We start from the raw sequence: 122,143 nt of genomic DNA, 5'->3' as shown, positions 1-122,143 counted from the left end.
TGAAACACTTACATCCAGATGGGAGTGGTCTCTTCCGCGATCACAAAACCAGGTAACAATATCAGCAAACATCTAAATTTCATGCAGTTACTTGATATGCCTACACATGAAAAGCTATTCAATGTATTCAAAAAATATATACCAAATTAAATTTGTCCTGCCTGTCACAGAAACCAGAAAAATGTCTTCATCTAGAGATGCTTCAGTATTAGCTAGAGACACAGGAGGGAGCGAAGGACACAACAATGAACACAACTGATCCAAGAGTCGCCAAAGTGTTCATGAAGCCTATCCTTGACCTGACCTTCTGAAGTGAACCTCTTCCGGGGCAGCGAGGGCAACAGCATGTTACCATGGTGATCACCGGTTACTATGGTGGAAAGAAGAGAGACAACTCTGAAAACCCACGGTTAAAACCTGAAGTCAGATTCTGCTTAGTACTACAGGCCTCTGGGGAAAGCCGAGTGTATGACTTGGATTTTTATGTCGAATAAACTGATTATTCCTGTTGTAATGACCGACGAGGGGTAACACTGGCGCCATCTGCCTTGCTTTTCGTCTCGCTCTGCTTTGCGTAAGTAACACCGTACTTACAGAGATGGGTTTTTTTCGCAGTTGTAGTAAAAGCCCCCGAGGCTGAAGCTGCTCCACGGTAGGTGTGGAAGTGAACACACTAACCGCACCCACTTGTTGACTCTCAGCTCTGACTGTAACCCGCTGTCTGCACCTGTGTGGCTTAAAAACTGCCTCCGTGTGTGTTAGCCAGAGTTAGCCGACGTCCATCCCCTGCGCTTGGAGCGATAAGGCAAAGGGGAGAGCCATGGAGAAAGTAGAGCAGTTCCTTCGGGGAGTGGAGCTCGACAACCGGACAGCGGCACTGCTGACGGCCGCCGCCTGCGGTGTGGGAGCTCTGGTGGTGCTGGCTCGGAAAGTCACCAGCCACCAAAGGGCGAAGGATAAGATACAGCGAGCAAGAGACCGGAGGGCTGAGAGCCTGCAGCGGGCAGAGCAGGCTGTGCTACGGTACAAGGAGTCGGTGAGAGTTAGCTAAAGCTTTTAGGGGGAGGGTTTGTCTGTTTGCAGGGAAAGTTAAAACACATTTCCTTTTAATTCACATTTCTAAATAATTAAGATTTTGTTTTTTTTTTTTAACATAAAGAAGTTGTATCATTTGTCGTCAACGTGCATTTTGACTTGTCATGGCAGGAATTTACCACTGCTGCTTTTCAATGACGCCCTATGTCATTTACATTATTAATGAACCAGCTGGCACATTAGAGAGTCAGGAGACACTTGCAGCAAAATGGCAGCAAAAAAGCTTGACAAGTGACACTAGTGTCTAGACAGAGAGAAAGATATTTATGATTGCTGTGAGGGAGCCTTCACCCACATGGGTGGTTATTCTTGCTGATAAGATCACTGGCCAGGTTAAAGTTTGGCAAACAATTGTTTGGTGAACTCAGCGAACTCCCTGCTCTAGTAATGTTGACGATTTGACAAACTTGCCCAAAGAGGTTCAACTAACACAACAGAAGAGTGAGGGAGATCTGCACACACACACACACACACACACACACAATTTTATGAAATTGTTGTGTAGAGGCTTTAAGTTACTTGAGATTTGTTGTTTGTATATTTATATATTTGTATTATTCTGTCTTAGATATGCTGCCTAACCTATATTTGACTTTTTTTTATTTGAAACCTTTACTACTTTACTATGTTGAATGGGTCTTTAATTGTGTGTGTGTGTGTGTGTGTGTGTGTGTGTGTGTGTCTTCTAGCATCCAACAACCGACTCTGCTGCCATCTTGTCTCTGTCCCTCTCTGAGTTGACAAAGCAACTGCGGGAAGGCTTGCTGAGCCCTGAGGATGTGTTTTACATTTACATGGAAAAGGTTTGTTACGTAGCCTAACGGCTCATTTATTACATACCAGCACAGTAAAGCAATATGGAAATTAATTTCCACTGACTTATCTCAGTGTTGTATTTGTGCCTTTGTAACAATCACCATAAAAATACTAAATTAATCATTGTTATTATTATCTCTACAGGGATTAAATTTAGAGTTGCCCACAGGCTCTGGACTGATTTTTCAATTGGGTTTTTGTATCAACGCACTTCTTATTTTATGGACTTCTAATTACAAGAAAAACCTTGACTGTCCTTGTGCAATATACAAAGTTATTTCTTCAAGGCTATTAGCCTAAACTCAGCTCTATTAGCAAGCAAATATTTATCTGTTTGCTTTCTTTTCACTAGACCTTCATGTTATACAGAAGTCTTTTTGAGAGTAGCACAAATGTGAACCTGTCAGCTTTCCTTTTCTTTTCTTTTCCTTTTTTTTTATTTTCTTTTCTTTTCTCACAGACGCTGGATGTACACAAAAAGCTGAACTGCTGCACAGGGATTTTGCTGGAGAGTTTTGACCAGCTAAAAACTATTGGCTCCAACAAGGATGGTCTCTTGTATGGAGTTCCAGTTAGTATCAAAGAAAACATTGCATACAAGGTAATTTGTTGGTATATATTGCCATAATCAACACAATAGCAATTACACTGACAGGGTTTCCAAATATGTAAGCAATCATAGAAGTGTTATGGCATTCTTGATGTCTCTGATGTGCCATTTTCTAATACTGCTCTCTTTGTCTATTTTCATCTTACAACACAAGAATCAAGACTCTTCTTGTGGTGTGCTCATTAATCTGGACCAGCCTGCCCAGAAGGACAGCGTGCTTGTTGAGGTTCTAAAGAGACAAGGAGCTATACCCTTTGTGAAAACCAACTTACCCCAAGGCTTGTTAAAGTAAATCATTTCTACATCAAGCTATTATAAAGTTAAGATGGGACACTGTGTCACATGCTGTACAACCCTGTCGGTAATATATAATTTTTAGATGTGCAAAGGCTGCAATACTTGGTCCTTAACAGTGTTTTTCTTTTATTGTCTCATCTCCAGTTATGACTGTAGTAACCCCATTTATGGGCAGACTGTGAACCCCCATAACCTCCAGAAGACCTCTGGAGGTTCGTCTGGCGGGGAGGGGGCTCTTATTGGGGGAGGAGGCTCTCTGCTTGGTTTAGGTAGCGATATAGGAGGCAGCATCCGTATTCCTGCTTCTTTCTGTGGGATCTGTGGCTTCAAACCGACAGCAGGTCGCCTGAGGTGAGTGTTTCTGATGCCACCAATTTGAAGGATAATCATTGGGCAGTCATCACAATTTGCACTAGACTTCACTTTGCTTTATTTCTTTGCTTCTTGGTCAGTTCACAGGGTGTGAAGCCCATTTATCAAGGGCAAAAGTCGAGTAAGGACAAAATCCATTATACATTGACAGACAGACAGACATACAGAGTTACATCATCATTTCCTACCAATACTACATGTGTCATCTGCCGGTTTCTTATATTTCTTATAAACGTAGTACTGTCATCTCCTGGACCCATGGCGAAGGATGTAGAGAGTCTGGCTCTGTGTATGCAGGCTCTGCTGTGCGACCACATGTTTTCCTTGGATCCCACTGTCCCACCCATACCTTTTAATATGCAGGTGTGTCAAGTCAAATCTAATTTTATCTATGTAACCCAATAATACAAATCACAAATTTGCCTCAAACATTCTGAGCAGTAGGTTTGTCAAGTCTAAGCTGCTGGCTGCTGGCTTCAGTTACATATTTTCACTCTGTACACCCTTGAGTGTTGTATCAGTCTTTTCACCTAACTCTCAGCAAGAAAGTGAATAATTGTTTTTTCCAAATATTAAATACTTAAAGCATAATATTGCAGCATACAATAATATTTTAAACAATAGTGTGCTCCCAACTTTGTGGCAACAGCTTGGACAACAGCAAACACTTGGGATAAAGTGGAATTATGACCTGGAGCCAGGTTTTAACAACAAACTCGAACTTAGTGCTTGACCTCAAAAATGGGAACAAATCCCTGCAGCCAGGTTCATAAGTCTTGTGAAAAGCCTTCTCAGAAGAGTGGAGGCTGCCTCTTATTCTTAGTTAGGCCTGACAAAGATGCCTGAACATGTCTATGTAGTGCATGAACAGACAGAGGTAAATATTTAATTATAAATACATTTACTTTGGTAACTGTGAAATCCAGGATCACTCCTTGTACTAATTTTCCCAGCCTAGAGGATATAAAGTTAAAGTATGTGACCTTTCCACATTAAAATGTCTAAAACTACTAGACCTATGTTACATATTTTATGGAGTTGTGTACTTGCATTATTCCAAATTTTTCCAGCAATTTTCAAACATAGAGAAATCCATAATTTCCAAAACAGTCACTTTTGTTTGGTCACCTGTCAATGGCCTCATATCTCCTTTGTGTATGTGTCAGCATAGTGGTTGTCTGTGGTCAAAATAGATTTTTTTTATAAAGTTTTTAGCCACATCACCTGGAATAGCTGACTGCAATGACGGCAATGGTGGTGACACTGGCACACTAACAGCAGAGCAACGGCATATTAAAACCTAAGACAAACAAAACAACCCCAGTCTCCTTTGACAGAGTGAAAATGTATTATCCTCAGAAATACCAGAGCACCAAACCTCTGAGGATCGGTTACGTCGAACACGATGGCTACATGCAACCGTCTCCAAGCATGGCCCGAGGCGTCAGAGAAGTCAAAGCACTGTTAGAGCAAGCAGGCCACACTGTAAGACCAAACCACACACTGACACACACTATGATTTATGGCCACCTAAAATATGTGATATGTGGTGTATGCTTTTAATGCAGTCACTTTTTTCCCTTTGGGTCATTTGTGCCTGTAGCTAGTGCCCTACACTCCTCTGAAAATCGATTATGTTGCCACTGAACTGTTGGTGAAAGGTATCTTCGCAGACGGAGCAACCACCCTGCTACAACAACTGTAAGTTGAGTTCCCCTTTAACAGTTTTTGCTTGATAAGTGGATTAAGCAATTAATGACACTGAAATACCCCAACAGCTATTTGACTGATTGCCATGAATTTTGGTTTTGCACACATTTATTTTCCCTGCACGATCAATTGTAATAACTTTGGTGAGCTCCTAACTTTTGATCTAATGCCGTAGCCAGATCAAGTTTAAATGTGTTCAGTACTTTGTGTTATGACTGAATACCTGAAAAACTGTTGTGTTATGAGTCAAGTGCTGATTAGCAAATGTTAGCCTTCTAACATACTAAAATTATGTGTTGAACATGGTAAACATTATACCTGCTAAACATCAACATGCTACCATTTCTTGGTGACGTTAGTATGAGCATAAAAAACCAGTGTGCCTAAGTACAACAGTTTTTACTTTTTTAAGGCTACATCCTGAAACTTTATCAAACCTCACATAGAGATTGTTCTATTTTGTGCCAATGATCTTTGACTGATTCTGTTTTAGGGAAGGCGGCCCTCTGGACCCCTGTCTCAGAGTACAGGTTGCCCCTTACTATCTTCCGAAGTGGCTGAAGAAAACTATCTCATTCCTCCTAAAGCCCTTCGTAAGTTAAAGACAATATAAATCTTCCTCAGGGACAGTGATTATGACATTAGTTTGAAAATGACCTGGCCTGATTTGATTTTGATAAAACAGCTAAAATGGCTCTTACTGTGTGTTTTATGTCTTGCTTTTGCAGTCTCCTCGTGGTTCTGCCAACTTCAATGCTATCAGTGGAGTTGGGTGAGAGAGTTGTTTTAAAGCTGACAGTTTGTGCTTGAGGTTTTGTTGCACAATCATACGTTGCATATGAACGGCAAAATGCCAGAACATACTGACTCTATCTCTGGCTTCTTTTCAGATCTGTTCCGAATCTGTGGAAGCAGCATGCTGCTGTTGAGGTACTGTAGCTGTCAGCTAATGATGCTTGTGCAAGAGAGTGTGCATACGATGGGAAATTGAATTCTCATGTGTTTTCACTAGGAATACATTCGTGAAACAATAGCGGATTGGAGAAGATGCAACATAGACGTGCTGTTGTGCCCTGTGATCGGACCAGCCTACAACTTCTTATACTGCGGCACGGTTACCAGTACGGTTTACTGAACTGATGTTTGTCATATACCTGAAATGGCGTTGTGAATGAATAGAGAGTGCTACAAGAGACAAGACTGTCTCTATCTGTTTTCTGTAACCTTTAGTGTCATCTAGTAAATATAAGGTCAGAGGTTATCTGTCTTTGCTGATAGTTTCCATGAATCATTGATAGCTGCACAACATAAAAAGCATGTCACCAAACTGTTTTAGTAGTTTGGGGCAAAACTGTAATGATGTTCTTTATATTTGGCATTTCGCTAAATGATAATGAATTCAAAGAATGTATAATCAGGGACATTGATGCTGTAAATATAGCTAGAAATGGCACCCTCTCTTCCTTGTGAGGTTGCTCCAAACTCTGAACAAGTTTTGTTTTTCAACAGTGAAGAAAAAGAGTAATTCACCGTGACACGTGAAAGTTAAAAATATTGCCAAAAAAAAATCAGGAAAATTGTGCTTAAAACACTTTATGACAGTCCATTACATCACCACACTCCTGATCAAATGTTACTATTATAAAACCAGGTGTGACACAGTGAATAACTTATTTCTATGTCCTTTCAGCTATTCTCACGTACACGATGCTTTACAATCTCCTCGCCTTTCCTGCCGGTGTAGTTCCTGTTTCCACAGTGACAGCAGAGGATGAGGAGGAACTCAAGCACTATAAAGGCACTTATCAGGACCATTGGGACAAGCTCTTCAAGCAGGTAGGAACCAGCAGTGAGAGGTGACTGATGCCAAAATATATAATACCATAGTTTGACTAAGACCAAAATATAATTTAAAAAATTTTATTAATAGTTAAATTGTTTATTCTGTGCAATAAATAGATGTCAAATAAGCAAGTTAAAATGTTAATATCAACAAATAGCCTTCAGTCATGGTGAAATTTTAAGACAATGGGCCCTTCCTGCATCAAAGCACGACCAAAATGACATTTGCATCTTTTGTTGCTGTTTTGCATATCTTCATAGTCGTTTTGTGCATTTCTTTTTACTTAGGCTGACAACTCTTTGTGGTCATTTTCACTTTGCTGTGGATTTGAGTCTCTTAATTGTTCTTTGATTATGCTGTGATTGACTTTCCAACATGAATTATTAACTTCAGAAACTCTTGTAGAGACTAAAGCATCAGGCCACGTTAGTGACTCTCATAAACTGTAGTCCCACAGTTGGTCAGTAGGTGGAGACAGCAGACTGCTGGTTCTAGTTACCGACTGTCGACTGACTGGAGTCTGTGTCTGTGTTCAGGCTGTGTCAGGAGCCGAGGGTCTGCCCGTGGCGGTGCAGTGTGTCGCCCTGCCATGGCAGGATGAGCTCTGCCTGCGCCTCATGAAGGAGGTGGAACAACTGGTAAAACAGAGCAGAGAGTAAACCTGGAGGCCACAGGTGGAGCGACAGTCGTCAATGGCTTCAGTTTAAATTTGCTGTGAGTACAGGGAGTGTATTTTTTAGGCAAGCAAACAATTGGCCGGTCTCCATAATCATTTTTGATGAAAGCACTCTTTGAAGTAGTGAATCATCAATACGCATGTTAATACTGTACATTAAAACAAACTGAAATATGAGTAAAAGTAAACACAATTAATATTATTTTAGAAAAGGTAGTTTAATATTTTAAAATCTTTTAATATTTTGAGTGTCACTTTTCTTCTCAGGCATTTTCTGCTTTTTGCTTTTTTGGGGTTATAAAATTGAGTAAAATGTTTACTCTTAAACTGAAGAAAATAGTCAGGTTCATTGGTAAAGTATAGTTTGTTACTTTGTTTAACTCAGTCTTTGACAAACCTCACAATTTTAACATAATTAATACGATAAGATATTTAATAACAAGGCTGACACTTACAGTTATAATTATATGATCTGTATGTTTCTTTGTTAGTTTTTTCTGTTGTGAAATTCAAGATCTGATTTGACACTTGCATGAGTAGGTGTGAAGCCTTTGTTCTGTTTTGCTACCACTGTTATTGTTTAATATTTCAGGCCATTCAACATGAACAAGAACCACAATCCTTAGAACTGAATTGAATTCACATCAGCATTAGACAGAGACGAAATGTGACCACATGCAGATTATGTTTAAAATTTGAATTTATTATGAATACATAGAATAATATTTTTTTGTTGATCATGTCTTTTTTTCAAGAACTGACAGCCTATTATGATACCATGTCTGAGAATAAAACAAAGTGACTGATTTCTCTCAGAGGAGCCACCACTCTTATTTGTTTCCACTCCAGAAATGTTGACATTAGTTTTCAGATGTTGGAAGTCAGCAATAATATATTGTGCAGGTAAGATATGATCCACTCCTCCTACACTGCTCATCTGTGTCATCAGTCAGGATATACTGTATTTTTTGTAACATGTTGTTTTTCAAAGCTTTTCGAGCCTCTACGCTAAATCCTGTTGTGTGGTTAAATTTTAAATGAACTAACTTCATATTGTCTGCTGCTGCCAGCAGCTGTGGAAACACAGAATCTCTTCCTTAACCTTCTTCTTTACCCTCCACCTCTGCATCTCCATCACTGTGCCACAGATGAGCGCAGATTATTTTCATTCTTTTTGTGAGTGATTGTTGCACTGATGCTTTAACAGGAAACAGAAAAGAGATAAAGAAGACTAATGACACATGGCGCCTCCATCTACGAGGCCAGCGCACCATGTCGTCATATTGTGATTACCCTGTGCTATTGTAAATATATGTTTCTGTTGGGTTTACATAAATTTACATATGTTTTAAAACTCTCCTGGGATGGGAAACCATTAGGGACAATGTTAGTGTTTTCCATTACAATTGCCCACGTTTGCCGTGGCGTCTCATTGAATGGAAATGGCCATGTGCGTGCGGTAGAGGAAGGAGGGCACATCAGGCTTGGAGGAGAGCTGGAATTGAGAGGTTGTTCTTAGCATTATCTGTGGCACATAGAGAGAGAGTGTGTGGCTCTCGCTGTGCCACTCAGTCAGGGAGCATTAAGCTTTAAGAGGCAGTGAAGAGACTCAGGTCTTCAGAGGGAACTTGACATTGTTCATAAATCCCTCAGGATCTGAGACAGAAGCAATGACATACATACACACACATACACACATGCACAAACTCAGCCTTCAAATTGGCCCATTAAATACATTTACAGTTTGGCAGTTGTGTATTATACACATTAAAATCAATTTAAACATAATTTCTGTACTGTAGTGCTTGAAAAGTGATATAATGCAAAAGACTATATTTGCCAAATATAGCGGTTTAAACAAAATACATAATATAATATACGTATATTAAAAAGAAAAAGGGTGGCTATCTAAACTGATTTCCACTGATTTTTCCATGTAATCCTAACATTACCTTATTTCATTTACACAATACTAACATGAAACACGTCATCTTTGTTAAACATGTTAATAGAATGTGTCTGAAAAAATTGTAGGAGACTCAGTTTTTGCTTTTAGGACCAATTTCATACAAGCGACTGCAAATGAAATTTGATCAATTTTGGCTAACACAAAGCATTTACATTTTAATAAATGCAAAACTGATAAATGAAAAAAAAAAACGAATGGCTGCAAGCCAACTCGTAATTTGAAATCTAACGTAACATGACATCTCCTCGCTATTAACCAGTTTCTGGACTGAAACATGTTAATGACAACATGAGCAGACAATCTCATTTGTACAACTTTTTACAGTTTGTGTTTTATGGGCCTTTTTCAGTGACAATATTTTAGAAATGTCACAGTAAGAAGAACACAGTTGCAACTAATAAAATGAATGATGGCTGAGTTCCATTTAGCTGCTTCAGTTTGAGGGTCCTGGTATTGTACATGCTGCCTCATTGTCACTCTGTCATGGTTTACTGCGACACCTGAATTGAACAAAGCCATTGTTTATATTATTAGTAACATGTCCATATTTTTCCTGTTGTATCAAGTCAAAATGTTTCCTGTAAAAAAAAAAAAAAGTACTATTAAACAAACAACAGGGACAGCATGTTCAAGACAATAGCACAGTTATTCATATCTATGTGTTAATAAGAGGTCATTCATCTGTAATAAGGGAGAAATATAAAGCACTGAATGTGTACATATTTGTATTAGTGTAGTGTATATTTGTACATATGTGCACATATACACCTGTATAAAATTATATTTGATATTTTCTAGAGCTTAAGGTGGTATTAACATTTCAGGTCCACTGATTTAACTCCCACTATGGCAGCTGTCATGAGTTGCAATATTTAAACTACAGCCCAAAACTCTCTGTTTTGGTTCTAGTCACGTCAAAACAGAACTGCTTACGATTTGTGCAAGAGCTAAAGCAAACTATTGTTTAAAGCTCCATTAAGTGGCTTCAATATCAAATATCAACAGGCTTGAAAATGTCTTTAGTACTGTTGATCCCACTGATGATCAACACCCAGTTATGTAGCTTTTCATAACTTTTAGCTATTTTCAGCTTTTTGCTTCAGTCTCCAGGTTTATACGTTGAACTCCAGTGGCTCTCATCAAGCCCCCAAATAAAACCACTTGCATCTGATAAATTTAGATGAACAATTTTTCACTATGGAGTAATGTATGGAGAACAGCTGCACTTTTAGTTAGTACTGCTGCATAATTTAAAACTTTGAATACTTTTTCCACCATTGCACAATTTTATGTGAAAGGAAACCTTGTCAGTGTAATCAGTATCCGCGTAAGAAAACTTCGTAGAGGTTATGAATAATACTGAACCAGGATTTCAGAACTTGCAAAGGAAAGTGAGGGAAGTAGTTGAAATAGTTTGATAAGTTAAATGTAGAGGGCACCTGGCCAAAGCTCAGCCTGTTGTAATCGTACAGCAGAACGGTTCAACAGCCCTGGCAGGCCAAGGTGCTCTTCTCATGTAACGTCTCATTGATAAAAGCAGCAAACACCTCATTTACAGGAACCTTAGGCTCTAAGATCAGGTACTTTAAAAGCCATCCAAACACATTCAGACCCTGCCTGTGTGCCAGCAAATAAAACACCTTGATATCGCCACAACTAAACTAGGATGATTCTGTCTTAATGTCCCATTTCAGGGACCAAGGAGCCCATAGTCTTTATGGCTCCACAAAATTGCAAGTAGTAATGTTTGACACAGCAGGGCTTCTGCCTTTCAGATGATCAAAGTGACAAGTTCAGCCTGCCACCAGAGCCACTTACAGGAGACATCAAGGAGCAGCAAGATTGGCAGCTTTTAGGTCTTTGGTCCATTTCATCAGCCATTACTACCAGCAGAGGCAGCATGCTGTGGAGGACTAGTGGGAGGAGGGGAAGGCAGATTAACAGACAGCTGATACAGGTGTATAGGCGGTATCAAACAGCAGCTCTGTCAATACAGCAGGCTCCAAAATTCTTCAGAAGGGGCTGAGATCCCCGAAGTATGCCCACCGATTTCACTATGACAGGATTAACTGGGAGCTCCGTATGATTTTCTCAGATTCTGTGACTCAACAATTCAGTGATCCACGTTCTATCGGCTTTAAAGGCCCCTATCCCAAGTTTGAAAAGCTTACCCTTCGGACAAGGGACACTCTTTTTCTCCACTGTGGTTCCGCTTTCCCTTTTTTTGCTGCATTCAGTTGTTCATCAACCCCCGCGTCTTCGCCAGCTCTCCCATCCTCCCTTCTCTGCACATCTGCTAGGTTTGAGTTTTCCTTTCTTCCCTCCAGCGCCTTGCTTGGCCCAAGGCCCTTATAGCCAAATTGGTTTACATTGGAGAGATAAATGCTCTGCAAATGCGCTTAAACACGTACAGTAAAAAATGCAGACAGTGCGTGTCAGGATTATCACCCAAGTCAGGGGGAGAAAGGAGAGCGTCTCTGTAGCACAAAGCTGGGGAGCCAGAGTGAAGCCTGCAGATATAGTCCGTCTCATCCACTTCTCAGGAGAAAGAGAGGATTTAGCATTTGCATGCTAGTCTGTAATTCCTGGCATTATATAACTTGTCGCCAACAATCAAACTCCTGTGGCATTGTGAAAGTATTGTTTCACATGGGTGAGCAAAGTGTGGAGTTACACTCTTGAGGAAGGGGTTTTTGGTGGCAGCATTGAAACAGCTGGCAGAGACCACCCTATAAGCCCAGTCAAGAAAAAATATCCTGTAACACAACTTCAGGCCCAAATACAGAAGTTGCACTTCAAAATCCTCTCAAAATATTCATCTTGGGGCATAAATGACTCACCTGAACAGAGTGAGTGATATGTAGACAGAGGCTGATCCAAACTGCTCCAGCTATAGACAGACAGTGAAAAATAATCATCTGTTGTCCCAAAGGTGCAGGTTTAAGCTTGACCTTACAGATGGTGATTTCTAATGGGAGTACTAATTGCATTTAGTATTTCTTGTATTTTACAAAAAAAAAGCATATGTAAAATTAATGTTTTCACTTGTGAAATCTCTGTAAAGCACATATGTCTATATGTGAATATATATGTTTGAAATTGTAGTTTTCTCATGAAATGTCTTACACTTGACGTGAATGTATATTGCACAGGGCCGACAGATGGAAATTAGCTTGTTGGTAAATATGGTATTTGCTTGAGATAACATTTTATGTATATGGCCCTGGACAAATAGATTTAGATGATATGCTATATTTGTCATTGTCAACAAATCCTATAAAAAACTTCCCCACCCTTTATATGATTCTAAATATGCAATAGCTTATATATATTTTTTTATTGGTAAAGGGATATAATATAAAATAATTTTACAAAAAGGCCCAGTAATATCCTAAAACATCCAGCTTCTGTAGTTTTTAGCTAATGTTACTCAATCAGGAGGAAATAGTGCATTTGCTGGGGACTGTTTCAGCTGTGTATTAATATGCATTTGATGCTCTAGTGAATATTTACAGCAGCAGGATGGTATATATATATCAACGCAGAGTAAACTGTAGTGCAACTGTTCATTGTAATGGAGGAACATATCACCCAGTGCAATGGAGTCGTTATTGATGTATAGTTTTTGGACAATGGTGAAGGTCTGCGGCACAGAGTAATAAGCTATATCAGATTTTAGCTACAATAAAAATACTAAATAAGGCTTGTAAAAATTCAATTTAATCAATTTTTAAAAAATCAAGAATATAATAAAATAACAAACTAATCCCAACAGAGGGATTGTTAATAGTCTCAGAAGAGTGTGCATATGAAGGTGAAAGAGGTCTCACTTAGTGAAGACAGACAGGGCTTATACACACACAGTGGATCCTGAAGATTCAGGAAACAGCTTTCTCCCTTCCCACCTGCTGCTGCTTCTGCTGCTGTCGTCCCCTGGGGGACACCAAGCTGCTGTCCCTGTCTGCTAGCATCAGTGTAAAACCCCTCCACATGCTCTGCCATGGGGATTTGGGTGTAAAAACTTCCAAAAAAGACCACAGCCCCCTCGCCTCCCCTTCCAAAAAAAAAAAAAAAAAAAAAAAAAAAAGCCCCCTTCTCTCATCCCCACGACCTACCCCTCCCTCCAAATCAACACCGTCCCCCTTAGACCTCCCAACACAAAGCCCTCAGAGCGAACCCAGCACAGAAATCATAGCGCACCATTCAATCATTGTTTTTTCCCCTCTCTCACCCCTTTTATGGTCCCACTAAAGGTTTTAGCTGGGCAGAGAAGGAGGGCTGTCACTGAGGAAACCTTAGCCCATTGATGAAGTGACAGGAGCTGCCAGAATATGATCCTAATCCTGTTTCCAGCATTCTTTTAGCCCGCTGGCATCGCAATTCCTCCACACATTCTCTGAGCTGTCAACTAGGAAAATCCCTCTAATAGCGCATTGCCCAGATACACATCAAAGAGCTCCTGGAAACCTTCAGCAGCTTAGCTGCCATAGACACACTCACACACACACACACACACACAAATACATGCAAAGACAACATTCCGGTTAATTTACGCCCATATGATGTTTCCAAACACACAAAACCCAGACGTTCATGACAAATTGACCATATATTTAAAGAGAACATCTGAAAACAACCCAAGGGCATTTCTAAAAATTTGTCTTGTCAGCCCCAAGATTGTTCTTATGCATTGTAACTGGCCCCATCCTAAACCACCCACCCCTCTCACCTCCCCTACTGCAGTTAGAAAGTGATATAATCTTTATGGTCATGCAGCGGGAAACCAGGAAAAAACAGGTGTCTGAACTTTGCTGACTCCGGGAACCCTTTCAGTCCCATTTTATCTCATTCTATTCTTACTTAATCCATCGATATCCCAACCAAAGGTAATCTTCTTATGGCAAAGCATTCTGTTTCGGTGCAGCCAAACCTCGATTGACAGGCTGGGGGAAGAGGGGAGCATTGAGGGGGAGAGAGAGAGAGAGTGTGAGGGGTGGATGGATGGGTGGGTGGTGGATTGCAGGCTCTTTAGAGCCTGACACTGTGCTTCAGTCATTTCATTTAGGATTAGTTATTCTGCAGCGGGTGAACAAGTGGCAGGCTCTCCCCTATGTGGTGTGTAAACCTCACCGTCGAGCATGGTAGACCTCCTGTGTCTAAATTATTTACGGATCATCAAGCTGTCTTCAGTGGAACATATTAACCAAACTTCAATTTTTTTGATATAAAGGGTTTGAAGGTAATGTGTGTGGAAAGATTCAGTTTTCTGTCAGCCCCGCTCTGCACCACCAGACAGCCAGAGAGGAGCCTGATTCGGCACACCCTAAACTAATCCCTCTCTTGTTGCCAACTTCCTCACACTTGAGAAATTTGAAAAAATGTTTTGGGTGTTTTTGAAGACCTATGTGTAGGTGCGTGTTTGTGTGTCTATGCATGTTGGTGAAATGTCCTGCTATGTGATTATAATGTTGCCTGCTTGTCTGGTCTCCTTCTGACTTCCCTTGTAACTGACCAAAGTCCAAAGATAATACAAAACTGCCATTAGAAAATTTTATTTTTAGATGACATCATGCAGTATTTCTATGTCCTTAATTCAGGTAGGAATATTATACAGGGAGTGGCGCTTCATTGTTGTTGTTGTTGTTTTTTTTATTTAGTGTAACAGGTGTAAATTCTTTTAGGTTATGTTTCCCTCTTTGCTTTGGAAAGTGGCAAAATAAGGCAAGTAAATATTTTCATGCTCTATTCCAACCGACAACACCGAGAACAGGAGTCATTCTTAAGTGTAATTTATTCCCTTGAATTAAACAGATAAATTACTCACATTTAAAACAATTGAGAAATACATGTCTTGAATCTACATTGATATAATACATAGAGAATTGGCCTGTGCGTCTTTCTGCTGAAGCCACTGGCGGAGAAAAAAACTGGTGGGTTCAATCTGGCACCCGAGTTAACAAAAATATATGAGAGCTGGCTTCATATTTATCTGTGACCGTGCCTCCTCTTCAGATTCCTTCCTTATTTCATTTCTGCTGCAGGTCCTTTGCAAAAAGCCACAACTGAGAAATAAATTGAACATTTCAGTCAAATCCTTCACACAAAGAGAGACATGGAGTTGCTCTTTAACCAGGCAGACGGAGGAAAACACTGAGGGATATTTACAATGCTCAATGGATTCTTGCAGGCAGAGCTGTAACTTTAAACAAGGAGAGTCATGTCTACTACGTAAAAAAGAAAAAAAAAATTGTCTTGGGGATTATAGTGACTGATCTGAGCTTTATTTCTAATATCAGATCTGATGTGACTTCATTCTGTGTTGTGCGGCTGTAAGCCATGCTTCGGAGAGGTGCATGCATGCATAGTTCACGTTCAGGTGTTGGATTATAGAGTATTTTAATATCTCGTGTCTGTCCTGGAATGAGGCTGACAGCTCTGCGTTTCAGGACTTTTTCGGCCCTGACTTCACAGAGGAGGCTCGAGTCACGGTGAGCAGATAGCATTAGAAGAACTGGCTTAAGCTGTTGATCGGGAGGAGTCAAATACAAGCAAGATCCACATGGGCAGAGAGTACTGATCAGTCATAACTGCAGTCCAGTTTTTTTTTTTTTTTTTTGCATTTATTAAGTCCATTGAGTTCTTGTTTTTCTGTTACATCTGTCCAGCAGAAAAGTTCTTCATGTTGTGGTGTGCTCTCAGCAGTGAGCTGCATGCCCATATGATGACGATGAGGTGAAGAGGAGGGAGGGCCAGGGCCCATAAAGTGCCTGCTCTGAAACTCATTGGTGGTCTTCATGTGTGCCTACAAATATGTTTGTCATATTTGTGGTTCTGTAATTGAGTTAAGCTGAAATCTAGAAAACTGCAAATAAAACATCCTCAGCGGTTGTTTTGTTAAATTATATGAAAAAAAAGCACAAATTTGAAATTTGGACAGATTTTGAACAGAGGAATTTTTAACTTATCGATATGACGGTGGATTGGGTAGCAGTCAGAAAGGCTTCAGGATAAATCTGACATGTTTCTAATGCATGTTTGGATGGATAGACGTTGTTGCTGTGGTGGAGCGAGGTCGAGAGCAAAGTGTAGTGGAGCCAGAGTCACCTCTTGTGGGCCCATAATTCATTGCTACGCGAAGGAGCAGAGGCTGAACATGTAGACTGAGCAGCCCAAGCTTCAGTTGGGGAGCGTGTCCAATCCTAGCGAGGCTGCGTGCTGCTTGGCCCTCAGACGCAGGTTCTCAATGCTGGTGGTCTTGCTGTTGAGGGTTCCCGGGAGGCTGCCTGGCGCCGCCTGCAACAGCGGGCTGTTCCACACCTGCTGTGCTTGCGACAGGGTCTGGTAGTAGGACTGGCAGGGCAGCGAGCTCAGCGGGGACGGCATGTTGACGTTCATGCCCAGGTAGGGCAGAGATGACGGCGTGCTCATGTCGAAGGGCGGGTAGTGCACCAGGTTGTTGGTGGCAGCCATGTGCTGGCGAAACTGCTCCTGCAGCCGGAAAAGGCTGAGGGGAGATGAGGCGTAGGAGTTGCTCTGAGCCAAACCGCTGGTCACGCTGCTGGAGGACGGCAAGGCGGGGGAGCTCAGGGGGGAGTCTGATGGAAAGGAAGAGAGGACGACATAAGTATGTTCCGACACACAGACCTCTACTATGTAGATCTTTTTTTAAATATTTTTGAATCTATTGTGTGCTGTGTTTGGCATTTAGATACTTCTGTAAAAATGGGTTTGTTAATAAATGTGATTAGATTCTTTAATATAACACAATCAGGGGAAATGAATCGTTAAAGAAATGCACTCATTACAAATATATATTTTTACCTGACGTGGGGCTGAGTCGTTTGCCGGATGGGGAGCTGCTCCCCGGCTGCGCTCCCCCCTCCCCCTGCGTCTCCTCCCTGATCTTCCCCCGTGTTTCCCCCCTCACTTCGTCCTCCTCTCTGTCAGCATTATCTTCTGCTGCCGACTCGCTGTCCGATTGCTCAGGGGAGGTGACGTTGACTTCCACGCTCATCTCAGCAGGCTGTGGCCGTGCCACTGCCAGCCTCTCTGCCTCTGAGTGACAGGATGAAAGAGAGGAGGGAGGAGGAGGAGTGTGGGCCTCAGGAACCAGAGTGGTGGTGGTGGTGGTGGTGGTGTTGGTGGCGCCGAGGTCGGTCTTGGAGTCCTCTGTAGAGCCCTCTGCCGCACCTGACGCCTCCTTCTGTTTCTGGAGCTGCTCCTTCTGCAGACTGCGCTGCTTCTTCCGAAACTTGGCCCGACGGTTCTTGAACCAGACCTGGCAGACAGATGAACAGGAAGGTCAGAGCTTGGGTTAAAAAACTATTCAACAGTGGACCTTGCCTCTTCATTTTCACCTTAAATGATACAAGATTGCCTCTAAATAAACCTTATAACCGTTAAGATGAGCAAATGAGCAGGCAAACAAGACACAGGATAAATGGACTCTGGGGGGTTTTTACCTGCACACGCGCCTCAGGCAGGTTGGTGCACATGGCCAGACGCTCACGCATCACCACATCAGGGTAGTGGGTCTTCTGGAAAGTTTTCTCCAGGGCCTCCAGCTGCTGGGCGGTGAAGGCTGTCCGACTCCGCCGCTGCTTTCGGTGCTGGGATCCATACCGGGCCTCAAGGATAATGTCTTGAAATGTGCAGCCGTTGAGAAACAAGAAACATGACCAGTTTAATTGAGGGACAGGCCAAAAAGGGGCAGGTGATCACCCAGAGACCACCACACTCTTGACACTTATCAAAAAAGCTGATGTAAGCAGCTGTTGCTTGTGAGAGAGCTGAAGTTGACACTGGAGGGAAGTCAGGAACTGAAAAAGCCAAAAGGGAGCAACTGCTTCTTACCAGCCAGCCTCTCTGCAAGAGTGAGAGCATGCACCGACGGCCTGTAGTCGGGGGCGTGCTGGGCCTGTTGCGCCGCCTGCTGGTGGAGGTTGTACATGGCGCTCAGTGAGTTCATGGCGTGGAGAGAGTAGCCGTTCACCCCGTAGTGCTGCATGCCCGACGCGCTGTCTGCGGAGGAGGAAACAAGCTGCGGTGAGCGACCTCAGGGCCCGAGGCCTGTGGGACTGCGGCCATTCAAAGGGGAGTCATAAAGTGTTTGTTGTAACCGAGCGAAGTGAGATGTCAACAGGTGAAAAACAAACAAACAAAACTATAAACATTAATGACTCCGCTCCTAAGGAGAACATGTTCCCTTATTTTATGCAGGGATGACTTGTTGTGACTGAGACAGAAATTTAGCTCATGTGTGTTGTTGCACTCAAGAGAAACCAGGTGGAGATCCGGAAGAAACGGAAGGTTTTTAGTCTATAACTATATAAGCTGTTAATGCAATATATGTGTATATATATATATATATATATATATATATATATATATATATATATATATATATATATATTTTAGCCCACCATTATATTTAAAACTGTCAGAAAATACGTGGGGTTTATCAATTTACTGCGCCAGCAAAACAATTATACAACAGGCTTCGTTTTAGTCTGCAGAAAATTTCATTCAGCAATGAAAAACAGAGAGTAGCCTGACCTTCAGCACTTAATTCACTCACATAAATGTAGCATAGGCCTATTGAAGTAAAAATGCATAAGCACAATAATTTGTTATGGCTAATATGCATGTCTACTTTCTTTCTTTTTTTTAATTTAAAAAAATGTTTTTTGTTTTTTTGCATTATTATCTCCATAATTTTGGTGATATTTGATGGTGTGGTCATTTTATCATGCTTATGTGGACACGTTCTAATTTAGTAGGCTAATTAATAATTGATTCATGGTGGTCCACAATTGTAATATGTAAATAATAAAAAATAAATAAGCATAATATTTTTCTTCTTCTTGATATTCTTATTATTATTATTGTTATTATTTATTGATCAGACAGATAAAAAAAAAAAGGTACTGACATTATTTCACAAAACAATAGTCAATGAAATTGTTTATGACGGTTTTGCTGCCTTATTTCATGAGCTATAGGCTACAGTCAAAATACATTTTCAGTCTGAGGAGTTTTTATTTTGAGGCTTTTATTTTGTGCGCTCTCTTGGGCTGGGACGCAGTTGAACCTCCGCAGGCTGAATTGACAGAAGGTGCGAGAAAATATTTACTTTGCCCCAACAGAGTACGACTCGTGGGGAGGGGGTGGGGGGGGTGAGTGGAGGGTCGTTTATTTCAATCTATGGCGGGTCCCAGGTCAGTTTCAGACGCCTGGAGGCTGACGGAGATGTGTGGCAGGTCTTCAGTGAAATATGCACCGGACCCCCAGTTGGGCTCCTGTCTAATGTGGGTGCAAATAGGTTTCCACGATACAAGGCTATTAATTTATCATCAGGCCTGACATGTGAAAGGTGGGCCAGCGCGCGCGTGTGTGTGTGTGTGTGTGTATGCGAGATTAAAACGTGTGACTAATGCAATACCATTTATTTTTTTTCACTGACTATTTCATTGCGTTATTTTCCTAACCAGTCTCTGACTAGATTTTTCTTAAATCAGCAGCTTAAACATACGACATAATGCTTTTCTTTCGGGACAATGTCACATGGCCTCGGGCTTTGATTTAAGTCCCATTATGCTAATTGCCGTGGATTTATGAGTTATACAGCATTTAGTGAAGACTGCCCCGGGCTGGAGCTCTGCTGCAGCCTGCCACAGGGCTTCTGATTCAGCAGCGTTCACAAACTTCAACGACAAAGGGAATTAATGGGAATAATTAAACTATAGTCAGTTTGACAGCCTGTAATGTTGAAGAAAAACACAAGACATCTGCCATAAAGTCCTATTATCCAACGTTTATAGGTAGACTCCTATAGAATTTATAGCCTTATTAACTGCAGTAGGATGCGTCTGTAGCCTGTCTGACTACAAGTGGAAGAGCTGTGACTGAAAACAGCTACACACTTTTAATCAGTGAACTTCAGCCAGTGACACATGTTGTTAAGCTACTGTAACTATTCTGGGATTGGATCTCAGGTGGTCGGCGGACTGCACTTTGGCAACAGTTTTGTCCAAGATTGTATGGAGTGATGTGCTTATAAAAGAAGATTTGCTTATATAAAAAAACAAAAAACAAAAACCAACATGAATAAAAAGTCTCGCGTGGTCATTCAACAAGCTTGAAATCAGACATGTCATTACACTACAGCCTACAACATGTGGCAACAAGACGACGACCCCACTTCCACTCAGAAAACTTCTCACCTCTCTCCTCCCCGTGCGTCTGAAGCGAAATATCCACTCGCAGAGCAGCCGAGTATTTTCCTTTCAGATCCTCGCCTCTAAAATCCGCAGGCGGGTGGTCATTTCCTCCGTTTCTTCGCGTTTGTTCGTCCACTGATATCCTGAGTGGATCCTGAGAGTGTCCCGCTCCGGCCGCTCCGCACTCCGCTCTCCTCTCGGTGGATGTGGGAGGATGCTGAGCTGCCATCTATCGGCCTTTAAAGCGACCCCGGGCGGGGTCACCGGGACGCTCCGACGCGCCTTCTCTCTGCCAATCACGTCGCGGCATCCCACCCCCCCCCCCCCACCCCCCCACCCCCTCCTCTTCCTCCTTCATATCGCTCCTCACTTCATAGATGATTTCTGCATCAGAGCTGCCGACTTTTCTGCTGCCACTCTTTTTGTTCTGGAGGAAATAAAATACTTTTTTTTTTTTTTTTTTTTTTTTTTTTTTTTTTTAATTTTTACAGGGAGTTTTTCCTCACAATTATTATTCTAATTAGATATTGATACTAAGCTCATTCTTTTTGGAGTTGATAGCCTAATGATAATAATGATGTTTAAGTTTTTGGTTTTTATTGAGGACCCACACTGACGCTGTAGATCTTCCACATGCTCTTAACACTTAAAGACTGATCTGAATAAATCTAAACATAACATAATAATTCCCAATCATGTGACGCTCTTGTGCTTGATCATTAGTTCTTCAACTCGCGTTGCCGGCAAGAGCTAAAGCCGAGGTCAAAGGGCTGCACTTCTACATGTGAATATATTTCTAACATCGATTTCACTCAGAATCTTTCAGCTCTCTCCTTAAATCACTAGTTTAAAATCGTTTAATCCTCATTAATAAACTTATTAAAGGAATAATAAATGCTGAACTGATCATTTGTTAGTCACAGATAATGGATACTTTTTGGATTGATTTTAGGCCTAAACAACCAACACAAATGTGACGACAATAAATTTTGGAAAAAAAAAAAAAAAAAATATTTTGAAGAGTCCTCCTCAAAGCAAATATTCTTCAGCAGTGGTTTATAATAAATTTGAGTCTTTTTTAAAAAGGAAATTCAAATGTTTGAATTCGGCCAAAAATCTCTATAGCACAGGTCTTAATTAAATGATATGCAAACGGTAGCCTGAGTAATGGCCTGGACTACTTTCTGCAGCATGCTGACTTCCAGGTTAATTCCGTGCTTTGATTTGATTTTCCTCCTGCCTCGCCGGGACCGCATGTTTGGTGGGAATGCAGCTGAGATGGAGAGATGCAGGCTGGGCTGCACTGCCTCCAGCGGCTCCCCGGCCCCAAGGGATTTAGGTTAGGATTGGGTAGACAAGACGCCATTTCACCCTCCAAAAAAATGTCTTAAAATGACTGCTGGTAAGAGGATTAAAACAATAATGCCCCTCTCTTCTTCAAGGTTTTTTTTTAGAAAAGATTTCTTCTCCCGAAGAAAACCCGTTTAGGCTGGAATTAAGGGCAGCGAAAAGTAGCCTTTTAATGTAAAGCTTGCATATTTTGTTGAATTTTCCCCCAAGAGAGTGAGAGAGGAAGAGGAAGGTGGGCTGGGGAGGGGAGGAGGTTAAAATCCTAAACTCAATCTTTGGTCACATTCAGTCGCAGAACTTGGGGACTCCTGACAAGCCTGTGTGGAAAAAAATGAATGTGCTGCTTATAGGTTACCTCAACGCCTTCAACTTTACTTTGCAGTTGATAGTGTTCAGGTGTTTTCCCTCTTCAGCTGTTATTTTACATAGAAGGTTATTTTATAGGTGTTTGGAAAATCCAAAATGTGAAAGCAACAACATGAATCAATGAGCTTAGCAACCTATAGGCTACGTTTCAGGCAACAAGTGGTTCTCTGTGCGTAAATGGATGAAAAAATATAATAATAACAATAATGATTTTCTAATGCTTTTTTTTTTTTTTTTTTTTTTTTAAATTCCGACCTTATGTTTTATTCTTTTCCTTTTTGTCAGTAGCTGCAGAGCATTTGGGCCTAGAGGAGGGAAAAAAAAAAAAAAAATCGGATTAACTTGTGAACCGATGGAAATAAGAACTTAAACTGGAGGTAAATCTGGCCAGTGTCTCTTTGTGGGAACCGTTTCTAAAGCAATTAAAGCGAGAAGGAATTCCTCTCAGCTGCTCTTCCTCAAATCAGCTTTTTTACGGAACTTAATGCGGGCTAATGTCCAGCATGGCTGAGGGCTTTAATGCAAGTGTCAAGAGGGCCGGCTATTAGAGCGACATTAGGCCAGCTGAGCAGCAGCAGCCCCTCCTGACCACGCAGGGACGGAGTGGACAGTAAGCTCCCACTGTCTCTGTTTACACAGCTTTTTCATTCGCGGAATAACACTTCTTGGTGACATGCATATACATATACATTTTCAGATGTATATAGTGTCAAATCCGGTGTATTATATGAGGACATTTAGAATAATAATCGAAAGGCATACATTTACAGTTTTCTAAAAGTATTCTGATTTGTTTACTTGGAGTTGTGAGGTCCAGTTTATCATTTTCACACTCTTATACGTCCACGTAAACTCCAAACTCAATGTCTACATCAATGCATTTGATGTATGAGATAAAACAAGTTATTATAAGAAAAAAACCTACATATTTTAAACCTCGTTTTCTGACGGTTGATCAGTTTTATGTATACAGCCAAACAATTGAAGAAGACATGCAATGTTTTATATTTAGAGTGATAATAGTTTAGTTGAAATCTAGGTGGACAGGCTGGTTCATAATGCTGCAACTAATATATTGTAACTATAACTATAACTTTGATCTATAAAATATCTGAAAATAGTGGACAAGGTCCATCACAAGGGAGATCAAATGACATCAAATGTCATCAAATATATTTTTTGTACAACCAACAGTCCAAAAGCCAGAGACCATCAATTTGTAATGATATGAAGCTGCAACCAGCAGATTTTTTAATTTATTTTTGGCATTTTTGTTAGAAAAAGTACTTATACCATTAATCGATTATCAAAATAATCTTCTGTTGATTGACTAATGGTTTAAACAACTAATTTTGCCCTTCTTTTGACTTTAGGAGACACAAACAATAACTCCAAATGTTTTCTTTTGCAGATCAGTATTGGTGGTTTTAAGGCCTAATCCTAATGATTATCCTGAATGCTGGCTCTAGTTTACACAACTCTTTATTTACCATCCTCACACCCTGCTTCTCATCCTGATCACCATCAGGATCTCAGCGCTGCTCACTCCAGGCTAACTTTCTAAACCCCAAATTCATCTCAGATTTCTGTGGATTTCATTGGCGCACTCATTGTTCTCTGCACTCTGGCTGCATTCAAGCTTTATCATGTTAGAGCCTCTCTTCAGATCTGAGTTATCGTCTTTGCTCTCAATCATCCTCCCGCCTGCTTTCTGAATATCAAAACTTTATCCCTGCATCAGGACTTTGGCAGCCTGAATCAAAGCTCAGCCTCGGAAGCTGCAGCGATTTATAAATCATGTTCAGTTTTTAATCAGGTTTATAACGCATGAGCGTTTGTAATTTTACCCCTCAAATGGCTCCCTATATTTCCAAGTGGCATTTTACATCAACTCGAGGAGAAAGTTGATGCCTTCAGCCTTCAGAGCCCATTAACTTTTATCATTAGGTTTTCTTTAACTTCATGAATATATTAGGTTTCAATCCAGCTGCTCTGGCCTGCACATGCTCTTAGTCAAGGTTAGCTTGTGCTCATTTGGGTGAAATTAATCATTTTGATGTATGGTTTAGAATTGACTGCTTCCATGGGACTTGTGTGACTGGAGTAACAAAGCAACTTGCCATTAGCAATCCTCTGGCTGTGTATTAGCTGGACATTCACCTTTAAGACTTTCCTGATATGTGTGGGATACCCAATTTAAACAGACAATTGTCCACGATCACAGTATTTTTATTATTTTTATTTATTTTTTGGAGCTATCAATTAATTGTGCGCTTAAGGACAAGATCACGCAGTCTTCTGGCTGTGTGCTCATGTTCATATGGTTGATTTGGTTGTATTAAAAACATAAGAGTTGCAAGTGTTGTAATTCAGAAAACTGAGTAAAGGAAAACTTTATTATTACCTATTTATATTATTATCTATTTACTGTTGTGACTATACAAGCAGAGTTAAACTTATGGCCACATTTTATTTATTTTTTTTAATTTTTTTTTTTTATTTTTGTGTTCACTTTGTTAAGGCAGAAAAAAACTACAAAATTGACATTATCACCATCATAAAGTTATTAATTTGAACTTGCTAGCGAGCAGTTGCCTCATGACACATTTGGCACACATGGACGAACATCATCATTCATTTGGAGTCATGTGTCACGTCACCTGATGACTGTCCAATATTCATTTTCCTTTTAGCTCTGTTTTGGTCTCCACCAGTCCCTGAGGAAAATGTCTGGCTCTTTAGCTGCTAAATGCTCCACTATGTTCGTCAGCTAGTTGCTAACTTTGTTCGTCTGCTGTTTAATGCTTCTCACAAAAGAAATGCTGCCTGCTGTGGCCAGAAACAATGCTGATGAGAGTGACCCAGAACACTGAAGTTGCAGGCTGGAAAACCAAAATAATCGGCTGAAGGATGCTAAAACACAGCTGTAGGGAACTGAAGAATCAAGTAATAATTCTCTGTGAGTTGCCACCACAAATGTCCCCTTCGACATTACACATTGAATCATCTGTTTCTATTGTTTTCTTCCTCGTCACAAATCTGATGGATGCATTACCCACAATGCAATTCAACAGTCAGTCAGTTCATTCTTAAATTTGGGTGTGTCTTGCTAGTAGCAGTGAATGTAGCCTAGCCTAATGCAGCTAGCCTCAAGCACAGATGATCAGCAGGTTAGAGTTCCGGTTTGCTAACTTCTTACTAACTCCACACCATCAGATTTGTTTCATTCACTTGAGGCGGTTTATGAGATTTCACGTTGCTCCAACTGCAGCCACAAAAGGTTTTATAAAACTTTTTTCACATATGAAGTAGCTAGTGCTCCCAAGACCTCTAAACAGACTTTGATGAGTAAATTTTGTTGGATTTCTCCATTAAATGCCTTTAGAACTTTTCACATTAAACATTTTGGTAGATATTGGTGTTGAAAGAATCTAGTAATTGGGACAGAGACGCAGTAATTCTCCATTTGTGAGGCTGACCACACGTTGTTCACTCTCACTATTGTTTATCCTTGTATGATCCTGTAGACGCAGCACACCATGCTGCAGAAAGGGCCGCTCCTCTGAACGGTTTCTCTGGCAGACTTGACATATCGAGGTTGGCAGGTTTGTTTCCTCCCTCTTTCTCAGAGCCGGTCTTTGGTTGTGGCCCTCAGGCTGCGGCCCAGCACAAGGGTTCCTATTGTCAGGGCCTAATCCAGGGGCTACACAGCTTTAGCAACATGGTGGGATAAAAGCCCATCAAACCACTACTTTATGGGGGCAAATCTTTCCTAATCCCTCGCTTTATCTAAACAAAAGGAGAGAAACAAGAGGATAGAGAGAAATTGTGCAGACATAGGGCAAGAACGGGAGCTAGGATGCAAAGAAGTAGTTTCACTGGAGAAGCTAACCACTTTTGACAGGCTTTCACTAAAGGGTTGACAAAAAACGGACACCGGGATTCCAGAAAGGGCTGTACAGGGTCTTTTTTCTTTTCTAAAGTTAAGCTTAAAGATCCTTAGAGGGATATGTTGAAATTAGTGAGATTAAATTCAAAAACCTTAACTATTAAGAGGACTTGGCAGGGGGCACCTGTCAGTTTCTGATGCTATAAAAAAAACTGTTCTTGGTTTACTCGGTTGATGTAAACAAGCGACAACCGTGTGATCTTGAACCTATTGTTTGCTCTTTTCTCAGACTGGGAAAAGGGAGTATGGGAATTTGTCTTTCCTGCCTCACACACCACTTAGAAAATCTGCTCCATCGCACATACTGGGCGACCCTGACCTGTGTCCAAACCAGATTTACTTTCAAGGAAATGCAAGTCAGCAAGGATTTACTTAATTTCATGTGTGGGAATTCTTCAAAAGACAGTGAATGACAGCTACAAATGAGGCTTTTTATTTTTAGTCTTTTTCTGAGACTCTGTAAGCTACAGTTCATTTGCAGCACCATTGTTTGAACAGACCCCCTCCCCTTGTAAATCAGAGGACCCTAAAAAACTCACATGTTCTGTGTGTGCATGTGTGTGTGTGTGTGTGTGTGTGTCAGGAACAAATCCCCTGACCCCATTTCATGTCTGCTGCCAATTCCAATTTCTATCTCTGATCTGTGGCAACTCGCCTCGAATCCCAAGTGTTGCATCTGCAAATGACTCTGTGAGTTAGAGGCTCCATTTTCTGCCACAGCCCAAATGCTCCACAAGAGGACCATTTGGAGCCCGGCGGTCAGAGAGGCGAGCAGAGATTGAGAACAAGCCAGTTCGTTCTGGCTCCGCGTACATAAACCACCACAGCCAGGGGGCCTTCAGTGGCTCGCTTGCCCTCTCAGGTATACGAACAGAAACATGGTGACATACATAATTCACCACCTGACAGTAAATACACTCTCCTGATCCACACACAATAAAGTTCAGGCATTTTTAATTTAATATACATCATGAAGCACAAACTGATTCGGCTCACATGCATCATATCCTACATTTATTTGATGGCACGCCCCCTGCTGGTCTGTGCTGATGCCTCCTTGAATGGGGTAATTAAGAGATAATAGTCTGGGGATGCTCGTCAGGGACGGAGTGATTAGTGATTCATTACATGAGCTTAGAATGAGGAAGAAGAGAGGAGGGAAGTGGCTGGGTTTGGGAGGGGGGACATACTGGAACAACCTGACAAATTGCCAATGGATTTATCCAGGGTAATTAACTATCACCCAGGGAAAGGGCTGGGACTGGGAATATCAGTAACCTACAGTAGAGTGATACACACAGGCTGACTCTGGTTTTCTTTGCTCAGTTAATGGCTTCAAGTCTTTTTATGTTGCATATACTGTATCCAGAAAATACCTGCAAAATATGAGACTCTGTGGATCTAAAAATGCATTTCAATTTAAATATTTGACATTTGGGATTTGTCACAGTTGTTGTGCCTACAGTTTGTCATGCTAACTAGGCTCTGTGTATAGGGATTTTTTTTACATAAAGTGTTGTTGTCATATCGCAGGTCTACAAATGTGCAGGTTACATTGCTGTCTGGTCTATTGAGACTTCTACCAATGGAGAGACTGGTGTCCCTGTGATAAATTTCTCTCCGTTTGACATCGGTACAACATGGCAGTCAGGATACCCCTGATCTTCAACACAGAGACCAACAGCAGGACCACTGACATTTTACACAGTTGAAATCTTATGTGTTATCACCACTCATTTTCACAGTTATATGTTGAACTTATGACCTCTGGGTTGATCAGACAGTACCTCCGAAGATTATAAAACTGAAAGGTTTCAGTGCCAATGAATGGGAATTTGGATTCTCAGCACAAACTCATACAATGTTAATTTGAAAGACAAATAAGTTATAAAGCTCTTTGCTGAATTAGAAATGCTACAGTCGCCATTCTGTCTTTTATAACTGATTGTCCTCTGATGGATACACTGGCGTAATCAGTAGAACAGAAACCAGTGTGAAATGTTTTACTAGAACTAAGGCTTAGGCTGAGAAATAAAGTGTTAAACTGTGAAATTCAGCAGTATTCCCCTTTAAGAATCTTTGCATGCCGCACAAATGGCTTCTATCCACTACTTGACTGTCATGATCCTATAAAATAGCCTAGGACAGTCTATATTCCCATCTTCATAGTCCTCCCAAAGCCAGCCTCCCATCCAGGAGTAATCCTCTCTGGTCCATATCAGCCTCACAAAGCAGAACACACTTACACGGAGAAGTTGATTTTCTCTGTCTGTTTTATCTGATTTATGAGCTCTTAGAAACAGCTCCAAGTCTTTTCTCGATTAAAGGGACGGAAAAGAACCTCAGCCGGTGTGATAACTGCTCCCCCCTGCACTAGCTACCTCTCAACATCTGTCTGTTGTTGTGAAATCTGCTTTAAAGCATCTGTGGGTCATCTGGATTCAAACATTTAGAGAATTGAGGCTCATCTGTTGAGCTTAAGTCACTGTTGAGTCGCACTCCTCGCCTCTTTAATCAGAATAATGGTTGCTGAACAGAAGCTGTGTTTCAAACACCTCTGAAAGTTCTGCTTCCTCTGCCTAATGTCTGATATGTGAGCCACACTGAAGTCAAATACAACTGTGTCTGCAAGTGTGTGCACACATACAGCATAAACACTGATTGTTGGTTACAGACAGTTTAAACTTCCATTTATCCACCGTCATCTCTGTCACTCATCAGCCGTGAGCCTGCATCTCACTGCGAACACAACACAGTGGGCCAGTTAAACCGAGCTTTTTCCCCTTAAGCTTTATATACAGTGTTTTATGAAATGAGCATAAGGGATTGATTTGTTGTTGTTTCATAATCTGGTTTTATGCCTTGTTCTACAAAAAGCCTTCTTAAAAAGGCTTTGGCTGGCTGTCGGGGCAGAGCCACATCCAGCATTAACCCACTGGCTGACCGCAGGGACAACAGTCCGACATGACCATTTAAACAGGAGCCATAACTATTTGACAAGGAGAGCCAGTGGTCAAAATTATGTTGCTTGTGGATGAAAAATACTTCAAATGATAATGTCCTATAATAAACCATAAAAACGTAACATGTAAAGTTATATCTATTGTCCTTCAGAGACATTTTCCCCTCAGCTTTCAGTCTTCATCTTATAAGGTAAGCTGACAGTCTACTTGCTACCTATTTAACATCCAGACTGAGCTGTGTCAATCTTCTCATGTGCAAGAAAGCAAATAGCTGTCAGCGTTATTTTACTATAACCACTCACATTTTATCGAATCAACTTTTATCAGGTATTTTTGGTGTGAGGTGGGAAACTTTATATTATTTCCCTATGCTGAACTCACACTCATTGAAGATATATTCATAGAGTCATAGAGAATTTGTATAACTCAGAAAGGTTACCTCGGACAAACTACAGTACCCTTAATTATTGTATGGCAACAAAAGGCAGCAAAGCTGAGATCATATTTTATTGGGTTATACCTGCAGATCAGTATGTCTGCTCCCAGCCATTTGGCTCTAATTACAGTGTGGTGGAGACCTCTGCAGAGAACACAAGCCAGTGTGGAAATAAGTGCTTAAGAAATTACTATGTGAGGTGGCCCGAAGGCATCGGGGTCTCTGCGGGGACGCTGCGGTTGGCCACTTAACCTGGATACCTGCTCACACAGATCCCACCAATCAGGGACAAATGAAGAACACTTACTGCAGCGTTGGGGTAAAAGAAGTAGATCAGGTGAGCAACTAAAAGTACTATGATTCTTAATACTCAAATTTTAAAAAATTCACTCTCAACAACCAAAAATGAATACTTCCTCATCCATCAGAGACTGGGATAAGGGAGGGAGAGATGGTGGAAATCATAAGAGGGAGAGAGAGGCCTTGAGAGTAAAAAAGGAGTCTTGCTGGGCCCAACTGGCCATGTAAAGAGTCGGGCTGTCCTGCCTGTCAGATGGCGGCTGTCTGGAGGAACCCAGGAGTGAGAGCTGTTGTCTTCTCGATAGATTATCCCTCCAGCACACAGCAGGGGAGGGATGGGGGGGTGGGTGGGCAGTGAGAGCCTGTTAAAGAGGGCCAGTGCCGATGTATTTATCTGATCCTAATGAGCGCTGATTAGTAGCCCACAGAGCTGGAACATCAGCACGAGGAAACTAAATACAGGTGGAAAAGACTGCGAACATGATTCAGCAGGATATCAAATGGTGAAAATTTTATATTTTTGCTGTGATTTCATTCCTCCCATGAATGTGTGTTTTTATGTCATTTTTAAATATGTATCCTGAAAATCACACACATTTCTCACATGTTCCCCATAAGAAATAAAGTACAATACGCGTCACGCTGAGATTCACTTTTGTGGTTAACGTGTGTGTGTTTTGAGTGTTTTCCTTGCCTTAGGGGCCTGCCGCACACCCCACACCCACCCCACCCACCCCACCCTGCAGAAGAGCCCTTTGGCAGAGATCTGACTCTACATGAATATGAATGAGGGGGTAACACACAGGGGAGAGCAGGGGAATCTGATGACAGTGCAGGAAAAGACCAGAGCATCTACGGAGATGTATGACTTCCCAGCCCTGCCAGTGATATGATGAAGTGGCTGAATTTGAATATGTGTGTGTGTGTGTGTGGTTGGGTGGGTGGGTGAGTATGAGAGTGTGCATGTGCCTTTTCCCAGTGTGTGTCCCATCTGATGGATATGAATAATGTATTGATAGCCCCCCCCCCACCACCACCACCACTGTGGAAGTCCATACAATCTCATTTGTGTGTGTTGTGTTTAGCCTGCCCAGCTGGCAGGGTCACAGGGGATGCACACACATTATGTCACAGTCCCAGGAGAGGTGTGGGTGCATGTTCCCTTTTCATCATCAATCAACGGAGCAAACTGTTTAACAACAACAATGAGGCCGCTAAGAGGCCCCTCAGCTCACGCCAGAAGTGGTGATAATTACCTAAACATGAAGTTGTCAGTCTTCAGCTTCTCTCTGCATCTGCCCCTTTTGATTGTGTGCCGAGTCAAGCGTGACTCACTCACTCACAAGCGAGACAGACAGTAATTGGTGAGATTGATTTTTAAAAGCTTATTCATTTGACCTGCACCTTGTTCATATGGAGCCTTTTCTTTAAGCTTGATAAATGCTTCAGTGAGACTCTTCATACTCTCACATCCTTTTTGTCTTCTTCCTGAAAACGTCTCCCTCCATCTTTGTGAGACGAAACTCAATTCTCACAATTAGCTGTTTTCAGCAAAACTCAAATCGTCAGCAGCCTGTCTGTGCTGTCTACACTTACATGTTTTTACTTATCTTTCTACATGTTAAACACAGCCTCAGTGCTTTGCATAAAGCTTGTGAGTAAATAGAAATTCAATAATATTTTATAATTAATAGACAGTAAAATCTGTGTTCTAATAAATGATAAAATTGATGAAAACATTTATTGGGTTAATTTATGAATAAAAACCAAGCTAGAGTGTCACGTTGTCATTAATTATTAAAGCTTTCACCACAAAATAAGTTTTAACATTCAGTCCTGTTGTAGCCTGTCAGAGAAAAGAAAATGTTCCTCTAACTTTGAATTTTCTGTAACTCACTACTGTCCTTTAGCAATTGGCACCACTCCCCCCAGGAGTGCACCAGTTGCCAGATATCGTGCCAGCATTGTGGCTCTTTAAAACTTTAACGTAACAGTCACCTGCTGTTTGTCCAAACAACAAAAAGCCATTACTTAAAAGAAATGCTAATTGATATTTTTCTCCTTTGGGGCAGTGAACAAGCTGACATGTTAGGACCTTAAAAACCTGTTATTAGCAAACAACTGCACATCCAGCAGACATGAAGCATTAGCATCCATTTAAACTCATCTTTCTGAGGCCAATATTCCCTGGTTTCCACCAGCTCCTGCGGGAACTATTTGGGTCCTTAGCTGCTAAATGTTTCTCTGTGTTCACCAGATGGTTGCTATCGTTTTCTGTCTGTTGCTGGACACTGTCGGTTTCTGGACACGTAGCAGACAGTACACAGTATTTTATTTTATTAGAGCTTTTGAAACTAAAGTGATAGGAGCTGATAAAGATAAGGGCAGTAAAGTTTTGAGTCTTCATACCAAAACAATGAGCTGAAAGATGCTAAAATGCTCCGAAGAGTTAAGAGGAACTACACAATCGGGTGATAATTCTCCGTGAGTGCTTTCACATTACACACAGTCATATGATCTGTTGTTACTATAAAAAAAAATTGCAAATGCAGCTTTAACAAATAGATAAAAACAAATTTTACATGATCTATGTATGTGTGTGTGAGTGTTGTGATATTCTATCGACAACAAAATCCTCAGTGGACAACACATGGAGGTCACTGACACACCTTTAATCTCTGCGGGAGTTAGATGCGAGAGCTGCTGGCACCTTGAGTCCAGGACCTCTGTGACATCTGCCCTCTGGAGCAGTTAGCCCTACATTGATTTCTACTTCCTCCTGGCCTCAGCTAAGTGCCAGCTACAATAAACACAATTTCCCTGGTTTGATAGTGTGAGTGGTCCACTGGGAAGCTTGAGGAAGAGACAGGAAAGGAACAACTCTTGCAAAGCAAATATGCAGGATATTCCAAATGAAAATCGAGAAATATACGAGCACTGATGCGGATTGTGGGTGTGATAAGCAAAGGGAAAACTTGAATTTGTCTTTATACTAACTTTGCATACAGTGGATGAGAATTTTGTGATGTAAAGCCCGAGTGGAGCTACAAAAGTCCAAATGTGGCAGGGTTGTTTTTGAGCGCTGAGCAGGGCAGCAAAGGCAGACTTGAGAGAGGTGCTCTCACAGAGACGCATAGCCTTGAAACACAGAAACTAATCCATGATATTGATCAGTGTGTTTCATATCGGCCCCTGTAATCCATCAAGCTAACAGTGTGGGATAGGCCTAATTTATATCATCTGAAAGGTGTAATCAAAGATGAATGAACCCCAGCGTGATAGAAATGTGCACTGGGTCATAATTTCTACCACTGTCAGTAATGGAAGGAGGGGATAAACACAACAGTCGCTGCGGTAGAAATAAACACAAGGTTTGTAGATACCCAGTCTGCGTGCATGTGTGGCAGAGTTTTTCTAACAAAACATGCCTCGAATACAAACTTTTTTGTGTCAGATTTGTGGTATATGACACAAAATATAAGCATAAAAAGTGAATAACAACATGAAAGTTGATCAAAAGCAAAAAAGGTGATATGCAACCTCTACTTGTGGATCTTTTCCACTTGTTTTTCAGATGCATACATCTATAAAATCCATTTTAAACTGAAAATAGCAGATTGATTTGAGCCATCCTATAAAATGTATTAAATATCAACATACAATAACACTATTAGATAAATAAGTATCTAGTGGCTCTTTATCTACAGTCATCCGTTTATGAATTAGTTATTAGTTTTGACATTATCTGAAACTTTGACAACAGCTTTATCCATTGTACAATAGGAAGGCTCATGTACATGTGGCAACACGGGCCGACCCAGAGGGTAAAAGATGGCAGTGAAGGAGCCTCAGGAGTAGCTGTGGAGAGGGAGAGAGAGTAGCTGTAAATGTATGTGTAAATATATATAAATGTTTCCTTTTAAAAAGCCACTTAAGAACTCCAACCCTTTAAATAAGGCCAGGAATAATCTGTTTCCTTCGTTGCGGTAGATCCAGCAGGGATTTGCAGAAACATTCGGCAGTGACACAGATCTACATAATCATTTTAAGTTTCTACCCGCTCCTTCCAATGATTCTCCTGCTGTCACTTTAGATACCGCTAAAACTGATTTGGGCTCCCTAATCTCCCAGTATTTCTCAGACTTTAAAAATCTTTAATATTATAAGGAGATTATTTCATTTATAATTGATTGAGTGCATTTGCCGGAGTGCCACTTCAAAGTTGCTGAATTAAAGATGCATTTAAGAAGCCTGGTGCCGGGCGCTGTGAGTCGCGGGGTGGGGTGGGAGGTTGTGTTGGGGGAGAGGATGGCAGAGGGTGTTTGGAAATGGTGGTGGGGGGAGGCTTGTGTCTTCTCGGCGGAGCGAGAGGAGCTATAGCTGGGGTTGATCCATGGAGATTTCTTAAAATGGGCTCTTGCAAAGTGGCTTGCTCGGAGAAGGCATCGGAGGACACTAGCCAACGGTGGCGGACCAGCAGCGGTGGGAATGTGATGGTGTTGGTAAGACTCAAGGTGGCTCTCATTACATTTACTTCCTCTGAGATACTAAGTCAAGTCCTGTCCATCCTCAGAGTTCCTCTAAGATCACATCAAGAGGATGATTCCCAGGTGAAGTCCGCTCTACCTGTAAGAGACTTTACCCAAAAAGTGTAAGTTTTTCAAAAGCATTTTTCCTTAAGCTCTATCTTTGGATTCCCAGCACACAGGACCCTAAAATCTTCAGGCCAGGGCTGAAATATAAAGCCCCCCCACCCCCGCCCCATTCCTCATCTGCCCCTTTTCTAAACTGAGCTCCTAACGCCACCCAGGATCCAGGCTCTCACCTCCTGATTGGCTTACCAATACCTGCAGCTCCTCCCGTCGGACCACTTTGAGGGTCTTCATTAACGAGAGAGTGAGATGGAGCGAGTCTTTAAAGAAAATCCCCCCCAGCCCGAAAGAACAGGAAAAAGATATGGCCTATTGGAGAGCTCAGGCCTATTGGAGTGCTTAGTTCTGACTAAATGAATCTTGACAGTGAGGAGGATGCTCTCCTCCTGCCCAGTATTGTACCAGCCGACTATATGCCCCCCCACATCTCACTGCCTTAGATGCTCCGACTCCCCCTCCCCCCTTTCTCAACCACCACCACCACCACTACGCTATGGCCCAACCAGATCATAATCCTCTTAACGCTCTGCCTTATTAACCACTCATCTAAATGACATGAAAGCAACCGGCTGGAGAGAAGGGAGGAAAAAAAAGTAAATTATTTCCCCTGGAATAAAGTCCTGGCCCTTTCACCATACAGTACTTTGTATTTCACATTTGATTATGTGACAAGTGTATCTAAGTCTGCTCGGGGCTCAAGAGAAATGTATTTCAGAGCCCATCAGGCACAGAAAATTTAAAGAGGGTCCAACGTGCCCTCTGTGGTTGTACACACACACACACACACACACACACACACACACACACACAGCTAAATTGAATTCCAATTAAGACGATTCCTCAGATGATGAATAAATGGATGATCCATTTGGCTCACTTTTTCAATTGAAGAAACTGTGAATTACTGATCCCTCTTACCCCCCCCCCCCCCCCCCCGAGGAATCCACTCATTAGGGTCCGTTTTTGAATTAAGAACTCCATTTCTCCACCCATTTGCCCTCATGCCCTTCATCACCACCCTGCCAGTGCAACCTGGTGAACCTTTGTAATACCCGATACCACCACCTGTAAATTAATTCCTGGTTCAACCATTTGACCCAGTTTTTGCTCCAGAGGTAATATAGGTTTGTCCCTCTGTGCATTCGCAGGCTGAGGTTTACACAGGACTAACAGAGGGAACGACAAGGCACTGGTTACACACACACACACACACACACGTATACTCTGTTGTTAGATATCTGGCCAAGTGTTCAACGAATGTGAGGGAGTAATGTCAAGCCGACTTGATTCCTGTAATGCACTTTTTACTGGCCTCCTGAAAAAAAAATCTGAGAGACTTCACCTCATTCAAAACTCTGCAGCTCGACTATTAACCAGAACAAAGAAGAGAGATATCAGTCCAGCTTTAGCTGCTCTGCACTGGCTTCCTGTTACATTTAGAATTGATTTTAAGGTCCTCTTCCTTATGTAAAAAAACCTTAATGGGTGGGAACCAAGCTACATTGCTAACTCCCTTGTTAACTACATACAGTACCTCCAAGAACACTGAGATCATTTACTGCTTATTTCACTTATTTTATCGATGTTATTATTTTATTATTATTCGTTCTCATTTTTTATTAAAAACTTTTCATTCTGCAATGTTTTTAACATGTTTTTATCTTCTTTTATCTTCTGTCATTTTCACGTAATGCACTTGATGCATGTCATTTCTTTGTTGTAAAGCATTTTGTGCCATGTTTCTTGTATGAAAGGTGCTATACAAATAAAGTTTATTGTTATTATTATTATTATATTGTTTGAGGTTCATTACACTACTTTGCCCTTAAGGATTATTACAGTCAGTATATCTAAGAGTTTAGCCATCTTCGGTCAAATGTTGAGGCAGGCCTTAGAAAACACGTATTTCTCTGCACATTTACAACATCAATAAGGGCAGCAATTAATTCTGTTATACGTGTATTTATTCGGTCTGAACAAAGTGCAAGTTTTTTACAGCTGCTCGAAACAATATTCTTGATAAATTTTAAGAATAAGAATGAATAGATTTTGCAATACAAAATCAAAGCAAAATTTTACAAAATCGCTTCTCATGTTACAAGAAGCCTGCATGTATCATCTTTACAGTCCAACAGCTGTTCAGGTTTAAAATTCCTCATATACTTCCTGTCTCTCTTAAGCCAGTGTGTGGACTGTATTATCATGGCTGTGACAGAATCTCACACTATGACCACAAATGACTCTGCCGGGTCCAATTCTGGATCATACTGCTGTTCTCAAGTCCGTGCTCAGCCAGACTCAGCATTATCACATGACAGTGATCAATAAGTGATCGTTTTGACTGCTACAAACGAGACTTTATCTTTATATTCCAGGTTAAAGATGTGTTATGATCTGAACTCCCTGAAAAACCTCATATCTTTCTTCATTTCCAGGTTCCACTTTTTCAAAATGAGAGTTTGATATGTAAAAGTGCAGAAAACTATTTTTTTCACTTGGACCACAGTAAAAATCTGACAGAATAAACACATTTTTAAATAAAGATTGTAGATCAAACAGAAAACTGGTTTAACAGGCTGTTCTCCTCAGATTTTCTCTCTATTCTCCATTGGTATCACTTGGACAGTTTTCAACATGAAATACAGCACTGGTCTGTGTTTGGACCTGCTGAGATAAGATGGAGCTAAAATTTGCCTTTCCTTTCACTCTCCCAACAGAACACCGTACTCCTGTTAAGTTGACTAAAGACACCATGTCCAGGGCTTTGTAAGGTCTGTTTGGTTTCCCCACATCTTGTTTTCTTGTTGCTCCTCAGCACTCTAAGTCCTTTTCAGGGAGTTTATGAGGGCCCGCCTTGTGGGGAGAAAGCCTTGGCTATGTTTGCTTTGGGAATAGTCTCCTGACAGGGTGCTAAAGGAGCATGTCAGAGCACGGGTCCCAAAGTGTTTGGGTAAAGAGAGCCGCTACCTCTTGCCACTGAGGAATCCGCCCTTCTTCGGTAATCTGTCACACCTTCTTCCAAATAAAAAGGCTCAGAGATTTTCACACAAGTCTGTCAGGGTTAATATTTACCCCTGCCCTTTGGTCAAGAGGGGGAGAGAGGCAGGCAGAGGGAGAGAGAAAGTGAGAGAGAGGGTTTGGGTTTTATAAAGCAGGGAGCCATCAGTGTGTCCTTACAGCCTGACCTGACAAGGTGATAAAATACTGACAGACAACACATTTTATCAGGCTTTTTTGTCCTTAGTTGATGCTTACAACCACTTAGAAAAGTCTGACAGGCCAGTAGTTAACATGAGCTGGCTGTGTTGACAGGAAGTATTTTAGAGAAATAAGTTATAAGACTTTAAAGCAAGAGTTTGACATTTTGGGAAATATGTTCTCAACTTGCTAACCGTGCTACGAGTTAGATAAGAGGAATGATACCAATTTCATGTCGGCATGTTAATAAGACTGGAGCAAAGTGAGAGAGAGAGAGTTAGCTGAGCTTAGCATAAAGACTGGAAGCAAGGGGTCACAGCTGGCCAGCTTCTGCCCAAAGGTAACAAAATCTGCATATCAGCACCACTAAAGCTCACTAGTTAACATGTTATATCTCATTTGTTTCATCCTTACTAAAACCAAAGTGTTAAAATTGATACATTGCGTTTTTACAGGGGGTTATGTACCAGACTATTTCCTGGCCAGGAGCATTTACTTCATTGACTCTGTACTGGTTTCCTGGCAGCTGCATGGTGACAACAAGACTCAAGGAAGTCACTGTTCCCCCCCAAAATATACTCAATCATGAAACCACAATTTGACATTTTTACACTCTGATTTGAAGCAAACCAAACCAGATATATCATGTAAATTAGTGAGCTTAAGAGCTGCTGGTAGGCAGATTTTGTTACCTTTGGACAGAGCTGGCTGTTTCACTGTTTTCAATCTTGTGCTGAGTGTACAGTTATTATATTTAATAATAAAATACAGAATGAGAGTAAAAGCAAATAAACATACGTTTGAAAATATTAAACTATTCCTTTAAAAGGTTCCAGTAAGTGTCCTGTTGTTAAGTGCCATTACTCTTTAAGTGAACAGAGGGTTGTTTTTTTTTGTTTTTTCATAAAGATCAGCATTTTGTGTGTCCTGTCTGTCACAGCCTATCATACACGTGTGGCAGTGGGTGAAATGGGGGAGGCGCTGCAGGAGAATAGTGAAGGAAAGAGCAAGTGGGGCGGAGGGAAGGAGGTGGGGTGGTGGGGGGGATTTAGCGTGGCCTGTCGGAGGGCTAATTCCTGTGCTGGCGTTGGAGCTCCTCAGCTCCACCATGGCTCAGATATTCAGATTTGGGCTGGGCTGCCATGTGGGCTCGGAGATACTCTGCAGCCGGCTCCTCCCCCGCTCTATTCAGGGCCTGCGAGGAGCCTTGGGATGGCGTTAAAAAAGGAGATTAAGTTTCCTCCAGAGAGCAAAGCTCCTTAAGGGGGTATCTGTGTGCCTCTCAGCCGCCTGGTCAGTGAGGGATGCATGAGGGGGGCCTCGCCATGAACTCCACTGAGACAGTGGAGGGTGGAAGGGTGGGGTGACACATAAGAGGTGGGGGTGAAGAACGCGGGGAGGCTGACCTGACTCCCACCCCATGACTGGTCCCACCCCGACCATGGTTACCAGCTCAAATGTCAAATATCAAATCAAATTCAGAGCTTTGGGTGCTAGCAGCAGGAATCCCCTGATAAATAATGGAAATGGATGGTATCAACTTAGAGGATTTTGCTTTTATTTGTGTGAATTATACTATCACATAATGTCATTTGAGAGTATGTCTCAGCGGGACTGTGAACATGACCATGCATATGTGCTTTTGAGTGTGTGACGAAGATACAGTGTGTCTGTATACAAGGCAAGTTTCATACTCAGAATTTAAAATTGGAGTCCAAATGTAGCAGATGGCTGTTAATAACATGGAGGCTGAGCAAAGTCTTTCTCTGTGATCTTCTCAGTCGTCTGTGTAAACACACAAACACAGACCAAGCTAAATGTAAAGAGACATATACTGTCTTTACAGTGTCAATCAGTGGTTTGTTTTAGGACAAAAAGCACTTATATATGCATTTATTACACTTCTGAAATTAGATCATTAAGTAGCCATTCAAAAGGCAGATTTATAAGTATTGCATATTCTGACCGATGAAGTGAATGAAGTTGAAATCTACCCTTCAAAGCCTTTGATGCTTTCTTTTGAATCAGAAATGGCTGGAGCGCAAAAGCACAGAGGGAAAAACCCTTACACATTCCTTTAGTTGATTAGCAATACTGATGACGGGGTTGAATGAAAGGGGGGGAAAAAAAAATCTAATGACTTCTTCAGCTTTGTAGCAGCGCCGAAAAAGCCTTATCTGCTCTATTCAGCAGCAGTCTTTTCTGGGAAGCGAGGATCACTGTGCTGTGGGACTGTCAGGTCCTGCCAATAGCCGTAATGGGCCCTAATTCCACATTAATGCAGTCTAAATGAAGTGTCACAGGAAGATTGATCTGCTGAGGGCGTTGCCTTGATGAAGGTTGTTCTACTGAGTGGGCGCCTCAGTGGACACCTGGTTACCCCGCGCAACGCCCCAGGGGCCTCATCTGAAGCCTGCAGAGCAACCTGTCAGACTCTGCATGCACATGTGTGTGAGCACACAATCACAAAGTCTTAATGATATTTAAAAATCTGTAACAGAGGCAAAATGAGAGAGTAATTTTCCTTGATTCCTGTGAATAAATGCCAGCAGGTGGAGGAATGAAGCCTTCCTGTCTCTAATGTTTTGAAGATTGTCTAATATTTGCTAGGCTCCTTTTGATGAAGGTACATTTTTCGTCATGTTCTGTTGTCTTGACAGGTGCACAGGCCGGATATTGCTGCCAGTGGGAGACTTTGCAGGGAGCTTAAATACAACCAGTCCTCCTACTGTACATATCTAAAACCCCATTTTACTCCTTTCCATTAGTAATTCTTGTCCACAGAAATGGATTTTTACTCACTGTCAAGTTTAAACTGCTACTTTTTCCTGTACGTAGAGTATTAGGCTAATCGCGCAGTAAATATATAATTATATATAGCAGGAAAGATCAGCTTTACAGTGGAGGTGCAAGCCAAGTGAAATTATTAAGAACGCTTCTAATATATCATTATATTTCTATATTGTAAACATACTATAGTTCATGTCATGATGATGTGTGTGTGTGTATATATATATATATATATATATATAATAAAATAAAAAACTTCATGTAAATACTTGTTTTTGTTGACATACTTGTTTCATATTTAAAAAGTTTATAATTAACATATAAACTGTTATATTAAACAGTATAGATGTAACTATTTTCTCAAATAGTCAACAGTTTAAGCATTATATCAACATTTATTTTACTTATAACTAACTTATATTGTTATATTATAACATCTCTGCTCTTTCCTCTGTTGCTCTAATTGAAATGGATTTTTTTCAAACTGGAGAGATCTTTAAAACCAACTGATTTGTGGTTTAGAGTTAATGAATAAAATTGATTTGATAAAGTCCAGTAGCGCAAGAGTGCAAAAAAAATCTTTTAGAGAATTTATATTTTGTCATATGTATGGGAGATTCAAATTTCCTCTTCACTCTAATGATTTAAACTGCAACTCTAAATAAGACCTATATGCCCTTCAAGGTCCCATTTGATGTTTAAATCACATTCATGCAGTGGTTACAGTGAGCCATGAGGCTTACAGCACTGGACACACTTCCTTCACATCAAACACTCCTCCACAGTTAATTGGAACTCCATAAATGATATTTCATGTAGTTATGGCTACTGAGGGGCGTTGCAACGAGTGTATCCGCTGGTGAGTGAGTGTGTATATGAAAGTGTGTGACTTCACGTGAGCAAATGCATGCATACTTTATGTGTGTTCAACATTGGAAGCAGCAGGCCTCTGGATGTGCTTCCCAGGTGACCCAGAGGACTGCAGCAAGTGTGTCAGTGTCAGTTTGATTAACTCTAATACCGGGGCTTTTGGCACATGTGGTCAGGTTAATGAAACTCAGTGAGAAGGCACTTTTTTCTGCTTCCCTCCCCACCAGGAAGCTGCAGGTGATGGGATGAGGTTCAGCACCTCGCTCCCTCGCTCCCTCAGCGCCCCCCCCCCCCCTCCACCAACGGGACAGTCTGATACCCTCTTTAGACTCCGAGGCCGTTGAGATGTACTACTCCTCTGTCTCCTCATACCTCCCTTTCTATCATGCCCTGCTCATTTTTACCCACTTAATTTATATTCCACTGATGAGATATTCAGTTAGCGCTTTAATGACGCCTTTCCACTAAACAAACCGCCCCTGGAGACAGAATGCGTTAAAAACTGAGAACTTTTTCTGTCACAGATGTATCTCTCAGGGGGTTGAACACTAGTGACTTTCAGCCATAGAAATCCCACCAATAAAAAGCTTTCTTTAAACACACAAAATTCAGTTAAGGTTTTTCCAAGGATTGCCAAGGTTATCATGACACCAGCTCCCCAAACCCTCAAAGTGTTTCTCCTTGCTCTCTCATTCTTCGCTGACACAGAAGTAGGGCACACCGTAGAATGAGCAACACAATCGGGAGGCATCCTGTCGCTTTAAGAGGGGGACCCATCTAATCTCTCCCTATCCACTCAGGCCCTGGATTTATAAATTTCCTGCAATCTCGATTCTCAAAGCTGTCTCGATTTTGAGAGTGTGTATGTGTCTTCTTGTGAGAGAGGAAGTGTAGGACTGGCAAGAGGTACTATTGGGGGGGGTTGTGGTTTGTTTGTGCTGTCCTTTAGAAAAAGAGCTTACGGGTTCAGCAGAAGAAACGCGGGGAGCTAATGTGAAGATTTAGGACTTTCTCCGAGGCTTGGCCTCGTCTAAGCTCTGTTTGCTTGAGCCGTTTGTGGGGTCCTGCTCACACTAAACCCAGATTAATATTCCCCCCATATCCAACCAGCCCAGACACCGGCTCCCGGCCTCGCTGTCCTCCCCCCACCCCCCTTTCTCCCTGCCTTTTCTGGCCGTGATCGTCTCCCTTCTCTAATCCAAGTCCGCTGCCTCTCATCTTGCTCTTTATCTCGTCTAAGTAAGCACCTTTCTCATGGCTTCTTTCCATGAGGGGGAAGCAGCGGGAGGAGCGTAAATATGTTTTGCCCCATCCCTCCTCATTGCTCACTGACCTCTGTGAGGTGTTATTATCAGAGTGACTGCAAAGCCCTGAGATTGCTTTTAGCCAGGTTCACCAGGGGAGAGCAAGGCTGGCTTAAATGGCTCTGTATTGGTTTACATGCCACCCAATGAACACATTAAGAGGGGTCACTTATTGTATTAGACAAATATTTCAACCATAACGATTAACAAAAAAAATACACATCCTATTTGAATTATGTCTATTTCCTTATTCTACTGTATTTTACTCAAATACTACATGCATTTTATCATCAAGAAAATAAAAATGATTTTCAACAATATAACAGGAACACCTAACAATGAATAATATGACCCAATACAACAAGACTTCAGCCTGAAAAGAACCAACACAATAAGTCACTGTAAACCTCACACAGGTACAGTAGGATTGACTGCAGGGCTGTAAATAGTCAATAGTCATTTGTATACGCGTTTTGAATTGATTTTTAAAGATACGTCTGTGCTTGAAAGTAATTCTCTCTTTTTACTGATTAACAGCAGAAATGCAGCCACAACTGCTTCCTGCTGCACTTTGCTACTGCTGGTTTCCCAGACTCTGCAGACTCTCTCACAAGACTGTCACCACAAAGCCTCTACTTCTTCTCTCTTCACTCTTTTTTTTTTTTGTTGTTTTTCCTTCTTTTCTTGTTCCTTTTCTCCCGTCTGGATCAAGACTGAGAGAAGAATAACAACCACTTTTTGAGCCGAGAGAAAAGGGGATGAATTTGGCGTGCTAAACAGACAGGCTAAACCCATTACCTAAGTGTTCTTTATCTTCCCATATGCTTTTGTTGTTTAATCAGCTTTGTATCTCTCCAAATCCTGGATTGAGATAACAAACAAATGGATGAGCTCAACGTGCAGAGTAAAAAAGCCTTTTTGCTGGCACCTCAGAAACCAGAGACTATCCTGATGCTGCACAGTGGTCAGAGCAGAAAATACAACTGGGTCAGAGTCTTTGATTTTTGGACCGGGCCATCCTCCAGTTCTCCTTAAAAGTACCTCCTATACCCCTTTCCTGATATAAGGGGATGGGCCTGGGTGAGAGAGGAAGGGTTGGGGGGCGGGTGGGTAAAGCTGGAGCTCACAGATTTGCAATCTTCAGCCACGATTTCTCTCTGCTTCCTCTACACAAGAAAAGGAGGATTCTAGATTATCTCTGGCATTCAAAGCCAGGGAGGGTTGAGACTTTCTGAATACAGGAGGGACTTTACTGCCAACGTGGTTGTACAATAGAAACAGTCGTTATCAGATTTACTTTTGGGTTTCTAAGAATATGGTTTGCATATATGACTTGACCACCAGGACCTAAAGGAACAGTACACATGAACCTAAGCCAGTTTTATAAGTGTGTGTTTCTCTGCTGTTAATCTAAAGTCTGGAAGTGTGCGTGATTGATTTTGTTGTTTTAAGGTTGAGTGCCTTTGCTTATATCGCTGTACACATGGTCGACTCTTATAAGTCACTCTTACAACTCCAATAAGTCCTTTTGTGGTGAGGTTTGCCAAGTCTGTCAAGATATATCTCACTTTTGCGATGTATTATGACACATCAAGCAGGTTTTAAACCCTCAGTCATCACTGTCACTCTTTCAGTCGTCAGATAAAGATCAATACAAAAAGTCTTCCTGTTATTTTAAAGGAGCAGTTCAACATTTTTGCTAAGCAAAGGGGGAACAAGAAGAAAGATGTGTGTGACTGCACATGAAAAACAGTCCTGCTCATAACCCCCCGGTTCACCACTGTGGATAATATGTTAATTAGTGAGCTTTAGAGATGCTGGAAAGCAGAGTTTGTTACTGTTAGACAAACCGGGGAGGTCAGCTGTTTCCCTGTTTCAGGCACTGCTGCTGACCCCAGCTCTCCTCTTGTCAATATATAAGCAAATAACTAAACACATTTCCAAAAATGTCTGTTTGGATAAAGAGGAGAAATTGACTCTGGAAGAAAATTATGTTTATAATTATGTAATTAAAGAGACTTTTCCACTGACTTCTAGGATCTTTTACCATCTTTGACGATCTGTCTTTAGTGTTGCTGTGCTGGAATCACACTTCTGGTGTTAGATATTCAAGGGTGGACACTAACAAAGTACATTTATTTGAGTACTGTACTTAACTATATATTTTGAGTACCTGTAATTTCATTGAGTATTATTATTTTTGAGAAACTTATGACTTTAACGCCACTACACAACTAATATTAGTATTTTAGTACAAATAGAGTATTTTTGACTCCACTACATTTCTTTGAAGTACTTGTTACTTTGAAGCAGAGCCTTTCGTCAGTGGAATGAATTTTCTTTTATTTTAAAAATGTGACAGATCATGCATTGTGTTCGTCACAGGAGAAAAACCAGTCACAGTCATCTCCTACACTGTCAGTCATGTTGTGTTTGCTGCATTTTTGAACGGCTCAATTTGAACTTGGCTTGAAATAAAGAAAGATTCCTTTTGTTGTAAATGTTTGCCGTGTTTACCATAATCAAGCTTCATCCCTGCTTAAAAAGAGTTTTTTATTCTAGTCAGGAATTCAGTGGGTTGTTTCATAGTCATTAGGTTCTGTAAATGTCGAACAATGCGACAGTGAGTTGACGTTAAAAAGCAAGTATTTCACTCCTTTAACTCAAGTAAAAATTTGACTGAACAACTTTCACTTAATATAATATTAAAGTAATATTTGACCAGGAGTATCTCTATTTTGACTCAAGTAATGGAGGTGTGTACTTTGTCTACCTCTGTAGATATTACAAGACATCTAAAATTACTTTTGTTGAATTCTATTTTTTTTTCTATTACCACTGTTTCTAATTTACCCACATAACTTTTATAACTAACCCAAGATGCTGCAGCATGTTCACACAAAGTTGTGCAAATGTGTTTGACTGTCATCTTCATTCAACTTATGCCATCATCCTAAAGAATCAACATGCTGTTGAATTCAATTCAGTCGCCATCATCACCTGTTTGAAGGCTCAGAAGTTCCTCTGAGTGACACCTTGACTCATTTTTGGAAAGAAACAAAAACCGAACAGGCAGAGAAACAATTCTGCTCAGACCAGAGAAAGTGATGATAAGAGTGGGTGCAGGCGACCTCAATGTGCATCTCACAGTTGAATTCCCCCAGGGTAGAGGGGCTCATCGCCCCGTCTTGTTCCTCCCATCAGCTACAACACACACACACACACACCCCTGCAATACACACACTGACACACACACACAGAGTCTGGGAATGCTGGGGAAAATAGCCCTCATTTATTATTGCCACACTCCCTCGTCTCGTCCCCTCGGTTCAGCGGGTGCGCCGCCAAAGCACGTCTTCCACCGGCAATGTCACACAATTACCTCTTAACTGCTCAAACAAATAGAGCGACCCAGAGAGTGACATCAAATCAAAACTGTCACAGGTGATTGAGTCTAGTCATCAAGGCAGCCCGCCCGCTACCTGTCAGGAGAGTGAGGGAATGAAAGGAAGAGGGAGCGAAGAGGGAGAATGTGATAGCTGCTTTATAATAGACCCCTAATAATGTATAAACACCCCCTCTCTCTTCTTTTGCTCCACTCATATTAAAGTTGGCCACAGAGTGCACGATGCCCTCCTTTTCAGCCGCTCCACTCCCTCTCGGGACTCAGGGACGGAGAGAAATGGCGGTGAATGGAGTAATGATAGGGAAAATGATAGAGGGCAGATTGAAATTTCCATCCTCTCTGAACCATGCCGGCTCTGCTCCTGAAAAGACATTGGCTGCTAATGGGGTGAGATCACACGCATGAGAGTTTGAGGCCTGAGTGATGTTAGCTCTTGATACTCCAGATTGAAAAAAAAAAAACATTTTGAACAGGAAAACTCCCTTGAGGTTTGCCCATAGAGTGATAGTCCCCAGACCCCAGATTCATCCAAACAGTTCACTCTGCACAGGAAATCACAGGTGGATCCACACAACTAATGGTTCTTGTGCGGCTGCAACACAGAGGACGCAGACAGGCTGATGATGCATCAGAGAGAGGAAAAAAAAAAGAGCATGAGCAAAAGGTTGAGCAAGAGCAAACCAAGGGGACATTAGGGACAAGATGATGTTGTCAGTGTCTGATGTAAATTGGAGAATGACACAGTCAACAGACACGGCTGGCTGCTCGCTGCGGCAACACGCGGGGGCCGTGACACTGACAAATGGAATATTTCAAAGGACTTAATCAGAGGAGATGGGGTTTGGTCTGCAGGTGACATGAGTCCCGCTCCGGCGCTCACAAAAAGAAAACTGATTGCCTGCCTTGAAACCCCTACCATCTCTCTATTTCTCCGTGCGACTGTCTTTCTGCTTCCTATCTGACTCTGATTTCCTGTCCTCTCAGATTCAATCAGAGATGGCCTGTAAGAGCGGTGCCAGTAAAGTTTTGCAGAATTACAATATACAGTAGTTCTGTAGACTGTGAGTGGCTACAAGTTAAGGAAATCGAAATTAACAACACCAGGAGTCTATAGTTGTGCTAATGGCTAAAGGTTGTGCTAAACAGTGCTTTTAATTAAATGTTAATTTCTGCATGCTAACATGCTTACAATGTTGCTAACATGCTGCTTTTTAACACCTATACCGTGTTCATCTTAGTCTAGATTGTTAGCATGCTAACTGGCTAATGTTAGCATACTAATATTTATCAGTTAGCAGTAAACACAAAGTAAAGCTGAGGCTGATGGGAATGTGGTTAGTTTTCAGGAATCTGGTCATTAGCCAGAGTATTGGACATATGAAAATTTTGATCTGGTGATGGATAATATCAGGGGAGGTTATTCTAACTCATCCCAAGGGGTCATGCGTATCGGTAGCCATACAAAATTTCATGTCAATCCATCCAGAAGTTGTTGAGGTATTTCCTCAAAAATGAAAAAGTGATACTAGAGGAAACATCGGGAGGTCAACAAAGTCATAGGATTAATCATCTGGGAGTACAAATATCTGTACCTAATATCATGACAATCCATCTAATAGTTACATTTTTAAAAACCAAAAATGTCAACCTCATTATGGTGCTAGAAGAAAAGACAGGGGATCATCAAAGTCAGTAGGTTTTAATCCTCTGGGGACCATGAATGTCTGCACAGAATTTCATGGCGATCCATGATCGAGACATATCAATCTGAACATAGACGTCCAATAAAACTAAACTAAACTAAAAACTGACTATGCAGACATATCAAAATGTCAACAATGTTGTATACTCATATCTACTTTGTGAGTACAATGCTAACATAGGAACGAAGCTTGCACAATAAAAGTGTGTCCCTGTGCTTTGCTCTTCTAAGTTGACCACATAGAGGCAGATCAACAGTGATAGATCTCCCTGCTTATACCCCGGGGAGAGGTGGAGGCACCCTGGCAAATGCAGTGGGAAGGACAGCAAGAGGAGGGAAATAACATTCGCAACAATGTGTGAGAGGATGGAGAGAACAGATATAGAAAGAAAAGTTAAGTTTATTCAACTTTCTTGCAGGCTACTCCATTGCCCTAGTAAGAAGAGAGCAGAGTTAGTCCTAAGGATTTTAGAGTTCTTGAACAATGTGCCAAGCAAGACTTTGTGCTGATAATTAGCCCTGTTCAAAACTGCCACCCACAAAGTATCAACAGAAACCTCAAAAAACAGAAATCCATCTCCTAACTCCTTTGTTTCCAGGACCGGGCATGGCAGTGCCACCAGAAGCTGCATGCAACTATGCGACTAGTGATTTGGTGCCTCAAGTCCAGTAGCCCCACGCCGGGTATGAATCATGGCAAGGGGCCGCTGCCCTGTCACAGCGGCTACAGATCAATGATAATTACCACCTTGACATGAGTACGCTTATTACTGAACAGGATCAGGGACAGGGGCCCGAGCTGTGGTGGCCGTAGGGCCCGATCGATAGTCCAGGAATAATGGCTCTCTGGGGCCCTAGATTGGACTTTGCCACTAAACAAGCCATTACAGCTGCACGCATGACAGCTTAGGTCTAGATATGCGCCCTAACTCTCCTTCTCCTGGAGGCTTCTCTCTTCGAGTCCGCCTCACTATGGCTCCCACATGCCTCAGTACTCAATCTTGTCATGGACTGTTATGGGCAGGCGAGACACATGCCTCTGGCTTTGAGACGTGTTAACCAGAAGTGAGTGATTAGGGGAAGCATGCTGCTACAACACAATGTGCTCCTGTGCAACACGCCGGAGAAAGGGGCCTTGCAATGTGACCTGATGATTGCCACTGAGTATAGAGATCAAACACAGCTGCAGCGGCGTGTGTACACATGAACATACCCACACACATACACACACACAAACAAAATGCACACAAAAGCAAGCACATCATTGCGTATAAGCGATGCTGATCCGTCTATGGCAGGCCTCATCTTCTTTTCTCTTTGATTTTTACCATTTCCCTCCTCCAGATCCCTTGTTTTTTTCCCCTCTCCTTTTTTAATCCGGTCATACCTGTAATCGGGCTCTGCGACAGGAAACTTCAGAGAATCAATTAGTCCTCGCCTCATCCGGGAGCCAAGACGATTCCTCTCGACTTGAGCCGCAAACTCCTTCTATCAGGAGTCATTCTGCCTTCCTAACACCCAGACTCCTCTCTCCTGAGCCCGGATAGGTTTGACTCTAAGCCTCTAAAACGTTGACAACCCAAAGCGCCTTTCTCTCGGCAAGCCCTAACCGCCAGCCTCACCCCGGCCCCTTCTCCTCTTTCTACCCGATGTTGCTGCTAAATAAAGACGGATTTGTTTTTTCCCCACATCACAGAACTGTAATGATGCTGCGTTATGGCATTTCATCCACAATTAAATAAACAGTCCCTTTTAAGAGAATTCAAACTACATCTTATGCTAAAACTTGATAAGTGTGGATACGAGAAGGGAAGCTGGTGACTCCCGGCCTCCCTTTGTCCTGGGGAAGTTAGCCAGTGAAGAAAGCAGCATTGTGGACGCTGTTGTTTTTAAATGCCGCCACATGGCACAAAGGGAAATGCAAACCTGGGACTCCTCTGCTGGCTACAGCAGGCCCTCAAGTGGAATCTGGAACAAACAGAACATTGAGGGGTCAGATTTAATCCCCCCGCCCCTGCCTTTTGTATTCAGATTAAAGACTAAGGAGGATTTGCAGGAGCCTGGAGTCTCTTGTTAAAAGACTGTGTTCTCCACTTAACCTGCAATTTACCTGTCACTTAAGCCCGCTGCAGCGATCATCCACACCTCTGGTAATGAAAGGGGCTGTTATTTTTCAGGTTTTTTTCACAGCTCTGAAGAAAGGCTTTATGTTCACTTGAGCCAATGAAAGTGGTATAATGAATTCCCTGACAGATGCTGATTAAAGCAGTGGCGGTTTGTGAAAGATACTTAACACTTTCGACATGAACAGAAATGGGATTGCCACTAGTACACACACGCAGACACACACACACACAGACACACACACACACACACACACTATGTCTAATAAACCAGAAATCACTTCTTGACCAGTCGGACTGTTCTGATGAGGTTGAATTGGGTGTGTACTCTCCAGAGGGCTGTGAAAGAGATGCCTGCAGGACACGGAGCCAAAACACATTGTAAGGCTTCCTGACTTGATTTGTATTGGCAACCCTCCTCATCTGCTCTACTGAAAAATCCTGCCATGTAAACCTGACCTTCTTTTTCCCTCCATAACCCTCTCACAGAGGCCAAGCCCCCCCCCCCCAAAAAAAACCATGTCAGGGGAATGAGTGAAACTGCTGCCATCATTCTACCCCACCTCATCCATTTCATCCTCTCCTGTGAGTTGTCTTGCCCTCTGCTGGACGACCACAGTGCCCCCCTAAATCTTCCTCCTGAACGGAACTCACCAGGTCCACGGCAGCAGTAAAGTGGACCATTCGTTTTCACAGCACAGCCAAAAGGAGTAATGGGAGTGATGTTGAGACATTATCAGTCACTCAGTGGCTGCCAAAGCTCTGTGAGCCGCTCCTGCCCCTTTTTTTTTTTTGAAAAAAAAAAAAAAAAAAGCATGTGCAGATGCCCACCAAACAACCGCACAGCTCTTGATGGAGCTTTACGCAAGTCTTTGATACGTCCCTTAATCTCCACTAAACTATCCCACTGGTTTTAACACCCTTACGCATTAGCCTATGTCTTATAACTTAAGAGTTTATCGTTATGCGCTAAATTTAGACGCCCTTTCTTAAGACTCAAGGCAGCTGTGAAGCTGTGTGCATACAGCGTGCAAAATCATAAACCTTCCGAAACATAACAAAGGATGTGAAAATGTTCATTGTTTTAGGAGTTGGTACTTTTTGCTGTTGAGCCATAACAGATTAAAACAGTTTGGAGGAACAATCATGGGGGATGGAGGAGACAATTTTTCAGTCAAACAGTCAAAGCCAAAGAAAGAGCACTTCTTTCAGTAAGTCCAAAGTGAAGGGCAGGACCAAAAACAAAAGTCACTCATCTGCTGTTCTTTATCTCCTTGTGTTAAAGAGGATCACTGTCTGATGTGCTTTATTTTTAGAACGTTTCCCATCATCTTTCCACTGTTCTCTCCTTTTCCCCGTCCCCTTTCCCCCCCTCTCAACCAAGCCCGCTCCCCCCTGGTGCCTGTGAGAGTTGCCTTCTCTATTCTGGAGGAACCCACCTGTCTGCCTGCACATCAAACCCATCCCCGATGGGCTTCTGTGTTAAATTCCAAAGTTAAAACCCATTACCGAGCTATCAGCCCACTCATAATGCTGTCTAACGACCTCATTTCCCTAAGTGTCAGCCCCGTCAGTCACCAGAGGCCCTGTCAGCTTGGCCGTCCATGTCCGAGGGTCCCGGCTGCTCTGAGGCATCACCGTCACCGCCGCGTGCACCTCCCCTCAGCCTGTCCTCATCAAAAACAGGATAGAACGCTCAATCTCTGAAAATATGTCATGGCAAAGTGACTGGGGACACAGGGGGTAAGAGACTTTGGAATGAAAGTGCCGGGTATTTCATTTACCATATCCACTCTATTAGTCAGAGCGGCACAGTCAATCAGGGCCCCATTTTGATTCGTGGGGAGTCAGGGGAGAGAATTGGGACATGGCAAAATGGCTGACGGTCATGGCGTGGCTATTCCAGCTCAGGCGTAATCAGTTTGAGGAGTTGGTGTGTATAAAATGGATTATTACCATACGGATCCAAAACGTCACCGCCTGTCCTTGTTAACCGAGGAGGCTGCGCTGAGCATGTGCAGGAAGGAAAGCGATGAGAGGGTGCAAGGTTGAGCTGGAGAAGGGTCAAAAATGAATGTGTGTGTGTGTGTGTGTGTGCGTGCGTGCATGTGCGTGTGTGTGTGTGCTGTCTGCTCACTGTCTCCTCCCCAGGTCTCCCAACGTACCTTTTTGTGAAATGATTTGGTAAATATGGAAAGGGGCCCCTAGGCCACACAGGCCCGTCCCCTCTTTAGGAGTGGATAATTGACTCCTTTACCTCCTTGATAATTCATTGCTTGCATATGCCAGCTAATGCATCAGCTGAAAACTGCCCCGGCCCTCATCTCCCCTGACACACACACGCACACATACACACACACCACCACCCAGAGGAATGAGCGACGGTGGAGAGACTGAGCATAAAAAATGGGGATGACAAATAGGAGCACTTCTAGATCTATGAATGAATTATGTCTGCTAAATACCTTGAGCAGAGGCAACTGTCAGCCGGCGTCTATACTAATCTGGGACAAAATATGACCAGCTCCGCATTAAAAAGGAGGGAGCAAGGCTGCTAGAGAATGAGGCGAGAAATGAACGAGCAATCAGGCCATTAAAATGTGGTGTCTGATTCAGCTTTGGTGGACATTTGCACATTTATCATAAGATGGAAATATCCTCCCCCTTTTGTCATTTTAATACGGCCCCTTCCATTGAAATAGATTAGGATTATTCCAACAGGACACAGATATCATTTGTTTTACAATAGCCGAGTCAGCACTCACAACAGTCATTAGGAATTAGATCGAGCCGGCTGCTGTTTGGAGGGACACTTTGCAGACTGAAAAGAAGGATAAAATTAATGACACTTCATTTCAAGAGGCAGGATATTAAAAGCCTGTTCTACAACAACAACTGAGGAGGGATGGAAAGACAAATGGCTTTTACAAGACGCAGGACCACACTGTATATGTGCCAAGTTTGTGCATAGGAAGTTCAGTGTGCATGAAACACATGGGGTCACTCGCCTGGTGATCATAATGTTCACAGACAAGGTCAAAGACACTGTAACCTTGCTATTGTTCTATCTTCTAGTTATCCGGGCATGTGGTGTATTACCTGTGGGAAATGTGTTTTTCAGGCGGAGGTTCAGAGATGACCTGGCTGTGGCTCAGGGCCGCAGGAGGATCGCTGCCTGCATCCCTCAGAAACACAATGAGCTTCAGGCGGGAGGAGGCCCAAGGACGGTGCAGCACAGCCGGGCACTTTGAACAAGCACGGTTAGAGGCCGTGAGGCATTCAAGGCCCAAACTCTAAACAGTATAAATTGTGGCTCATCCAATAAACTAAACTTACTCCGCTTTAAAGAGTTTAGCAACATGAACATCAAGAAACTTGTTGATAAAGCAGGAAACTTCTTTATCAAATGAAAAGCAAACATAAATTATGAGAGTGGTGCTCAGTAATGATGAGAATTTGATTCCATCTTACATAATATATTTATTTATGTTTTTTATTTGTTTCATTTAAATACTCCAATTAAGATATGTAAGTTAAATTCCACCATCATAAGCTTTTTTTAAAGAGAACTTACCATTTTTTTTAAAGATGCATAAAACAATACTTCTCTGCAACAATAATTTGTGTCTTTAATGTTTTCAGTCACTTAGTAATTCCAAAATATCTTAAAATGACATCCCCTCCTTCTCCCTCAGTGAAAAATCAATAATCTTTGAATATGTAACTTACATATTTTAATTCCAAAAGTTTGATCACTGGTTGTAAGATGTTACTGAAAAGTCAGTTCTCAGTGTTTGTTTTAACATCGAGCTTGTTTAAACTTCACAATTGGACAAACTAGTTGTGATGGCTCAGACCCATCTTCTATGTCCTTTAAGGAGAGCACAGACATACTTTACCTCTTCGGTAGATAAAGGTGAAAACAGCCAGGTATCCAAGTGAAGTAACAATAAGCAAAAACACTTTTATTGTTTGACATCATCTACACTCAGTTACCAGTTTGATGAAACCAATGCAGTCTAATTCAACATCCTATCAAAGCAAAAAAGATTAGAGCAAAACAAACCCCTTAAATTAACATGAGCGTCTTCCGCTGGCTCAGACACAGTGTGTATGGCGACACTGCCCTCTAGTGACCCACTGCAGTACCGGACACTCTGAAATGCGCCTGAGAAATGGACTTTTTGATAGTATATTTCTAGTAATGGGATTCTAAGAATAACATACATACATCATGTACAAATACAATTCAAAATTATAATTCAACAGTAACTGCTTCATAAATGATCAAGGTTTATAATCATTGCATATGCTAAAAAAAAATGAGGAGAAACAAAGGGATTATAAGAGAATATAGATGTAAGATTTTTGAACTGGTTTTAGTTGGTTTCGTCTTTTGAAACATTCAGAGGTTTCAGAGGATTGTCTCATAGAGCATGTTGGTCTCATAAGCTCCTCTCTTCCCTCCACAAGGTGGAGTCATAAGACTGTTGGGGTCCATCTGTCAATGGAGCTGAACTCTTTTGGGATCATTTTGTCTCTGAAATCACGAGTTGAAGCTCCACAAATTAATAATTTATTGAACTGTTGCATGTGATTCCAGTTCATTGTACCCACGCTGAACATGTTCCTCTTTCCGACGGGAGCTATTTGCATAAAAATAACAGTGTCAGCCGCTGTCCTCTGAGAATCATTCACCTGTCACTGACACATGAGCCTCCAGACTCACTATCCACATTATTACCATCACCAATCATTACTCTAACGAGTGGGGTAGAACAAGATAAAGATTACCTTGCAAATTACAGCAATTTTATGTATTTATCAGTTATCAAAGACAGTTTTTGCTCATGGCAATTTATGACATGATGTGATGATTAATCTGAACAGCAACATTATCATTAGAATTGGATTTCCTTTTCCCATTGCTCAGGGCAGCATGACTTTGTTACTGTTATTGTAAAATTAATTCATGTTTTCAAGACATAGCCTGATTTACTGGATACAGACGCTCTGATTATGTGCACCCGTCTGTAAGGCTTAATCTGCTGAAATATGGTGAACTAACCCACGTCGCTGACAAAGATAGCTCCTGTTATCTTTTCTTTTGGTTGTGTTGCAGTGAGCGGAAACCTGCAGGGTTATTGTCACAGCGGTGTGTCTGTTGGTGTTGGTGCAGAGAAAGGATCCCCACGGAGAGTCTACAGCACCAGGGACAGGCAGGGACAGGGGTCAGGACCTCAGTGACCTGCTTTGCTTTCCTTTATAATCCTTTTTCACAGGTGCCTTTTTGTTATTTTCCAAGGGAAGTTTTCTTTCCGCCTGGAAAACCCTGAGATATTATTTCTCAGATATTTCTTATTTCATTTAAGGAATAATCAAGTGACTGTCAAAGTTGTTCTGTCTGATCCTTTATTTCAGTAAAACAAGAATGTAAAAGTATTTTATTGCGAGTAAAAGTAAAAGTACATTCATATCATCAGCAAAATCCACTAAGACTATCACAAGCAAATGTGTTTGTTCTGCAGAAAAATGCCCCTGTGGCAGATTTTTTATACATATGAAATTAATAAGATATTATTAATAATTATGCATCAGTGCATAAGCAGCAGTTTATTGCAGAAACTGGTTGAGGGTGGAAGTATTATCAGCTACTTTATATAGGTTGTTTAAAGCAGGGATTCCCAAAATATGGGGGTCGGGCCCCCTTCCAGAGAGTCACGTGATAGATCTTAGGGGGTGAAAAATTATTAAGAAGGGAGGAGAAAAAAATCTTTTATAAAGACTTTTTTCAGATTTTTCTTTTTTGGTAAAAGCTTGGGTAGTTTTACACCTCTGAGCCTCAAACAGTTATTTAAATGAAACCATCAGAGAAGTATAGATGGGAAATGTCTCTCACTTGGAACTGCTGTCAGCATCTGGTAATCAAGTAAAAGTACAATAACCTCTAAAATGTACTTATGCATCATACTTAAACAAAATTAAATGTACTCAGTTACTCTCCACCAGTATAGTGGAGGAAAGCACCATTTGTGCCTAGGCATCCAAACATATTGGGACGAATGGAGACTAAACACAGAAACGGACTCATCCACTGTATGAAAACAGGTAAGAGCTGATGATCCATCAGAGCAGCGGAGTTTTAATATTATTGCAGCAAACTGACAGAGCAGCTCTGACATACATTACTAACTGACAGCTGAACCAGGCTACTACCTTTATCACCAAATCCTACTGACTAATGAGGTGGCAGATTTATATCTTCGTTTTGACATTGTTGGCTATAACTTTTGATTAAAACTGGGCTCAAGTTAGTTGAAAAGTGATAGTAATTTATATGTCTACATATAATGTCACCATTGCCATACCTAGTGTAACTTTCATCATCAGTAGGCTTCAGAGGTAGCTGCGAAAAGTTCATTGCTTCCTTCGTCTGGAGAAAGCAGCTTTGTTCATCTTATATTAGTGTCAGTTACAACAGAGATAGTTTTAAAGATTTCCTCTTTCTAAGCTGCTCTATGTACGCAGGAGATGATTCCCGGCTCGCCTACAATTCTCCACCTGGGTGTCAAACTGAGAGCCAGTCGTCGTGAAGGAGATCTTGACCTGTGTCCCCAGTGCTGCAGACTTTGTATGGGAATCTTCCTCTAGGACGATCCATGACTCCTCTTCCTCTTCTTGTAGCTATACAGATGGAAAGCTGCAGAGCAATTATGAACACTATCACTGACAATCATATGTCATATGTAAACATGGAAATTCTGAATAAATGAAATGAAAAAATGTTTTATTACCACTGGACTTGGTCTTCCCTCCAATAATAGCCTAAAAAATATATATATTACTCTGAATTATTATGTGAAGCATTGTTGACACCTATATTTTAGCATTTAATACAAGACTAAAATGACCAGAAAGACTAAATATATATATATATAAATTGACAGGCTTGGCCTTTATACCATGACTTAGTCATGTATCTTTAAGTGAAATCTACACTCGGGTGGGTGGGAGTAAATAAAAAAAAAAGAAAAAAGAAAAAACAGGATGGAAAACAGTGCAGGCTTATTTAGTGTGAAAACTGCTCATTTACAGGAACTTGCATACAGTTAAAGCAGCTCTGCTCTAAATCCATTTCACTGTGCCATCCTGCACACACTCAGAGCAACATGACCTCATTACTAGTTCAGTAAAATGACTTCAGGTTGACATGTCATCCTCTTTATAGAAACACTAGTGGTTGTACTTGTGGCTCACTGGGTAACTACAGACGCCCACACAGCCTGCCATTCATAAAGCTTGATCCACACACAAGAAAAGACGAGTGGAAAGACGGCGGCTGCTGTTCTGTTATCTTTTCCAGTGGTTGAGCTGTGTGCGGGGATCTGATCACACTGTGTGTTTTGCTGTGTTTGTGGACAGCAGATGTATAATGATGAGTAAACAGGACTCTCGCCTTTGCCAGCAGCTGTTGGGTCAGATGCCAAGCGATGGGCAACATGTTAGGGAGGAGCTGTTTGCACTGCCGCCGCTGGCTCTTCTCAGATAACGGATGAATTACCTTCACAAGCTGCACACCTTCATTTTTCAGCTGCACACGTATATACTGTTGTGTCTTTTTATGGCTTTGTTTTTATGGCTGATACACAAAGAATCAGTTATTGTTAAAACACTGTTCACGGAGGAAATCCTCAACAAGTCAGGTTTTCATTTGATGAGGTTTTTCAACAGAAACACACCACAGACAGTAACTTACAATCAAGTAAAATGTCAGCTTTATTTATAAAATGTATAGACATCCCATACACGTATTAATACCTGTAGTAATTCTTATAATCATGGCACTACAACATGACAAACAAATTCACTGAAGGTAAAACACTAATTTGTTCCTGAATATCCATCGTAACACAGCTAAAGGTTACACACACTCACTCACTGCAGCTGATGCAAGCATAAAAAAATAAAAAATAAAAAAAAAAGAAATAATAGCACTTCTGTCAAAGGAACAGTTTCGTGACTCAGAGAAGAAGCTTGGCAGGACACATTCATCTTCCTTCCCGACGTATACGGTGACAAGCACTAACCACAGTTGATCCATACGACATGAATGCAGGATAATCTGCCTTAACTGGATGTTTTATACAACAAGAAGCACACAAACAGGCACTTGGATTAAGGTATCATCTCCTGTTGCTGTTTCTGTTCCTGCCAAATTAATATACATCCTGGGGATGAGCAATAAGCGTTCAACAACACACTGCATAAGTTACCATCAAGCGGCTTTTGCACAACACATTTCAGACTACAGGCTTCAAGTCTGTTGGCCTTTTATCAGGATATTTTGTCTGTAGCTTTATATTCGAAAATGCCAATCAGTCCTGTCAATCATACAAGACACTTCCATCCTGTAAACAGCAAAACATCCAGACACTCAAACAGCAAGAGAACGGCCATGCTACGTAGAGGAAGTCTTGTGAGCAGGCAGCATCTCTGCCAGAGTGCTCTCCTTGCTGTCAGAGGTCACGGTGGGGTTATCCCCTATGTCACGCATCTCTGATATGTGCAGCTCGCTGGCTCCGTCCTGGCAGACGGGCGGAGCGTCGCCCCCATGGCTGGAGCTGGACTTGTGAGAGGAGCTGGGCGAGCTGGTGGGGCTGAGCTGAACAGCCGTAGTGTCCTGCAGCGTGTGTTCACTCGTCTCCATCTCAAACGCTGCTGTCCTCATCTGCATCAGCCCCCACTTCTCACCCCCTTTAGCCTTGCGGGCCATGTGGGCCGGGGGTCTCCTGCTGACCACACAGCAGGCTGTGAAGAAAGCCAGGGCTATCAGTAGGAGAAGAGGACCTATGATGATCGGGGGGTTGCCGGTAGGGATGAAGGTGCCAAAGGCGAACGCTCCCACCAGGGTGATGTTAATGCCAGCCAGCATGATGCACAGGCCGCAGGCGCAGCACAGGGCCGGGGAGGGCAGGCTCTGGTGCCACAGAGCACGCTGCTTGTGGACCTTCTTGTGAGCAGATGGTCTGGAGGTTTTTTCAGGTGGCACCATGTCTCACGGAGAGCTCTGTGAGACCCAGAGGAGCTGGAGATCAGATAACTTACTGGTCACTGAACTCATCACCTGAGAGAGAGATGGAGGCGAAGTGGCTGAAGAGGAGGAGAAAAACTCATTTAAAAGTAACTGAGGAAACTCTTTAGAAAATGAAAACGTGGTGAAATGAATTTCCTCCACAAATTCTACTACAGCCACTACAAGTGGAGCTATTTCTCAGTATGAAGTAAAACAGAAGCGACTTTCACATCACGTTTTCCTGCTGCTAGAAAAACAGAAAACCTGAAAACAACCCTGCGACATCATGATGTCTGTTCTCAGTGCCACTTACATTAGCTCAGACGCACAATCCGGTCCAAGTGTTTTGCCGTCTTTCCAGCGTCCGTCACGGCTCCCAGGAGCTGGAGGTGGCCCCTCTCCCTCCTGCAGGTGAACGGCAGAGTGAGCTGAGGCTGCGCTGCCGCTCACACACCGCAGGTTATGATGAAGAAGGGCCACAGGGGGCGTTGCAGAGCAGCTTGAGAGGAACCGTCCAATCAAGCGGGCCCATGCAGTTATTCAAGTTTTGTCATCAACATCTGACACAGTGGGGATAATCTGAGAGATCAGCGGGTATGAAAGGAGGCTAAAAGATGAGTCATCATTAAATTATGACAAAACTAAAAAAAAAAAAAAAAAAAAGTTATTAACTATTACATCACCTGAGGCCTCTCTCAAAAGGATTCAGGTTATCTGCAGCCAGATGTATGTACATATACTTCTCCACTCTGCTTCTAGAGCAACAAGGACACAGCCTCTGTCAGAGCAGTGTTATCTGGTCAGTGTGTGGGCAGGCTGATCACACCTTCCTCCTGTGCCTGCTTCATACAGCACAAAAGGACCTTCAGTGAGGGAAAGCTGCAGAACTGAACCGCATTTAATCACAACTCCTGGATGAAATATTGCAGTGAATCAGTAACGTAAAAACTGTTTCAGTTGCATCACACAGATCAGACAAGAGAAGATGTGAAGGACATGTTTATTGAGAACACAGCATTCCAGTGAGAATATGCTCTGGATTGAGCGCTTTATGCATAAGACCCCATTAAGAGCTTTGACGAATTTCAATGGGACTCCGTAATTACATACCAATTACTGTATCTTATTTGATGCCATTACAAGTGGATGTGGGGAAACAAACAAGTGCATTTATGATTCCTAATGGGAGTGAGGGGGCTTTACCATAGAAAGTGGTTGTTTCCTAATGGGTGTATTCACTCTGAACAAATCTCTGTCAGTTCCTGCCAGCCTATGAAGTCCCTTAGTTGCTATAGGGATGGGGTGTCCATGGCAACAGTGTGAAATCAGGGGACATGTTGTTTAGCGGGCAACACATAAAATTAACAGTTAGGGGAAACAGAAGTGATAGACTGTCAAAGTGACCCCCTTTCAAACACAGACTGGGTCCTCAATGAATGAAACAAAAAAAAACAAACAAAAAAAAAAAGTAAAACTATTTCTTTTATATATAAAAAAAAGGGTTCAAAATCAAAAAGGATATAACAGCAAATTGAGTTTAAGAAAATCAAAGACAGAAGTTTTAGCCTAGCTATGCCATCATTCCTTCAATTGGCACATTCACAGAACCAAAAAATACAAAACTTAACAATATACAAATACTTGTATAAAAATAAATCCCTTCAACCCCAGTATGGAATCCTCTATTTCACTATCAAGTGTAACGTCAACTATTCACAAAACCCCTTCCAGTCTCTTCACATACCACCTAAAACAATTGATATTCTCACATTTCACATCATTCTGACTGCAAATACTCAGTGATATTAAATTAATAAGACATCTAATAAAAAACTAAACAAGTCTTTTTGGGATTGTGGTTTTTTTTTTTTTTTTTTTTTAAACACAGTATAAAACAAAAAAAAAAACCCAAAAAAAGCCTTAAAGCCTGAGGTAATGTTGTGGACTCTTATTGTTAAAACCCATTTGAAAATAGATATTTACTGTTGGTGTCAAATTCACAAACTGATGATATATGTTAAAAATATTTTCCCTTTAAACTAAATAAGTGACCTATTTTAAAGTACATCAGTGCTACAGGTAGCTTGTGTTGCTGTGAATGCTAGAAACGAAGTTTGATAGGAGGGTCTTCTCTAACTTCATTATGTATCCATTCAGATTCCCGCACTTTCTGTAAACTCTGCCTTAAAACACCAGACAAAAAAAGCCCTAGGCTCTCTAAGTGTAGTCCATTTTTATCATCTAAACCACATACATCCACACACATCCAATCACATACACATACATGCTTAAAAAAAATAAAAGACAGATCATCCCTTTCCTCCAGAGACTGAGAATCACTAAAAGCATTTAAATAAAATATCAATTAATTCACAGTTGACCAACAAGAAAAATAAAAGCTGTTAGAATTATATAATATTGCATTAGGACAGCAACAGCTGCGTAACTGTGCTAAACCTACATAATGCTGTGTTGATAACGATGCGTACCGACCGGATATTGTAATATAAATTGCTGGCTTTAAGGTTGCTGGCGGTTTCTGCAGTTTCAGGGTGATGATAAACACACCTCATGTGAATGTCGAAAACCCGAAGCTATTCTCAAATGAAAAAGTCCTTGTTTAAAACTGAGGCAGCTTAAAGCGACTCCTGGACAAATCTCAGGAGTTTCAAATATGTTTTCAATTAGGAGGTGTTAGCCAAGGATTAACCGTCTCCTTGGTGCTCAAACTCTGTCTACGTGATAAGATTACTGGCCATGGGAAAGAGCTTTAACACCAGGAACAGTTGGTCACTTCTGATGATGTGTGGCTGAGCCTACAAGGCTCCCTGTCAAAACAAAACACACACACACTCACACAGAAGGAGGAGGCAGAGGTTAAAATCAGTCGGAGAACATGACAAGGGGGGCTTGTACTGGTTGTTCAGGCTGCAAGGTCGTCTGAAGCGGGCGCATAGTCCCTGGTGCGCAGGGCATTAGACTGCGCCCGTCTACGAGCCAGTCTGGAGTTGGAGGGAGGAGACAGCCTCATGGAGCAAACGACCACTCCGACGTCCTCCTGCTGCTCATCGTGCTGGGATAGCTGCCGGTTAAAGGCAATGGCTTCTGCTGCAAACTGGGTCAGGTCTTTGGTGCTGCTGTTCCTGGAAGAACAGAGAAGACGGAGGAGCATTTTTGAGATAAAGTTGACTGTTTTTAACCTGTTATATGCACATTCCCACGGCACTTTGTCTTCTTTCTGAATCCTCTCATTCATTCACACACTCAGGAGATAGCATTTTGGTGACTTGCTGTACACCCCACTGAGAGGAGAGGCACAGCAGAGGGCATGGTGATGCCTATCCACACTGCCATAATGCCATAAATGGATGCATTGTGTGCTGTCCCCTTCATTCATGTTTGGCCCGTCTTTCTATTTTATTGTAGGTTTTTCCGGGCATCAATACAAGCTGTAATTCACAACAATTAGCGGCCTATACTGAAGGCCCTTCGTTTACTCCGGTGACTTTGTTTACCACCACTTCAAGGCAGCGAGTGTCTGTTCCTTTTGCAGTTTCTATCTAGAGTGATGTTGCGAAATGTCAAGCCACAGTTACTCACAGCACACATGCTGTTTTGCAGATTGTCTTGTTAATGTTCAGGTTCCCCTTTGGGTTTAAATATGATTTATTGTCAATTGGTGCATTTGCTTTTCACTTTGACACCAAATCCTCCACCTTTGTCTTGTCGTTCAACCCCCCTCTCCCACGTAATAAAACTCTGTTATTCTGTGGTGTGACTCTGCTCTGTCGCAGCATGGGGAAGACACTTTCAGCTCATAATTGTAGCCTCTGGCTTAGTATTGATAACTAGATTTTACAAATTACTGATTTTGATTTGATGAACATGGGTGCTACCACTGACACACAAAAATTAACCAAATGGGTTTAATGTCTATTAACAAAATGACAAATGATAGTGAGACTGATGGGCAAGTTACGTAATAGGTCTGTGCGTGCACACTGTAAAACCAGTAACACTGACTACTGCAGCAACCCTGGTGCTCCCAAAAACCAAGAGTTTTAAAAATCCTATTTTTTTTGTGAATCATTCCCAGGATCATGTTTATGTGACAATATGAAGATTTTGCAGGCAAGCTTCAGCAGATTGTCAGAGATCCTTTTTTTTATGTATTAACAAATTGAACTAAGTGAAACTTTCAATATGATTTCAGAAATTAAGAAATACAATATAATATTCAATTATATGTATATATGCAGTGGTAATGAATTGCAGATGGTTATAAATCATTGTCGTGGCAAATAAAAAAATTACACACCATAATGCAAGGAGGGATGACTATAGAAACTTCAACAGGTCCAAAATAAATTCAATGTAAAATCATCTGCTGCATTCGTATTTAAAACTCTGAGGAAGACTTTTCACGTCTCCCAGACTGTCAGTGCATCATGATGGGGAGAACTCATGTTTAAAGGGGATGGAAATAGTGATTATTGATTGGCAATGACTGTCACAATCTCTAACATCTCCACCTATAACGTATGATAATGTATTCTGTCTCATTTCCAAGTGTGCCACAGGGGCGCAAGGGCATGACAAAACCAAAATGAGCTTTTGCTTTAATCTGAATTTTCTTATCATAACATTGTCCAATTTTGTTTGTAGCACCTCATTAACATCACAATACTTTTGACTTGACTTTCTGAACTCTCAGTCATACCTCTGTAGGACGTGAGGAGTTGGAAGACCTCTCTCTGGAGCGTTCTGGGAAAAAGAATAAGAAGAAGAATAATTTACCTGAAATCACACGTCTAAATAAAACAGAAATAACACAGGAAGAATTATTGTGGTGTTATATCAGACAAGATTAAAGTATCAAGAAAAATCAGCTACTCTAGTGCACAGATGTAACAATACCCACCCCCTGCACCCAAGGGTGCTTGAGGACCTGAGCAGCACTGAGGCGCAGGGTGGCGTCCCGAACCAACAGCTTGGATATGAGATCCTTGGCCCCCGCTGTGATGTGAGCCCAGTCCTTTTCTGGAAACTCATACTTGCCCTGCTGGATGCTCTCAAAGAGGTTACTCTGAGAAGAGAGGATTACACAATATCCTGTGAAACTGTTCGGCTCTCAGCGCTTTTGCAATTGATTTGTGTTGTGTTGAAACACAGGAAACGGTCTCTAATGTTACGAGTGCCTGGAGGTGAATGCTGTCTAAAATCATCAAGCATACATCAGTCAGTGTTTTTGGAAGAAATTCAGTGACAACTGCTCCTGATGTGGACACAAACCACTGAAGAGCTGGTTCTTAAATACCAAAGTGACCAAGTGGTAAAAAGAAGTTTTTACATCACACTTTATGGGCTGTTGCAAAACATAAACACTTTCATGTTGTTGCTTTAAATTGTATTTTTGTTTCGAGAATGGTGACAGGGGGAAATGTGTTGTAACTGTCCTGTGAACACTGTGGGAGGTAACCGCTTATGTCTGTGTAAAGTGATAAGGACAGCGAGTGAGCGCAGGGACTGAAGCATACCTGGCAGGTTCTGCAGGTTTCTCCCCGATCCCAGCCACAGTCGGTGCCACAGTGGCCTGTGAAGGGGGGGCTGCCGCTCAGCAGGATGTACAGAATGACCCCAAGGCTCCAGAGGTCACAGCGCTTGTCGTAGAAGGAGGCTTCGTCAGTGAACACCTCCACTACTTCAGGAGCCATGTACTCAGCTGAGCCACACTAAGAGAGGGCAAAAATTAAAAAGGAGTAAAGTAACCGTTCCAGCCCATTAGATTGATTTTCTATGTGTATGTGATGAATTCAAAAGTAGACTGTTACGGGTGTGGTGAGCTCTGGAGTCGTTATCGGTGTACAGGCACTGCTGAGCTTCACTCCGCTTCCCAAGTCAAAATCACAGATCTTTACTGGCGACACCTGAGTAGAAAGATGGAGGAAAGACATTATTGTACTGTTATACTCCACAGCTTAAGGATGAACTAGCATCCCTCAGATAAAGATTCCTGTCCTTTAATGGCCACTCACCCGATCAGTGTATTCACAAAGAATGTTCTCCAGCTTAAGGTCTCTATGGGCAATGCCTGTAGAAAAGCACATTGTCACCATGACGAAATAAAAAAAGAAAAATCTACAGATTTTCTTTTTGGCATATGGACATATGTTGGCTCACCTTTAGTGTGCAAGAAGTCAAGTGCTTGGGCAATGTCCCTGACCACCTTACTGGCCTCCAGCTCATCAAAGTGCTTTCGGTTCTGGATGTGTGTGAGAATGGAGCCTGAAGGAAGAGAAGAGAATCACTAATGAGTCATCAGAAACAGCTGTATGTACGAAGACTCTGCTGAGACAGTCATTGATACTTACCTCCACGTAGCTTTTCAAATACTAAATAGAAGCATGAGCTGTCTTCAAAGAACTGGATCAATTCCAAAATATTCCTGGAACAAGACATTTCCAGCTGATTAGAGTATGTTTCATTCTGTGCTATTTTTTATTGAAAAATGTGTCAGATTAAATGCACTCACTTGTTTCCTTGACACTGGTAGAGTGTCTCCACCTCTCGAAAGACTCTGCTGCGGCTGTGCCCTGCACTTTTCTCTATGATCTTTGTAAACCAAAACAGACAGGAGACCATTAGTTGCCTGAATAACAACTTGATTTCACACTGTTAAACTTGTATTTTATTATTTTCGTAAATTTTTAAAAAATGTTTTTGTTTAACTGTAAACAGGGTGTGGCTATAAACAAGCGTGCACCCAGACTAAAGACTACAAAATATCCTCAGTCACCTTCACAGCAAACTCCTGCCCATTCTGCAGGCTTATGCATCCTTGAACTTTAGCATATGCTCCCTGACCAAGCACCTCATCTGTCAGCTTGTAGAGGTCTGGGAAAAAAAAAGTAAATATGAGCAAGTGTCAGGTGTCCATTTTCCTTTTTTCCCCCACATATGGCTCACAATAGTATCAGTTTTATTACCATCAAACGTGCCCGTGGAGCTGTCTGTCGCCCTGGTTCTTTTCTTCTTCTTTCTTTTAGCTGCATCTGGGATGTTCACTGGCTGGCTTTTCTCAAAATCTACTGTAAAACAGAGGAATCCATACGGAGGCAAAATGAGCTTAAACAGCACACACTTTGCCACCGTAATAGACTGTACTGAAAAATAAAGCCATCGCACCTGATTGGCCTTGGGAAAGGTGCTGTCTCTCCTCTGTGGCGATACCGTTCTCCTGAGTGCCCCCGCAGCTCTGCCCTACTTGGCCCAAAGCCAGGGAGTTACCCTGTAACAGAACCAGGCCACATGTGAGGGGGACAGAGAGAGGGAAAGTGCAGTCAGAGGGATCAGGTGGTGGTACGGTAGAGTAAGCTCGAGAAGGACTACATAATTCTGCCACTTTGTTTTCAGTGTTGAAGTCGGAGAATAACTTCTCCAGCAGGATAACACGGCTCACTGATAACTACTATACTTCTTTGACAAAAAAAATGAACCAATGTAAACATATGGTCATATAACTACTATTACAGCCTTTCTGATTATCTTCCCCTTTGGCAACCTGCCAAAACAGTGGCCTGAGGAGAATACAGGAAACGCCACGACAGGCCTTATCTCTCCCTGGATATTACCAGAAGCATTCACACAACCTGTCACAATGCATGACTCATGTACAGTGATGAAACTTCTGTTTAAGTGTAGATAACCTTCACAGTGTGTGCACCACTTTCTGGCAGCTTAATGGTATCTGACATGTCTTGTTCTGAAATAAGAACAGTTCAGCTCCTACCTGGAAAGAGTGCTGGAAGGCTTGCAACTCCGCCATCACGCTGTGCCTCACCATATCTGCCAACTGAGAGAGCACATCACAAATAACAAACTGCGTCAGCAAAGACATAAATATTCATACATTTAATCCACACAGGTCCATCAATCTGGACCTGGCGTGTACAAGAAACCCGTTTCTACAAGGGATTTCCTGCTTTTACTTTCTGGTGTCATATTTCGCGGTTATTGACTGACAGAAGCTCCAAGTCCAGTCTGTTAAGTTAGTTAGCCCCCTGCCAAGTAAACAGTATGCTATGGTAAGGGCATACACTGGACTGCTGTTAGTGACTTTAGTAGATAACTATACTACCTAGCGTCATGGCAGCTCAAAGTGATACTGACGTTATATATTTAGCTGACTGTTAATGCCCATAGTTAACAAACACCAACCGAGACAGCAGCTAAAAATAGCCACGTCGTTACTTAACATTAGTACTATTGTTACACGAATGTAGGGACAATCAATAAGAAGGATCAATGTATAAACGATTAACCGGGCTATGAGAAAAGCTACAGTTAGCTTTAACGGACCAACCTGACGTTGTTATTGTCGTTAGCCACAGCTAGCTAGCTAGCTAGCAAGAACCCCTAATTAGCTTATTCTACGGTTGAACGTCCATTCGCTAATTTGTATTTAGACACTGATCAGGTAGCGTTAAAAAGTATATAGATGCAAAAAAAAAAACTTTCTAACCTGGATTCTGTGTCCAAACCAGCCAGATCCCGTCTGTCAAAGCCTTTGCCAGCTGATGTAAGCATCCATTGCTAGCTGGCCGAAACCCATCAGTCAGACAGCCGGTGACGCACAGGGCGGGAAAACACATAAACAGACATTTGCTCCTCCCCTTTGTACATGTCTTCTCCTCCTATTGGTCGAGAACGAGGCTACCACTGCTACGTCACTTGGCTTGACTCCCTGCCACACCCCACTCCACGTAGAGGGGATTTTTTTTGTGCTTGATCAGGACCTTTTATTTACACATTTGTGTCAGCGCTCAGAGTTTTGGCAGCTCAGCACTGGCTGGAGGAAATACGGCTCACGCCACATACCAATAATATTTAGTCATTATCATTTTTCTCGTTCATAGTTTACCTCCATCTACATTTAAGTGGTGAAATCGGTATTTGTCTGTGTTGGTTTTGGTATGGAACTGTGAAAATTTCAGCCCGTCTAGCAGATGTAATGAAAATGTATATTCATACTGTTAATATGCGTGTTTTCTCTGTTATACAGTGTTTGCATCAAAAATTAAAACAGAATAACAACAGTGTTTTTATGCATTTTTTGTGGTGCGGTGCTTGAAATTAGAAAAAAAAACACACGCCATAATATTGGTCATTTTTAGACAATTTTTCTGTCCTTAGAACAATTTTGAAATAGAAAAACACATCAAATAAAATACAACCTTTCATTCATTGAAATAAGACTGAACACTGTATATCAAAACATTTAAAAAGGTCAAACATAAACATACATGCAGGAGTAAAGAAAAAGTACAGGAGATGTATTATTATAAAGTAATACAAAGTCCTATAATGATGGCATCACAGCACCATTTAAGTACACGCTTTAAGTAAAAACATCTGTGAAGGTACAGTGCCACCATCTGAAGAAGTGTGGTACATAATTGGACCTTCCCAGTTATGCTTAGAAAACCACTCATGCAACTTTATGTAAAATTGTTCTTTGTTTTGAGTGTTTTGAAGCTGGTGTTTTCTCGCAGGGCTCAGGTAACGTCAAAATGTAAACTCCTTTGTCCATGTGGTTTGGTTTAATTGCATATCTTTTCCGTCATCTCTTTCTGTAGAAGAAGAAAAAAAAAAAGAAAATGTTTAGCACATGAAGTTCTTATTGTATGAGGAGATGAACGATTGTTATGAAGAGCAATCTACAATCTCAAAATGAAGAACATAATTTCTTATTGTAAGAAAGAAAGGCATTGTTCCTATAGAACAAACAATAATGGGACAATAAAACAGGGTCTCTTTACAAGAGTCATCTTTTCTCCCTATTTCACTTTGCAGGGGGAATTACACCAGCCCGAGCAACATAATGATGACGACTGAACCCTTTTATTGATGAATGGAACTCCATTAGCTCATATGTGATGGAGATCCCTTTGTTGGAAAAAAGCAACAACTATTCAAACTCTGTCTCATTATGACTGCACAAAGTCAGCAACTTCTCTTATGTGGGCTGTTGCTTCAAACCAAACAAATTTCTATAAAGCCGTTACGAGTTTATTTCTTGATAGAAAACTTGTGAGGTGGAAAGTTGTCGTTATCTTAGAGAGAACACAGCTCGTGTTGTACATTCACAGTGAGACTGACACATCTGAGGTTACACTAGCATCTCACCAGGGGCTCTAGTTCAGAGTGATCAATGAGGTTGAACTCTGAGATGAAGTAGTAGTAGTGCTTGTAGCAGGTATTGATGTGGGCCTCTGCACCCATGCTGCAGATACTGTCAAAGTGATGGATGTAAACGTGCACAAAGACTCTGAAGAGACGGCTCAGGATCTTCTTGCACACCTGCTGGAAGTTCTTGGGGAAAGGTACACCTGGAGCGAAGAAGGGAGATAAGTGTTACAGAAATGAAGAGAGCTTCACCTGAGAAATCTTTTGATTAGGTCTGAGATAAAAATGTAACCAGTTTTTTATAATGAAATGATTGAAATGATTGTACTTACATAATACAACATCTGCCATCATTTTAGCAGATGTTGTATTATGTAAGTACAATCATTTCTCCTCAACATCAATGATCATTACGAAATCTGATTTGCATGGACAATATATTTCAGTGAGAGGTAGTAATTTCAAGAACAGGTGCTGGGTTGATAAAAATGGAAATGAAAGAGAAAAGCTTGTAATCAAAAATGTATAAAAACAATGTTTCCGATCCACAAGACCTCAGTCAGTCAAAATGTTTGTGTCGAAGAACAGACGAAGGTGGGAGGAGAAATATCATCATCTTATTAAGCAAAAACAGAAATGATGAAAATGAACACCCAAATAGGATTACAAATCGGTGAGAACCTGATCTTTACCATATTTGCTGTCTCAATAATCAAGAAAAGTAATGAGCAAGCTATCAGAAAGTTCACATTAAAAGCTAACAGTTTGTTAGGGAGCCACCGAAGCTGCTGTGTTTTCTCAGAGGTGAAAAACTATGAAACAATTCCTTGAAGCTATTAATGAGGCAAATCAATCAGGGGTATTTCTGGAGGTGTGCCAGACAAAAAGGTTTGGGAACCACTGTACTTGAGCACATTGCGGCACATCCTGTGCTTAATCTATTTATCCATTTTTCATTTATTCCTGCCCAGGGCCATGGGAGGATTGTGCACATACTGAGCAAGCAGTAGGGAAACACCCTGGACAAATAGCTAATAAACAGACAAAACTCGTTCACACTTATGGGAAAGTTTGTATGTCTAAATACACAAAGAAAGGTTTGACTGGCTCAAACGCTGGCGTCAGTGCTAACAACTGTGCCACTGTGCTTCCTATGAGCTCACGCCTCAATTATGCACCTCTAATGAGTGCTGATTGTCAAATCTGGTGCTGAGATAGAATAACACCACAGTCACCCGTTCATTCTCCTCTAAATGTCAACCTTATTGTTTAATTAACCTCTGCTTGACCTTCATCATCCCGTTTGCCATCTTGATGAAGGAGAACAGTGGAGCTCTGTAGACTGACACTGCAGCACAACATCAGTGCAGGCAGCACTCAATCCTGTATTATGTTGCTCATTCAATAATGGCCTTCATCTGTAGACACCTCACACACACCTACTCTGGTGGGGAAGATGTCCTCATTATTGATGAGCGACTCTATCCAGTCCATCAGCAGGTTCATGTACTTGAGAGCGGGCAGCTTGGTGGGTTTCTTGTAGTCGTCACCGTCCTGCCACCTGTACTCGTACCTCAGCCCCCCAGACATGATGGGACACGTGCGCTCGGTGCAGTACTCGCTCACCGTGCCATAGATCAGGTTGATCCTGTTAAAGAAATCCACCACATGAACAGCAATCCAGTCGTTGATGTTCTCTCCTTCCGGGAGCTGAACCACTTTCCTCAGGTCCAGTCCGGACTTGAGCGAGGCCTGGGCTTTCTTATAGAGTTCAAATCGCTGGGTGCCAGGCTCAAACCTCTTCCTTGGCCTGAATGTTCTGTCTTTGCTGAACACTTGTCCAAGACACAACGCCATTGACTTGGTCGTTTCCCCTGAGATAAGGGGAGAATGAGCTCTCCAGAATAATAATTAGTTTTGAGTTTGATAGAGTGTGACCTTCCTGAGAGAGGTAACCAGGCTGGCTTCAGCTCTGAAATCAGGCCACACAGGGGTCAGCGTCTGTCGTGCAAAGATTGCAGGGAGCTCTTGTTTTCAGATGGTGGGGCGTCCCTGTGAAACAGAACAACAAGAGAGGTCAGATTATTCCTTTCCTGTCTATTCAAATCAAAAATGAAAAAAAAAACTGGATATGACCAAAACATCAGAGCTATAGCTACAACACAGTAGGAAATACATCAAAATTCACAAGTCAAACATTTTGAAGAACTAGGTCATTAAAATGACTCATGTGGGCCAAAGGCTGTATTCCCCCACTTAGAACAAACCAGTGACTTCATCTCAAATGTACCATTATTGCGTCCACTGCTCTGTGTGACCAAACTGACCATATCACAAGATTTTCAGTAGCACCCAGTGATAAAAATAGCAACAGTTTCAGTCAGTTGTGGCACAAATCAGGTCACTAGAGTCAGGTTTAATTGAGAAAATGAATGGCGTGTTGTGACTCACTAAGGCCGAAACAGGATTTTAGAAGCATTTTGACAGAAAATGTCAGTCCAGCGGTCTTATTGCTGAGAGACAGTGCTATGACTCTCATTCAGAACACCTGGGGGTATGAAAGTAGATGCTATGAAAGAAAAAATCTTGACACACAACAAGACAACTGATGGAAAAGAGACTGTTAGCCCCTCCCTTGGGAAATGACTCTTGGGATATGACACACAACCAATAGATTACTGATGGCTATTAACCATCTGGCAGATAATATACACTGATTAGAGGTGGGACCTCACTGAATGAGTATGTGACTTAATGCCTTCATTGTCATGATAATAAAACATGAATGTTAGCATTTGAATATTAACTGAGTAGGTTATTATAGAAAAATAGGATGCATGGTCTCTAAGAAATAAAATCTTGGTACGTCATATAATTGGATGGTTTCATTTCATTGTGCTACACAGGCATCTCTCCACTGAATTGCCTGTTTCCATTCAGTACTTTGGAGGATTAAAGCATATATTGCCTCCAGAGATTTGACACAGCAGTCACATTCAAGTGACTGTGGTTGCAACATGATACAATATCCGCATTTGTGTCCTGAGTCTCTTTTTGAACTGCCGGTCTTAACATTTCCTGTGTTTGCTTTCCCGTGACTCAAATTAGGAGAAGTTTCTGCCTTTGCATTATCATCTGTACTTACACTGTAGACTAAGCACTGATACGGCTGTTTGTTGTGAACTTTAGTTGACTTAGTGACTCATTTCACAAAACCCACAATCCACAGACCCCTCGTGTGTCTGTGAAGCTCATAGTTTCGCTGGTTTCCCTTCACTCATTGAGTTCATTTGAGTAGATGGTGAGGATTTAAACTGAAGACAGCATTTGATATATGAGAAGGGTACTTTTACTTTCCACTAGCTTTCACAGTCAGCCTGATCTCAGCTCAAAGCTCACCACTGGGGGAGCATGAATACGTGGTCATGAGATAGCTCTAAATGTGTCCATAACAAAAGGGCTTGAGAGGAAGGCTCAAAGTTATAGAGCTTCATTCACTCAGTCCTCGAACGCTGGGAGACAGTTTCAGCCAAACATTAAACTTGGACACTCTCAGTTACTGAAGATGATGATGAATTGTATCCAGCACCTGAGACAAAGTGACTTTAATTTTAATCACTTTACGTCTCTCTGCATGCCTGAACAGCCTCAGCATGTCTGAAGCATGTCTGATCACGTACTGAGTTTGGCAGCCCTCCCTGCATACTTTCATGGTTTTTATAGTTTGTTTTTCTGACACTGCAAACTAACAAAAGTCATGACGCAAAAAAGGAAAGAGAAAACAGTTGCTTCTACATATAACACATTGCAGGTCACAGAAACCAGATACAATGGAAGAGGCAGAGTGAGATTAAAAGCAAGAGATTACTGAATGGAAAAAGCTGTCTGCACTGTACCTGGCTGAAATCCTACAGCGGAGGGTCTGGGACAGGGTGGAAAGTCGTTGCAAGTTCAGGGAGGATTTGAGCGTCGGATCTCTTGACTTTAAACTCCCTGTGGAGGTTAGCTCCAGCTGCTCTACCCCCCTCTTGCCTCCTCTGGATCTTCTCCCTCCCTGCCGGCCACTAACAGACCGAGAGGCTCCAACTCCTCTCGGCAGCAGAGACAACACAGTTAAGAGAGAAAAAGTTGTTTGGCTTCTCTTCCTGTTGATGATGTCACATCCTGACTTTGTCTACTGGGCCCTGCTCTTGGTGTCTACATCTGTGTGTGAGTGTGCGTGTGTGTCTGTATGTGGGTGTGTATAGAGGACCTATAAATTGAAAGAGAAGAAGGGCTGGAAAAGGTCTTTCCAAACCCCGACTCAGCCCTCCCTCTTTTCCTTTTTTTTCCCCCTCTTTCTTCTCGTCCTGCAGGCAGAGCCCAGCCCTCTGGTAAAGGTCCTGAGAAAACAACCCCTCCTTTTGAGCCACATATAGGACAGAAGGAGCAGAATGATCCCACAAATATTTCTGGATGTTTGGCAGCCCATGTTGCTCCTTTTTGTGAAGTCTCAATAACATGTCATTTAAATTCTTGGCCTTTTAAAGATATTGTAGTTTAACTCAGAGCTTTCCCTTAAATAGAGAAAGAGCTATTCACCAAAAAATGCTTTTCAAAACATTGACAAGAATCTGCATTCAACAAACACTGGCATGTGTGACTGAAACAGTCCATTTCCCTGTGCCCTTGAGGGCTGAGTGATAGCTGCCATGACTGTTCCCATTGTCTTGGAGGTGAATGGGTGCCACTAAAATGCAGAGGGTGTCTGTTTCTCTACTGTGTAATGAAATACAACCTGAAAAAATAAGATGGCTAGACTCTTTGTGACATGATTCCCTCCAGTAAGGGAGGGATAAAACTGTCAGACAAAGGATGGGATAAGGTGATAGCAAGTTTCAAGTTGTAATGTTCACGCTTGTTGCACAGGTGCTTTAAAAATGCAGATTGGTATGTAACAGTTTCTTATTTAGGGAGCAATCATTGCAAAAGCAAGCAGTTCACACAACTGTATAGACGAATCGAACTGGATTCATGATAACATTTAGTTTTGCCTTTAAGTTGAGCTGAGGTTGGGAGATTCCCAATTTTTCCCCAAAAGACCTACATTAAATTTTATTGCTTCCTTGACCTTTATCACAATATACACGTTTTGCTGAACTGGAAGGAGTCTGAACCCCATATGTTGCACTTGCTGGACTCAAAATGTGTTGTATTTTATAAGGTTAGAGAAGATAAAATGGTATTTGCAATGGGTTGCTAAGTGTGCATATATATATATATATATATATATATATATATATATATATATATATATATATAGATAGATAGATAGATAGATAGATAGATAGATATACATATATATTCAATAAAAAAGAACAAAAAGAAATTCTGACTTGCAGTAATCCAGCATGTCCACTTGGGGTCACCATGACTACTGCATTTGTCTTTTGGGCTATCAGTGAATGATCTGTGAGGAGAACACCAGGTGTCTTCTTCTTCTTCCTCTTTCATACTGGTAAAAACTATTAATGCGAAAACAGAAAAAAAAAAAATATTAACATTGTAAGACTACAGATACAGATACTTATGTTACAGTCATGATTGGTGTTGGAGGTTTTTATTAGAAATGCTGATTGAATATCATTTAGTATTTATCAATTTGGCATAAAATATTTGTATTTAGCATAATATATAAAGTACCATAAGTGGAAGTGAAAGTGGAAGAAGTCAGATTACACTACTGAGTTTGAATGTTAAAGCACATTGTTAGCAGGAGTCTATATGGATTAGCTTGACAATTCAATTTAAAGAAAAGAAAAAGGTAAAAGCCACTGTCTTAAAAAAACAAAAAACATTCCCAACTGTGACGACATACACAGGAGACATGCACAGATTAGGTCCTGCTTTTGCTCTAAGTGTTATTGTCATCACCCAGAAATGTGACACAGGAGGAAGTGGAACCAGTCAGGCCTTTCACCTTTGATCATCACTCAGCGTACTCAGCGTAAAACCAGGCTGCCTGTCGCTCTGAGCCCTTAAACCGGTCGCACAGATTCAACGCAAAGCCTCAAAACTAGCACTGAGTTACACACACACAATACCTGAGGATTTGGGGAGCATGATGTGCCTGTTTATTCAACTGCAAATGAGTTCGACCACCTGTTCTTATTTTAAGTAAAAGTAACATTAGAAAGTGACATTTGAGACATTTTAGTTTGTAATATTTATATTAGGCATATATCTTTATAATATAATATATATATATATATATATCTTTATAATGAGATGCCTACCATGCATTTTATTGTCAGTTCAGCCTTTGTCTGGGTTACCATGAGAAGAGGCTATTGTGTATTTCTGTGTCTTACCTGTACTTTATTAGTACTGTACTTAAATTAGTCACAGATTACTGACAGCGTCAGACGAGTTGTCCTTTCTGGTTCAAAAGTTCTCCTGGTGGCCCCGGGTAAGAGAAGGCCCTGCACTAAAAGCAGCAGGTGGACAGTTTACTACCTCACAAGCGGATGATTTATGATCACACAAGCAGAGCAGCTGTCTGACACACTGTGCTACAACTTCGCTGCAGGCTCAGTACCTTCTCTCTATAATCATTATGGGTGAAGCTCACCTTCAGGATGGTGTCAACCACAAGAATTGAGTATGCATCCATCTCATTTTAACAGGCTGCAAGTGTGGTAATTTAAAGTGTGTTATGTAAACAGACACATGAGTTTGGGTATGGTTTATACAGTGTAGCCTGTGTATATATGTAAAACATCTTGCTCCTGCTGCTGCTGTTTTACAGACATATAACCTACAAGCACATATTTATTTACTGGGGATCAGAGTCCGTCATTCATTGATTAGAAGCCTGAATAAACCGCACTGTGATAACAATGTTGTGTAAATGTCACAAATGTCAATGTCATCCTGAAAACTGTTCAGAGAAATAAAAAGGTGCGCCAGATACGCTTCTATCTTATTATCTTAATCTACATGTTATAAATATGGAGATCGTTTCACCATGATAATTTAAGTCTTGCATCTTTGCTCTCTTTATATCAAGGAACAAAACCGAAATAAATAATTGACTTTATTGGGACATTCTTGAGTTATTGCAGTTGTTAGTGATTTAATGCTCTGCTGGTCAAACTAAATTACAATTACTTCCCATATATATAGCATATAAAAGTTTATCAGTGATAGTGTAAGGAAAAAAACCCTGTAGCATGATTTAGAGTTAAGTGTCACCTCTATGGGACAGAGAAAGCATCACTTTGCCCGCTGACAGCTAAACCCTTGATTTGATACAGTCGATTACGTCCATATTAGGCGACCAACTCGCAGCGGAGTAGAAATGACTCCACCTTTTTTTCCAGCTCCATCAAAGGGTTGGGTCAGGAGGAGGAAGACTTAAGCGGAGAGGAAGAGGAAGCGGGGCCGACTTCTTCAGACACGCGCTGCTTTCGACGCACGCCGCGGCTTTCATTCAGCACAGGTGAGTGACAAACCTCTCCGACTCCGTTTTCACCAAACTCAGCAGGTAGATAAATGTTCACTTCCCGCGTCGACGAGCTTTTACTTACTTTCAGGTGCGTTTCTCTCCCGGGGGGGGGGGGGGGGGGGGTAGGAGGGGCGAGGGGGGTGCGCGCATTTACGCAGCGTCATATTATTAATATTATAAACATCCAGGTGGGTTAGTTTGTATTTATAACAATATCGTAGACGTAGATTAAGAAAAATACACACATTTTTCGTTCTGGATAGTAGGTTCTGTTTTTCACCCTTGACCTCATGTCCGGTAACAAAATGTGTATCCCGTGTGAATTTGCATACCAATCATATTCGTTATACGGGCTATTGATGGTCCTGTGTGTGTGTGCGTCCGCTTCTCATCATTTGCACCTGGTCTGCGGACAAAGGGCTCATTTATAGCCTGCGCACAGTAGCTGTTGTTGCTGGGCCCTTTGAAGACAGGAGATATTGTTGACTGTCCTGTTGAGGCCCGCTGTAGCTGTCAAACATCTCAATGGAAGTAATCAGGACTCATGTGTGTATCCGTGTTTGAAAGGGTAGGACATGAATTATGGCAGATGTAGTTTCACCTCGGTGGACCACAGGAAGTGAAACATACCTGCTGATCAGATGTTATAACGGTGTCTAACGGTTTAAGCACAGTGGACACCTTTCATGCTCAGTTTACTCAGCAGGAGGCCAAACACAGTTTTACAGGCACAGTGTCTTATTTTAGGTATGTCGCAGCTAGTCTCTGTGCAGTTACTTGGATGATTAATGTGGTTTAAAAAAAAAAAAAAAACTACAACATAAGAGTTAAATATGTTTAACTCAGTTGTTAACTCACCTTGAACATCACCTGCTCTTCAGTGGAAGTCAGTCAAGTTAAAGAAAAACACAACAAAGTGAAGATGTTTTGCAAAAATATTACTAAGAATTTATGTAATGGCTGGCTTGGAAACATTTTTGTTTTCAGTGTGCAGAGAGAAAAAAAAGGAAAGGAAACTGCAGCATGAGTCATTTAGGAAGTATTGCAGAGGTCACTGGTTTAACAAGGTTGGATGTTAACATTTATTTTTAACGGTATTACCAGATAAATATATTGTGAGATATAGGATTTTTATATTTAACGCTTGACTAATTGAAGAGGAGTTTACCTTTAACTTTATCTGTGTGAATCTCAATACAAAAAGGAAACTGAATTAAACTATATTAGTCATGTCAAACTCTTGTTTCATTAACGCGGGGAGGAGACAAAGGAAAATAAATGCAATCATATCTAATTTATGCAATGTACAGTCGAGGAGCAGATGCTGTTGAGGCTAAAACTGTGCCGTAAAAGTAACCGTCATTTGAGCGCCAAGTATGATCCAGATAAGGCTGTGCTTTGTCACTCTTCAGATGTTTGCATTGTTGGTACTGATGTGTGCCATGTTAACACTGTGCATATGGCTAATTGTCACAATATAACATTTTTGATGGGGGGGGGGGGGGGGGGGCTTTCTATAATGCATCTGCACCCTGAGATCCTCGTACATGTGGATTGGTCCTCATTGATTCTTTTGTTCCCAGGTGATGGTCTCTTAAGGCAGATTATGGATCACCAACTGCGTGTAGACATATTAACATTAGCTGTAACTAACGACCGTGGGATGGAGACAAAGGGCCTCAAGGTCGACCAGCCCGGTTGTATGTCTGATAGTAATGTAAACACTAAGGCAGCACTGTGACTGTTAACGCCTCAAGGTTGCACATTGTTATCACTGCATTAGCCTCCAGTGTCAACAGCCCCCGCTGAAACACGAGAACAGAGGAGATATTAAGAGTAAAAGCTTTAGCCAGTAGGCATGCCTTTGTCTCTTTTTAACCAGGTTTTTAACAAGAAAACTCATGCATGGCTGAGCTGGGTTGGTTAATCAGTCTTCTCCTGTTGGTCACTTAGTAGATGCATTAAAGTGCTTTTCTAGGTAGAGGAAGATGTTAGCCATTCACTTTTCCCTTACCACATATTACCAACCAGCCTGGTTTTTAAGGCATCCTTGTCAAAACACTGTTTACTTCTCAGTGACTTACTTCACTGAAGCGCAGTAGTGTCAGTTATGGTCCCGACTTTCTACATCCTCTTCAGTATTCCTCAGGCTGTTTGTACATCATTACGAGCTCTAGATGGAGATCAGCAGCTTCACAGCGAGTCTCTGGCAAACTGTACAACTGGTGTCAGTTGTCGTGGGGCCCATGTTTGCTTTGTTCGGCAAATAAATTATTTAAATCCTGTTGGTCTGTGTGGCAAAATTTAATGTTCTCATTGTTTCCAGTGGAATGGAAAGAAGCTGCCTGAAGTGACACTGATGTTTGCACGCTAGATTCTCCAAATGGCAGTGAAAGGTCCTGTTAAAACAATCTGAAGTCTTTGAACAGAGTAGGCCTTTGGTGATATTTTAGGAAACTGTTTGTTTTAGTTAGTCTCCTTCCTGTGGATGGAGAAGCCTCTGTACCTGACATTCAGTATTTCATTCGGGCCAGTGTTGTAAATGACAGTTAAAGGTTGCTACTTTATGTTACAGCGACATTTTATGCTAGTACAAAGCTATACTTGAGCAACTTTGAAACCCACCCAACCCTCTGCTCAAACCACTTTGGTTTCATTAGAAGAAGTGTGAAGTTTGATTTGGGGTGCGGCGTGAATTTGAACCTGGTAAAGTTTGAACCCACCTGAACCGATGCAGCAGTAGTTTACTACTACAACACATTCCTCAGTGTGAATCTACCCTTTGAAGCTGCTGTTTAGTGGCTGTAAGAGTTAGTTCAAGGGTTTGATTATACCTTCTACAACTAGCTCAAGGACAATCTCTGTAGACTTGAAGTGAATGAATTCACCAAATTAGGAAACAGAAGTGAGACTTGCATTGATTTCAAGCATGCTGTTCGATTTGGTACAATTGAATTACTAAATAGCTGGGATGTGGTTTAACTTGTTGTTTAAACAGTGCAGGGATAAAGGGTAAAGTCAGTTTTTGCAGCCAGATATAAGCACTGGCCTTGTTATGTCTTCTGAATATGTCATGGTGGCCTCAGATGGCTGGTAGTGTGTTTTGACCAGCATGGCCAGAGAGGTGACAGGTGGCAACAACTTCAGGTGTGTTTTTGGTTTTATCATTGACTGCTTTTTTTTTTTTTTTGGGGGAGGGGGGGGGGGGGGGGGGGTTTAATTGTGGCCTCCAATCATTGCTCTGTTTTGTAAAATTTGGATTTTTAATATTGCATAGATTTCATAGACACTAAGGTCACTTCCCTGCCTATTAATTTATTTATTTTAACAGAGGCATCATCAGTTTTGGGGAAATTAGACCAAAGGTCAAATTGTAAACAACACTTATTGTAAAATGACTCAACTGCTGAGGAGACACCGGCAACTGGCTGTTGTTTTCTCTCCATCTGTGTCCTAATGGTCATATCAGAAAATCATTGTTATATGATTATTTACTACAGTTTTCAAACGTTACAACATCTGCATGTTTGAAAATATCAAGTGTAAGTTCTTGTCATAGTAGTGTCTTTGGTATTCTTGACAGGCAAGGAGAGTGTCATTCCAGTCATGGTGGAAGTCTTGCATAATACTGACTTGTCTACCAGGTGTGTTTTACAAATGCCCCATCAGTCAAGTCTGAAGTTGTTTTGTTGATGAGTTGAAGCATGCTCTCTAGTTCGACGCCTAAGGACACACCTATTTTGGCAAGGGGGGCACAGTTAAGAGTAGTGCTGACTGATAAATCGTATTTCATCATCATCGTGTTATGAACATGTGCATTAAACACATTGCAAAAGACTGACTGAAATGCAATGAATTAGGACGCCTGAGCCTGCAGTTTGTTTTACACCAGCGCAGCAGCAGTGACATTGAGTGAACTGTTATGAAGAAGCTCGATTGTTCTCCAGCAGCGTTACCTGCAGGAGACATGAGCAGCAGAGGGAGGACGGAGGAGATGTCAGACAGAGACCAGTGTCTGTGTTCTTCATTCAGCTTTCAATTTGATAGTGACTTTGAAGTTAGCTGGCACAATGATCGAGGCATACGCACACTTAGGTATTTGTTTATTTATAGCAAGTCGTAGTGTCATCGCAATATTGAGCAATGGTGTTGCAGATGTTCCTCAAATCGTGCAGGCCTAGTTAAGAGTTCCCTGTTTCAAATCTTAACAATAAAATAAATTAGTAGTAGTGCTATTTGCTTGTTCTAAATATGAGTATTAGGGTACGATTTAACTCTTATGTGGTATTACTATTAACTGTATTTAGTTTATAATGTGGGCCATCTTTGAACTGTTGTTGCAGCAGTGCATTTTATTAAGCCTTTAACTCAGTCTCGACATTCAGACATCAGTAGTTTGTTTCCAAAGACAGAGGTGTGCGAAGTGTTTCGAGTAATGGCTTGTTTTTGTGCAGGACCCTCCTTCGTAAATCCCAGTAAATTTTTCCTCTGCAGTTATGGGTTCGGTTGGGAAATCCCTCTCAGATTAGCAGGACGGCAGGATACTTTGCAGACGACTCCTGTCAAAACTTGCCAGTTTTTGCAGAGATCTTTCTTTCTACAGGTGTTGTCATTTACATTACATTTATATTTTATATTTATATTTTTGTATTTTTGTTTGCACCGTGGGTCCGAGAGGACTGAAATTTCAATTGTGCTGTATGTCCTGTATGTGTATCATAATTGACAATAAAGCTGACTTTGACTTTGACTTTGACTTGATTGTTTCAAGTGGTTATTATAACATTGTACCATCCAAGTTTGACTGCTGAGATCTCAGAGCACAGCTACCTCTTTAAGAGGTCAGAGAGGACAAGAAACATGAGCAACCAGATGAAGTGTTAAAAGAGTCCTCAGGGTTAGTCAGTTAATTTGGAAGAGAAAACAAAGTCCATTGTGTACATTCATCACAGTTTACAGAAGGGCTTCTTGGTTCAACTTTGACCTACAGTACTTTCCACGGTTGTGCAGAGTTTTCTATGAAGTAAGGGATTATTGTAGAAATTCTGGGTATGTTCGCCTGTGGTTTGGCCTCATTTACAGCCAATTTTGTCTGAACAGTCACATTTCTGGCCTTGTTTGACTTAATTGTGGTGACATCTCAGCATTCTTAGATCTTGGCAATTACTCTGAGTGTAATTACAGGTCCTGGATATAATCCATTTGCAACATCATACCTAACCAGTTGCAGCAATTATTAGGTGGAATCCATGTTTTTGCAAACCCCTCACTTTGTGGAAACAGACTGAAGGATGCCACCATGCGAATTCACTTTGCCTAATGCCTCCTGAATCTGCTGAGGTGCAGTCATTTCTGCACCATCTGCATCAGCTTGAGCTCTTTCATAAGGACGCAATGCACAATTGTTAAGTGTGGAAAGTTCCAAAAATCGGTCGTTGATGGGTGAGACCTGCGGAGGGGATAGAGTGAGTGAGACAGAGAGAGAGAGTGGGGGAGGGGTGTGAAGACAATGAGACTGGTGTTGAACAGTCAGTCTCGTCTGAATACTTGCAGGTAGGGGTGATACTACTCCCCCACCACCACCAATACACACACTCAAGCACAGTGAAGAGAAGATGGTGTAAAGATGTCAGTCCTGAATCGAGTTCAGCAACATTCTTGTGCCCCGGGGGGGGGGGTTAGTTACTATGGCTTAAACATTTGGATGTTAGTTTGTTTTCTTTAGTGTATACTAAAAATGGACGGGTCATGCTCAACCTGTTTATCATTAAGTCACTGGTGTTCATTTTTTATCGTACCACAAATCAGTATAATCTGAGAGCAACCCAGATCTTTAGACAAAGAACATTCATAACAAGCTCTGAATTTGATTATGCAGCTTACAATTCAATGTCACCGGCCCATGATTTTTATATTCAGATGTGACAAAAGACAGATGCACAACAGAGATACGATACACACGAGCTCATCCTTAAATGAGGCATGCCATGAAGTTTAGGGTTGTTTATAGATTGAAGTTATTAAAGGGTCTATTAGAATTGGTGGAAGTTACTGGAGGAATGGAGTATTTCCTTTTTCAGTGCTTGGTGAACTTTAACATAATTAAATGTGTCATGTGTCATGTGATGTCACTCCACTTTTTTTTTTTGGTAATTATTGATGTAAAAGTGTTTAACATTCACCAAACATTCAGAAATATTTATTTCCCAGGAAAATAATATTTTAAGGGTCAACTAAAAACATAAAACTAAGTTCTGATTAACAAAATATTAATTTATATAAATGTGCAGAAATTCATTAAATATATTGGACAATGATAAAATGTTTTTAAGCTGTACTCTGCATTTGTGCCTGCTCAGGTTCACACCCTTTCTCGGCCACACAGCGCTGAAGACCCTACATGGTTCAGACCACTGTTAGTGTTTTTTATTTCTATGTTCCAAATAATAATGTGAAATAAGCCTTTTTAACTGGAGCCTCCATTTTGCATAATAGTAGCTAAAGTTATAGTGTTTCTTATTTTGGCAAATATGTCATAGGGCATATCGTGTGCGTGTATGTGTATGTGTATATATATATATATATATATGTGTGTGTGTATATGTATGTATGTTTATTTATTTTTAGGTCTTCACATGACAAAGTGGCAGAATGGGTCTGGATGAGGTTGAGTTGTAGTTGTCATTTTATCTCGGATGTTATCTTAAGGCCTTTAGGTCCTTCAGGTTATGTCAGACACATCTGGACAGAGAAGACCTTGGCTCCAGGTGACACTGCTGTCTCTGGGGGAGAGGAAGAGCACACTGACTAATGCCTCTTGTTTTCCCTTGAGACTCTGTCATCATGCTGGCTTGTTTGGAATGTATGTCGTTGTTTTGCTGTGTGAGACTAGGATTCATCAGATTTTTATCAGTTCCAACTTGGCTGAAGTTGCTGCCATTCAAGACTTTGTGCTGACCTATTAAAAGTTGTGAGCACATGAAGGAATGAAAATAAATCTGTTTGCTAAACATAACTTGACAAAAAAAACTCTACAGGAGCCAAACCACCAATAACTTTTTTTTTTTTTTTTTTTTTTTTTTTTTACATTGCATAGCTTGACCTGAGATTTGTACAGTGACAAGACCTTCACAGTAAAGTCACACTCCTCACACCAGTGTGTCACATGCTGGCGGAAATTCCTGTGCTCATTGCTATAATGCATCTGCTGCACATATTCCTGCAGTTACACTTTCCAAGTCAACAGAGAATCTGATGGATTATAATGTTTTGATTTGCCAAGATTCAGTAGTTCAGCGTTAAGCTTTGGCAGCTGTGTCAAACATACTTAAAATCCACATCCAGTACAGCTGAATTGATTTTAACATAGCTCTTATGCACAACAAGAGCATGGTCAATCACTGATTAGTGTATTGAATGGGTTTGTAGTCTAAATTTTGCAGATGCAGTTTGTTTGGCACGCAACTGGAAGCAACAGGGTGTATATGCAGCACATGTGTAGTCTGGAGTTTTACTTACATTGCTCTGAAGTGTGTGTAATTGCCTCTTTAAAAGGTTTACACACCGCTCATTCTCTGCACAACAAGCTAAAGCACCAACAATTACTCTGTGCCATTGATGATGAACTTTGGGCTCACATAAAGCCAAATCAGTATTCATATGATCCTAGATTTATATAACTTCATACTTCAACTTATCTTAAAACTTCATGATGTGCCATTTTCATTTTTTTAATTTATTAATTTTTTTATTGATTAATCACCATTTTTGTGTTTCAACAGTTAAATATATTTCATACCACATAGTTGAGACTTTGTAGGTTTACCGTGAGCGATTGTGATGGTTTGATGGATCCTCTTTCAGTCACACATTGGCATTTTTGATGACTATCACATTTCAGAAGTTAACCATATCAGCAGTCAGGAGTTAAATGACTATGTTTGTAAACCACCATCATTGGCATGTCCACATCCTTCTGCCTTCAGGCGAGGCGATGCTTATTTTGCGAGGAGGAAAGAGGAGTTGTTCCACAGGACAAGATGACTATCATATTTGCGATGGCTCTGTCAGCATCTGTAGCAAAAAACGATGATCTATTTTGTTGTCAGGTGTGTTTTGGTATTCGGAGGAGGGGCTAAAACACACACACACACAGACACACAAAACTCCCTCCAGGGCCAAGTGACAGGTCAAACCAGCCCAGTCAGTCAGCTGCAGTGCAACACTGAGGGCTATCTACAATGACAAGATCATCTGTGCAAGAGTTTCAGATTATACAGACTGAAGGTGCATGTTGCTTATGAATTTTACTTCCTGAGCTGAATTCAGAGAGCATAGTCTAGCTTTGCGAGGCTGTTTTTGCTCTTCTGTTGGTCTGCAAGAATGAATGCTGCCTTGTAGACTGAAGACAAATGTACAACTTGATCTTTGAAAGCCTCTATTTAAGCCATTGTGTGCAGTTTTGATGAGGACACATTGATAACTAGTCATTTTCACAAATCTGAAGAAACCATGCATGAAAACTGTATGGGTTCCCCATACATTCCTCTCTGTAGAGTCCCACAAATGGAGCATGCATCTACTATTTCTATTAAGTATTATTGTTGTTACTAATGAATGTTTTATTCCCCTGTAAATCTCCTGGGTGTGACAGTGAGATCAGAGTATGTGATTTCCTATCAGGGAGAGCGAAACCTTCTTGCACAACACGCTCGGAAGAATTTTAAACATTATGGTATGAGTCATCTCCTCCTTTTGCAGCATTAGTTTTTGTCTGTCATTAGCTTCACTATCCAACCCTGAGTAAACATCAAGGTTTTATGATGCTTCCTCACTGTGAGGCATGAGTGCGTTTTGATTCTCCAGTAGACCATTATGTTGTGCTCATGTAGCTGCCTGTAAACTGGACATCTGTGCTTTGTCTTTCAAGATTATGAAGCAAGCATATGGTAGATCTGCCATATATTAAGCGCAATTGTAATTGTAAATGGTATATTAGGCTATGTGGACAAAACAAAAATAATAATCATAATGATCTGAAAGAATTTGAAATAAAGGTGGGGGGTTTTCCGCACTGAGATTGCCCAGGTAGAAACAAATTTAGCAACAGCTCGACTTGTTTCAGGCTTTTTAGTCATGATTTATTGTCCAACACAGAAAAAGAAATGGAAGCCAGTTTTGCTTTATGGGTGTTGGCTGGGTAGAGAGCCAGTAACGGCATAACAATGGCCCCCTTCATGATAACAGAGTCTCCACTGATTTCTCGCCCGCTGCCTGTGAATAATATTATCAGCCCACCCCCGAGAGAAAACGTACAGGGCGACTCCAGAGTCGTGTGTTTGTGTGTGTTGTTTCAGCGGGTGGAGGGTGTGACCAGGAGAGTAAAAAAAAACAAAAAAACAAAGGGGGAAACTTGAAGTTGTTGAAGTCAGGGCGGCGGTCACAAAAGTAGCCAGCTGCATTTAATTGAGGTTTTTTTTTCTCTTTTTGTGGTGTGGGTTTAAATGGGGGCCATCTCACTCTCACCCCAGTTGTACTCTCTTGCACGCTCGCTCACACACAGTGCTCGCTCTCTCTTGCTTGCTCTCTCGCGCTCTGGCTCTGCCTCTTTCCCTCCCTCTCCTTCTGTGAGCTGGTTATTCATCCACTGTGTGAGTCAGGGAGGGTGGGGATTTGGAAGACTGCTGTACCAGTCACACTTTATCAGTTTACTTTCTCATTCCCCTACCCCATCTCTCTCTCTCTCCCTCTTTCTCTCTGTGTGTCTGTCTTTCTCTCTCTGTGCTGCTGTTTCTCTTTGCTGCTGCCACCCCTGCCTGCCCCATCTGCCCTTATAGCTTACGAAGAGGCTTTGCCGTGCTGTGAAAAAGGAGTCACGTTCGCTTTTGATGATTTAAGGGGCGAATTCTAGTCTCAACAAGGTAAGTTGCTCAATGTTATGTAGAAGGTGAACTAACTTGTGTGTGGAGTTTGCCCACATGTTGAGCAGCTCAGGGTGGTTTTTTTTTTTTTTTTGATTTGTTTTTCCCGGTTTTCCTCAGAGTAGGTTTCTGTTCTTTTGGTGTTTGAGGATCTTAGGCTGTTCTGTTTACAATGTCTCAATGTATACGTGTGTTTTGAGTAATGGGTTCCTGCCTACACCTCTCTGATTTTTCTTTTCTTCATCTCAGCTCCAGTTTGTTCATCATTAACTCCTACCTCGTGAGTGTGAGCTCCCTTTTTCCATCCCTATGATTCATTGACATGGCTCTCATAGGAAACGTTCCCCCTCCCTCTCCACTGTACTGTGTCTCCTTGGTAGATGTAAACCAGCCACCTTGTTGTCTACGTTGGCTAATATTGAGTGGGTGGTTGTGGTGGGATATACAGAGGGAGTGACTTTATTTTTTTTATGCTGGGCTTTTTAGTTTGGTCACAAGAATAGACTGTTCTAACCTAGGGCTGTAGAATATGTAAACTGGTGCTTCAGTGGTCATGTGTCTGCTGCTAAATTGCATCACTGTCATGGGAATATTACAGGAGACACTTTTAGGACCCCTCCCACAGTTATGAGGAAGTTCCTGTCCTCTTGTGGGATTACTACCAGTATTGTTGCAATAACTGAACATCAGTGTCCACTGAACAACTGAGATCAGTTTTTACCATCAGTCCAAATTCTGTGGCAATGCACAAACCTTTTAACTGGTGAAGATTAGGAGCAGTGAGGTGGTGTCATTATGTTTGAGTTCACTGATGGTCACATACAATAAATGGTAAAGAAGTATCAAGAGCAGCGAGGTGCAGAAATTGCTGTTGGTTGTTCTTGTGAATGGGTTTTGTGGTTTCACTGAGCTGGAATGGTAGGGGCTTCATTTTCGTTTTTCTTGGAACTTCTATCTTCATTTGGGTCTCAGGATACAGAAATATTGTTTGCCTTGTCTTGTTAGTGTTCCTGACTCACACAATCGCTTTTATTATCAGTCAGTATTCCTAAAAAATCACAGTGGATCTAGAGTCACATGTTGCATGTTCATAAAGTAGTTTGAACATGAAAAATAGGAAATCTGGATAACTTGTATTCAAAAGCCAATCCTACACATTGTAAAATTTTTGAATTTACATGTTGTGCACTTTTAGTGTCTGCAAAATTATGTAAAACCCTGAAAAATGGCAGCTGCCAACAAACAAAATTTGTTTTCTCATGATACACAAACTGACACTAAACTATTGAAATTTAATGCCTTGCCAACATAACAGGTTTCAGTTTCCACTGAAAACAAATTATATAAGTCCAATTTAAGCCATGTGATGTGATCAAAGAGATCACATTGGTGATAATGTCTAGGTTATTGTAACACAGTGACCTTGGATTGTGTAGCGTCAGAGTATGCTCTGATCACTTTAACTGTTCAGCATTTTTCCTCAGAACAAGACAGACTCTACACTACAGACATGATGGTACTCTTGTTGAAATGTGAGGTGCCTGACCAAATGCCTCATCGTCGGTTCAAAAACAACCACAGCTTTTTGTGTAAGAGTTTTCTGAAATGTGATGTGTCTGATCTGTTATACAACACCATTCAATTTCACCTTGTCAGCGGGAGGAAGCTGATCTGTAGTGTCAAGTGCATCTATCAGGAACTGGTCTGGAATGCCGGACTCATTCACCTGGAAGATTAACAAGGAGATCGACCACAAAGATACCTTGGTGTTGACATAGCCCTATGGTTAACTACTGAAAAAGCCCTGAGGTGAACAAAACCGCAGGGGGTATCTACAAAAAGAAGAGGAATGTCCAGTTTGTATGCCTCTGCTGTTCGGAATCAGTTTTGAACTCTGACACAATGAATTCGCAAAATATTAATAGCACTTTTCATTAACTATAAAATTATCATTTTTTTTTACATTACATATTATTTTGAGCCATTTGTTTTGGTTTGTGCAAACATAAGTGTTATTTGTGTATTTTCTGCAGTCATTGTAAGTTTGTTTCGAATGCTGCAAGATGTTTAGGATGTTTTACATCATCCACTTGAAGCACTCAGTCAGTTGCAGGCTGAAATAGCCCTAAATGAATATACTGTATCCTGTTTCCTTGGTAATTACATTTCCTGTTTACGTATCATATGACAAGGCATTTAAAAACTGATACCAAAAGAAGGTTCACAGCCTCAAACTTAGACCCAGCTAATTATTGGCAAAAGATGCATAACTTTAGTTCACAAGTATAATTTCTTTTTACTGTATTAGTTTCTTGCCATTTTACTGAGCAGGACCGGCATTAGCTCAGCTCCCTGCCCTTCATTCCACAGCCTGAAATTATTAGCTTTTAATTATATTGGCTTAAGGAGGGCTGGACTTTAGTCCATGGGCAGTGAAAACTCAGTATTGTAGATTGTACATCAAACAATGGCTCCCTCTGGGTCCAGTGTGCTGAGAGGAGACCACACCCTGCATGTCCTCTACTTTGTGACTACAGTTTACACTTGATATGGTTTGCCTTTGTCAACAGAAATCTGCAGGTCTGAAAACCATGGCAACATTCCTGTGTGCAGGGCTGCATGTCATGGCACTTTCCATTAGTAAAATACTTCTCCCTCTACTTATTGTTGAGCTCAGTTTGTAGTGGCAGTCTTCCAGTAAATGTAGTTGCCACATAACAAGAAGGAACTGTGATATCTGTGTTAGGGTTCAGCAGTTTGTTTGAAGTCCAGCGATCAGCAACTTTTTTTTTTTTTTTTTTTTTGCTCACAGCTGGGTTCATCTGAGGAAAGCAGTCTGGATATTGTCTTAACCTCTGGTATGAGTGCTGCACACGAACAGCTTGTAGAGTGCAGCCTTACTGTGGGATGAGGAGGGATGTCCTCTCAGTTCCCTGTAGCACCTCCTCTCTGATATCAGGCCATGTCTGATGAGTGGCTGGAGCCAGGGCAAAGCATCCTGGGATTTTTAGGTGGGAGTGTTTGTTTGGTGAGGGCTGAATTTCTCTGTCCCAGTAATTGCATTTCGGTCTCGCTGAATCAGGGAATATCACAAAATTCTCCTCCTCGAAGGCATTTGAGGAATTTATTGGTCACGGGTGATCACCAGCAAGACGCAGCCAATGAATTAAAGATGTGAGTTTTTTTTTTTATTTTTGTGCACTGGTATTCATGTAATTCACTCTTGAAGGAGAACACTGCTGAATGTTATTTCGCAATGTCTGTGGAAATTTTGGTGTGTAGAAAGAAATTGCACAATAATGAATTTTCACAGAACATGGATAGGGAAGGAGATTGGTACATTTTCGGTTCCGAAATGCATCAAAAAAAGCCCACATCTGGATCAAGATGTGTCCAAGAAGGTCATCTTTTCCCTTTGACATACAACAAAATACTGTTTTCTTGAACTGAATATTTCATTCACTGAATTGCTGTCATGGGACTGGAGGATGGACTGCTGCTGTGCTCTACTTTGAGGTGAAACTAACGATGATCTCTTTTTGCAGATAACTGGGTCATAACAATACAAGACGGTCAGAATGCTTCAAGAGATTCAGGAGATTGGCTCACACGCCATGGATATCTATGACTACCTCTTGGTCGGATTTGGTAAGTGACTGACCTGACAAAATACTTGTTCTTTTGTTTCCCTTTGTATGTTTTGAACGTCATGTTGTCATTTTCTTTTCTCTCTCTAGATCCGCGACTGAAGGACTATCCACTGATGCAGAGTCCTGTTCCCATGACAGGGATATTGCTTTCCTACCTGTTCTTTGTACTGTACCTTGGACCTCGCATTATGGCCAATCGGAAGCCATTCCAGCTGAAGGAAGCCATGATAGTCTACAACTTCCTGCTAGTGGCGCTGTCAATATTCATTGTCTATGAAGTAAGACACTGTTGTTTAATGTTTACAACACTTTTCTGCACGTTTTGAATATTTCAGCAACCGGCTTGTTATTTGCTAATGGCTGTTAACTTGAATACAGTTTTTGATCCCTGAGTAAATACAATTTTCTTGTTATTTAGTTCCTGATGTCTGGTTGGGCCACAACGTATACCTGGCGATGTGATGCAGTTGATACCTCCAACAGTCCTCAAGCATTACGAGTGAGTCCCTCATAACTCCTAGGTCACACATACTATAACACTTGACTGATATCGGCTGAAGTCATTATTCACTAGCTGTGCATTTAGTCATTAATGATAATTTCCTGTTAACTTGAGTCTGTATTCTCCTCACCAGATGGTCCGAGTGGCCTGGCTGTTCTGGTTCTCCAAGATTATTGAGCTCATGGACACAGTAAGTCTGTTCAACGTGACCATGTCTTCAACTGGCTCAAGCAAACTCTTTTTGCATTCAACAAAATTTAGGAGTTCCTGTGAATCCTGAGTGATTTCCAAAAGGAAAATGATAAACTGTAACAACGTAGGAGATGTCACAGTTTCATGACATTTTAAAGACTAAAATTAAATATTAATTGAAATAAAATCAACAGATCAGTCACAAATGAACAAGCCTTTCTTTCAGCCGTTCTACAAACCTTGCCACATTTACAAATTCACTGTTGGTGTCTCTTGAATTTTTTTTTAACATCTGTACAAGTTCAATATTTTTCCAGCTGATATTTGGCTGAATGAGAAAATTCAGTTTGTATTTTGTTTATGTCTTTGTCATTCTTCCAAAGTTCTGATTATTTTAAAGTGAGGAAAGACAGACACTTCCCCACTGTTCACAACAGAGGACTTTGATTTGAAAGTTTGATGATATTTTTTTCTTTCCTTTGTTGTCTTTTATCTATTAATAACTGAGATACACAAACCTTAATTATACCAGGTTTCAGGTGATGGTGAAATCAGGAAGTTTTGAAATATCTTTGGTTAAGATGAATAAAAAGTAACATTAAGACATTGTCGAGAGCAAGAGGCGACACAGAATCTGACAGAGGCGGCCGCCTCATAATTCTTTATGCAGGAAAAACCCTGGAGATTGGCTTTAACTAATCAATATCCTCTTTCGGACAGATCTTCTTCGTGTTGAGGAAAAAGCATGGCCAGATCACCTTCCTGCACATCTTTCACCACTCTTTCATGCCCTGGACCTGGTGGTGGGGAGTTGGATATGCTCCTGGTGAGTACTCATTAACTAAAGCTTGACTTGTCAAAGAGTTGAAAATCGATTAATGGAGTGACAAAGCAGCCAGGAGGTGTAGCATAGTCACTTCCTCCTTCAGTGCCAGTCTTTTACACGTAGACGTGTGAACAACCACAATGTTCCTTGTTTGGTTTCTACTTTTGGTCTTGTTAAGCCCTTCATGGAACCTTGTGCTGACTATCTGTAAAGTACTTAATTCTTTTGAGTCATGAGAAAATGATTAACCAAGCCTCTACATAAAACCTCTACAGCCTCTATATTCTTAATTTCCTTGAAAGGTCAGAGGTTCTTTGATTACTCTGGTGGAGCCAGTCTAATATGTTTTATGATTATTACTCCAGGTGGAATGGGATCTTTCCACGCCATGGTGAATTCTTCTGTCCACATCATCATGTATTTCTACTATGGCCTTGCTGCTGCTGGACCCCGCTTCCAGAAGTTTTTGTGGTGGAAGAAATACATGACTGCCATTCAGCTTGTATGTACACACTCCTGCAGTTGTTGTCCATGTTTCTGCTCCCAAGGCACCACAATAAATTCATTTTATTTATTTTATACATTTATGTATAGTACATGTTTGGCTGACTCCTGGTTTCTTTCCAACAGATCCAGTTTGTCCTAGTATCTCTCCACGCTACCCAGTATTACTTCATGGAAAGCTGTGACTACCAGTTCCCAATGATCCTCCACCTCATCTGGATATATGGAACCTTCTTCTTTGTGCTCTTCTCCAACTTTTGGATCCAGGCTTATGTGAAGGGTAAGCGGTTGCCCAAACAGGACATTAAGCAGCGTCAGAACGGCACAGCAGTGTACACCAAAGATAAATGCCACGAGAACGGCAAACACCACGAGAATGGCACCAGCAATGGTATCAACCACGGAGCCGCCAACAGCACCAGCAATGGCTCTGCTCACCATGATAACGGCAGCACTCACATGGGCAAGATGAAGAAGGCCTAGGATCTCTGGAAGGAAACACACAAGAAGTATGACCCTGCGAACCTGTTAAAACTACCACGGATTCCAAAGATAATTTTGGCTGTGTTTCTCTTCCTGTTTTTAGTTTTATATGCAAAACACGGGGAAATGACGTGGTCAATGATTTCCACAGTTGGGGTCCCACATTTAATTGGTTTGTTTGTTAGTTTGTTTGAATTTGGGAACCATCTATGGAACACAATGTATGAAGAGAAGATGTTTCTGACCTAAATTTTATCTTCACTGATGTTGAAAACAACCTCCTAGTTCAGTGTCACACTGGTGGCTTTTCACCCCACTTGCCTTCACTACTTATCTGACCCCCATGTCCCCTTGACCCCCCCCTGTGGACAGATGACTGTACAGTTTCTATCAAGTTGAAAATACTTTTTGTAAATAGTTTTACAATAAACCCAAAAAAAAAAACTAATTGTATTGGTATGCTTTAGACTTTCTAAATTTTGTTACAATGTGTATTTAAAATTAAAATGCCAATAAATTACATTTTAAATTGTCTTGTTTTACTCTGTGTGTCAGAATTTTCTCTTATAGAATAAGTGCTTCCTGTATGTGTAACTTAGTTGTCAGGTCTTTGGGAAGACTCTGACATTGTGCTGTGTGGCAGCAAAGAATGAAAGTATTTGCATTGCATGCTTGTGCCTCTTGTCTTGGCTATCCCAAGCATTCGGAGCAAGTAGGAGGTAAACAAGGGACCCATTCTGCTTTGTTTGAAAAGACTCATCGTAAGAGGCAGAGAGAAAGCACCCTACATACTGGATCTATACCCACACAACTATACAGCTGGTCCATCAGGGACAGAAATATTTTAGCATTACACTGTAAAAAGGTGTTCTTTACATGCATTCAGTATGTTAGTGGTTATAAACTAAATAAACCATCGATAGGGAATGTAAGATATCTGTTTTGGTTAAATGACAGAGTAGAACAACAACTTTCTCTTCACTGTAATCTGCCTGTCATAGCTGTAAATTAATCCTCCTTGAGGTTGTTTTATAAAACTGATTCAATTTAAAATCTGGCTAAACCAGTTATAAAGTAGTTAAGTCTTCATATGAAAAAACTAGTAAAAATTTATGGCAGTTTAAATAATACTTGATTACAAGTAAAAGTCTGCCACTGGAAATCTTAAATTACAGAACTATTATCAGTAACACTGTCCACCTGTCTGTGTGATTTATTATTAATATTTAATGTAGCTGTTTGAGGTGGAGCTAATTTGAACTACATGCATATTGTTTCATCTCTAACTGTGGTAGGAACCTCTACCCTGCCACAGGATAATTGCAAGGGGCCTTGAGATATTTAATAGGGTTTAATAGGGATACGGGTAATATAAAAATGGTTATGTCCTAACAAAAATAATTCAAACAATGTGAGGAGAGAAAATCACTTGTAGGTTAATTCAGATGTTTTAAACCTGAGACGGTGAGTTCAAGGTGATACAAGTCAGAGGTTGTGAACCATTGAGCCACTGTACAGCAATGCACCATACTTAATAAAAATGTATTTTATGTGTAAAACTTTAATCTGCAAACTAACCTGTAATTAAAGCTGTTGTGCAAATATTGCAATATTTCCTGAATTTCCACTTTCCTAAATGTGGCCTAGTAGAGGTATAAAGGAGGTGTTAAGTAGTGGCAATGGTTCTCTAAAATACAAGCACTTCAAATTGCACTTGAGCAAATGTGCTGAGTGTTGTGCAGAGGGTCCTGGATGAACAGGCAGTAATTCAGTCATTGTTGCGCGTTTAATTCCAGGCTGACATTACATTTCATGAGCAGTCAGTTAAAATACATCCAGTATGAAAACATTCTTCAGGCATTCATTCAGTGTGCATCAAATAAATGGCTACAGTTCTACTACATACAGTACTTCAAGTCATTCTCTTTTTCTGTTTGCTTTAGGGTCATGGGGCTGAATCCAGCTCCCACATTAAAGGTATTCTCCATATTGGAAATTGTAATGAACATTGTGACATGAATGATATCAAGCTATGAAGTTGCTACTACAGTGCAAGGACAGCACCCTGATCTGATGGTCCATCATAGGTTTCATGCGTACCCAGATTGTCTGCTGCAGGGTAGAGTGATATCAGAAAACCACTAAAGAGTCAGACCACTTCTCTCTACTCGTGAGTGGATGAGATGGATGCAGACCTTGGATGTGGTCTGGTTCGCCCTTTGAATGCTTTTATTGCCCTGGAACTGATGGCAGCACCGATGAGACGTTCTGGAGCCAGAGTTGTGGTCAGGGTTAAAAAGATGAGATAGTGGGGTGTGTGCGCTTTAAGTGATGTTCTCCAGGATGTAGAAGATGAGCTCCATCACAATGGGCTCGTCACCCCTCTTGCGCCCCCTGCTGTGTATGACAGGGATCAGCACGCTATCCAGGGCATTGAGATACTGAGCTGGGAGGGGCTGCCCATTGCTCCCAGCCACAAATCCCACCTGAAATTACAAAGCAAACCACTAATTAGTTTTAGTATAGTTACACCCAGGAGCTTATAAACAATTAGCTTTACAGCTATGCATGACGTGAGTCATATGCTGCATGTTCACACCACATTCTCTCATTGTTAGCAGAATGCTGCCTATTCTAACACATAGGAAGTAAATATTTTACAGCAAAATAAAAAATTAGAATAAATGATTACTGAAAAACAATTAAAGGTCCAAGGAAAAGGATTTAATTTTAGGATTTAAGAGGTTTTTTTTTCTATTCTGCCAGATCTCTGTTTTAAGTAGGAGGCGGACATATGGGGCCAATTTTAACCAGATGTATTGAACATCTTTTGTGACCTCTTGAGAATCAAAGGTGACTCGCAGCCCCAGTTTGGCCATCCCGTCCTCTTTGAGCAGTTTGAGGTGTGGGCACAGTGCTAGGCAAAATGCTCGGGCAATCCGCTCTGTTAGCCGGTTGTGTTCAGCAGAGTCTGTCGCTCCTCCTTTGGGATGATCCCCCCTCTGCAAGAAGAACACCTGCAAAACACATTCACACAAATGTCAAGGGGAGGAAGACACGTCCAGGTGGACTTAAGTTGATATTCTCATCAGATCATCATATGTACTTCTGTCCAGCGGATGATCTTCCCATTTTCTTTGTATTCTGACTTCTGGAACATCTTCGTGCTGCTGATGGACTCCATGGATTTCCCATCGATGGGGCTTATAACTCTGAGGGACACAAACATTTAAATGGCTACATGTACCAACAGCTGATTGTCATGTTTTCCTCTTTGAGCACAACAACAACCACGTGAACTTCAAACAGGTGGACACACTCACCCTTTATTCACAGTGCATTTTTCCTCCACCCACTGTACACAAACCAGCTCCTGGCTGTCTGGTTGGTCAAGGCGTCCACAGGTGACGGTGTAGTCTTTCATCTCCCGTAGAGACCGACGGAGCTCAGCCATGGTTTCCACGGTGATCTGCACCATTAGACCATCTGGGGAGAAGGGACAGCGATACAGGAGAAACACACAAACAGACACCAACAGGGAGACAAACACACGCACACACTCACGTACATCAACATGCACACACGCCTTGACAAACAGTCTGTTAAAATGTACACAGACACACACATACAAAGATCAACACATTCTGAATGAACCAGTTTGAAGGCAGGGATGTTTACATGCACTACGTAAAACATGCAAAGAAGGAATTTCCATTGAAGGGAAAAGTCAAGGCGAAGCTGACTCCCTCTGAGTGGACATCCTACCTTCTACAATGCTGGACTTGGCCAGGTACCCTGCAGACGCTTTCAGAGCACTACTGAATATGAAAAAGCACGATCCAGTTACTGGAAAGAAAGAAAGAAAGAAAGAAAGAAAGAAAGAAAGAAAGAAAGAAAAAGAAAGAAAGAAAGACATGTAGCATCATCTAGTGTTATATAAGGGAAAGTGCAGCACTGACTTTGCTACAGTTAGCCACTTGCTGCCCTTTGAGTCCCTTACATTTGCCCTTGGGCAGTTTCCAGATGAACTACTAACTGTATGTACAAAGTTCTGTCTTTATCTATATCTGCTTGTTTCAGTGCGCCTTAAATTCTGCGCAACATTAAAATACATAATAACATTCTGTATGGCAGCAAATTGAAATATGTTGAGTATTATTTTATATGCAGTTCCATGGACCACGTTATAACACAATTCATATCTTTGGGAATGTTGCGATTTAGAATAAAATTTAATTCATTCAATATTTGGATGCACAACATGCATTTGTAATCATGCACCAAATGCTCACTCCACTCATTTAAAATGCTGAAAATTAAAATTATATATATATATATATATATATATATATATATATATTTAAAATATTTGACATGGAATTAAATAAAGTGTTAAAATTAGATTAGATTGCATCAAATGCTTTTTGGAGTTGAACTAATGAAAAATCAGAGTGTGCTGATTTCTTTTACTTTTTATTGTAATAAATCAAATAAGCATCAAAGTTTCCATGTCAGCATCAGTCAGTCAGGAACCCCCTAATGAAATGTCTGACTGCAGTGAATGTCCTCCATTATGACTTGATTACAGGACATTAAGTCCAGACTCTGATATTGTGATCTCTCCTCCAGTGTCATGTTAGGCCCCACCTTTGCGTGGCTGATTGTGGATGCTGATGGCTTGGGTCTGGTACTGGCCGCCATCTCCTTGCACACAGATGAGGTGGGAATCTGCATTCTCATTGAAGCACGCCCCTATGGCCAGCACATGCTCGTTGGACTTATTCAGAGCCCTCATTAGCTAATGCGAGACAAGTGAGCAGAGAGGGGAAAGGATGACAAACGATGAAAAGGACATAACTGTAGCAAATAACCGTGAGGCATTTGATGGCTTAATGTTACCTCGTTATACCCAGTGGTCGGTATCTTTATGCAGGTCCTCTGAGCCTCTAGATCCACATTGAGCCCCGGCACCATTGGTAGACTGTAACGGTAATTCCTAAAGTCCTGGAACAGCACGGGGAGGAAAAAGTCAGGATCTATTAGGATAAGTTTGGTAAAAGTTACAACACTAAACTTCCTATTAATGGTGACAAATGTGGTTTTGCAACACCACCAAACAGAAGTTGTTACAAAATCTCACTCACCACCAGTAGTCTCATTATGGTGTGACCTATTTCCCCAAACAAGGGCTTCCTAAAGCGCACACTGTACAGGGGACACGGGTAAACTGGAAAAAGAGAAAGACAATGTGTAACTTGAGAGAAAACCTGTAGCTTTACAGTTGCAAGATTTCCTACTAACACCTGGCTCACATCTGTACTCAGCCCCCAATCGCAGCATGAGACGCAAGGGAAAGGCTTTAGCCCAGGCCACCTCTGCTCTGTGGACCAGCAGGCCGAAGAGGTAGGGCTGGTTTGGCAGAGGTAGACCTTGCAGGGACTGGAAAGTGGATTGAACATACAGGAAGCCTGCATGCTCCTCACTGCTTAAGAAACAACTGCCGAACAGGGAGAGCGACAGGTGTTTCACAACCTTCCCTGCAGGAAAAAAAAAGAGGAAAAAGACAGACGTGTAATCGTAGTAGAATAAGCACTTCAAGGGAGATGACAGTCAGTGGATTGAGACAGCGCCGTCAAAATAACCAGTTGGAATAACTGCATGCATGCATGTTAGCAGGAGTGGCCTCAACCTGTGAGGGTGTCCCTGTACAGCTGGATGAAGTGGCTGAAAATGTCTTTGGGGAAGCTTTTCTCTTCAGGCAGGCACTGCAGCAGCACCACCACCTCCACCTGGCCCACGGCATGCATTCCCTTTGTCGTCACACACCAGCACTTCCTGTTCACATCTGTCACACAATCAAGGCACAACCTCAGGGGTCTACAAGGACATTTTTCAAAGAGAATATCAATTCCAAAATAGAGACGTGTAGTGTAGGAATGTGACTGTAAAAGCTGTAAAAGTAGTGTAAAAGCGATCCTTTTCTATTTGAATTTTCAAATCAGCTCTTTTCCAGACAGTGTAAATGATTTAGTACTTCAGTGAAAATGAAATAAAAAGATGTACAGTTAACCAGCTTGACCATAGCGAGTAGGTTGGCATTGAGGACAAACACCAGGGGCTTAGGCCTGCCGCTCTCCAGCTCCTGAATAAGCAGCATCTCAGAGGGCTGCTCCTCCACAGTGTAGTCTGAGGAAAAACACATAGGATCACTGCCTTTAGACTATAGTGTCTTTGGCACGCACTAATGCTTTGAGCTTGCAAGAGCCATTCAAAAAAAAAAGAAAAAGAAACTAGCTTCATAAAAGATTCATGTGGGGAATTTAATTACATAAAGCTGTATAAGGATTAATAACCATTGTCTACACCTGGTTCTAAATAAGATGCCAGGACAGGCAGCTTTTATTAATGCCATCATTTAAACGCCTTTGTTTAACCAGGCAAGATGGGTCCACATTATTATTTACAGTAGCAGCGCCAGGGAGTAGCCATGATCATTAAGTAGGAAGAATCAACATATTTATACAATAAAGGAACACCTGAGAGCTGCCGAGCACCGCCACAGATTTGTCACTTTCCAGAATAAGTGCCTTGCTCAGTGGCATTGTGACAAAAATAAACTGAATACAAATCACAGGGGGTGTTTATAAAAGCTGGTCTGACGTGTTCTGAACCACATACATTTCTGTGGTGATTTTGCAGCAGCCTGGTGTTGGTAATGCGTGATTTCATCTTGGTAACCACCATGTTTTGGCACTTAATAAAAACCAAAAAATCTAAATCTGAGGCTGCAAATGTAACATAACTGTGTGTGTGCGTCCTGCTACCTTCAGGTGACTGTAGGGATGTAAACACCTAAAAGGCATCCTTTGTTTGCTGAAAAGTAGTTGTGGGTGACAGATGCTGGCAGGAATCACTGATTAATCTTCCATTCAGTACAGACAAGCTTAGAGGTTTTCATTTAGGTTATTCAGCTGTAATTGCTGCTGTCACTTTACAACATTTGCCCTTTCTTTTGTCATTTGCCTGGAACTCCCATCTCTTTCTGCCTCTCCTCCATGCACGCTGAGCAAGGCATGACAGCATATTTCAAGAGGAGGAAATAACCAGTATCTATGCTGCCATGAACAAAAGGGCAAAGTCATTTTTGCTGAATCTTTGATTCTGACGCTCAAATTGGATTGCACCCGTCGTACCTCCTTTGACTCCCGTGGAGGTGAGGATGGGAGGCAGGCCTTCCAAGGGGATGAGGTTGGCAGAACTGTTCACTAAAGCTGTGGTGCCCCAGCCATAAGGACCACAGGCCTCCTGGAGGAAGAGGGACACAGAGGAGTGGGCCCAGGTTCTTGTGATATCTATGTTTTGCAAACAATCTGACATGTAGAACCCTACACGCTGACATTACGCTTATGATTCATTTTCCCCTCAATCAAGTATCATGTTCTCTGTAGTCCGTCTGTGATGTCGTGTTTTGGATGATCCTACATTAATAGATGTCCCATGTGGCCGCAGGGTTCTCCTGATCTGCGGGGAACCCACAGGGCTTCTGATCGGCCCGCCCAGCGCTCGTCTCATCAGCGGTGAGAACGTTGGCCCTCTGACTGGTGTGGTCGGAGCAGACTCTGACTGCTTATTGGCGAGGATTTCATCGGCAAACCACACCCTCCTTTTTCCCCTTGGAGGTGTCCCTGAGGACAAGATGTCAGAATTACTTACACAAGATTTTATTTAAGATCTGTTCACTTTAACAAGAAATAACAAGAGAGTCCTCACTTTTGATGAGAGTTGAGTGACAGGAAACACAAACTCGTCCCTCCTTGCCATCCAGATGTGTAAGTCTGAACTTCAGACTGGAGCAAAGTGCACAAAATACCTGACGATACACACATGCACACACGCGCACACACACACACACTTCAACTATCAAGTCACTCGGGGACATATTATTACATTTTATTTTAAATGCTGCACAACACATAAATATAAAATTTGTCCTCACCTTCCCACAAGCACGGCAGTGGTGCCTCCTCTTCGTAAATGTGAACTTTACCCCACACTTCATGCAGACCTGTGCCTGAGCATCAGGGACCCACACTGGTGCTACCTCCCCGAGGACACCGCCCCGATCCTTGGACAGGATGCCAGCAGGGCTCGGCTGGCACTCGTTATCAGGATCCCCAGGGGAGGCTGCTGACTCTCCCACGGCTCCCTCCCCACTGGCTGCCTGGGCCTTGCCGGCCTTTGTCTCATCTCTTCCGTTAGATTTGGCCATCTTTACCTGACTCTGGAGCTCCCTGGACACCCTGCCATATGCCTCCTCATGTGAAAGAGTAGAAGGCGCTGCAGTTGCCTCTGAGCTGCAGGGCTGCTCTTGCTGCTGCTGCTCCAGCCCGCTCTCCTCCAGCTCCTTCTCCTCAATCACAGAGTCCTCCTTTGATGGGAGAGCCTGGGGTTTCTTCTTCTCCACCTCCGCCTCCTCCTCCGGCCATGCAGCTTCAGCAGGGCTCAGCACCAGGGGGCTGGATGACTCCCCAAAACAACTCTCGCCCCATGAGGAGATGGCGGTCACAGTGCAGCTGCCCTCTTCCAGCTGGGATGGTGAAGCAATCTTGGCAGGATGCTCCGATGCTTTCTGCTCACCATCTGGCGCAAAAGTGGATCTGACCGTTGCATCTGAAGCGGCTTTAGAAGGAGATTCTGGTCTGATCTGTCTGCAACCCAGTCTAGGTTTTGACACATCCCCATCTTTCAGCACCAGCAGGCAGGGTCTGTTCAGCCAGTGATGCTTGGTGTCCTGAAGAGACGGATTGTCTCCTTCATCTGTTTCGAGGGGAACATGATGATATCATGAACACTCAATGGCTCTATCTCTCTTCCTGTCAAGTGCACACACACTTACACGCACCATGCATGCATGCACACTCACTAATAACGACTCATTAAGTGTTCACGTGTGCTAAGTGGCCATTTAACAGCATGTATTAATATATACCAACACCTCTAACACGACTCGTGGCTTTCAATCATCACTAAGGGCAGCATTACCACGTGGTCGCCCTTGAGAGCTGTGTCTGAGCTGATCACAGAGCAGAAGGCAGAGCTATGTGGACTATTGATGTAGAACCGTAGTTGTAGAGGCGATTGATGACACCACATAGCTGCTGGTTCCCCAGAGAAGTTCAGTATTGGTTCTGTGTTTAATTGGCTCTGTATAGTATCTCATATTGAATGCCTTTATGGTACCTTGAGGATTTGCAGGTTATTAATTAGCAGATGTTTAAACTAAAAACAGTGGCTGTTTGTTTGTTTTTTAAATATTGTTCCATTTTAAATGCCTTCAGTAACAGAGCAAATACACATGAACAAATGTGTATGGTAATAAAACTAATAACCTGTGTGTGCACTCCATGTAAAGGACTGTGTGCTTCAATGTAAATATAGTCACTCCTCCATTCTCTTACAGAAAGGCAGTTACTGTTGCGGCAGCACTTTCCTAACATGATGACCACATAATAATCATTACTGCACATTACAGCCATGCAGTGCAACGGGAGTTAACGCATCCAGAGCGGGTGTTTCACTGAGCCCGGTGATCCCAGCGATTCATGAATAGTTATGACCCATGAGCCACTGAAAAGACTAAAACAAGCACTGAAGAACTCAGGTACAGCAGCCAGGCAATCACAGCCCGTTCAGCTCATACAGAAATGTTGTAGGATAAAAGGTTTGGCACTAAACTGCAACATATTTGGTGGAAAGGATCTATTTGTAAAAATATAGCTGTAAATATAACTTTTCCAGGTTAAGCTGCATTGCAGCTCCTTCACAAAAAAAAAAAAAAAAAAAAAAAAAAAAATTAAAAAAAGAAAAAGAAAAGGCTGTGGCCGCGTCGGTCCTGCTGCGGGCCCCACAGTGAAGATTTCCCGGAGCGGCTGCGTGGCTGCACCGAGTGGACTCGCTCCGTGGGACAGTGACGCATTCAACACACGTGCAAATGTTGAATGCGCTCGCAGGCACCGAGGACGGCGGCAATGCGACACCCCCCCCCCCCCCCCCCCCCCCCCCCAACCCCGACCCGTTACATCAGCCCACGCAGGACACTTCACTGAGGTGATGTTTGTTGAGACATTTGAGCGGTCTGCTGACAGCGTGTGTATGTACGCAGCCTGTCCTCACACGGGAATGTGCGCAGCGCAGCGCAACACACACACACACACACACACACAAGGATACGTTTCAGGTGATGCGGGCTATGCGCGCAGCCAAATGCTGTATCAGCGGTTTCCAGTGACAAACACAGACGCGCAGTATCATCATCCTATAAAACACCCAGCAGATGAACGGAGAGCAGGCTAAAGCACCCACACCCCGCTGAGATCAGCCTCTCTTACCCTCCGTTATTGCCCCCAGAAGGCTTTCGTTCTCGTCGTCCCGCGCAGAGAAGAACTTCAGCATTTTATCCCGTCACATCTGAGTGCCGAGGAAAACGGATTCAAGCAGCAGTTTCCTGCTGACAAGAGGATGGGATGATTTCGCCCCCCCCCCCCCCCCCACCCCCTTCTCTGTGATCTCCCTCCTCCCCTGTGCCTCTCTGCAGCTCTTTGAGGAAACTCAAGAGGTGTGCAGAAATGTCCCTCCCCAGTTTGCCGTCTACACAGCCAGCAGAACATGGAGCAAGCCAAGACAACAGAGCTACGGTGCCAGATATTAAAAAAAAAAAACAAAACATGCCTTTATGCATGTCATACTGTTGGAAATATGTAAGGTCTCAGCATCTCAGTGGTAGCGGATTATTTCCAAGCAAAACTGCATAACATCCATTTGAATGAGAATCAGTAACAATATCAGAATCTTCTCAATGACCACAGCACCATCTAAAAAATGTTAAATCACTTTTATTTTGTTTCATAAACAAACAAACAAAAAAAAAAGATCTTAAGACTAGTTTTAATGACCACTGTAATCCTGATGACTGACACTGTGGTGAAGGGCTTTGACCGTTTACCAGGAGGGACTATTTCTTTTATAAGTGCACAAGCCAGTCTGAGGAGGACATCCTTGGGCCATTGTAAAGTATAAAAGTCTCTGGTTTTGTGGGGATAGTGTCTGATATGTCTGCGTAGCTAGACTTAAAAACACCGGAGCAGGTTTCTCGTTTCATTGCAGTCCAGTCCACCTGCGCGTGAACCTCATGTGCGTCAGTTTGCCTCGTTCTTTGAAGCTTCATCGAAGTTCTCCACCAGGTCTGCGAAACAACACCATGATGTGAATTACTATATCATAAAAAATAAACAGCTTTGCTTGATACTGTATTTACTCTGCCACGATCATCTGAATTTATTTTTTCTTCCTGGAGACAAATTACCACTTCTACAGAGTGGATGTACTGTAACTAAACAATACACTAAAAATACATTTTTAATGGTCAACTCCTGTTTCGCATTATAAAAAAATTGTTTTAATATGCACGTGTAGACAAAACAAGTATTTAACTATCTGACTTTTATGAATCAAATGGTCCACACCTGGAACATCATCGTCCTCTTCCTCAATGTCCTCTGCCTTTGGAGCCTTGCTGTCGAGAGCTGAGATGAAACGTGCAAATAAAAGAGACATATTATAGCTTTATCACTGGCTTATAAATGATCGTAACCCGGTATGTAATATTTTCTCAAAGTCTGGTGATGGCCTATATTTTTCTTAGCGTCAACAAATCCCTTGATTTGAAAGACCAAAATCAAAAACTATTTATTCTGGTGATGAGTTTTGTCTGTGTGGCCAAAGCTTGATACAGCTTATTCCTCTGGGTCATAGAGCTCCATTGTTCCTTGGTGACATTTTCCCTCATTATGACTAACAGCGGCACTGTAGTCCATTTTGACACAATGGCAACAAATGTGTATTAATCCACAGCTGGAAACAGTCCCAGATAAAAGCACTATTTACTAGTGTTTGAGTAATGTTTGTTAAAAAACTACAGTGTCCGGTTTTGTTAGGGCACTATTAACCCCTTCAAAATGAAACTATACAATTGTGCCCTGTTTTCAAACATTCGCTGTATGGTTTCAGGAGGAATGAGTGGGTTTGTGGCTGTGGCAGGCTGGGGACATGTGAAAGTTTGGAGATATTGACAAATTGTTGGTTTTTGTAGTTTCATGGGGTTTCTTGTCAATAAGAAATATACAGAATAACACAAACCCTATTTTTTGATGAACAAAGACAAACTTGGTCCTAAAGAAGCAAGAACCATCACCATGCTTTAACCGAAACATGGACTACAAACCCAATAGAGGAAAAACTTACTGCACAGATTACAGTGTGATGTTAAACTTCACCTTTCTATTTGTCAGTGACCATCGCAGACAGCGGTGCTGCGACCTGCATCATACCCTCACTCTTCTGACATTACTGCATATAATGCAATAATCCCTGGTCCAATAAAGCTATTTACAACTGTACAACACACCTCACCCTCTATCTATAGACCCTCAATAAAAACTGCTCAAAAAGACTTTAATGGAAAAGGGGAGAAAGTTTCATGAGAGCGACAGAGAAATGGAGCCAGGTTTTTTTTCAGCCAACAGGTAGCACCATAACTACTGTCTGGTCACTGGCTGGTTCCTCTGTGTTTACACCAGTACCCGGCCCGTCACTCACAACACCTGCTCCCGACAGCTCAGCATCTTACCCATGAGGAACTCAACCTCTACTTGCAATAATTATTTTTGTACAAGAACAGGACATCAGACTAAGTTGTCCCATCCCATAGTATCAAGCTTGCTGTATTTATAAACGTGATGTCCCAGCTGCACCACACAAGACAGATATGTAAATGCACACCACCCTAATCATCCCAAAGCACAAGGGAGGTGTTGTACGAACTCATCTTTCCTAGGCCTGTGGCTGTGGTGGTTTAGTCACAGGTAGTGACTAATCTTAACTAAAAGGCAAAATATAAACCGTCTCCTTCACAGCAGTGAAAACGGGACTTTCCAACACCGATGTGCCTTCCCGCTTCGCTTTCTTAGCAGCGGAAATCCATATTTTTCATCAGTTTGCTCTCACCTTTCGCTGATTCAAATCAAGACTCGGTGCACAACTATGACACAACTTCTCCCCCTCCTCTTTTATATGAACTCTGAAATGTCACGGGTCCGACAGCGCCGACAAGCACACCCACCTTGCCGAGGGAACTGTTCCGCCAGTTTGCGCAGGCTGCTGAGGCTGTCTGCCCCCAGCTGACTGAGGATGCCCGGAAGCATCTCTGTCAGCTGCTTGGTCTCAGCGTGGCCCGTGATGGCGAAGGTGTTGGCGGACAGAGAGGCCTGAACTTTGGGGTTGTTGAAGTGGATCACAGTCCCGTCGTCCTTGATCATGTTCACCTGAGAAAAGAGGACCACTTGGTACACACTCACACACACACACAATCACATGTGTCTACCAAAAGGTGTGTTAACGTTTAAGATTCCCTTGCATAGCAGATCCATACCAATTTACCTCCTCAATTCCTGCTATATTGTTGACCGCCAACTTCTTTAATGAACTCTGAAGCTTTTTGTCATCAGCTGTTGCAGTTCTGTGAACCACCTTCTTCTTTCTGCGCGCAGAGCCCTGAAACCAAAGAGGACAGAGGCCTCAGACAGCACCAGGAGGAAGAAACAGGAGGTTATGGTAAAGGCTACATGTTGAACAAATGTATTTTTTTTTTTTTATCAGTTGATACAAAGTTGATTCAACACTTACAAATCAATTTATTGCACATTCTGTCGGTCTTTGAGCTGAGCTGACATGTCTCCACCTACAGCAGCTTTTGTTTTGTATTATTCAGCTAAATAATGACTTTACATGAACCAGCCTCTGTTGTTTTATTAACACTCAAATATTATATTAGAATAATTTCTTAATAAGAGCTATAATCATTTCGAAGTGGAAATGTTAAGCTCACTGTGAAACACTGTTTACCTGTATTCATGTTGCTGTAAATAAAAATACATCATGATGACACCACAGCATACCAATTCATACTTGAATTATGGCAGGGACTAACTATAACAATAACAATAACGATAATAATAACAATAATAATAATAATGGTTATGTTTTTGGCCATTTTCTGCCTTTATAAGATAGAACCATTATAGACAGACAATAAATTCATGGAGAGAGTAGGGGCAGCAAATGGTCTGGCTGGCCGGGAGTCTAACTGGGACTCGCTGCTCTGTGGTATGCGCCCTAACTATTCACATATCAGGTTGCCCCAACTCACAATTCTTTTCATTATCACTTAATATGTAGCAATAGTTTAGTCCACATAATGGAAAAATGATCATGCCCAATGATGTCTTCTGTTGTAATCAGATAATGTATTTGCATGAAACAATGAATCAACTATCACAATAGTCACCTGTAGATGAACTAATCTATTAGTCGAGTAATTGTTTGGGCACTACAGACAGCATCATTTGATGCAGTTTTAAAAGTTATATTTTAATAGGTCTTAATTATAGCTATAAACAAACCAAGAACACTTTGTACATCTCTGTAGTGTAGCAGGTGGGAAGGAGCAGGATGAATGGACCCAAAGTAGCAAACAAAGAATTCCCACTGTCTAACTTCTAATAATCAATTTATATGCAATGGTTCAGTGTGAGCCTCAATTTAAGACACAGTTGCTGTTCTGAAAATCTATCATGACACCACCCTAATCTGACTGTACATTTCAGGAAACGCTGTTTGAAAACTTTAAATTAAAAACAAGTAAAAAAATAAAACAAAAAACACATCACTATTTATAGCAATGTCAATACCTCACTTTAATGGGACAGATGTCTGGTTTTCTTTATCTGACATAACGAACACACACACACACACACACACACACACACACACACACACACACACACACACACTCGCTAAATGCCAAGCATGTCCCAGCTCAGTTAACATTACACCTTCCCATTCAAAACCCTGGACCACTTCCTTGGTGTCAACTCACCTTTCCTCCTATCCGGACCTGGGCTTGAAGTTTTGCCAGTTTCTCTTGATTCATGTTCTCACCTACAGAGAGATGCAGGAGATGAGGAAATTAAAATTACGTGTAAGAAGGTAAACGACCAGCATGCTGCTGTTTTCCCTGCCGGCTGAGAGCTGCAGCAACAACATGAGCTGAGCAGGACGCAGAGATTCAGCTGGTTCAATGTGGAGGAACAACTTTTACCGACGAGACAGAGCAACAGAGGAGACAAAGAGGTCTGCAGGCATGTCTGGGACGAGCTGCAACTCTGATCAACCTGCTCTCTCTGTGTGTGTGTGTGTGTGTGTGTGTGTGTGTGTGTGTGTGTGTGTGTGTGTGTGTGTGTGTGTGTGTGTGTGTGTGTGTGTGTGTTTAGCTACCGCAGAGATGAAAACACAACACGGGGGCCTTACAGACTGAACACACACAGACAGACACACAGACAGACAGACAGACACACACACACACACACACACACACACACACACACACACACACACACACAGACAGTCCGACAGCTCCGCTCCGACAAATCAACATTTATCATCACCAACCTGCTCAGACGTCCACACACAAACACACACATGCGCCGCTGAAAGATGGAGGTTATGAGGAAGAGGTGACGTCACGTACCATATGGACGTTTTCTTCTTCTGCGTCTTTATTTCCGCCCGTTTGGGAGGACTTTGGGAGTTGTGCTGCCACCGTGAGGACGCTTCATAAACCGCACTAATAAACGCTGGTCCATTATAAAGCGATAGTACACTCAAAACATCCTCTAATGAGGGTGGAAAACTTTCACGGCCCCCAGGGCAATGATAGATATTTAGTGTTTGATTATAACAAATACATTTTGATTAATTAATTTAGTATTTAAATCGCGCATTATAAAACTTGTACAAAGTAAAATGCAATAAAATAATACATTTGCCAAATATTAATGCTGTTTCCTTATTGTTCCATTATTCTTTAACTAATCAAAAAATAGATAAGTTAACTGTAATGTGGATCCTAAAAGTTTAGATTTTTATCATTGATTTGACGTTTACTTTTTGTTTTTCCCTTTGTATGTCTGCTTTCTATATTCCACCCCCTATTTATTTCTTGTCTTCTTTACAGAAACCTTGTCCATTCTGTGATCACTTTACTATTGTTGAAGGCTGGCTTCTAAAGATGTGCAAGCACCTCAAAATAAAGTAAACCCATGGAGCAGCAGTAACAGCTGTGACTGCAGACACGTAACTCATGACCAGTTATTTCATTATTATTATTATTTTACTTTATTTCATGATTGGAATGCAAATTTAGTTACAGTAATCAATTTATATTAGCCTATCTTTAAAAAATCATCCTGATTATAATTGATCAATTATAACTGATTATAAGCGAACTGTGTAAATGTCCCTAATTATTCAAAACAGACCTTCTCCTGAAAGGATGTTTTGTGTAGAAAATAGTCCCTCCTAACACACTTTACCCTGACTCCTACCTATTATAACAAAACATATTTAACAGCATTTAATTTACTCTGTAATGTTTTTTATTTTTTACTTGTTTTGACATTTCACTTTTATTACACAGAGACTGAAGATTGAAAAGATTTCACAAGAGTGAGATGACATACTATTTAAGCATCGCATCATTGATAGATAGATAGATAGATAGATAGATAGATAGATAGATAGATAGATAGATAGATTAAGAATAAATCAGCAGTTTACAGTGATAAATATATAACTATTATTCTCATTAAAAGATGACTAGACTGTAATGATATAATCTGTATGTTACAATAATTAACACTTAAATAAATAAGAGTACATTCTTGATCAAAACTGATGATGCATATTACAGCAGTGTTGTCTTACATTATTCTGCATATTCTGCTGCAGACAGTTGTGCTCTGCTAAACCTATAGGCTACCTAAACTGCATTAAGCTGCTCAAAGGTGTTCACATAATAATAATCCAGACCTCACATGTAGCCTGTATTAGCTGATGAATCCGTATCACCTTACTATTAACATGTGAGGGAAAAATACAGAGCAATACTGTGTTTATGACCAGAGCGACTGCCAGTAACAGCTGTGATTTTCATTTACATTTCAACAGGACTGATGACAACGACAGTAACTTGGTAGAGTACAAAATGCCCAGTAAAGGAATAACTAAACTAACCTAACTCTGTCATATTTTATGAGCACTGTGAATACTTTAGACAGATATTGTTACGGGCTGCTCATGCATGAAACAGCAGAAAGTTGAGAACAACAAGATAATCCCACGTTACACAATACACCACAATACTACCACTTCATGGTGATCAATTTGCAAATATGACAACATGAAAACAGACTCTTCATTATGTCGTGTGGACAATATTCAAAATGATCTCATTCCTCGACAGCTTCACAGCATCCTCCTGTTTTTTTTGTCTGTTCTCCGATCAGAACCGTTCAAACCAGGGCTCAGGTGATCGATAAGATGGCATTATCTGGGCGACGCAATTCGCCAAGGCAACGGCAGTCAGGCGGACCGGCACCAGAGTTGCTGGTCTCCACAGAGCTGCGGAGCATGTTGCACTGCCAGCTGTGCAGCGTATGAGACGTTGAGGGCCAGCAGCAGTGGAACAGCATGAAGATCTTCCTCAGAACAGCCCTCCTCAGCAGGATGTAGACCCAGGGGTCCAGGATCTGGTTCCACGTGGCCATACGAACCACGATCAGCAGAGTGACAGCTGCAGGCTCATCTTTGGCGCTGGTGCTAAGGATGATGACATGAATCTGGTGGAGTGGTCATAAAATAATGGACAGTGAAAGAAGTAGTAATTTATTCCTTCCACAGAAATGATATTTGAAGAGACAGCATTGCAGTTTGTGCACAAATCCTTCAACATAGAACTTAATAGAAAAATCATAAGAAAAAATAGATTCATATCTAATTAATAATGACGGTTCTTGACAAATTAGGTAACACTGAACTGAATTATTTAACATAATTGATGCAGATCTCTAAGTCTTAATTGAAGAAATTTCACCAAGTGATTGAAAGCTTCTCCTTGCATTGCCCTCAGTGTTTTTGTAAGAGATGCCCATGTTTAATTGGAATAATCTTTTCTAGTCATTGTTACGCAGAAGAGTATTTCTAGCAGCACTTATGTTTTCCAGCCTGTGTTTTGGAGACGAATGGTGTCTGTCGTTAGGCATCTTCTCATGAGCAAGACAGTCATTATCTTCCACAGATGTGCAGTGATTCAATACACAGGCATCGCTCACATGACTCAGAAATAAAAAACAGCTGTTTTTTTTAGACTGAAGAGAAATGTCCTGTTACAGTAAAAATGACATTAATCAAAAATGTGAAAATACTCTCACTCCACCATGTTCACTTGACAAACACACAAACGCTTGCAGCTTATCCACAATTTCAAAAAATAAAAATAAAATAGTTTGGTGTTTTTCAAACCTCTCCGTACTGTGTGAGCACTGCAACATGTTTGGTCATCAAAGAAGACAGTACTGGGGGAAAAGCGTTTTTTTAAATAACCTGAAGTTTATTTGCAGAATACCATAAGAAACTATGCCACAAATATGATCAGTGTTTCTACCATTTAAGTGTGGGGCTGTGAGGAGTGTGGCATGTATATATGTGCACTCTGGGGAGCAGTAATAAGGCGTATGAAGGGACCATGTTACAGAGAGCACATTTGTAGAGTGGGAGAAAGAGCTTGAAATGCATGTCTTGTTCAACCAGAGGAAAGTAGATATTTTGAAGGGTGTGCTCCCGAGGTTGGCACATACTGCAGTTTTTTGTTCATTTAGAGGGAAATGCTGCACAGCAACGATCTAAGTGTTTGAGTCTTGCTGTGACAAACAAGCGGGTAAGAGCTTCAGAGGGACAGATTGCAAAGAAAAAGCAGCAGTATGTTTTTTTTGGGTTTTTTTTTTGCTTTAAAAAAAAAAAAGAAGCTATTATTGAGTTTTCATCACACATCCCAAATAATGGGACCTACCAGGTTTTTATCTTATTTCAAAACCCATTTCACTGCCTCTGACAGTCACTTTGTGCTCAAAATCCATCAAAGCCCCATCACTGGCAACTAGCTGATGTGTTTTAAAGATCAGAAAAGCAATGGCATGTAGGGATGTGAACGCATTGATAGATCAGTAGTTGCTAACAAATTGAGATCAGTCAATATAAGCATGGATTAAAAAGCAGTTCCAACTCATTTTCATGGCATGAGGAAGAAAGAAATGAACCACTCTCAGCTGACCTTAGCACCTGAAAGCGCTCCTGCAGAGTCAGCCTGCACTCTGTCATTTTTTTCAAATCATGTGGTTAAGTTAAAGATGCTGAAGATACATTCTTACCAGTAACGGGCCCCAGCAGACGCAAGACACCAACATGATGGCCAGGAGCTGGCAGATCATCTCTATGTGATAAGGTGTTCCTCTGCAGTGATGCTTGCGGCGCAGTCTGGACAGCAGCAGAGTGCAGCTTGTCAGAGTATTGCAGATAATTGAGAGCAGCAGGGCAAGAAGCCCCAGCAGAGAGAAAAGCAGAGGCAGGAACACATCCAGCCATTCTTTGGGCTCCTCCATGTGGAAGAAGCAAAAGCTCCTGGAGCTCTGAACCTCGTAAGGCCTCCACAGCAGCACAGGCAGCACAGCCACCAGGGCAGCGAGCAGCCAGGTGAGACCCAGCAGCCTTTTCATGTGGTGGGGCGCTAACACAGTGGAGTGAAAGATGGGCCTGGTGACCCCAATGCAGCGCTCCACTGCCATGGCACTTCCCAGGAACAAAGGGCTCAGGCCGAAGAACACCAAGCACGCCCCAAAGATGCTGCACACAATTCGGTGAGGGTCAAATGTTTCCCATTTCTTGTCAGAGCTGTAAACAAAGATCACCAGGGAGCCGTTGATGAGGTGACCCAGCAGGTCTGTGACCACCAGGCTGCTGGCAAACAGCAGGAAGGAGGCCCTGGACTTGGTGCGGAGGCGGGTGTAGGATTTGACCAGGATAAAGAGGGCAAGGCTGTTGGAGAAGATGCCCACGGTCATTGAAATGACTGAGGCTGTGACGGACAGTTCCCTGTGGTTACAGGTGCTGTTGTTGGGTCTGACCTCTGATCTGCAGCCTGACACTGAGCTCTCATTGGTTGACATGGTGGAAATATAATCTGAAGAGAGAGAGAGGGAGAGAGAGGGTAAATGGAGGATGGGCTATATTATTTCTTTGTACCAAAATACTGATTTGGAATAAAACTTCTGAGGCTTAAGAAAAGGCTTTTTAAAATTGAAAAAGAGAGATTTACTTCAAACGTGGTCACTTCAACCAGATCTCAGTTTCATTGACTTGTAACAGACTCAGTTTTATAATAAAGTGTTTACAACATTTCTCGACACCGTGCACATTCAGTGTTGACTGTGACTTGCGCACTTTGCGATGGTGACGCGTATTTTCCATCGCTGTTGGAGCATAACTACCGAAGTGCAATTGAAGCACACTTTCGTCACTGTCAGCATTAGTGAGTCCCGCGAAAAATATACTTTTACTCTGAAAAACTTCCCAGACTCTTTTGTTCATTATAGAGAGTATCCGCCGCAATTTCTTACCTCAAGTTTGGTCCTCCGTCACACAACTCTCCATAAGTCGGCAGCCCCCTCACTCTCTTCCTTATTTGTTGGTCAGCAAAAAAAAAAAAAAAAAAAAGTGATGTCTTGTCAGCCTGACAGTAAATATTACTGAACGTCCCGAAACCGCCCTCCTCAGTCCTCCTGCCGAGACACACCGATCTGTGCCACTCTGCTCCGTCTGCGACCAGCTGGTGCCAAGTTTCGGTGGCAGCGCACAGACGTGCTTCAGCCTGCGATGCAACAGTTCAAACTCAAACCCACCTCAGAGGCTGCACACATCTGTCGCGTCCTGCAAAAACACTGTGGCTGGGAGTTGCAAAGAAAACCACTCAGAAACTTGTCTTGGCATGGCATTAATTCATGTAATTACGCCTGATTGCGCTACTTAAAAAGCAGCCTATTGTAATGGCCTGTATTATTTTGTATTCACATATGTCAAACAAATCTCCCAGCACTGTTTACCCTGTTCATTTTTCTGTCGTTGGGTGTTGTTTGATCATCCTGCTGCTTGTGTTTGCACTGCAGCAACAGGTTATCAGCTTCCTATGGAGCCCTAAGTACAAGCTGTATCTGTGACAGCATGACATCACTGCACAAGTCATTTTCTTTGTGCTGTGCAATATAAGAAACACAAAACATTAAGAGTTTTAAAAAAATCAAAATGAAAATCCACAATATACAGCATAAACAAGAAGGATTGATAAGGAGCCTTTTTATTTATCTGTTTATTCATGCTTCAGTTCTATCATCCATTGGGAGTTTCATATTGGAGCGGCCTTTTAAAATAGAAAAAAATGTGGGAAAGATTTATCGTCTACTTGTTCGTTCATTACCCTATGGCAGATTTCACTACTGAGCTGGATCAAAAATATTAAAATGTGGTGTTTCTTTGTAACACCGTGGCAATTGTTTCAATCCTGATGGCTTGGTTTGGACAGCGTGTTGGGCTGTGTTCCAAAGCAATATCTTTTTATTGAGGCAGTCATACCTTTAGTTTTTTTCTGATGGTAGTTGTTTTGAACAGCCTCAGGCTATGCAGCCACTGTGATAAAAAAACAGATTCTGGTTTTACCAGTTCATTTGTTGCTGATGGCATTTATTCTCAAAATGAGACCTGTCCTGTGTATTTGATCCTTTTTTTCATCATTTTCTGTTTTCAGAAAGATGAATAAAGAGATTTTGATATAAACTGTGATGTGGACCAACAGGCCTCAGGAGTTACAGAGATTTCTGTTAATACCAAATCAACACACAGTATTTACACTTTTTAATCAGGCATCAAAGTGCCTCTGTCCTCTGTGAGGAAGGATCAGTGATGCTGATGTCCACACAAATGTTGATGAATGATGATGTGCATAAAATGTTTACATTACACATTTTATCTTGTTGTGCTGTTTTTTTTTTTTTTATTATTATTAATCATTTTAAACTACCAAGGCTTTTTAACCTAGCTGCTCCACTGAAATTGTCTCTTTGTCTCAGGAGACCTGAGTAAGAAAGCAGCTTAATTCATAGCTGCCTCTAGTCTGTCTGCAAGGCAAGAGGCAGCTATGAATTAAAATGAGATAAAAGTCACATAAGCGCTCCAAAATGCACAGAGGTCAGGGGCAAATACGAGTCCTTCTAAATTAAATGAAGCAAACAGAGCTCCTCACTCAGTCTGACCCAGCAGAGACCAAATCGCTTACAGGTAGAGAGGAGGATTCATACATAAATGTTTACCCTTGAGTGGAGATATTCATGAACGCTCCATATAATCATATAGGGTTGACTGTTTATCAAGTAGACTTCACTTAACAGTCTTAGCATTCTCCTAATTTTGGAGGCTTGGGTCCATCCCTGCATGCACCTAATCATCATTGTAACACTTTCACTTTTTGCACATGTGATTTTTGCACATCAATCTATATTCAATAATCAATAGTCCATTATTTATTAAACTGATTAAAAATCAAAACCTGAAATCTCTCATTTACAAAAGCATTCAGACGCTTTGCTGTGATGCTTCACTCTGTGGTCAGATGCCCCCTGTTTGCTTTAATTACCCTTGATATATGTCTAGAACTTGACTGAACTCTGATTGGACTGCGTTTAGAAAGCCACAGACCTGTGTATATAAGGTCCCACAATTAACAACATGTCAGGACAAAAACCAAGCGTTGAAGTTTAACACACTTTATTTAGACCTGCATGATAAAACTGCTGAGGCATAGATCAGGAAAGGGTATAAAACATTTCTAAAGCTTTAATGTTTCCATGAGCACAATTGAGGTTTGATACCACCAGGACTGTATCAAGATTTGGCTGTCCAGCCAAACTGAATAACTGGGCAAGAAGGGCAAGAAGAAGCCAACGGTCACTGAGTGTCAGCAGTCCTCTGCAGAGATGAGAGAACTGACTGGAAGGACAACCACCTCAGCAGCACTTCATCAAGTCAAGTGGCTAGACAGAGGTCACTTGGAAAAAAAGAAATATGACAGTTTGCTTGGAGGCTCTCCTTCTCACCACCTTTTATCAGTCTTCTCTGCATCTCTAGTGGGACTGTAGTGTTTTTGGGGTTTTTTTCACACTCAGAGTGTCTCTCCGAGTTTATTATCTCACTTGCACATGGGGATGTTACAATTGGACAGACTTTCAGACAGCAAAAAGTCATCATCTCTGTCTCAAACAGTTACTTTATACAGAGACATGATGTGATGTCCTTGAAGAAATTACAATAGGAAATCATACTTTGCAACTGTGTCTTGATACATTTTATACATAGACCTACATATCTCTTTAAAAAAGGTTAAGGCCATGAATGCTATTTTTTACCAGACTGGTCTTTCCTAATTTATTCTTTTCCACTTCAGCCACTTATGTTGCCAACTCCAGCTCTCCCTAAATTGTATTTTGGCAAGTTTTCATTTGACAACAAACTCAATTTTATTCCTGAGATTCTTTCTTTTGACAAAACATAACCATCTGTTTGCTGTAGTTGTTTACACACCCTTAAGGATTTGGTTGTTACAGCTCTGCCCTCGCTTTGGGAACAACCTACGACCCAGGCAAGATATGTCTGAGAGATGTTTTGTCTTAACAGGGAGGAAAGTCGAGTCTTTAGATGATGATGATGATTATGTGATTTCTCTGAGGAAGCCAAGTTGCCTTCATACACACCTCCTCAATCACAACAAGGAGGAGATGTCAGCAACAGGAAGAAAACATTTTCTGTAAGTGAAAGGCAGCCAAGGGACAGATGAGTTGCATACATGCACTTCAGAGCATCAGCCCTCACAGTAAGAGAGTGCAGTCACTGACCCTCTAAGTTTATCACTCCCATAGACTCCAGGGCCACCATACTGATTGGTATAATCTCCTGACCTCACCAAACAATTCCTGATTATTAGCCGTGGTGTTAGGCAACTGAGTCAGATAACCTCTGGATCACACTTCAGGCTAAAAGTAAATAATGCTCCTTCCAAGTGCATCTGATCATCCAGAACACAGTCTAGCAGTAATTACCATCAGGAAACTGAACTGTACGAAATGTCAATTGCACATAGAAAGTGTTGTCTGTTGTCGCAATCACCCTTTTCATCTTGTATATATTTTAAGCTTCATTGCATTTCTGACCATAATTGTTGCACTCATATTACTGTAAGCTTCAATAAATCTGTGTGGCATTTCGTTCAGATAAAAGTTAAGTTTGATAACACACTAAATTCCATCCTCCAAAAGATAATTTTTTCTGTAATTTCTTGCCAGAACAAGGGTCAATCTAGTCGGACATGTACTGTATGCATTTCATAACATTGTGTTTTTGAGGAGTTTATTGTAAACCAAAATCAGTGACTAGAAGACATATCAGAACAGTAAGCGAAGTTAATTGGTTATGTTGTTTGTTAGCTGGTAATTGGCAGCGGCTGACACAGTGGCTGTGCTAATGCAAATAATCAAATAAGTCGGTGACTAGCAGACGGTTAGAGTAGTTAGCATCTTCTATTTGTTTATACTGTTTGTTAGCTCATAACTGGCAGCAGCTGACACAGTGTTAGCAGTTGTGCTAATTCTAGCTCTCTGTACTGAAAAGATCTCATGCTTATTTTGCCCACCCGCTCTCTCTGAAAGTTGACGGGAAAAATATGCTTTTCTTTGTTACTCACACGATTTTTTAAGTCTGTAAGTGAGTTACAGCTGTGTCTCTGCTCACTGTTAAAACAGGATGTCTTGTCCTTACAATGTGGTAATGAAACCTTCTTCTAAAGGTGTTTTATGTGATCTAATGGTCACAAATCATCCAACGAGGTGACTCCTGATGAAATCTTCTCCCAGGTGACATTACACCTTCAAGTGTGGTGTCGTACAGTATCTGCTGCATGCTCTAATGACCAGCAGCACAGTGGATGGTCACAATGTAAGGCAAGCACAGGCATGGGAGCACAATCACATTCTTTTGTTGACTGCCTCGAATGGGGGCGGCTGTAATAGACGGACTGCCTCAGAAGAGCACAGATGGAGGCGGGAGTAGATTGAACAAGATGGGAAAATAACCTATAATACAGGCTTTTTGCCAGCAGCAGAACTGCCACTTCCTTCTTCACGTCTCCATCTAATCATAAAAATACTTCTCTGCCAAGTTTCACAGGTAAGAAAGGTTCTGTTCTTCTGTTCTCGCTCATCTCATCTTTCCCATCATTTCTTTTCTGTCACCCAGTCTCTGACCAAAAGACTCTCCCTCATTTTGGAAATTATTAATGGAGCAGAGTTGGTGCGGTGCGAGGAAGTTTCAAAATGTGTCAAAAAGATATTAATGAAGCCAAGAAGGGACAACTGATGAAAGTGGTCCACCCAGAGAAAAAGAAAATCACTGGATTGGATGCTGGTTGGGTTGGTTTCCTATTGCTATAATTGCCAGTCCTCCTCTTTTGCTGGTCAAACATCTCACATATCCCTGGTGTTCAGACAAAACAAAATTAGATCAAACTGTGTAAGGTCATGACACTTGAGTGGCAATTTAATTATCTGACATTAACAACTGAGAATTAGAGGACAGCTTTCAGTTCCTGGCTGGCCTCCCTGATGACCAAGTCACATAGCATCAAAACAGACATCATGGAAACTAGAGGGAGTAGTGTTTTGTAACTGTGTGTGTGTTTATAGTCCCACAGAGATTGGATAAAGCCTACAGCTGGGCAGCAAAGCCAAAAGAAATATTCTAGTAGGTAAAGGTTTGTGGTGCTGCCATCTATCAGAGGTTCAACAAGAGGATCAGTGTGCATCTCAGAACTGCTGTTATAGTAGTGTTGTTTTATATCTGACTAACTAATCTTGGCATTCTGATTCCTTGACACTGCTTTCTCCTGAACAACATTCATGTTTTGCAACGTCCATCAGTCTCTAATGTTATACACTGCTAAAAGAAGAAACCAATAGGTAAGATCCAGGCCAGTTAACAAAAAAAAAAACTCAGATGTAGCTTTCCAACTGCAAAAAATAACCAGAAAGAACTCAGCTGCTATTGCACAGATGTGCAACCATGTACATGCATATTTTTTTCATAAGTTTGGCCTGCACAAGTTATTATACTTTGTGTACTTTTCCAGTGTTTACTTTTAATGGGCCTTGCGCCGCCAACTTAACTTGGCATTAGAACCAATTTTGTTAAATGGCAGCAGAGTGCTGTGCAGGATGACTCATTTTTCTGCAAGGAGCTTGAACATTAAGCCAGCAGGACAGTCAGGTTCAGAGAACGTAATGACCCTCACAGAAAAACAAACACACTGATTCATCATGAAACATTTGGCAGTAATTAATCGGGGGCATCATGGGAACACCCAGCAAAGTCGCCCTGGACTATAGAGAGTAGAGACACATTTGATCATTTACCTCAGCTTTAGGTCATTTGTAAACCTGGACAGGATGTATCTTTGTCAATCTTCTTTTAGATTTCCTGCAGTTTTATAGATACATGAAACATGATTCATGCTTTCTGTCATAAATGTATCTTGATGAGCAACTACTGTTACGTGATTTTAGAATTGCAGACATGATATATGGCTCAAGTTATGTTCAATGGCGCAGTGAGTATTCAGAGGATGTAACATTTAGTGTCCAGTTCATCCAACAGCTCTTGATAGTGCAAACGTTGATGGATATGCAAAGGACTAGAGGGCAGCAAATATGTAGATACTTACAGTGATCTCACCAAAGCAAATGGATTGATTGAAGAAGTAAGGAGCTGACATTTATATAGTGGAAATCAGATGAACGGGTGCCTTAGCCTTCTGCGACCAACCAGATGGGATGTGTGAGTACTGGAATCAGTAACGTAAAAGTAAAGCACTCCAAGCTTTCTTACACTGAGAAGAAAACAGAAACACTGGTTTTATGTGGATGTCTGGTGAAGAACAAAATACTGTTGTGAGTCATTACAAGTCTTTTTATTTTATTGTTCTCCTTTATTTTACAATTTCTACCTTCAGCACTAACAACTTAACAGCATTATTCTCTCATTTGTCTTATGAAGACCAGGCTGCGGCACATAGTAGTGTGAATACATCAATATAATGATCTAATTGAGCATGTGCTGTGACTTCCTGGCTCGTCCTAGGGACCTGTTGGTTTACGATAAGATGCGTATCATATCATCCACGTCCCCTGTTCGCTTCCAACTTGGTACCTTTGTTGTGTGTCTCACACCTTCTCTATCTCTCCTCTTGACATTTACTGTTCCTCTTGCAGAGCTGTCAAATGAAGGTGAAAAATGCCTTGAAAATAATGTTATAAATACATGAACAAAAAGATGAATGTGCAAAAATGTAAAGTATACAAAACAAACCATGGCTTTGTCATCACTTTTTCTGTGTCACAATCAGTCTCCCATCAGCCCCAGTCTCCAGCTCCTTTTCATGCCTCCTAAACCATGCTTCCTCCCCGCACCTGCCATTCTCCTGCTGCCCACCAGATGCCCACAGACTTTCTGTCTCCATAACAATTTGCTCACTATTTTTCCACTTTCCATTTCCAGACCTTTGTCCCCAGTCAGTGTCAGTTCGCCTGTTTTTGCTCCTGCTCTTGTCCCTGCTTATGTTCCTGTTTCTGTTCTCTTGTGTTTCCTTGTGTATCTGCTACCTGCATGTAGAGTCCTGCTGTCTGTATCTGCCCACTTGCCTGCCCTGCCTGTCAACCTGCCTGCCTGCTCGCTCACTGGTCAGCAGCTTCAATGCATCAGCCTTCCTTTGTGCTTGTATCTGTGTCCTTCTTGCCTGTGCTGCTTCCATCAGCCGTGACATTCTCCCCCCTTTCATGTTCTCAGTGTCCCACAGACGCAGCGCTGTGACTGTGGTGCCACAAGAGCGATGCAAGCCATAACAACAAGATAGAACGGGTTGGGTTCCTGCTCTTTAGCAGATGAAACAGCTGCTCGTGTGTTATCACTCAATTAGTAATCCATGTCCATCCAAGATAGAAAAAGCTCTTCAAGTTTGTTTTTTAGGCTTAGAGTGTGTAATTAGCAAGAAAATTCAAACCTCAAAATAACTGTTTATTTAAGCTTTTTTTTTTTTCTTAAATATCAAATTTATTTAAAGTGTAAGAAATTTAGCAGAAAGTAAAATGTCAACCTGGCAAAAAAGAGAGAAAATCTCTTGCTAGACATTTATGTCTAACACTGGTGTTTAATTAAATTTAATTACATTTTCATTTAATTAAGCTGGAGTAAGCAATAAAGGACTTGTTATTGTCAGTGTAATGAAGTGGGTAGAGATTTTTAAAAAGGCCATGTGATTGACTGAAAAACAGAATTCACCTTTTGAATAAAGAATGTTTTTAATGTGATTTCACTTTTACACATTGCACTATTACACACAATCAAACTGCTACACCTCTACCTTTTGTTATCCTTCTACATCTACATCTATATTATATACATAACAATTGTTTTTATGAAGGACCAGTTTTTCAGTGGTTGTCAGTTGTGGAGCCTGAAAAAGACAATGCTGAGTCCATGTGAGACCACCAGGTGTCACTGAAGACTCACAACATGCAGTCCTGTATTTAAATTAAAAAAAAAAGGTTCAGTTTAAGCACTTATTTTAATGGATGCTGGCTATGACGAAGACTCGACTTTGTAAAAGTTGGTGATGATGAGACTTGACGAGTGAACCGCAGAGAACTCATTCATGAATTCTTATCTCCGGAACAATTTGATGCTATAGGATGATGGTATTTTGCAGGCTTGCTGATAAAGGTCAGCTGTGATGAACAACGCAGAGCTGTAAGCCAGGCAGTTTCAGACACTGTGCTTATCAGCAGCAGGTATGTGTAATATGTCTCACACTGGAAATTACTGCGGAGGAGATGAAACTGTGAGTTTATTCTGCTGCTCTGTTTGAGCAGATGTCACAGCCAAGTGAGGCTGGAACATCAGGAATGGAAATTAAGAATCTGGAGATTAGGTCAAGGTTTATTCTTGAAGAAAAATACAAATGTCTTGCACAGTTTCTGATTATGTTTGAGAGGAATCATAATTACTGCTGTAAGCCTGCATTAAAATATCACTATATCCTAGCCACAGTTTTACTTTGATATTAATGACTAGTGGTAAATGTTATAATCATTTGAAAATAGAGGTGTAAGGCACATTCTACTCATTTTCCTACAGAAACACACTGACACAAT

At 41.5% G+C, this 122,143-nt stretch overlaps 9 protein-coding genes across 20 annotated transcripts; 2 read left to right on the top strand and 7 right to left on the bottom strand.

Annotated features, from left to right (window-relative positions):
* Positions 1-358: 358 nt before the first annotated feature.
* faah (fatty acid amide hydrolase) lies at positions 359-8,234 on the top strand. Of its 5 annotated transcripts, none has more exons than XM_071487637.1 (16): positions 359-574; positions 763-1,036; positions 1,785-1,898; positions 2,372-2,512; positions 2,676-2,809; positions 2,963-3,169; positions 3,271-3,311; positions 3,429-3,553; positions 4,550-4,675; positions 4,794-4,891; positions 5,394-5,493; positions 5,629-5,672; positions 5,791-5,830; positions 5,913-6,021; positions 6,591-6,736; positions 7,280-8,234. In XM_071487637.1, exons 2-16 carry the CDS (start codon positions 821-823, stop codon positions 7,400-7,402), a joined length of 1,764 nt encoding a protein of 587 aa, XP_071343738.1. In that variant the 5' UTR covers positions 359-574; positions 763-820; the 3' UTR covers positions 7,403-8,234. The 5 variants fall into 5 exon arrangements, with proteins under 5 accessions (XP_071343738.1, XP_071343739.1, XP_071343740.1 ...); XM_071487638.1 differs by having other exon boundaries at positions 513-652; XM_071487639.1 differs by having other exon boundaries at positions 533-652; positions 767-1,036.
* A 7,752-nt stretch (positions 8,235-15,986) lies between these two features.
* Positions 15,987-20,838, bottom strand: LOC139627026 (diencephalon/mesencephalon homeobox protein 1-B-like). The gene is made up of 5 exons (XM_071487645.1): positions 20,611-20,838; positions 18,242-18,409; positions 17,851-18,029; positions 17,210-17,666; positions 15,987-16,983 (listed from the first exon to the last, which is right to left on the bottom strand). The coding sequence occupies exons 1-5, from the start codon at positions 20,834-20,836 to the stop codon at positions 16,565-16,567; spliced, it is 1,449 nt and encodes a 482-aa protein (XP_071343746.1). The 5' UTR covers positions 20,837-20,838; the 3' UTR covers positions 15,987-16,564.
* A 36,936-nt stretch (positions 20,839-57,774) lies between these two features.
* LOC139627021 (transmembrane protein 275-like) lies at positions 57,775-59,948 on the bottom strand. Of its 3 annotated transcripts, none has more exons than XM_071487630.1 (2): positions 59,403-59,948; positions 57,775-59,166 (listed from the first exon to the last, which is right to left on the bottom strand). In XM_071487630.1, the coding sequence occupies exon 2, from the start codon at positions 59,066-59,068 to the stop codon at positions 58,475-58,477; it is 594 nt and encodes a 197-aa protein (XP_071343731.1). In that variant the 5' UTR covers positions 59,069-59,166; positions 59,403-59,948; the 3' UTR covers positions 57,775-58,474. The 3 variants fall into 3 exon arrangements, with proteins under 3 accessions (XP_071343731.1, XP_071343732.1, XP_071343733.1); XM_071487631.1 differs by having other exon boundaries at positions 57,775-59,140; XM_071487632.1 differs by having other exon boundaries at positions 57,775-59,101.
* Positions 59,949-60,070: 122 nt separating this feature from the next.
* Positions 60,071-67,765, bottom strand: mknk1 (MAPK interacting serine/threonine kinase 1). 2 transcript variants are annotated; one of them, XM_071487622.1, is made up of 14 exons: positions 67,611-67,765; positions 66,879-66,941; positions 66,275-66,377; positions 66,076-66,177; positions 65,886-65,983; positions 65,622-65,701; positions 65,461-65,534; positions 65,270-65,374; positions 65,125-65,180; positions 64,921-65,016; positions 64,627-64,821; positions 64,011-64,175; positions 63,810-63,853; positions 60,071-62,232 (listed from the first exon to the last, which is right to left on the bottom strand). In XM_071487622.1, the coding sequence occupies exons 2-14, from the start codon at positions 66,930-66,932 to the stop codon at positions 62,013-62,015; spliced, it is 1,392 nt and encodes a 463-aa protein (XP_071343723.1). In that variant the 5' UTR covers positions 66,933-66,941; positions 67,611-67,765; the 3' UTR covers positions 60,071-62,012. The 2 variants fall into 2 exon arrangements, with proteins under 2 accessions (XP_071343723.1, XP_071343724.1); XM_071487623.1 differs by having other exon boundaries at positions 66,076-66,174.
* Positions 67,766-68,246: 481 nt separating this feature from the next.
* mob3c (MOB kinase activator 3C) lies at positions 68,247-76,761 on the bottom strand. 2 transcript variants are annotated; one of them, XM_071487628.1, is made up of 6 exons: positions 76,624-76,761; positions 74,650-74,778; positions 73,171-73,363; positions 70,714-71,326; positions 69,275-69,477; positions 68,247-68,718 (listed from the first exon to the last, which is right to left on the bottom strand). In XM_071487628.1, the coding sequence occupies exons 4-6, from the start codon at positions 71,129-71,131 to the stop codon at positions 68,689-68,691; spliced, it is 651 nt and encodes a 216-aa protein (XP_071343729.1). In that variant the 5' UTR covers positions 71,132-71,326; positions 73,171-73,363; positions 74,650-74,778; positions 76,624-76,761; the 3' UTR covers positions 68,247-68,688. The 2 variants fall into 2 exon arrangements, with proteins under 2 accessions (XP_071343729.1, XP_071343730.1); XM_071487629.1 differs by lacking the exons at positions 68,247-68,718; positions 74,650-74,778; positions 76,624-76,761 and having other exon boundaries at positions 69,281-69,477; positions 70,718-71,326; positions 73,171-74,519.
* On the top strand, positions 76,617-93,369 carry elovl1b (ELOVL fatty acid elongase 1b). Of its 3 annotated transcripts, none has more exons than XM_071487625.1 (8): positions 76,617-76,754; positions 90,226-90,328; positions 90,418-90,608; positions 90,749-90,829; positions 90,966-91,022; positions 91,745-91,850; positions 92,216-92,352; positions 92,481-93,369. In XM_071487625.1, the coding sequence occupies exons 2-8, from the start codon at positions 90,259-90,261 to the stop codon at positions 92,835-92,837; spliced, it is 999 nt and encodes a 332-aa protein (XP_071343726.1). In that variant the 5' UTR covers positions 76,617-76,754; positions 90,226-90,258; the 3' UTR covers positions 92,838-93,369. The 3 variants fall into 3 exon arrangements, with proteins under 3 accessions (XP_071343726.1, XP_071343725.1, XP_071343727.1); XM_071487624.1 differs by lacking the exon at positions 76,617-76,754 and adding an exon at positions 86,294-86,680; XM_071487626.1 differs by lacking the exon at positions 76,617-76,754 and adding an exon at positions 89,563-89,854.
* A 1,241-nt stretch (positions 93,370-94,610) lies between these two features.
* Positions 94,611-103,363, bottom strand: zfyve9b (zinc finger, FYVE domain containing 9b). 2 transcript variants are annotated; one of them, XM_071487620.1, is made up of 16 exons: positions 103,226-103,363; positions 100,834-101,654; positions 100,608-100,707; positions 100,320-100,522; positions 100,031-100,142; positions 98,901-99,023; positions 98,527-98,682; positions 98,150-98,374; positions 97,982-98,064; positions 97,737-97,841; positions 97,485-97,635; positions 96,603-96,683; positions 96,161-96,323; positions 95,944-96,049; positions 95,675-95,854; positions 94,611-95,323 (listed from the first exon to the last, which is right to left on the bottom strand). In XM_071487620.1, exons 1-16 carry the CDS (start codon positions 103,287-103,289, stop codon positions 95,162-95,164), a joined length of 2,835 nt encoding a protein of 944 aa, XP_071343721.1. In that variant the 5' UTR covers positions 103,290-103,363; the 3' UTR covers positions 94,611-95,161. The 2 variants fall into 2 exon arrangements, with proteins under 2 accessions (XP_071343721.1, XP_071343722.1); XM_071487621.1 differs by lacking the exons at positions 94,611-95,323; positions 95,675-95,854; positions 95,944-96,049 and having other exon boundaries at positions 96,181-96,436.
* Positions 103,364-103,713: 350 nt separating this feature from the next.
* On the bottom strand, positions 103,714-108,485 carry btf3l4 (basic transcription factor 3-like 4). The gene is made up of 6 exons (XM_071487619.1): positions 108,402-108,485; positions 107,830-107,891; positions 106,332-106,445; positions 106,015-106,216; positions 104,360-104,419; positions 103,714-104,079 (listed from the first exon to the last, which is right to left on the bottom strand). The coding sequence occupies exons 2-6, from the start codon at positions 107,881-107,883 to the stop codon at positions 104,033-104,035; spliced, it is 477 nt and encodes a 158-aa protein (XP_071343720.1). The 5' UTR covers positions 107,884-107,891; positions 108,402-108,485; the 3' UTR covers positions 103,714-104,032.
* Positions 108,486-109,369: 884 nt separating this feature from the next.
* Positions 109,370-113,735, bottom strand: ptgfr (prostaglandin F receptor (FP)). Its single transcript, XM_071486688.1, has 3 exons — positions 113,462-113,735; positions 112,217-113,025; positions 109,370-110,629 (listed from the first exon to the last, which is right to left on the bottom strand). Exons 2-3 carry the CDS (start codon positions 113,009-113,011, stop codon positions 110,315-110,317), a joined length of 1,110 nt encoding a protein of 369 aa, XP_071342789.1. The 5' UTR covers positions 113,012-113,025; positions 113,462-113,735; the 3' UTR covers positions 109,370-110,314.
* Positions 113,736-122,143: the final 8,408 nt, after the last annotated feature.

The sequence above is a fragment of the Trachinotus anak genome, unplaced genomic scaffold (assembly GCF_046630095.1).
Source record: "Trachinotus anak isolate AG129_WGS33_773 ecotype Australia unplaced genomic scaffold, CSIRO_AGI_Tana_v1 ptg000010l, whole genome shotgun sequence".
Classification (NCBI taxonomy): domain Eukaryota; kingdom Metazoa; phylum Chordata; class Actinopteri; order Carangiformes; family Carangidae; genus Trachinotus; species Trachinotus anak.
This window is presented reverse-complemented; position numbering and strand designations above follow the sequence as displayed.

Excerpts from the sequence above, each read along its gene's own strand:
- faah (XM_071487637.1), top strand. The coding sequence starts at position 821 with ATGGAGAAAGTAGAGCAGTTCCTTCGGGGAGTGGAGCTCGACAACCGG. Across the intron at positions 2,810-2,962 it reads TTACCCCAAGGCTTGTTAAA|TTATGACTGTAGTAACCCCA; the intron begins GTAAATCATTTC and ends TCTCATCTCCAG. Across the intron at positions 3,554-4,549 it reads CCATACCTTTTAATATGCAG|AAATACCAGAGCACCAAACC; the intron begins GTGTGTCAAGTC and ends TATTATCCTCAG.
- LOC139627026 (XM_071487645.1), bottom strand. The coding sequence starts at position 20,836 with ATGGCAGCTCAGCATCCTCCCACATCCACCGAGAGGAGAGCGGAGTGC. Across the intron at positions 18,410-20,610 it reads GACGCACGGGGAGGAGAGAG|ACAGCGCGTCGGGCATGCAG; the intron begins GTGAGAAGTTTT and ends CCTCCTCCGCAG. Across the intron at positions 17,667-17,850 it reads TGCCTGAGGCGCGTGTGCAG|GTCTGGTTCAAGAACCGTCG; the intron begins GTAAAAACCCCC and ends TCTGTCTGCCAG.
- LOC139627021 (XM_071487630.1), bottom strand. The coding sequence starts at position 59,068 with ATGGTGCCACCTGAAAAAACCTCCAGACCATCTGCTCACAAGAAGGTC.
- mknk1 (XM_071487622.1), bottom strand. The coding sequence starts at position 66,932 with ATGGTGAGGCACAGCGTGATGGCGGAGTTGCAAGCCTTCCAGCACTCT. Across the intron at positions 64,176-64,626 it reads AAACCTGCAGAACCTGCCAG|AGTAACCTCTTTGAGAGCAT; the intron begins GTATGCTTCAGT and ends CTCTCTTCTCAG. Across the intron at positions 63,854-64,010 it reads AGCACCCTTGGGTGCAGGGG|AACGCTCCAGAGAGAGGTCT; the intron begins GTGGGTATTGTT and ends TCTTTTTCCCAG.
- mob3c (XM_071487628.1), bottom strand. The coding sequence starts at position 71,131 with ATGGCGTTGTGTCTTGGACAAGTGTTCAGCAAAGACAGAACATTCAGG. Across the intron at positions 69,478-70,713 it reads CATCTTCCCCACCAGAGTAG|GTGTACCTTTCCCCAAGAAC; the intron begins GTGTGTGTGAGG and ends TCTTCGCTCCAG. Across the intron at positions 68,719-69,274 it reads ACTCTGAACTAGAGCCCCTG|AAAGAGATGACGGAAAAGAT; the intron begins GTGAGATGCTAG and ends CTTCTTCTACAG.
- elovl1b (XM_071487625.1), top strand. The coding sequence starts at position 90,259 with ATGCTTCAAGAGATTCAGGAGATTGGCTCACACGCCATGGATATCTAT. Across the intron at positions 90,329-90,417 it reads CTACCTCTTGGTCGGATTTG|ATCCGCGACTGAAGGACTAT; the intron begins GTAAGTGACTGA and ends TTCTCTCTCTAG. Across the intron at positions 91,023-91,744 it reads TTATTGAGCTCATGGACACA|ATCTTCTTCGTGTTGAGGAA; the intron begins GTAAGTCTGTTC and ends TCTTTCGGACAG.
- zfyve9b (XM_071487620.1), bottom strand. The coding sequence starts at position 103,289 with ATGCTGAAGTTCTTCTCTGCGCGGGACGACGAGAACGAAAGCCTTCTG. Across the intron at positions 101,655-103,225 it reads TCTGGGGGCAATAACGGAGG|ATGAAGGAGACAATCCGTCT; the intron begins GTAAGAGAGGCT and ends CCCTCGAAACAG. Across the intron at positions 98,065-98,149 it reads ATTGGGGGCTGAGTACAGAT|TTTACCCGTGTCCCCTGTAC; the intron begins GTGAGCCAGGTG and ends CTCTTTTTCCAG.
- btf3l4 (XM_071487619.1), bottom strand. The coding sequence starts at position 107,883 with ATGAATCAAGAGAAACTGGCAAAACTTCAAGCCCAGGTCCGGATAGGA. Across the intron at positions 106,446-107,829 it reads AGGTCCGGATAGGAGGAAAG|GGCTCTGCGCGCAGAAAGAA; the intron begins GTGAGTTGACAC and ends CTTTGGTTTCAG. Across the intron at positions 104,080-104,359 it reads AGAGGACGATGATGTTCCAG|ACCTGGTGGAGAACTTCGAT; the intron begins GTGTGGACCATT and ends GTTGTTTCGCAG.
- ptgfr (XM_071486688.1), bottom strand. The coding sequence starts at position 113,011 with ATGTCAACCAATGAGAGCTCAGTGTCAGGCTGCAGATCAGAGGTCAGA. Across the intron at positions 110,630-112,216 it reads TCTGCTGGGGCCCGTTACTG|ATTCATGTCATCATCCTTAG; the intron begins GTAAGAATGTAT and ends CCACTCCACCAG.